Source organism: Cynocephalus volans, chromosome 10, assembly GCF_027409185.1.
Source record: "Cynocephalus volans isolate mCynVol1 chromosome 10, mCynVol1.pri, whole genome shotgun sequence".
NCBI classification, from domain to species: Eukaryota; Metazoa; Chordata; class Mammalia; order Dermoptera; family Cynocephalidae; genus Cynocephalus; species Cynocephalus volans.
In genome coordinates this window covers 75,948,151-76,092,329 of record NC_084469.1, presented here as the reverse complement: position 1 = coordinate 76,092,329, position 144,179 = coordinate 75,948,151, and the positions used below count along the sequence as shown (strand labels likewise).

At 41.0% G+C, this 144,179-nt stretch overlaps 3 protein-coding genes across 3 annotated transcripts; all 3 read left to right on the top strand.

Annotated features, from left to right (window-relative positions):
• Positions 1–28,213: 28,213 nt before the first annotated feature.
• MMP2 (matrix metallopeptidase 2) lies at positions 28,214–57,276 on the top strand. The gene is made up of 13 exons (XM_063110429.1): positions 28,214–28,629; positions 31,267–31,493; positions 36,376–36,524; positions 37,641–37,769; positions 38,004–38,177; positions 40,975–41,148; positions 42,071–42,244; positions 44,083–44,238; positions 45,446–45,581; positions 49,287–49,423; positions 50,656–50,815; positions 54,868–54,977; positions 56,378–57,276. The coding sequence occupies exons 1-13, from the start codon at positions 28,477–28,479 to the stop codon at positions 56,479–56,481; spliced, it is 1,983 nt and encodes a 660-aa protein (XP_062966499.1). The 5' UTR covers positions 28,214–28,476; the 3' UTR covers positions 56,482–57,276.
• Positions 57,277–59,438: 2,162 nt separating this feature from the next.
• LPCAT2 (lysophosphatidylcholine acyltransferase 2) lies at positions 59,439–133,810 on the top strand. Its single transcript, XM_063111936.1, has 14 exons — positions 59,439–59,685; positions 74,499–74,638; positions 77,109–77,326; positions 78,728–78,840; positions 80,747–80,807; positions 81,666–81,724; positions 83,670–83,704; positions 86,669–86,723; positions 101,948–102,030; positions 104,683–104,808; positions 106,271–106,424; positions 125,935–126,033; positions 130,521–130,656; positions 133,626–133,810. The coding sequence occupies exons 1-14, from the start codon at positions 59,515–59,517 to the stop codon at positions 133,808–133,810; spliced, it is 1,635 nt and encodes a 544-aa protein (XP_062968006.1). The 5' UTR covers positions 59,439–59,514.
• CAPNS2 (calpain small subunit 2) lies at positions 118,576–119,527 on the top strand. The gene has a single exon (XM_063111937.1). It carries the CDS (start codon positions 118,623–118,625, stop codon positions 119,361–119,363), a length of 741 nt encoding a protein of 246 aa, XP_062968007.1. The 5' UTR covers positions 118,576–118,622; the 3' UTR covers positions 119,364–119,527.
• Positions 133,811–144,179: the final 10,369 nt, after the last annotated feature.

Sequence of the window (144,179 nt, the reverse complement as noted above, 5' to 3'; positions counted from 1 at the left end):
AGCAGATGCTTCCCTCATGGTAGCAAAAAGGCTGCCAGAAGCTCCAGTCCCACATATTTCTGAGATTGGGTCCCATGGGAAACATTATCTGTTTTGGCTCAGCAGTCTCAACAAAAGCCACTGGGCATCTCTGTGACCCTGATGGGGTGACCTGTCCATCCTGGAGCCAATCCAAGTGGTCAAGGTTACATGCCCACCTGGAAATGAGGATGGTTCCTCTTGGCCCAATCCACCCAGACGTGAGAGCAGAGGAGACTGAATGGAGGCGGAGCAGAGGCAGGAGGCGGGGCAGGGGGGAAGGGCAACACCACAGGTACCTGTTGCCATGGTGACCCAAGTGCACATTCTTATTTCAGCAGAACAGATGATAAAACTAAGAAAGGAGGTGAGACCTGGCCAAAATCACACAGCACGTCACTGGCGAAACCAAGGCTGTGACCAACACCTTTAGAGTTTAGGAACCCCTTTATTACACCATGTGGCTGCCGGGATAGGTGCTGACACCTGGGGTTCCAACCATCCAGGCCACTCAGTGGAGCTGTTCTGAAGCCTTCCCCGGTTCTCTATGTCTCCTCACCCCTCGGGTCGTGCTGAAGGGGGAAGAGATGAGGAGAGCCTACACTCTTCCAAATGCAGGACACACATGCTCCCCGTGAATGAGGGTCAGAGCCCTGTGTTTGCAGGCTTGTTCTGGAGTAAGTGCATATATCTCTTCTTTTTCTCTGTACCTCTCACATCTCCAGACAGGCCTCTGCTGAGACTGGCACAGAGTTAGCACTCAATAAATGTCACTATTATTGTTGTTGTTGTTAACGCTGTTATTATTATGTCTTGTACTCTTATTTATTCTCCCCCGCACTCTCCTTGACCAAAGCTATTCAGTTACCCTGAGGTACAAATGATTAAGCACAAAAGGACCAAGAGAGGTAGCATTTTTAACAGGAGCCAAAACCTGTATTCAGCAAAGGGCATGAAAGCTCTAGTAATTATTAACGTACATAGCTTTTTTCAATTTGCAGACCACGTTTTCATCCATTGCCTCATTTGATTCTTAAAACAAAAAACAAAAACAAAAAAACAGCCCTGTGAGTGAGATCAGGAGGGAAAATTATCTCCATTTACAGATGGGAAAACCGAGCATCCCTTCCCCACACACAGAAACATTTATTTAAGATTTTCCAGGTACTAAATAGTAGAATTGGGATAGAACCTGAGTCCTAGTTCAGGAGTTTTTACTAAATACACGTGTAGAAATGTAATGCACACACACATGTCCACTCACACTCATGCTATTAGAAATAGAGATATAGAGATACAAATAAACCGATGGAGCCAAAAGTTCACAACGTCACAGACACTCATAGGGCCTTACACTACCCATGCACTGATTCAAGTTTGCATGAAAAGTGTCAAAAACCCCCTGGGCCACAGATCTTTCAGCCATGTATGAAATAAGCCCCGCCTCCTACCCACCCCCAATATTTCCACTCCCTGCCTCGCCTTCATCACCCCAGGGCTACCACATTGATCCTTAATCCTGCCTCACACTCAATTGGGACCAAAATGTCACTCTTCCCTTTGCTAATAAGAACTCTATTCAGTTCAGTAAGCATTTACCGATCTCCTAGAAGGTAGTTATTTTCATCTCCATTTTACTGACCAGGAAACAGAGACTCAAAGAGTTCAAGTAACTCGTCCAAAGTTACGCAGCTAGACCTAACCATTTCCTCCTGTCAACCTCTGTCCGAAGGGGCCTGTCATTTGATTCTATTTTTCCTCTTTTTGAAACCAGGAAGACTGCATGTTCAGTTCTTACCCTTGAAAAAAGGGGGAAGAAAGTGGTTCTTTCTGGTCCACCCTCAGGCTGAGTCAGGTGCATTCATTCATTTAACAACGCCTACTGAGTTCCTACTATGTGTTAGTTCTCTTAAGCCTGAGGTAGTGAGGGGTTTGGAGGGCAGAGGAGAAGGGAGAAAGGAGAAGAGTCATTGTTAATTGAAGTATAATTGATTCCAAAATTGTTTGTTCTTGGGTTAGAGCCAAGAACAAGTTCTACTGGCAACTATTAATGGAAAAATAAGTTTAAGAATCAAGCGAGCAGTACTATATGTGTATCTATATATCTACATCTATCTCTATATGTGTGTGTATGTGTACATATATATATATATATATTTGAGTAGGTAATATATGCATATCATAACATTTTTTAAGTTATGAAAATTCTCTCTCAGTATATCACCCAGCCCCACAGTTCCTTCTCTTACAGATAATTTGTTTTTCATGAGTCTATCCAGAGAACGTACAGCATGTACCAATAAGACTGCATATTTCTCCAGAACCTCCTCAAAACAATATATTATAAACTTTTTGATATTTTTCAATCTGTTTTTATTTGCCAATCAACGAAAACGTGTTTTATTTTCCTTGAATTTATTTTTTATAGTCTCAGCACAGTTTTCTTTAGTTGTGTGACTTTTTCTTATTGATTTATAGGAACTCTTTATATATTCAATAAATTCGCCTTTGTAGGATATGAGCTGGAAATATTTTTCCATGTTTAGTTTGCTTTAAGTGTTTGTTTTTTTGTTATGCAGCCTTATAAAGATTTCTTTGTAGGCAAATTGATCAATGTTTTCTTTTTATGGCTTCTGGTGTTTCAGTCATATTTTGAAAACTCTTACCCACTCTGAAATTATTTTCTCCATATTTCTTTTTCCATATTTCTTTCAATTCTTTTATGTTTTATTTTATGTACAAAAACACTGATTCATCTGGAATTTATTTTGGTATAAGTTGTGAGGTAGGGATCCAACTTTATATTTTTTCCAGATGAGTATTCACTTATTCCAAAGACATTTATTCAAAGAGCCTTCTTTTCCCCACTTATTTGAAATTTCCAAACCATGGTAGCAGCTGCTATTTCAGTGTTCTTCATTTATTTTATTGTTTGGAGGCTATATGATGATCCTAAATTGATAATATCACTCACAATGCTTGTGGGATCCATTTTGCACAAAACTTAGATGATATAGATAAAACTAGTTTGATAAAGATCAAGAGCTGTAAGCACACACCAACCAGAGAGGTACATTGAACTGAAGCTTTGAATAAAAAGCATGGTGGGAATTCTTCATATCATGACCTCTGATTGTGTTCAGGTTTCAGCCACCAAGAGAAAAAAAATTGAACACTAAAATAGAATATAAAAGGGCACTGCTCTGTAAGCAAAAACGTGTAATGTGAAAGTTTAGAAGGTTTCCCATGTGAGATGCAATTCTTACTACACATAGACTCATGCCCAGCTAGGGCAGCTTCCAGAACATACTGCTAAAGTTGAGATTGTGACCCTATAGTCAGGACCACTCACCTGCCCCCACAACCAGAGCTCACCTCACCCCTTTACAGCAACCGTTTTAACTTCTGGCATCGGCCTTGAGCTTAAGGTGGTCCTGGGACCTGCTTCCTACCGGGGAAGGCCTGGGTGCTCTTTAATCTTCTTAGAGCAAAATCCACTGAGCAAAATTATAATTTGCTATGGCTGCACTTAGCCAATAGAAACTCATAAACCGTCTTAACATCATAATGCATTGTGAAAAAGAATTGCTAAGTACCATGAAACATATGAGAACCCCAGGCTTCCATTCATCTCCAGCTTTATGCCAGGGCAGCATATTAAAGCGATTTCAACTTCAGAGCAGAGCTCCCTAAAGAGTGCTCCAGTCTTAATTAAAATGTCAATGAAATACAAAAGTGCATAAGGGACATTTTCAGAAATCATTTTCTTTCAACTTCTGGCTGGCTGGCTGCTCCTTCCCTCAAGCTTGTCTGCGTGCCCACTCAGCCCAGGTACCCAACCACCCCATGGGGGAACCCTGGCCCAGAACTTTTTCCAGTCCCATGGGAGATGGGAGGGAGGTGGGCTGCAAAGGCCTACATGAGGCTTCTCTGCATCTTGAGCTGAGGCATGGGTTAGCATCATCTGGGTGCACAGCTCAAAACGGCAAAATGAAGGGTGGAGTGGAAGGTTAGGGAGAGTAAGAAGAGAAAACACCAACCTCAGACTGGTTGGGTGCAGAAACAGTGAACTGGTGGAAACAAAGGTGACAAAGGGTTTTCTTTAACTCAAATATCAAAAAAAAAAAAAAAAATGCACATACATATGGGACTACACAAAGGATATAACAGGATGTAGGAGAAGTGCAGGGTAGTAGGGAGTAGTGGGGACGATGGTGAACTAGAAATCATTCTCCCTTCAAAAGGGGCAGCGCCTACTCAGCTTCAAGACTGTTTACATGTGAGAATAATGCAAGTTTGATGTCACTAGATCTTCTGATTTTTTTCAAGATAAGCCAAAATCTGAGTTTTTAAATTGTGAAATCTCCTAATTTTGAGTTGGCTACTTACTAAATATTTAAAACCTTTCTGTGGGTCAACTGTATGACAACAATAAAATGTGTGTGAATGAACTTTGGCCTTTAGTCCTTGAAGGGAGGACTGTTAGGCCTCAACCTTATACCTTCCCTTAATTTCAATATCCATCCATCCATCTGTCCATCCATTCATCCATTCATCCATCAATCCAACCATTTATTCATCCATCAATCCAATCATTTATTCATCCATCAGCCCATCCATCCATCCATCCATCCATTTATTCATTCACCCATTTATCTATCTATCCATCTACCTGTGCATCCATTTACCCATCGAATGCTCATTAGTGCCTTCAGGTGAAAGGTAATGTGATAGAAACAGGAGTGAGTCTAACCTCAAGTCCAATTTTGTCTCCAGCCCCATTCTCATCCTATTCTTGACTTTAGAGAGGGAGGCAGCCAGATATAGTTTTTATATAACATTGTGTGCATGCTTTTAAAGCACAGACCAGAGATTTAAAGTCAAGGTCTTTAGAACTGACTAGGTCTCTAAGTTGCATGTGACCTTGAGCTTATGCCTTCTTTTCTTTAGGCTTCTCTCTTCATATAGCACAAGCTGGAGGATCTTTTATGAGAGTTTAAATGGTCACAGTGATCATGTCCGCTCTGGTTCTTGACTCCATCTCAGGCCCCGGCCAATGCTTACCTCTGTGTTGACATCACTCTCCCTGGTAAGCTGGTCTTAATAAGTTCCCCTGCCTGAACCTGCCTGTGACTTCCTCCCTGTGCCCTGCCTAGGTCAAATGCCTCCATAATTGCTGAGATTGGAGCATTTTATGTCTTTAGCCAAAGGAGAACATAGAAGAGTGGCACCCATCATCTCCTCAGGAAAAGCTATTGCTAAGAGGGGGGCTTTCTCCTATATCCCCTGGCGTTTTCAAGCCAGTCCTTATGCATGCTATGGTGGGGGGGGGGGGCAGTATATTTTTAATAACATGTGGAAGGCAGGCTCTGCCTTCTCACTTCTGTGTCCCCAGTGCCTAGCACAGAGACTACACATAGTAGGTACAACATTTGTAGATTACCTGACCCACTGGGAAAAAATTTATTTTACTGATGGGGAATTAAAGGACTAGAGAAAAGAAGGGACTTGTCTAAGGCCTGTCGCTTCTCTTCTCCCTGTCACTATCTTCATACACACACACACACACACACACACACACACGCACAGATAGAAATACACACAGAGACACACATACACACACTCAGACACCAGACATACACACACACACATGCATGCACTGACAGACATACACAGACATATATGCACAGACACAGCTGGCACCTTGATCTTGGATCTCCCAGCCTCCAGAATTGTGAGAAATAAATTTCTATTATTTATAAGTGACCTAGTTTATGATATTTTGTTATAGCCACTCAAATGGGCTAAGACACAGATACACACATATACACAGATAGACATGCATGCACAAAAAGACTCACAGACACAGTCAGACACAAACACACAACCATACATACAGGTACACACGTGCACAGACACATCGCGCTCAGACACACATACACACATATACACACATACACACACTCATGCACAGACACGTGCACACACACAGAGAGACACACACTGACACACACACGAGCCCCCCTAACCTTTCCCCTGCTTTGGGCTCCTAGAAGCCCCTCCTATGGCAACAATCCACCCAGTCCTCTTGCTCAAACTCACCATCCCAAGTGCTGGTGCCTTCTCACACATCTCGGTCAACAGTTACCTATGTCCTCAGGTTCATGCTAAATACCTGACTTCTCATTCCAGTTACTCCCCTCAGGGAAAGTTGCCACTTAAGTAGAGAGCTCCTGGGCCTCAGGCAAAGGAATAAGCCTGGAAGGACCTTTCCACGGGTGGGAAGAAATTTCCCTTCATTCTTGAAATCCCATCTTTGAGAAAGCGTTTACTTCTCTCCAGGCACACGTAGGGAATACACCCATTCATGGACAAACCCGGCCTTGACCTTGGGCTGAGTAGTAGACAGCAGCTCCTTGAAGTTCAGAGTTGTAAAACTGCAGTGGAGTTTCTACGCTATTCTTTATCAAAAGCTTGAAGTGGTGCTGCTACACCAAGAACGCTTACCTTCTCTCTGCCTGTTTCTCTGAGTTCGAGGTTTCCATTTTCTTTATCTGCTTATCTTTTCCTTTGGGTTTTAGGTTGTATAAAAACATGTACCTGTATATGTCAACTGCACATATTCACTGATTTGGGGCCTCTTCACGTCTCTTTTCTGGTCATCCAGCTAGAGGTCTTAATTCAACTGCTTTTAAAATCTGTGGCTCTGCATCATCTCCAGCAGATAATTTGGGCATGATTTAACATTCATGACTTTTCAAGTAACTCAAGCATCTCTTTAATGGGCTAGCTGCCCTTTGGGGAAGGCAGGGATGGAAGAGACATGCTTGGGTTTGCGCTGCCTTTGTTTGAACCTGTTACTGAGAAATAGTGTATATTTTCTTTATCTTATCTCTCTTTCCAGCTTTCGATCAATAGCAGACTGTGTTTTTATCCAAAACTAACCAAATGTATTCAACAGATTATACATTAATTTTACCATCATGACATTGTATGAACAGATAATCCACCAAAAAAGCTTTAGATTTCTTAAAAGTGAATTTAATTATAAGTAGTAATGTGTGCTGGAGAATTATAATTATGAAAAGTCATGTTCTGTAAGTCTGAAATGACAGATTATATTTCAAAGGCTTATTGCAGAGGAATTAAAGGACCCAATTTATTAGTTGTAAATGTATTATTATTTCAGCTTTGCTTTAAACACACACACACACACACACACACACACACACACACACACACACACACACACACACATGATCACAGCATATTCTAGCTGGATTTAGTACTTATAATCCTTTCGACAAGAATCGTATTTTGTACCAAAAGCTGCCACTCCATTAATTTGTTTGTGAGATAAAGACAGGCAACCAATCTTTGTCTTCTGATCTCTGAATAGCAATAATTTCAAGTACTTTGTGGGCATGTTTTGGGCCCCTCACTCCCTGTAAAGTGATTAAGAAGTTGACATGGATTGAAGAACAGAAATGTTGTAGTCAGGAAAGAAACAGAGGGTCTCATGAAAGGAGGTGCAGAGGTTGCAAAAGACTTGGGACTGAGCCAAATGTGTTCATGCAACAAATATTTATTGAGCATCTACTGTGTTCCCAGCTCTGTACTAAGTACATTCTATGTGTTATCTCAATTAAGCTGCTCAGATCAATGCCCTAAGGTAGATCTGTTGTGAACTTATTTATAGTTGGGGAAACTGAGGCTTGGAGCGATCATCAAGCAACCTGCCCAGGGTTACTGAGTTCATAAGTGGTGGAGGCAGCACGTGAGTGCAGGTTGTCTTGCTCCAAAGCTTATGTTCTCAACAGAGCCTCTCCGTTCCTCACCCACCTGGGTCTCGTAGGCTTGCTGGAGAGAAAGTAGCAGGTATTGGGCATGTCCACAGTGGCATTAAGTGGGGTAAGAGAGCTGTGTTTATAGCACTGTCAAAGACAGAGCAGAGGAAGGAGGAATGAATTGTGCTGGGTCAGGGTGTAGAGGATGGCATTAGGGGAGACCCGAAAGGATCCAGTGAGACTTTGTAGACATGACGTTGAGCCAGGCCCTTGAAGAAAAATAAGCTTGTCCAGGCAGAGGAACAGCATTCCTGACAGAAGGAACAGCCTGCAAAGTAAACAGGCTTTGAGGAGCACAAATAAAGGGTCTTGTGTTTGCAAATGTGTGACAAGGACTGAGGGTGTAAGGAGAAATAAAGGACAGCGCTATGATAAAGAGGCAGGAGACAAGCCAGAATAGGTGACGGCGAGGAGGCTTCAGTGCCAGGACAAGGAACTCAGATTTCTTCTGTAGATAATGGGGAGCCATAGATGGTTAATGAGCATGAGTTGGTGATTTGGGGGTTTTGGGCAAAGAGGTGGCCAACTCACTTGCCTACTACAGGGTCCAGGTAGGTAAGAGATATGAGTGACAGATGCGGCGAGGTTGTATAAACCAGAGAGAGCACACTCTGTCCAAAGGGGTGGCCACCACTTGGCTCCAGTCCACTAGGGACAATGGGAACCCAGATCTCCCAAATTTTTAAGAGAAGCTAGAAAGATTAGCAACTTGATAGATTGACTGCAAAAATAGCCCCAATTCTCCGTCTCTTTCTTTATCCACCTCCTTTGTAATGACTTTGTAGCCCCTCCCATCACGAGTTAGAGTCTATTTCCCCATCCATTGAATCTGCTTTGACCTATTGAACGTGACAAGTGAAAGTGTGTCTGTTTCCAAGTCTAGGCTTCGAGTAGCCTTGAACACTTCCACTCTCCCTCAGAAGCCTGCTTCCACCATGAACACGAGCCTGGGCTAGACTTCTAGGGGATCTGAGCCCATGTGGAGCAGAGCCAAGTTGTCCCAGCCAACCCACCAGCTCTGCAGATGAAACAGAGCCTAGCCCAGATCAGCCAAGTCCAGCCAGCCTGCAGACAAATGAAAAATGACAAACGTTTACTGTTTAAAGCCCCTACCTTTGGGAGTAGTTTGTTAGGCAGCAATAGCTAACTGATACAGTAACTAATTTATATTTTTAAAAAGGACTCTATACGGACCCCCACCACCACACACACACACACACACACACAAAAGCAGTGGAGGGGTCAGAGACTCAGTAAACAGCTTTTCTGGATAACAAAGCATCAAATATTTCTTAGTTCTAAGTTTCTGGGGTGGGAGAGAAGAGGAGAGGCCTAAGGACATTTCACACTCTGTCACCTGGTCTGTCCTCCCCTAGGGAAGTTGTGCCCAGCCATGATTCCATTGTGGCCTCAGTACCCCCAGTTCATACGTGACCACCCAGGCCTGCCTGCTGTCTGCTCATGAGCTCCCCCAGCCTCCGCCCAGCTCCCCGCCAGCAGTAACTGGACTGGGTCATGTATCTGGCCTCGGCCCAGCCATCTCTCCCTTGGCCCTGACCCCCAGCTCCCTGTGTCTGTGGCTGTGACACCCAAGAGCTTGGAGCCTCAAATAGTTTCAGAGGAAATGATCAGGAGCCCGGGACAGCAGCTGACCAAATCCTAAGAGGCAGGACAGACAGTGCTCACGTCCTTGAGGAATGGTGCCTCTGAAAAACACCCTGCAGGGCTGATTCCACACGGGTCCGTAGGAACGCAACCCTTCCTGCCAACGTCTGGTCAGCAGGTATTGTTTATCAGACGCTGTTCTCAGCACCAGATGAGCACAATCTAACACTCTCAGCAGCCATCCGAGGTGGGTTCAGTTAGCATCTGCCTTGGAAAGATGAGGAGACCTAAAAGAAAGAAAAAAGAAATCCCCCCTCTGCTACAGTGGGGTCCTGTCTCCAGCAGCCAGTGAGGCTAGTGTCAAAAAGTACCCAGCTAGCCTCCTAGGCAGCATCTCATAATAAAAGAAGCCTCAAAAATTATTCATGAGCATTTCTGTGTATGGCTATTGTAGGTGAAATGACATTTTGCATTCTGCATCCTCCTGCCCCCACATTTTCTATGACTCTCCCCTTTCTCTCTCCCTTCTAGCCACACTGCAGCTGGATCCACGAGGTCCTATCCTACGGGGACCTGGAAAGACAGCCGAATGGACCAAGAGGCCATGGTGGACCAGGGAAATGGAGCTGCACAGGGTGACCTGCAGAGAGAAGAACATGGAAAGCCAGAGGGGAGAAGCACTGAGCATGGCCTCAGCCAGCAATTTCCTAACCTTCCCTGGCTGGACTCCTGAGGCCCTGGCAATCTGCCGCCCCCTCCCTTTTCCTTATTAGTCTGTTTCTCACTCCCAACTGCTCCTTAACTAAGATTGCCTCATTTCCCGATCTCCCTAAGGACTGCAGCCTTTCCAGCAATTCCCACATGCATTTGCTGCACCTGCCAGCTAGGCATGCATGGAAGGTTCCAAGCGAGAACCCTCCATGTTGGTGCTTCTGCCACATGGTCCACTGTAGAGTGGCCAGAACAACTGCTCCTGAAGACGAGTGAGGCTGCGGTGCCTTCCAGGAGCACTTCTTGTGTCTGTCAATGCCTTCAAAACCTGGTCTCCCAAATCCGAGATTGGGAATGCAAAGAATTGTCTCTGTGCATCTTTTATCCACCCAGAGCCAGATAGCAGACCACATGTACTGAGATACAGAGACTAGACCCCTTTTCTGCCGTGGAAAAGGACATTGTCCCTGGATTGCCTGGCTCAGACATTGCAATGCTGGAAGTTACAAAATTGGAATGCAGAAACTCTGAGATCCCTCTAGAAGCCATTATCATTCCATTATTAAGACTGTGAGATCTAGAGCCAGGCTGTCTCGCTTCAGCTGTCACTTACCATCTGAGCGACACTGGGCAAGCTATTTCACTTCCGTGTCCCTCAGTTTCTTCATCTGCAAAGCAGGGATAATGATTTTACCTACCTTCATAAGTGTCTTTTGAATGAATGAATGAATACTTGTAAAATGCCTGGCATATAGAAAGCCCTCGTTAAATGTTAGCCGTGATTAATGTAACCACTGAGGCAGCCCACATCGGGCCTCTAGAATCTCAGATGCGTGTTTGTTTGGGGTCATGTTTTCCTAGCAGCAGCAACCAGAAAAGGCTCTTTTCTAATCTCCCATCAGTAAGCCAGGCCTCACATCCTAGCCCCACTCCCCACATCCTGGCTGAGACGGCTGGCATCTCTGTCTGGACTTCTACAGTCTTCTTCATCTCATCTGTCATGCAGCAGTTCTAGGATTAAGTACCCCACGGAGAAATGTGGTCATGGTGCTCATCAGCTCAAGCACCTTCTGTGGCTCCCCATTGCCTACAGGAAACAACATAAAGGTGTGGAGTGGGCTGAATGTGATGATAGGGAGTGGGGAACTGGATTTGAACAGGGGCAGCCACTGCTTAGCTCTAGCCAACTGTGGCCAAGGGACATGCTGGCCCACAGATACCAGATATTCTGATGTTTTCTTTTAAGAGGAACCTGGAAATTTGCACTCTTATTTGAAATCTCCCACTTTTTAGATGCAATGTGATTTGAGCACTTACAGACCAAATAAAGCACACTGCAGTCTGCATTCAGTCCTCCAGCCTCCAGTGTGTCACAGATGAAGGTCTCACTGCAGGGCCTGCATTTGTGGCTCTGGGGCAGTGATGTTCAGTGATCAGGAAGAGATCTCCAGCTGGATCCTACTCAGTCACTACGCTTTTGCTGCTTGCTCAACAGGGCTGTGTGTGAATTAGAAATGGCCCCCCTCCAGGCAGACATAGATACGGTATCATGTCAGGGGGCTTGTCTCAGCTGGATGTAAGCCCCACTCAATTCCCCAGCCAGGGCCCTTTGTTCAAGGCTAAACATGATATATAACAGTACTTGAAGCAAGCCAGGCTTTCCAACCCCTGGCCCCCAGTTTGGAGTATTCTTCTCTTTCTTGACTTCAAAGTTCCACTCCAGGGATGCCCCCTCTGGGAAGTCCCCCCAGATCCTCCCCTGACTGAGAAGATCACTCCTTCTGAGCCCCTAGAAGCCCTGGGAATGCCCACCATCAGCTCCTGCCTCATCCTGGGGGTCCTTTGGCACCCGTCAGTCACCCTTAGCAAATCCACAGGCTCTTCATGAGCAGGGCGGGATACTCACATGTGGCCATGTGGGTGACCACGGGCTGTGTTGCAGGAGCCAAGGGGAGAGGTGGCACCTTCAGAGCAGGTGCTGGAACTGGCCGCTCCTTTCCCATCACACTAACCCCCACCACCACCACCACCACACACACACACAGAACCCCTGGGATGGGGTCCCCAGGGAATTTGAATCAAGGGGTACCTAGAGGCTTAGAAGTCCAGTCTCCTTTACCTCCACTTTGCACACTTAGGTGATGTGCCTGAAGGATATTCCCTGGAGAAGCCAAGGCATTGCCCATAAGGTGAGCTTTGGAGCTCTCCCAGCCCTTTTCCAGGCCTAGCCCAAATCCCTCCCACCCACCAGCTTACAATTTCATCCTAAGTCCCTCTTGGATTCTGCATCAGGGGCACTTATTCCAATGAGGCTTCACCTGGTGAAGGAAAGGGCCTCAGCCTATCTGCTAGTCACCAAGCAGGGAGGGCAGGGACCAGGCACATTAGGTTTGAGAGTGGAAACAGGATAAACAGAAAGGTCCAGATGTGAAGACAGACTTGGGCATCATGGTCGGGGCTCCCGGAGAGTCCAGCATGCAGCGGGAGGTTGTGGATCTCCAGGCTGTGGCTGGGAGGGCGGTGGACAAAAGTCAAGTTGTACTGATTTTCCTACTTGAAGAGAAAGTGGCTGGGGAAACTGAGGCACTGGGTGACAACAGGGAGGAGGCAAGCTGTGTCTGCAGCCTGGCCTGGGGGGAAGGACCAGGCTGGTACTTACAGGAAAGGGGATTGACTGGATTCTTAGAAAAACAAGAGCCAGGCCTGTGCTAGGCAGAGGGATTGGGGTCACCAGCTGGCTGTTAGATGCAGTGATTGGTTCCCGATGCTTTGGAATTCCAGGGCAGGAAGCACTTGGGGACAATGGCTAGACCATGGCTCCCCTGCCCCCTCTCTGGGCCCCAAACGTATAAGATGTTCTGATTGTCCATTTCTCCTTCCTTCTCACTTTGCTCTTCTTTCAGTGGAGTGTGTGGTGGAGATAGAGTCCCAGAGGTGTTTATCTGAGCTGTGTAGAGACCTGATGCAGGGTGCATGGGAAATAGACAGTGAATCCCAAGTTCAAAGCCCTTGGCTTTGGGCTCTGCCTGGTTGCTTGCAAAGGGCAATTGCTCACTAGTGGTAGAGTGGGCTTGAGTGGGGAAGGGAGACCCTCCAGAGACGGGCTGGTGGATAAAGGTCATCCCCACAGGGAGGAAGCCACCTACACAGTGTCGTAGTATCTCAGAAGGGCGGTGCCAGGAGAGTCCCCAGTACTACATTGTCCTTTGAACACAATCCAGCTCCTTAGCTTGGCCACCCAGACCTCGCTGATATCCCCAGTTTCATCTCCTTTCATTCCTCCACTGCATCAGCAGGGTGATTTGGGTGCAGGCAACAGAAATAAATTCTAACTTAAGCAAAAAGGGGTTTCTTGAGATAATATTGGGGTGGAGACAAAGCTAGAAAACTCAGACAGGTGTCCAGATGGGAACGCCAGGTCCTCAGGGCCCCACAGCTGGTGTACTTGGGCTCTCAGTGTTCCATCTGTATTTAATTAAGCCACTCGGGCTCCCATGAGCATCCCATTGGCTGGGCCTAGATCACAACCCCACCTCTGCAGGGTAGCAAGACAAAGGACCTAGCCCAACAAGGCTTAGGACCCACGTGGCTTCTGAAGAGGTAGGAGAGATAACCTGGCCTGCCTTCCCAGAAACACTGTCCTCAGTGGGGAGGAGAAAACTTCCTCAAAAGAAGTAGGGAGAGATGCTTGGTGACCAAACCCACAAATGCTCATTGAACCCTTCACTCACTCTGCTCCAACCACTTCTTTCTGCTTCTCAAATGCAAATCTGATTCTCACCTTTGCACTTGCCATTGCCTCTCCCTGGAACACTCTTCCCTGGTTCTGCCCATGTCTGGTTCCTTTTCCTCCTTCAGCACTCAGATCTGGCATCACTTCCTCCAAGAGGCCCTCCCTGACTACCCATTCTCAGGTTGTCCATATCAGATCACCTTGATCCTATCCTTCATAGGTCTCCTAGTTCATTAGTTTGTCTGCTTTGTACTTCCTGTCTCTCCCACTGGAACGGAAGCTCTATGACAGCAATGACTGTAGTTCATTGCTGTTGTATAGCCAGTACCCAGTACAGGGCTTAATAAGTATTTGCCTGGCAAATAAAGAAATAGGAACAAAGAGACTCAGACAGAGAGGGTGCCTTGGCCAAGGATGCCCAGAGAGAAGGCACTGACGTTGCTGAGGGTGCAGAAGCCAAGCCTTGCCTGGTCTGGGGCATTAGATGGCACTGGGCTAAAGTGTGGGTTCCAGAGCAGATTGCCTGGGTCAATGCCCACTCTCTGTGTAAACTTGAGTGAGATTCTTAACCTCTCTGTGCCTCAGTTTCCTCATGTATAAAGGAGTAATCATCATAATGCATTCTCAGGGGCTTGTAGCGAGGACCACATGAACTAATATGTACAGTGCTCAGAACAGAGCCTGACAATTTTGTAACATATGTCAACAAAAGCAAGCTATTAGTATTGTAAGTCTTCTGCGTCCTTCTCCTTATCTCTGTTTGACAGGTCAATGCCCAATCCCACCCTCACCCCAACCAGGACAAAGGACAGGCAAGCAAAATAGCTACAGTGATAGACAAACCAGAGCATCATATGACCCAGGGGCAGGCGGTCCTGTCCCAATGGTACCATCTCATCTTTGTAGAGCCCTTGTTTGCAAAGTGCAGGTACTAGAACCCAACTCTCCTGATGGCCAATGTACTTCCTTTCTGCCCTCCCACATGCCTCAGGGCTCGAAGGGAAGGTGCCTGCTGGCTCGCTGTGTGGTCACAGGTGAGTGACTGCCGCTCTCTAGACCTCAGTTTCCTCATGTTTAAATTGGACACGAGAACCCCAGCCTGCCCTGTCCCCCCTTAAGAGGATCAAGAGTGACGACAAATCTTAAATGAGCTTTGTAAGATGTGAAGTGGGTGTTAATTTTAGTACTGAACTGATGGGGAGCAGGAAGAATAAACAAGTACAATAAATACGACAGAAGTCCCTTCAAGGCCATGCTTCTCAAACGTAAACCTTCCCAGAGTAAAGAATCACATAGGAACTTTTTAAAAATGTAGGTTCTATAGCTGCATCCCCCACAATTCCCGTGGATCTAAGGTGACGTCCTGGAATTTACAAAGAACCTCCTCGGGCGATTCTGCGGCTGAAGCTAATGCACTGTAATTTCGCATTAACGCCACTAGATGGGGTGACTAGCTCAGAGAAGAATAGTCTGACCCAGGCGGCTCTGAGCCCTGAGGCTGCTACTCAGAGTGGTCACCAGATGGCGCAGCACGTCTGCGGCAGGAGCTGCTCTGTGGGGCAGGAGTGGCTCAGCGCTGGAGAATACCTGGCCTGAGGGATGCACACACCTTCCCTGCCCACATGATGGTTCTATGCCCCAAGGAGGGGTTCTGCAGCCAGGACAGGCCCAGAGCATCCAACCCTGTCCCTATCAGAGCCCCATCTGCCAGTGGTCTTGGCACTTGCTGTGATGTAAAGGCTTGTGCCCAGTAAGTGCTCAACAAACACCTCTGATCACTTGAACAGATATATGTGCTCATGAGTGCATACACACGCAGGCCTGTTTGGGGAACCCTGTGGGGAACACACTATTATAAAGATAGTGATCAATTATTAAGTGCCTACTTGCATGCCAGATACTGTGTTAAGTGCTTAATAAACACTAATGGATCCGCACCACAGCCCTGAAAGATGGTTACTATGATTACCAAACAAATAAAGGGAGTGAAGCTCCATGAGGTTAAGTCACCTGGGGTCACACAGTCTCTAAGCCATAGTCAGACCTCGAATGTGATTGCAGATCAAGGGCTCTGGATCAGGGGGACTTCCTGGAGGTGAGTTTTGAGCTGTCTTTAAAAGTAGAGTCATGGATTGGCCAAAGGGAGGGTGTTTGGAGAACATTCCTCAGCAAGGGGAAGCTAATGAGCTGAGGGTGGTGGAGGAGCAGAGGGATATTTGGCTGTGTAGGGGCCAGGGAAGACATCCCCTGCAACCCTCTGAAGGGTCTTTAAAAAGTCACTGATAAACAGGTTAATATGAAGAAGAGTTGTAACAAATTTTATCTGATTATAGTTTTACATGGCACCGGAGCCTTCAGAATGAAGACCCAAAGATAGAGGAAAAATTGTCCGTATTTATGCTTAGGTTCTTTGAAGCAGGCATAGCCATGTCAAAATGGGATTGGACAAGAAAAGTATGATCGAACGCTACAGACTGAGTGGGGAAACCCAGCCAGGCCCGTCTGTTGGAATTCTTCTTGGCCTCTCTGGGTAGCGTTCATTCCTCCAGGGTAGGGGGCAGGGTATTTTCTGGAATGGGAAGCATATGACCTACCATGAGACAAGGTAGGTCAGAGAATTTTATGGACAGCTCCAAGACAGAGGGGCAGGGGAGAAGATTAGAGTGTGTCTATGACCCGCCTTGGGGAAGAGGGATCCCAGCTTCTATGGCTTGACTCAGGGGAGAATGAGGCTGAGAGACCAGAGGGCTGGAGAAGGTCAGAGGAAAACTTTGCTTTTGGGGCTACTTCTGAGGCCTTCCCTTTGGAGTATCACTTTCTGGGCACCAACAGCTGCAGTGGTGCTGAAAAGGGGCAGAAGACAGCACGGTGGACAGAGGACCCAGCAGCTGGGGAAGTACTAGCAGGTTCAGGGAAAGAATCAAGAGCCCCAGGTTCCAGCGCCATACTTCCTTGCTGTGTGTCCTTGGTCGAACAACTTAACTTCTCTGGGCTCACTTTTCCCATCATATTCACAGCACAGTCACTCCAGGGTTCACTGGGAGGACTGAGTACAATGTGTGAAAGTGCCTGCCACGGTTCCTGCCTCAAAGCAAATCCCCAAGGGTTGCTGGGTTTTTTTCTTTCTCTTGTGTAACCCAGGCAAATCCTTCTCTGTGCCTTAGTTTCCCCATCTTTTCCAGGGTGTATATGTAATGTGCTGGTTAGGTGCAAGGGCTCTGGCATCAGAGAACTCCAAGGGTTCTGATGGCATCTGATGCTGAGGCTAAGTGTGTGGCCTTGAGGATGTCACCATCTCTGTGCCTCAGTTTCCCCAACTATAAAACAGGGATGCTAACCATACCACCTGCTTCAAAGGAATACCGTGGGAACTAAACATCCGTAAAAGACCCAATACAATGTCCGACATGCAGTTAGTGCTCAGTCTCTCTTCCAGTGTTTGCTGTCATTAAACAGGGAGATTAAATCGGACCATTTCTAGGAATCATCCAGATCTCACATGCTAGTTAGTCTTCAGTTAGTGGCCCTAACTTACCCAAGGACCCCACCTCTGGCCAGCCCGGAAAGGCTACCAACAAAAAATCCATGGACTACCGTGTTCTCCCTCCTCTGGAAATTGTCTCCACCCCCACCCCCGGGGGCAGAACCTTAACTCAAAGGAACACGTGTTCCTGGGGAACCCATGCGCTGTGGGAGATTGTCACAGGATGGACTGCTTGGGAAGCCCAGAATCTGAGGCAGAGAATAGTGAGCAGGAGGTTTATTAGGGAGTGCCCCCGGGGTGCTTCACCACCTGCAGAAGGGGAGGGAAGGAATAAAACAAGGTGGGGTAGGGGGAGAAGTTGGGCTGCCATGCATCTCAACAAAGGCCTCGTCCCACCTCATAGGGAACTCTGGAACTGGCATGCCCCTCAAAGATGCTCCAAGTTGGGCAAAGGAGGTGGAACCTTTATTTTTCTGCACCAACCAGCCATGGACGCTTGCTGCCCTGGAGAGGGGAGGTGGCCTTCTGCTAAGGCAATTCCCAAAGGGCTTGCAGCTGGCCGGTAGCACCATACTGGCAGCTGGGGGAACAGGTCCTCCAGTCCAAAGCGGATCTGGGTGAGTAGGAGTTCTCTGCAGACTCCCTGGTGGGGGAACCTGAGCCTGTCTGAACACATCCAAGTACAGAGAGCTCACTGCTTGGTTCCATCTACCTCCCCATAACCTGGGCTTCCCAGGGCTGCTGAAACGGCATCACAAATTGTGGTCTCTTCCTCAACAATGCCCTGGTTCCCCACAGGGGCTGGATCTCTACTCTGACATCTCTTCCACCTGAAGGTGCCAAGGGAGGAAGACCCAACCCCCAGGAGCACAGGAAAAGGTGGGTTCTCTGCCTGGCTTAGTGACTGCAGTCAGACAGACCAACACCATGAGGGCTGGCAATTCAATTCCCTAGCCTTATCCACTGAGGACTCTTACCCCGGGGGCTGCGTCCTGAATAGGGGAAGCTCAGCAGTGGCCTTTCCTAGATATGACATCTATTACCCAGGGCACTTTTAGATACAAATAACAGAAATGCTACTCAAATTAGACTGAGTATAAAAAGGGTTCATTGAACTAAAAAATCTAAGACCAGATGGTTTCAGGTAAAGTCTCAAACAGCACCACCATGTCCATTCTGCTCTCACCTCCACTCTGAGGCAGGAATACCCCCCTTCCCACCACAGAAACTGTCAATGAGCTCCTGTGCCTATTCCTGAAATCAGCATCATGGCGCCAAGGGCTGGAGGCTCCCGCTGGCCTGAGTCACATGTTGGGAGCAAGGTGTGGTTCCCCAGGGAGAACCGAGTGTGCTGCAAGCAGAAGAATGGAGAATGGGGGCTGAGCAGGCACAAACAGCAGCTGGCCCAGCACCGCGTCCTGTCCTGAGCAACCCTGCCAGAGCCACACATCTGGACAAAGACAAAGGCAGAGGCTGTGGCCAAGTGCACAGCTGGGAAAGAGGGGAAGTTGGGGGGGTGCAGAACCTTGGGGGAGGAAGTGACCCAGGGACTCAGTGACCCCAAGTGTGGGTGGTGGGGAGGTAATGGGGGGAGGCAGGCAATGGTCAAGGTGGGAGTGACAAGGAAGAAAGCCAACTGCCCACTTGTCCTTCCCAGCCCAGCCAGGATCCTTAAGCTGTCTTAAGGTCTTTGAGTCTACCCAAAATGTCCAGGCTAAGCCAAATGGGGTCCTGCCTGTCTTCTGTCTCATTTTGGTCCCTTAAGGAAGCAGAAGTCTTGACCTACCTTCCAGACCCTTTACGGCTTCATTCCTTCTTTTCACTGTTGGAAAGTCCCAGCTGGAGTCCATCCTAAATTTCTCCTGCTGTTGGTAACAAATGAACAATTCTGCCCTCAAGCTCCCCAAAGTCTAACACAGTCTGTCCTCACCTGACCTCTTCATGGCAGAAAGGGAAGATCTAGGATGAAGTCTGTGTCTTTATAAGACGAGAGGAGCTCCAGAGTTGGGAGTCAGCCAAAGCGACTCCTGAACAGCTCAGGTCAGAGCCCCTGCTGCTCCTTCTGGCCCTTCCTTCTACCCTGGGGACCACCCCATCATCCCCTTCCCTGGTTACCAGGCCTGCCTTTCCATCTTCCCTTATCTAGGGGGGAATCATGCATTTATTCAACCATTTACTTATTCAACAAATATTTACTGGCACCTACTATGTGGGTACCCTGTCCTGGGTACTGTGGACACAGGTGACATTCTGGTACAGGAATCAATAAAGAAGTAAGAAATTAAAGTATCAAGACTGTTTCAAGACAGTTGTAGCTGCCAGAAGAAAAAGGGGTAAATTCTTTTAGGAGATGGTCAGTCAAGGAAGACTTCACTGGGGAGGTGGCATTTGAGTTGAGACCTAAAGGATGAGAACTTTTGCAGGACAAGGGATCACCAAGTGCAAAATCAAGTGGGAACAGTTGAGTCACTTGGATCCTCCAGAAAGGCACACTCTGAGATGGAGCTAGGAGTTTAAGAAGTTTTGGGGATGGGGGAGGGGCGGGGGTGGAGGAAGCAGGATTGGGAAGAGAGAATCTCAGACCTCCAGACAGCTCTGAAAAAGTCTCAGCCAAGTGGGGAGCCCTGGAGCAAAGACTGCCCACAGGAGTCCTGCCCTTAGGCAGATGTCCCATGCTCTGGCACCCTGCCGTGCTCAGTCCTTGGCTGGGCCTTGACCGGTAGGAGAATGGCTCAAAAGCTGAGACGGGATCCCGAAGGCCCCGCAGCTGTCAGCATGCTCTTTGCTGCTGAAAGGCAAGTTCTTTCTTGAAAGACGATCCCAGCACAGCAGGCACCTCTATGTCTGTCACAACAGGGTTGCCTCTTTCAGGAACAGAGAAGGCCAGTGTGGCCCAGGCTAGGGAGTAAGGGAAAGAGCGCCAGGATAGCAGGTCAGCGTCGTGCTGGGCACTTATGTTTGCTCCCGGTGATGGCTCTCCACCTCCCACCCTCGGACTCCGTTGCCATCTCCTGTCCCCCCTCCCCCACCCCCAGGGCTTTGGGCTCCATTCGGCTAATGGGGAGCCTAGCAAAAGATCAGAGCGAGGGAGGAGAATGAGGCCAGGGCATTTATTGCTGTATTGCTCCTGGGAGGTCGCCTTGGGCGGGCTGCTTTATTCAGGGCCCCTGCTCTGTGTAATTTTCCTTCCTTTTGGGCTCTCATAACTGCCTCCTCCTGTCGACCCTCTGGGCCCGACATGGCGACAGTCTGGTGCCTCTGGCCCAGGTTCCTACAGACCACCCCTTGGCTTCCCTTCCGCCCACCCACACACTTTGCAATGAATCCCTTTGTCAGGAAGCTCTTCTTGAATTATCCTTATCTGGGAGGGCCAGCTGCTCCTGACAGCTACAGGGGGGTCACGGCAGGTTGCGGAGGGTTCTGCAGGCAAGGAACTAAGATTTTATTTTAAGAGTAAGTCAAAGTTAGTGAAGAGCTTTAAGCAGAGAAGCCAGGACTTTGAGGCTTCTGGAGCCTGGAATCCATGAGTTTGGGCCAGGGCCTGGGGTTGAAGCTCCCATCAGGAAACCTAAATCCATCTGGGATTCCCAGGCCCTGGAGAAGGCCTTACCTTTGCTCCCCTAAGCTGTGTGTGCTGGCATACTTGGGGGTCCCTGGGGGTGCAGCTCAGGTGTACCAGGGACTCACAGGCAGAGGCAAAAGGAAGGCGATGGGCAGGCAGAGGGCATCACTGGCCCCAGTTTCACAGATAAAGTCTTTCACCTGAGATCAGTCAAGACTCTCAGGTTGCAAGACACAGAAACTCAACCCAAACAGGTGTAAGCAAAAACAAAACAAAACAAAACCTAAAGTTGGGAAGAGGGAATTTTATTGGTTCACTAACTGAAAAGTTCAGGATCCTCCTGGCTGTAGGCAGGGCTGGGTCCAGGGGCTCAGTCTCTCTGTCCATGTCTTGGCTCTGCTCTCACTGATCTAGCTTCAACCTCAGGGAGCCTCTGTCCTCAAGGAGCCCCTCCACCCTTGTGTCACACCAAATTCATTTACAGCTGAAAGTGTAAGTGCATCCCAAGTACCTCCAGTGAACATCCCAGAATTCTTTTTCATTGGCTCCAATAGATTCACTGTAATGGATCCATCTCTGAACCACCACATTGCCAGGGGGTTTGGATTCACTTTTTAGCCAGACTTAGGTCATGTGGCCACTGTGATGGGTCACAGCCACTGAACCCCATAGACCTAGAGCTAGGGAGAGGTGGTTTCCCAAGGGAAAATTAAGGGGTAGCTACCAAAAGCAGGACAGTCTTGGGAAGGTATAAGCAGCAGAACGCCACTGCCTCCCCCAGTGCCCTGTCTTCTCATGCTTAGTGTCTGCCTTTTCATCACTATAAACTCTATCATAATGCCACTGCACCCCAGCACCTGGAACAGTGTTCACTAAAGATTTCCTGAATGAATGAAAGAAATCCATGACATATACTGCTGTCTTTTAATTGCAGCCTGTATTAGTTTCCTAGGGCTGCCATAACAAAGTACCACAAACTGGACAGCTTGAAACAACAGAAATTTATTCTGTCATATTTCTAGAGGCCAGAAGTCTGAAATCAAGGTGTTGGCAGGGCCATGCTCCTTCCAAAGGCTCTAGGGGAGGATGCTTCCAGCTTCTGGTGGTTGCCAGCAATCTGTGGCATTCTTTGTTTTACAGCTGTATAGCTCCAGTCTCTGCCACCATGGTTTCTTGAAGCTTTCCTTGTGTGCCTCTGTGTCTAAACTTTCATCTTCGAATGAGGACACTAGTCCTTGGATTAAGGCCCACCCTAATCCAGTATGACCTCATCTTAACTTGATTATATCAGCAAAGACCATATTTCCATAAGAGGTCACATTCACAGGAGTTAGCACTTGAACACGTTTTGGGGGGAACACAGTTCTACTCATTACACAGCCCTTTTACATCTATATTAGGATTGGCTAAAAAAGGCTGTAGTAGCAAACATGTCCCCAAATCTCAGTAGTTTATTATGTAAAAGTTTGTTTTTTCACTTACAAAGTCAGCCTGGGGATTGGTTACTTTCTTTTTGTGGTTTAGTTATACCAACATGGGGCTCCCAGGGTCACCATGGCTGGGGAAGAGAGATCTAAAGGGAAACACAGGGGTCCTGGAGAATAACTCATGTGTTCGCCAACAAGTCCATTACCACTAGATCCTGCCTATGCTCTCTTAATCCCTTGGGCCTAAGGCACTGCTGGCCACTGCCACTGCTCTGCTGGGCACTGAGCCTCTCTCTCAATGCTGCTTCTGCAGTTATTGCCATCTCTAAATGGGCCCCAAGCCCCTACATTGGACACCGATGCCCTTAGAATGCCAAAAACTATGGTGGTTGTGGACAGGAGCAATCAAAGCTGCCCTCTGCCAGAGGAGCCCCAGAGTTATATTGTTTAGGCCCCAATGACTTTTTGGAAAAGGTTGAAACTCAAACCAGGCAAGTGATGTAAATGAGCAAAACTGTGTGAAATGAGTCACACATAAGGCAATAGAGAGTGGTGAGGACTGTGGCAAACCAAAGTACATGCCTCATCTAAAGGGGACTGCCACTACTTGCTCCAGCTAATGATTGCCATATGGAAATTGGCACCCAGCATTGCCAGAACTTTGGGAATTTTTTAAAGAAAACCAGTAAGTCAGATTTTTACATGAAGTTTCCCAAATTTCAAAATGCTGTTCAGGCTGGATTCAGCCCACAGGCCACGAGTTTGCAACCCCTGCTTTAGTGAGACAACTTTTTCCACTTTCACTCCCAGCTCTCGGCTTTCCAACTTGGCTCTCTGGTTATCCACAGGACATGGACATGAGCCAAATGGGGCTGGGCCAGGAGGCAATGCCCCTCCCCAACTGACCTCAGATTCACATTCCCCCGAATGGCCAAGGCTTCTCACGGGGTCCAGCTGATGGGCCTGACTCCCTGCTGCAGGGCAAGATCCCTCCCAGGAGGCTCATATCAGGCGTATCTGGCAGGCCAGCAGCACATGCCTGCCAGACAAGCCTGTACTTGTCTGAAGCCCATGTGAGACCCAAGCTGCTGAGGCTCTTCCAGGCCCTCAGATAAAGATCAGACCCATGACCACAGCCTCCAAGGCCCTCCCAAGCAGATTGCTGCTGACCCTTTCAGCCCATGACCTTGCTCCTCAAACTGGTCCCTGATGACCTCCAGTCCCATCTCCTCCCTTCCTAGGCTGGTCCCTCCTGATTCCTTCAGCCCCATCTCCCCACCCTGTGCCCACACCCTGTTCAGATAGAGGGAACTTCCTTCTCCATTGCATCCTGCTGTCTTTCATCTCTGGGATTTTGTATATGTCATTTTCTAGATTGTGCCTGAAACCTCTATCCCCCCCACCCCCACACACACACCAAGCATTCCCACCACTTTAGTTCTTCAGGTCTCAGCTCAGAAGTCACTTCTTCCAGGAAGCCTTCTCTGACTGTCTTTACTAGTTTAGGGGCTAAGCTCGGGTACTCCCACAACCTACTGGAGTTCCCCATCACATCTTATCACTTACTTAATTTTCTTTCCCAGGAGAAGGAGAGACATGGGACCATGACTGCTGGGTTCCCCTTCCAATCTAGCATCTAGCACTACACTGAAGCCAAGCAAATGCTTACATATTTGCAGAAGGAAGGAAGGAAGCAAACTGGAACCTTCAACTTTATCTGTTTCCATCTCTCTGTCTTCATCTCTGCACTTCTAAAGTCTCTGTCTCTGACCATTGTAGAGGCCAAAGGAAGACATCCCCTTCAGCCCTCTGAAGGTTCTCTGAAAAATCACCTGATAAATACATATTAAGAAGAAAAGGAATAACAAAATTTTTTATATTATAGTTTTATGTGACATGGGAGCCTAAAGAATGAAGACCCAAAGGTATAGCGGGAATTGTCCATATTTATACTTAGGTTCTGTATTAGTCCATTTCTGTTGCTTATAACAGGAATACCTGAAACTGGGTAATTTGTAAGAAAATGAAACTTATTGCTTACAGTTCCAGAGGCTGGGAAGTCCAAAGTCCAGGGAACACATCTTGTGAAGGCTTTGTTGGTGGGTATTGACAGCAACACAGGTTGTCACATGGCAGATGGCCTGAACAGACAGAGAAAGCTCCTCACAGGTTCTCCTTTTAAAGCCATCAGAACCACACCCATGACCACCCTTAAACCATCAATGGATTAATACATTCACTAGGGCATGGTCCTCACTATCTAATCACCTCTTCAAGGCCCCACCTTTCTGTGATCATAATAGGATTCCCCATCCTTTTAATGCTGTCGCAATGGGGGTCAAGCTTCAATGAGTTTGGGGGGACATTCAATCCATAGCATTCTGCTCCTGAACCCCCAAAACTCATGTCCTTTTCACATACAAATACATTCATTTCATCCCCATAGCCCCAGAGTCTTAACTTGCTTCAACTCAAAAGTTCAAAGCCTCAAATTCCCATCTGTGAAATCAAAACAAGTTATCTACTTCCAAGATACAATATTGGGACAAACATAGGGTACGTATTCCCATTCAGAAAGGGAGAAATAGGCCAAAAGAAAGGGGTAACAGGTCCCAAACAAGTCTGAAACCCAGCCGGGCAGACATCAAATCTCAAAGCTTGCAAATCATGTATCTTGACTCCATGTTTGCCATCCTCTGTACACTGGTGTGGGGGTTGGGCCTCCAAGGCCTTGGGCATGTAAGAAATAGTTTAAGTGACTCATTTTCAAGAATAGCCTACAAAGCTGCTTAACCAGTTATAGGTATGACAACCCCAGAGAATGCACATTCCCAGAAAGTCACTAAAACTGCAGGTCACCTTTGAGAAATAACTTCTCAAGATGGTGGCTGGTCACCAGCCCTTTGTTCTTTTCATTTCCTGGTTCTTCTCCCTTCTCAGGACTTTTTGGTGGGCCTTTTTCACGGGCGTGTCTTGAGTCCATCCCTTTCTGTCAGCAGGAAGTGAACAATAAATACCTTATAAGGAAATAATGAAACAGGTGATGTTCGGGAAGATTGTATATCCCATAGTACTCAGCCAGTGAGGAACTGGGGGAGGGACTTGCACACTAGGGAGTAAATTGCTCGATGTAACCGTTTTGGGTATGCCTGCCATCAGACACGTGATCTTGAAAGACCGCCATTAAAGTCTGGCTTCACTGTACCTCATGTCTCCATGTCCATACTTTGGCATTGGACAGGTGAGGGCATTTCTCACAGGCAGCCCCACTCCTATGGCTTTTCCAGTCTCATGCCACACTTCAGCTCTCTCAGGTTGGTGTTCCACTCTGATAGCTCTACAAGTCTGGGGTTTCCATGGAAGTCCCACTCATGGCTCCACTAGGCATGGCCTTGGTGGGGTTTTTCTGCTGCAGCTCTGACCTCACATTTCTGCTGGGCATCACTCTTAGTTCCACGTGGTCACTCCACTCCCAGGACAGATCTCTTCCTGGGCACCCAGACTTTTCCATAAGTCCTTTGAAATCGGGATGGAGTCTCCCAGGCCTTCATAGCTCTGGCATTCTGCAGGCCTGCAGACTTAACACCACATGGATGCCACCAAGGCTTCAGGCTTATAGATTGCAGAACTGAGGTAGGAGCCACACTTGGGGCCACTTAAGGCCAGGCTGCTCCACCCAGAGAGGCTAGGATGCAAGGAACAGTATCCCAAGGCAGTGCAGGGCAGCAGCCCTAAGGTCTGTCCCCCAGAACAATTAGGTTCTCCTAGGCCTCTGGACCTGTGATGGGCAGAAGTGGCCCCGAGACTTCTGAAATGCCTTCAGGATCTTTTTCATATTGTCTTGATGAAATGCCTTTAGGGCCTTTTCTTATTGTCTAGATAAGAAAAGTACTAATCTTTCTTCTGTACTAATCTCCTTAGCAAATGGTCACTGGACTACACCATTAGTTTCCTGTCCCAGAGACACGCTCTTGCTCTTTACTTGGCCAGGCTGAAAGTTTTCCAAAGAGAGCCCTCTGTGTTCTTTTGAATTATAAATTCTGGCTTTATGTAATGCCTTTTCTGCCATAACTCATCATAGGCTGTTGCAAGTAGCCATGCAGCTTCCTTAATGTTTTGCTGCTTAGAAATTTCTTCTGCAAAATACCCTAGTTCAGCACCTTTAAATTCCACATTCCAGAAAACTTTGAGAATGAACAGAAAGCAGCCAAGTTCCTTGCCAGTTCATAGCAAGGGTGATCTTTGTTCCAGTTTCCAATAAGCTCTTTCTCATTTACATCTGAGATCTCCTCAGCATGGCCTATACTGTCCTTATTTCTATCAGCATTCTGCTCACCACCATTTAACCAATGTCTAAGACACTCCAAACCTTCCCTGGTTTCCTCGTCTTCTGTACTCACACTAGCATTTAGGTTTTTCCTAGCCTGCTCCTTCAAATTCTTCCAGCCTCTGCCCAACACCCAGTTCCAAAGCTGCTTCCACATTTTCAAGTATTTGTCATAAGCAACACCCCACTTCCTTGGTACCACTTTTCTCTATTAGACCATTTTTGTGTTGCTATAACAGAGTACTTGAGACTGGGTAATTTATAAAGAAAAAAGGTTTATTTGGCTTAGGATTCTGGGACAGCTGCATCTGGTGTGGGCCTCAGGCTCCTTCTCCTCGTGGTGGAAAAAGGGAGGCATGCAACCAGAGGGTGCAAGATCACATGGCAAGAGGAAGCAAGAGAGAGAGGGAGAGAAGGTGCCAGGTTCCTTTTAACAACCAGCTCTGGCAGAACTAATAGAGCAAGAACTCACTCACTATCCCCCACCCCCAGGGAGGGCATTAATCTATTCGTGAGGGATTCACCCCCATGACCCAAACACCTCCTGACACTGCCACATTAGGGATCAGATTTCAACATGAGCTTTGGCGGGGATAACATATCTAGACTATTATATCAGGTTCTATGAAGCAGGCATAGCCATGTGGAAATGGATTGGACAAGAAAGGTACAATCTAATGCTAGTAGACTAAGAGTAGGGAAACCCAGCAAGGACTGTCTGTTCAGATTCTTCTTGGTGTGTCTGTGTAGCATTCATTCCTTCAGAGTATGGGGGCATGACCCCTTCTGGAATGGGGGTCTTATGACTTACCCTCAGACAAGGTAGGTCAGAGTTTCTTTACATTAGGCCAGCTCCAAGACAGAAAGGTAGGGGGGAAGATCAGAATCAGATATAGATAAGACCTGCCTTGGGGAAGAGGGATTCTAGTTCCTACGTCTTGCCTCAGGTTGAGACACAGGAGAAGGTCAGAGGAAAACTTTGTTTTTGAGGCTGCTTCTGAGGCCTTCACTTTGGGCTATGGCTTTCTGGGCCCCAACATCATCTATTTTTTGACCCCTCATCATGTTTCTAACCACACCTTTTCCATCCCTGACCCGCGCCGCAGGGAGTGCAGGGTGTCCTGGCCCGGGTCCTGGGTGTCCCTCCAAGCACCACGGCTCTCCAACCCCAGGGTGGGGAGGGTCTAGAGGGATCATGCCACATGCTTCCCAGAAGGGGGTCCTTAGGCTGTGCGCCCGGATTGGGGGGGGAGGAAGTGGGGTAGGGAGGTCGAACACTGACGGTGAGGGCAGAGGCCTGGGGTAGCTGGCGGCGAGTAAAAGAAGCGTTGAAAGGAACAGAGGAGTGCGAGTGGCAGGTGGGGCGGAGAGAGGCGGGCCAAGTGCGCCCCCCTCTCCCCGCCCCGCGCTGCCCGCGCCCTCCCAGCCCAGCCGGCTACATCTGGCGGCTGCCCTCCCTTGTTTCCGCTGCATCCAGACTTCCTCCGGCGGTGGCTGGAGGCTGCGCATCTGGGGCTTTAAACATACAAAGGGATTGCCAGGACCTGAGAGAACAGGCGGCGGCGGCGGCGGCTGCGGCGGCGCGGGCTGGGGCGCGAGGGCCGGACCATGAGCCGCTGAGAGAGGCAAAGCCGAGGACCCAGCAAGCGGACCCTCGGAAGGGAGCGCTGCGCGGCGGAGCAGACGCCAGCCAGGCGGCGACGCGGACACACGCACCGAGCCAGCGACCCCTGGGCGACGCGCGGGGCCTGGGAGCGCAAGGATGGAGGCGCGAGTGTCCTGGGGCGCGCTCGCCGGCCCGCTGCGGGCGCTCTGCGTCCTGGGCTGCCTGCTGGGCCGGGCCGCCGCCGCGCCGGCGCCCATCATCAAGTTCCCTGGCGATCTCACCCCCAAAACGGACAAAGAGTTTGTGGTGGTGAGTTGCTGCGCTGGCCTCAACAAGCCAAGTTTAGACACACTTAGGAGGCAGAGGATGGGGCCTCTCCCAGGCCCCGCAGTGGGCACACAGCGTGGGGCAGAGGCCTTGCTAAACCGCTTGGGGGGGTCTTTGGCAAGCTGAAGGAGGGATTTCGTTTGCAAACGGTGGGGGAGCTTTGTTAAGTAGAGAAGGCCTTTGATAAACAACTTGGCAACCTTCTGGACACGTCAAGGAGGGCGAGAAACAAGCGGGAGCGGGGAGAGGGGCTCTTGGGCAAACGGCTGGAAAGGGCTTCTTTTGTAAATAAGGGGGACATTGTCTAGTATTGGGGGGATTTGGCAAGGGGGCGGGTTTTGCAAACAACTTTTGGATACATCTGGGGAGTTGGCAACCGGGCCCTTGGCAAGAGTCTTGGTAGGCCTTTGGCAAACAGCTAAAGGGGTCTCTTTTGCAAATGGGGGAATTGCAAAGGGGGTACTTTGACACACAATTTGGATAAACTTCTGCACACGTGAGGATGGGTGGGAGCTCTGGCCGAAGTGGGGTTTGGCAAACTTCTGGGAACCTTTGGTGCACATCTGGAGAGAGGCCTTAGATAAACAGCTCGAGGGAACCGTTTGGCAAATAACTGGGGCAGGAGGGAAGAGAGAGCACATCTTTTTCGTCTAGCCTGATGGACAAGTTGGCCAGAAAGGTCAAGAGTTGGGCCTCGGAAAGTTTCCTCGAACTTCTCCAAGGGGTCAGAGGACAGAAGGAGGGAACTCGCCAGGCGGACGAACAGAGGGAAGGGCAGGCTTAGGAGCCCCCGAGCGTGGGGCGGCGCGTGGGGCGGGGGCGGGCGGGGAAGGATGGAGCCCTGTTAGGTCGGAAAGCGGCCAGCGAGCCCTCCCTCCTGGCGGGGCTCCCGAGCTGTGGCTCAGATGTTGTTTTGTGAGCGCTCGCCTGGCTCCAGGGGCACCGTGGCCACAGCGTTGCATAAGTGGGGCCAGGAGGGATGCAGCTGAGAGGCATCACCTCTCACTCTGTAAGAGCCTCGGGCCAGGGACCCCTCAAGATGTTCTTTGTAGTCCACAGGACATCTGCCGCCTTTCTGCCTCAGCCGCCTGAGAAACCCCTACCCTCATCCAGCCTTCTCCCCAACTTGTGCAGGACAGGAGTTCCAAGCCCCCTGGTCACGCTGAAACTCCTTCAGGATGTTCCAACTCTCCCCACCACCCCACCCTTTTCCAGCATCTAGTCCTCTGCCCCTTCTGGATAGATGTGTTGGGAGATCACCCTAAATTTTTAGGGGGCTACTTTTTTTTATTCAAGGAGCTGGTATAATGAAATGGCTGTTGGTTGGGGTGAGAGTGGAGCTTTTGAGCGATGTCAAAGCTACCTGGGTCCCCACACCTTCTACAGCCTGCGGAAGCCCAAGGTGTGCAGAGGCAATGCAGGGGTTCTTAGGAAGATGGGCTCTGAACTTAGACTGGCTGGCTTCAAATCAAGAGGCACACTAAACCAATTGGCCTAGTAATCTCGGACAAGTGGTTTAACCTCTCCAAGTCTCCGTTTCTTTATCTGCAAACTGGGGATAATAATGGTACCTATTTCAGTATTAGAGGAGAGGTCATCTTAGACACTTAGGAGGGTACCTGGAACATGGTAAGCACTCAATAAGTGCTACCCATCATTACTATTATATTATTAATATTGTTATACCCTGTATTTCCTCTTTCCTAACTACTCCCAACAAGATTAGGGCCACTGTCTCCTGGCTCCTCTCACCATCCCAACACAGCACTTGTCAAATATTTGATTTTGCATTCATTTGTGATCCATTCAGCCTCCTTGCACTGGGATTTTAACCTTAAGAGACTAGAAACATCTGTCTTGTTGATTATTTTATCCCCAGCAGTAGCACAGTACATGGTAGGTATCAAAAAGTATTCATGAATAAATAAATGAGTTGGTTGGTCCCTGAACCTGTGCAGGGTCCTGTTTGGTTTTGGCCTCAGTTTGGGCAGAGCCAATTGTATGGCCCCTGAAGGACAGGACCATTTTCTTTTAGGAAATGGCAGACCCAGGATTTGAAGCCAGATCTGTCTGCTGCCAGAGCATATGCACACAGCATTTGCATCTCTTTACAAAAAAAAACTAGGGGAAGAATCCCTTAGCCACCAGTTGTCAGGTGGATAAATGAGATGGTGGAGGTAAAGAAAGGGTGCTGAAGTATTAAGCATGGGCTCTGGAGCCAGATTGCTTGGTGCCAAACCCAGATATGCCATTTATGAGTTGTGTGATCTTAGGCAAGTTTCTTAACCTCTCTGTGCTTTAGTTTATTCCCTCTGTATGATGGGAATATAACAATATCTACATTATAGAGTTGTTGTGAGCACTAAATGAGCTAACACATATTGACTTTAGTTCCAGGGCATATAGTCAGTGCCAAGCACCAGCATGCAGTAGCTATGATATCTACAGCTGTTATGTCACTCAGCTGTTATGAATGACACAGCTGGTTTGGGAACGCAGGTCTCTTGAACCCCTGGATAATGTCCTATCTGGACTATGGGGCTGGACTGAGGACTGGTTGCTGCAGCTTGCTTGATCAATACCATACCATCCTAATGTGGGGGTGCTCATTTCTTTCAGCAATACCTGAATACCTTCTACGGCTGCCCCAAGGAGAGTTGCAACCTGTTTGTGCTGAAGGACACACTGAAGAAGATGCAGAAGTTCTTTAGGTTACCCCAGACGGGTAATCTTGACCGAAGAACCATTGAGACCATGCGGAAGCCGCGCTGTGGCAACCCAGATGTGGCCAACTACAACCACTTCCCCCGCAAGCCCAAGTGGGACAAAAATGACATCACATACAGGTGCCAGGGCAGGGCTGGGGGAGGCGGGATCCTTGGGGTGAGGGACACAGAGTCCCCTTGGGCTTTGTCTCCCCACTCAGGGGACCCAGGATGTATCTTATAGGGGATTGACATATTAGGGAGTTTTCAGACAAAGTCCAAAAGTCCATAGGAAATGGAGTCAGACAAGCCCAGACTTGAGCCTTGCGCTTACTAGCCATTGGGCATTGGGCTGCTTTTCAGTACTCTCAGCATTAGCTTTCCAGTCTACAAAATGGGGCTAAAGAAACATTCCTCATAGGTTTGGTTGGGGAACTAAGCTAGATCCCACACATACAAAGGGCTTCCACAGTATTTGGCACATAGCAAGAGTAATAAATGTTGACTATCATTGTTATTATTAGATGAGTTCATTGGGGCAGGCAGAGGGAACTTGACTCATTGCTATATCGGTGTGGGACAGACACAAACTGTAGTGCTTTTCCCTCTATGCTCTTACTCAACAATAAGCACAATCATCAGCACAGAAGACCAACTTCTGACTTCTGTGACCAATTGTGTGGGTACTTCTCCCAACTGGCAAGCAAGCCAGCAATTCCTCAGCAGACACCAGCTGGGTGTCCTCCAGTTTAATTCTAATGCTATCTACCTGGAGGTAGCTTCAGGTCTCACAGGTTCAGGGCTCAGTCCCCAAGACTGCCCCTAACTTCAGATGCCACTTGCAAGTCCAGGCTTCTCGAACTTCTAACCAACTGGCTATAAATTGGGGTTCCCATAACCACCTCCTTTTGTTCAATTAGTTTTCTTGAGTGGCTCACAGAACTCAAGGAAACATGTACTTATGTTTACCCATTTATTATAGAGGATATAAATCATTATATTGTAATTATTATAAGGATACAGATAAGAGATGCATAGGGCAAGGTATGGGGGAAGGGGCGTGCCACCTTCTAGGACCTGGCACGTGTTCAGATATCTGGAAGCTCCCCCAACCCGGTGCTCTTGGGTTTTTACAGAAGCTTCATTACGTAGGCATGACTGAAGCGTGGATAACTTTGTAGAAATGTGATTGGACAAAAAGGGTGTGATCTAACACTAACAGCCTGGTTGGGGAGCCCAGCAAGGCCTTACTGTTCAGGTTCTTCTTGACCTTTTTGTGCAGCATTCCTTCCTCCTGGGCGTGGGGCGGGCCCCTCTGAGCTTCTTTCGAGATGTTAATGTAATATTGGGTTTTCCTTATTACTTAATTCACTTATTCATTTTTTACCCTCAATTATTATTTCTTCTTTTTTTTATTATTAATACATCAACTTTTTCGTCTTTGGAGGAGACATTAGGTTTGGCCATTGTGCTTATCTGATTGCTGGCAGCAATACCAGTCTAGCCAGGGCCTCCCCATCAGTCCACTTGCATTCATATACAACAATATGACATAGGTGTAGAACTAGTGGGCTATATTTTCCATCAGGAAATATAGTTGCATTCACTGTTAACCCCAAATTTTGCCAGATGGGGTGAAGGCACAACCCACTCCCATCAGGCCCTTAGGAATTTTGACATATGGTTTAAAAACACACTTACAGTTTCTTGGTGCACAAGGAATATGTCTAGGTCCAGTCCATCTCTGCATTATTGCAGTATTCCTGTGTGCATTCATTTCATGGACCCAGGTGGCCACCTCAAGGGAGCACACCAACAGGTCCACTTGGTGGTCCCTGTCAACTTCCAAATCTGGAAGGGGGCTCTTCTGATGGGCATTGACATGTTCTAGTTTAATATTACCCTCAAATTTCCGTAAAGCTGTTCCCCACATGGGAATCCCTTTAATAGGTCAGGTTTCCATTGCCCTTCTGCCTGACCATGTGGCCAGGCCATTGGTCACTGCCCATAGGTCAGTAAAAACTCAAGCACAGGGGCTTTTATTATTGTTCAATTCTTCCATCACTGTTAGGAAAACAGCATGCAATTTAGCCCACTGAGCTGATTTGTTTTTTACCTTTTTTGATCCGGGTGGCAGCAATACGAGTCTAGCCAGGGCTTCCCCTTCAGTCCACTCCCGTTCATATACAACAAAATGACATAGGTGTAGAATTAGTGGACTATATGTTCCATCAGGCAGTATAGCTGCATTCACTGTTATAGCTTCCAAACAGGCTGCTGTCTGTTCACCTTGGAACTGCCATCCACAAACCCAGCAGCATTTGGTCCATCATTTGAGAGCTATTTATAGGGCATGGTCCAAGTGACAATAGAATTCAGAAGCTCCTCACGTAGTTCCAGAGTCAGTCCTAGGGAAAAAGAGCCTCCCTGATTGTGGATATCTCCTCCTTGTGTTCCCCAGGTAGCATAATCCTGTGTAAACCATTTAAATTCTCCAGTCCAGAGTCCCAGTGGTCATCGCTGGGAGGTGCTCACAGGCTTTTGCCATAGGCCCCAGTCTAGGTTCCATATAGGGCAATCTTAAAGAGAATTTGTTCCTACCACGACTACTGCTTCTACTCTACAATCTATGAGCTTGGGCAATCTTATTGGTTCCCATTTAGCAAGTCCAGTTAATATTGCTAGAAGGGCAAATTAACATGCCTTCTGTTTTACAATACTAGGTAGGGGAAACATTCCCCAGTAAGATACAGTGTCCATCCCCATGATACAATCAGGTGAAAGAGACACTGCTTCGCATGAAGTATGTTCAAAGATACCAACTCTAATCACAGTGCATTGGGCTTCTGTGTCAAGAAGCACCAGAAAAGTTTCTTGTTTACGCCCTCACCATTTTGCCCTCTCTAGTGCAAAAGGCTTTGGGTCACAAGCAGGGGGTTGAGCCAAGGGACCTTGTCTGTTTGTCAGTCTTCATCTTGAGTAACCTGCCTGACTACTGCCCCAGGTAATTTTAGATCAGATTTCTCATTGCAATCTTTGCCTTCTAACTTTATTAATTTCTCCAAACTAGTGGATATACAGCAACCTTATTTGCAGCCTTTTAATGTTGGGAACGAGCAGAGGCTTTGACTACCTTCTTGGTAACCACAGGTCTTAGAATTACTTTCTGTTGTCCCTCCATAATTTTTCCCTTGGAAGACAGCTTTGAGGCTAGTGTCCAAACTCAGACCAGTTGAAATCTGAGCTTGGTTTAGCATCAAGATCTAACCTAGCATTCTCTTTCACTTTCATTTTAGTGATTAAACATAACAGTAACCAACGGATTGAGTATTTCACTTTTTTCTTACTAGTTTGCATTTCCTTATGTACCCATTGAACCAACTCCCCAGGAGTTGGATCCATCTCTAAATTCCACTGGTAACTTAGACCTTCAGTAATTGATTATAGCACAACTGCAGCTCCATACCATGGGTGGTCATGTGGCCACCCAGGAATCAAAAGTTCCTTATCCCCCATCCTTTTATCTTTTCTCTTCCCAAACCACATGTTTCTGTGAGCCAGGACTACTCTAGAAAATCCCATTTCTGACACCAATCTGTATTGGTGTGAGAAAAACATAAACTGTAGTATTTTCCCTCTATGCTCTTACTCAACAACAAACACAATCATCAACACAGAAAACCCACTTCTGACTTCTGTGACCAGATGTGTGGGGACTTCTCCCCACTGCCAAGCAAGCCAGCAATTATTCAGTGGACACCAGGTGGGTGTCCTCCAATTTAATTTTGATGCTATCTACCTGGAGTAGTGCCAGATCCCACAGGTTGAGGTCTCAGTTCCCAAAGCTGCCCTCCACCTCAGATGCCAGTCACAAGTCCAGGCCTCTGGAACTTCTGACTGACCAACTGGCTATTAACTGGGGTTTGATTACTTTGCTTGAGTGGCTCACAGAACTCAGGGAAACATGCACTTATGGTTTACTGGTTTATTACAAAAGGATATTACAAAGGATACAAATGAAGAGATGCATAGGTTGAGGTCCGGGGGAAGGGATGCAGAGCTTCCGTGCCCTCCCAGGTCGCCGCCCTCCAAGATCCAGAAGCTCCCCCTACCCTGTACTCTTGGGTTTTTATGGAAGCTTCATTACATAGGTGTGATTCCAGCATGGACAACTGTGTAGAAATGTGATTGGACAAAAAGGTTATGATTTAACACTAACAGCTTGGGTGGGGGAGCCCAGCAAGGCCTGTTTGTTCAGGTTCTTCTTGACCTCTCCATGCAGCATTCCTTCCTCCTGGGCGTGGGGCACAGCCTCTCCTGAAATGGGGGTCTTATGACCTATAATCAAAAGTGGGCCAAAGAATTTCGTGCCTTGGGGAGAAAAAGGAGCAGATGAAAGGAGGGCAGGAGAAGGTCAGAGAGTAGCATAAACATGGAATTGTGGACCAATATATAAGTATCATAATGTCATAGTTGCTAATTGGATTTTTATATTATAGAGTTGTTAAATTGGTTGCTAACTGGGCTAAGAGCTCTGCTCTTTATGGCTCGTGCTAGATTCCAAGGGTGAGATCTCTGCCCTGTGTCCCATAATGCACTATTTATGTCCCTGCCCCCTTCCCCACCCCACAGCTAGAATTGATAGATGAGACTCCTGAGACAGGGCCTGAAATGGTGGGTGGTCTGGGACTCCTAGGATCTCAAGGCATTTTGGGAGAGCTGTTCTCACAGTGAACTCTGCTCAACATGCACACATACAATGGTACTTCAAAAAGTTCATGGAAAGATTTATATTATCTTTCAATTCTATTTTTCCATGAGCTTTTTGAAGTACCTTCATATATACCTGCACACACTCATGCACATTTATGTGCATGCACATACTATGCACTACTCGCATGCTCATGCACACACCTGCACACTTGTGCACACCCACATGTATATGCTTGCATATACACACACTTGCATATATGCATATAATTGCACACATGCATATACACTCATGTATTTCTGCCACCTCCAGGATCATTGGCTACACACCTGATCTGGACCCAGAGACAGTGGATGATGCCTTCGCTCGTGCCTTCCAAGTCTGGAGCAATGTGACACCGCTACGGTTTTCTCGCATACATGATGGAGAAGCTGATATCATGATCAACTTTGGCCGCTGGGGTAGGCAAAACCGGGGCCGGCAGGGGATAAGTGTAGAGATAAGACAGGGATATGGATATTAGAGAGGTATGGGAGTCCTGAGGGCAGCTCAGATAGAAGAATAGGAGGTGTAGACACTGGAAGTGGGTTAGATGAGGCAGCACAATATGGAGCAGATAACAGGACAGCCACATAGATGTGGTACATGTGAAGGTAGGTGATATGCCATGTTATAACCTGGAGGCAGTATAAGCCTGAAGTTAACCACTAGGTACATATGGCTATTTAAATTTACATTCGTTAAAATTTTTTAAAAATTAAAATTCTGTTTCTCAGTCATACTAGCCACATTTCAAGTGCTCAATAGCTACACGAGGCTAGTTGCTATTGTATCAGACAGCATAGACAAAGAATATCCTATTATCACAGGAAGTTCTGTTGGATAATGTCGGTAGATAGTGAGGAACTGTAGATTGAGAGTGGGTCAGATACAAGGGAGCAGTGTAGACATGAGAGTAAGTGGAATAGAACTTGGGTTGAGTCAAGGCCACCATGTGAGTTGGTGGTGTGCACACTGGCAGTAGCATAGACACGAAGATAGGTAGTGTAGACACTAAGTGGTATGGTGATGAGAGTAAATGGCATAGGCACAGGAAAGAGTGCAGACATGTGGGTCAGTGGTATGCACCTTGGTAGCAGAGTAGGCATGAGGGTTAGTGTTGTGGGTATTGGTGATAGTATGATGTGAAGGTAGGCGATATGATTAAGAGGGCAGTGTTGACAGGAGAGTAGATGATGTAGACACTGGGGACAATGAGGGTGAGTGAGGACACTGGTGTGGCAGCATAGGTACGTGGGTAGGTATGGTGTCATTGGTGGTAGTGTAGACAATGAAGGCAGGTGGTATAGATACCGGGGGCCATATGGACTTGAGGGAGTAGTGCAGACCATTGGATGGTAACAGGTCAGCAAATCTCTACTGATTCCCTATGTTCCTAGTCCTGGATTACCCCAATGGGACAGGAGAAGGGGACAGATGCTAGGTGGGCTAAAGGGCTCCCAACATGGATTGGGCTGTGGATGGGTTTCAGGGTCCAGCTGAGGCATCTAGAAGCTGAGACCCAGTGTGTGTTTCAGAGCATGGAGATGGATACCCTTTTGACGGCAAGGATGGGCTCCTGGCTCATGCCTTCGCCCCAGGCACTGGTATTGGGGGAGACTCCCACTTTGACGACGATGAGCTATGGACCCTGGGAGAAGGGCAAGGTAAGAAAGGGACCCTTCACATGCTCCAGACCTCCTCTCCATTCCTTTGCATGCTTCCCTGTCACTTAGCAACGAGGACTATGGCTTGCTTGGCAACTGTGAGCACCTCGATCTGCTCTAATGGGACCGGGGAAATGGGAGGAGAAGGAAGTCACACACGTGGTGAGTCAGAATCCAGGTCTCCAAGGAAAGGCCTGGAGAGGTTGAGCCATCACCCTCCATGTTGCCCCTCAGTGGTCCGTGTGAAGTACGGGAATGCTGACGGGGAGTACTGCAAGTTCCCCTTCCTGTTTAACGGCAAGGAGTACACCACCTGCACCGACATGGGCCGCAGCGATGGCTTCTTCTGGTGTTCCACCACCTACAACTTTGAGAAGGATGGCAAGTATGGCTTCTGCCCCCACGAAGGTGAGCATCACCCTGGCCCCAGGCTTTCCACCTCAGCCTCCAGCCCTCCCTGGCCCCCCGCTATGCCCTGCCCCCACACTCCCCAGGACTGGCACTGCCCATCAGCCAGCACCCCCCAACACCCTTTATTCAGGCCCCACTGTCCCGATTTGAGCCACTGCTGTGTGTCTCTCACCTGTACCACTGTTTACTTAATACTTGGAATCGATTCAACTTTTCTTAAGTCTCACCTTTAGCAATATTTGGGAAATCACAGGTTTGATGTGCTAATTTTCTTTTCTAACACACTTTGGAATAAGCTTAGAACTATTAAAATGCCTAGTGGTTCTCTCCAGAACCACTCTACACTCTGACCAAGATTGAGAGTTTAAGGGCATGAGCAGAGGCTTGGGAATGGAAAGCCTAGCAGTAGGTTAGGGAGACAGGACTCAGACTGAGGCTGGTTCCCATCCTGGTTTGGAGTCCCCTGGCAATGTTAGCCATTGCTCCTGCCCCGGTTCTGATGCTGACTCTGCTAATGAGTGTGTGTGTGTGTGTGTGTGCGCACGCGTGCTTGCACATGTGCGCGCACGTGTGTGTCTGGCCATGCCATCCGCCTCTCTTGGGGGCCATGCCATCTGCCTTTTGTCCCTGCAGTCTGCCTGGCTGTGTCTGCATGTCTGTGTGGCAGAGACAGAGGCATTAGGTGTGACTGAGTATTTGTGTGTGTATTTTTGTCAGTGCTTGAGACATATAATTTCTAGAGATTTTGAAGCCATGTGGGAGAAGCTCAAAGAAAGGGTAAGGTATTGACATACAGACTCAATCCTTTTTAAAAGTATCCTTGACACACTTCATAAGCGTATATCACAAAAAGACAGTATGTGTAACTTCATACTTGATCAAGTCATCATATTTGATCATCATGTGATTCTACAGATTGAAAGCCCAGAATATTTGGGGAGAATTGGAGAAAATCTAAAAATTTTTCTAAATACTACCTTCTTCTCCATTCTATAAACACTCTTCAGTCTACAGAGACTAAAGATTCCCTTTGGCTGTAGTTTTACATGTTTGTGAATTTCTCTGACCCCATTGCAACCGAACACTGAGCACCAACCATCAGAAGGAAAGAAACAAATAGCTAGTTAATTGTCATCCTGTTTACGCTTTTATTACCAAAGCTAAACTTTGTATTAAGAGTTCAAGCCATTGACTTGACTCATTAAAAATCAGAAATTTTTAAATAAAAACACATTCTGTATCTTGCATTTCCCAGTAGGGATTCAGGTGGCATTAACCCTTCCATGTGTCAGCCCCTCGGATTGGAACAGGATGCCTTGATAATTAAAGTGGAAATAGCTGTATTTCATAAGTTTGGGGAGGGTTTTTCCCTGCATTGGACATTCGCCATCTACTTGGTCCTCAGCCCGGTGAAAGTACGCACACATGCACGTGTTCGGGTCTTGGGGCAGAGTTCTTGTTACTCAGCCCCTGCTGATCGCTGAGTCAGTGTCTGCTTCTTGCCGCCCTTGGTGGGGTGGATCTGAGAGGAGGCAGAGGCTTCCAGGGTGGTAGAAATGCAGCTGATGGGAGGCAAGATGAGGGGCTCTGGTCTTGCCTTTCCTAACTACGAGGTCACCAAGATATCTGGCCTCAGTTTTGCCACTTCCCTAGGTCCCATTTTTTTCCGGCATTGCAGGACAAGGTCCCTTGGTCATAGGGGAAGGGAGCGGTGAGAGTAAAGGGCTCTGAATCCTGCAGTGGGAGGCAAGAGACCAGGCTTCATTCTGGCCATAGTGGAGTTAACGGGCTGGTGAGGTCACCTCTGGCGCCGTTGTGCACAGATGGTCCTTGTTACGCACTTGTGGTTTTGCTGGTTGGCAATTCCAGACACACACCACTTTGTAGCTTTGGGGTGGATGAGGGGACAGGGGAACAGGGGAAGAGCCCAAGACAGGCCAGACTCTGAACCCCACTCTCTCCACCAGCTCTCCAGTCATGGCTCCTGTCTTGCTTGAGGAGGTCAAAGTAGGAGCCCGGAGTGTGCATTAAGAGGTTTCCAAAGACACCACCTTCCCCTCCACTCCCTCTTTCTCTTCCCTCCCGCCTCCCTCCTGCAGGGACCGCAACAGCGCTGTCCAAGAAAGGGCCTGGGGTTGAAAGGAGGTGAAGCTTTCTCTCTGTGCATGCTTGTGCATACATACACATACGTGTGTGTTAGTGACAGAGTGAATGAGAGAGAGATTGAGATTAGTGTTTTACAGTTTTCTGCTATGACCCTCATCCACTTCTTTCATTTATGTGACCATGAGCAGTTCCAAAACCAGCTTTCTCTTAGCCTTGGTTTCCCTATCTATCCAAAGGAGAGACTGGGTGTTGTCCTGCCCACTCTGGCTGATATATTTAGCATCTGCATGGTGTGGGCATTGGCCAGGCAGAGTGGATAGTGACCTTGGGACTGAGGCAGAGTTCTGGAAGCCCCTGATATGTGTCACATGTTAACCATTTCATTGCTGGGGGTCCATAAGTTCCCGGTGGGGGATCAGTTTGGACAGGGAGGCGGGTGTCTCTTCCGGGAGCTCAGAGAAACAGCTTTCTGCCAACCAGTAGAGACAGTTTTTAATATTTTAAAAATATTTTAAGTATTTAAATATTTAAAACATTTTTTAAAATATTATAAAATGTTTTAAATATTTAATATTTTAGAATGCAGCAGTTTCACCGGTATGAACTGGTAGGTGGGCGGCCATCCAGCTCTATGCCCATGCAGGTGTCTCTCTCTCAGTCGCATCCGCTCTCTCTCCCTCACCCCCAGCCCTTTTCACCATGGGTGGCAACGCTGACGGACAGCCCTGCAAGTTCCCGTTCCGCTTCCAGGGCACATCTTACAACAGCTGCACCACGGAGGGCCGAACGGATGGCTACCGATGGTGCAGCACCACCGAGGACTACGACCGCGACAAGAAGTACGGCTTCTGCCCTGAGACCGGTGCGTGCTTGCCGCCCCCCCTTGCCCCTCAGGGCCCAGCACCATGCAGATACAAAACCCAGAAGAGCCCCCCAAATCTCCTTTCCCCCAGAGGTACTAGTCAGAATACTTAACAGCTGCTACGGCATGGGCACCAGAGTCACAACACACTGTGGGCATCAGTTCAGCCAAATTGGTATTGCCTGAATGCCAGGCCTGTCCAGGGCCCTTTCTGACTGACCAGCACATGTTTTCTCTTAGCCTCCTCAACAAGTGCTTCTCTCTCCCTCTCTCTGACCTTGCAGTCTCTCTTCTCTGCCTTTCCAAGTCTATATCTCCACCTTCTAGGCTCTGTTTTTCAATGAGGACTCCTTCCCTCCTGCACTCTCCTCTTTCCTTTCCCCTCTCTTCCTTTTTTCTTCCTTCCCTCCTCTCTCCATCTCTCCTTCCCCTCTCCTCTCCTGCCTTTCTTTGTTCCCTTCCTCTAGCATGTAGTTACCGAGCAGAGCAACTGCTTTTTGCAGGAGACACACGGGTTGGTCTGCACAGGACTCTGCCTTATGGGCTCACCACCTAGGGGAGCGTGTTGCAACCATCAGCCCTGCCAACCCCCTTCACCTCTGGCCCCTCAGCCTCTGTCCATGGGAGGCCAGTGACAGCTCTGGAATTTGCCTGGGTCTGAATCCCAGATCTGGTACTTCCTAGCAGTATCTGCTCAGGCAAGTTTCTGAACCTCTCTGAGCTCCGATTTCCCCACCCATGAAATGGGGTAAGAGGGTTATTGTGGGGAGGGGTGAGTTGTGTATGAAGCACTGGCTGCAGTGCCTGGGGATGAGCGAGTACTTGGTAAGAGTGGTTTGTCCATCTCAGCATTATGTCATCGTTTCCTGGTGGTGGCCTCAAACCCTTTGCTGCCCCTTGACCCATGTCCTTCTCCCCACAGCCATGTCCACAGTTGGTGGGAACTCAGAAGGTGCCCCCTGTGTCTTCCCGTTCACCTTCCTAACCAAGAAGTATGACAGCTGCACCACCGCCGGCCGTGGTGATGGAAAGCAGTGGTGCTCCACCACGGCCAACTTCAACGACGACCGCAAGTGGGGCTTTTGCCCCGACCAAGGTATGGGGCCCTGGGCATTGGGCAGAGACACTGGACAGCACCCTCCCCTACTTGGCCTGGAAACTCTCCTGAGGCCCCACTGCCTCCAGCATAGACTCTGCCCCCTGGACACCCACGTGCCCTGGTAGGGACACTCCCTGCTCCAGACACTGCCCATCTCTGGTGGAGACAGGTTCTCTGCTGAGGCCCTGCCCATCCAGACAGGGACATAGCTCGAAAACAAGACCCTGTCCTCCCTGGTACCCGCTTCCTGGATGGAAACTGTGTCTCCTGAGATGCTACTCTTCCCTTCTACTTCAACCACCCCTCCAAGTAGGGCTCTTACTACCAAAAAATGTTTGAATGGTGGACACAGGTTACCCTGCCCTGGAGAGATGATTCCCCTAAGACACATTCCCAATAAAGAGACGCCTTCAAGGAGCTGGGTGAGCAGCAGATAAGTGGGAAAAAGCCCCATGCTCTGACCCCACACTCCATGCAGCACGGGAGAGCTCCAGAGCCCTTGCGGCCCCATCAGCACCATCTTTTTACCAAAGTGTGAATGGCAGGTCCTTGTCAGTGCTGGGTTCTGAGGACACAGCCAGCTGGGACAGCTTTCTGCCCTCTAGGACTCACAGGCTGGGGTGAGAATGTGACCAGGAGACTGTCCGTGACCTTACTGTGTGGTCAGTGCAGTGAGCAGGGTGCCTGGGATACAGTTCCCACTCTAGTCTGCAGGGCCCAGGGCCATCGGGCTCAAAGCTCCCTGGTAGCCCATGATAGCCAGGTGGGAGGGCTGGTCCAGGGCCTGCCAGAATTAGGACAGCCTCTCTTTGTGTTTTATTTTTTTTTACTCACAGTGAGGTGGAACTTGGCAAATGCTGGCTGACAGAGGCTGGCCAAAGGAGTTTTTCTTATCCCCTGCTAAATCCCATGCTACTATTCTGATTTTACCTGCTCTGCTCCAGCCTTCTACCTAAAGGTGGGATTCTCCATCAGCCTGAGTGGTTTGAGGCTCCAGAGCTCGTGTGGATCACCTGGGGTGAATATCACTTTCCTAGGGCTGCCAGGACAAAGCGTCACAAATTGGCAGCTTAAAACAACTTAAATTTATTCTTTCATGCTTCTGGAGGCTAGAAGTCTAAAATCAAGGTCACTCCAGTCTCTGCCTCTGTCATTACATGGGCTTCTCTCTGTGTCTGTGTCTGTCTCTGTGTCTCTTCTCTTCTTATAGGATGTGAACCTAATTAGATTAAGGATCCTCCCTACCCCAGTATGACCTCATTTTAACTTAAATCTTAATTACCTCTGCAAAGACCCTATTTCCAAATAATGTCACATTCACAGGAACCCAGAGTTAGGACTCAAACATATCTTTTGGGGAGACACAATTCAACCCAGTAGGGTGTGACATAGACTTTGCTCACAGTCTGTGGCTGAGCCTGGGCAACCACTTCCCTAGCCTATCCCCATTCTCTTACCTCTTTGAAGACTCTGAGGGGCAGGTTTTGCCTCTTGTCTTCATAGAGAAACACAAAGAGCCAGAGACACGATGTTTAATGAATGGGACTTTAAGTAGAGGATTTGCAGCTGCTATTCGTCTTCCTCCTTTATGGCACATGTTGCCTACCCTGGAAAGGGGTGAGAGGACTTTGGCTGATACCTACTTGAAAGCAATATGCATAGTCTATTAACCCCAGAAATCTTGGGAAAAGGAAAAATCAATCACGCCACTTCCAGGGCTCTCAGTTCCACTATGGGGATATCCTCAAAAGTCTCCATTGCTGGGGCCAGGTCCTGACTCCTCTCTCATCTCTCTCCCCCATCTTTCAACTCTCTTCCCACACTGCCACCCTCAGGGTACAGCCTGTTCCTCGTGGCAGCCCACGAGTTTGGCCACGCCATGGGGCTGGAGCACTCGCAGGATCCTGGAGCCCTGATGGCGCCCATTTACACCTACACCAAGAACTTCCGCCTATCCCAGGATGACATCAAGGGCATTCAAGAGCTCTATGGTACACCTCCATTTGGGGGCCTCCGGGGGGAGTCTGGGGAGGTTGTGCAGCTTGGGATGCAGGCCAGGGGGTGGGAACCAGCAAAGTCCCATCTCTCCAGGACGGCAGAGCAAGAGGCAGGTGTGGTGACCAGATACTAGGGAGTCAGAGCCATGCTCCGAGGCGATGCTTAGTTAGCACTTTCCTTTCCAAACAACATAGTATCCATGCCCCTCTTGGTTTCCCATTTCTAGGGCTCTCCATTTCCTACGTGTAAACTGAGGCTCAGAAAGGTAACCTTTCTGGCCCAAGGTCACACAGACTTAAGCAACCAAGTGAAGTTTAGAATCCAGGATAGTTAGCTAAGTACAGGGTGGAATTTACTACCATGTAGAATGACTTTAATGATACAGGGGTGAAAGTTTCTAGTTTTCATAAGATGCTTTTATTTTAATATGTAGTAAAAACATACCAATGTTTTAAATTAATGATTTATTTATTGTTAGTACTTGCGGTGAGGCTAGAGTTTAAAAAGTCAGTCCATTTTTAAAAAACAGTAAACATGTAATGGTCCTGGTGGTACCTGGACCAGGCCCAAACAGTGAAAGTGGTGCTGAGTGATGAAGTTTGGGGGACAGTGGACTTGGGAAAAAACCCAAGATCTGGAGAGAGAGATGCCAAGTTCAAGTGTCTCCTCTGCCATTTATCAGCTGCAAGAGATTGAGCGGGTCTTTACCTTTCTGGACAGCGTTCCTCCTCTCTAAAATGTGGCTGGTTATTATAAGGTATAAAGGAATTAATCCTTGAGGAAGTGCCACACCCCCGTGCTGGACACTGGAGTGGCCCCTGACTGCTTTGACTCTCTTGTGGGCATAAGAATCTGAGCTTTGGGTTTGAATCCTTGGGCAAGTTATGTGATCTTTCTGGGCCTCAGTTTCCTTATCTGTGAAATGGTATAATAATGATACCCACCTCCCCGGGATACAGACAGGACTGATCCAGGTGATGTCAGGAAGAGCGTTATGTGAAGGGCCTCAGGACTCTGGTTTCCCTTCATTCTCCTCTCTCTGAGTCCAGGCATCTCTGCTTATCTTACTGGGCTTACACTAAGGCCAGAATACTATTTCTGCTGACCCTTAACAGGTTGGATAGGCAGCCCTGGGGGCTCAGCCTGGTGGGGAGAGCCCCTGGAGCTGGGAAGAGTCTAAGGTCAGGTATCCTTCCCCAGGAGGCTCCCCTGACACTGAAAATGGTACTGGCCCCACTCCCACGCTGGGACCTGTCACACCTGAGATCTGCGTACAGGACATTGTCTTTGACGGCATTGCTCAGATCCGTGGTGAGATCTTCTTCTTCAAGGACCGGTGAGTGCAAGAGCTTGCTTTTTGTCCTCTTTGCCCTCTGTCCTCTGCCCCTTCTCCATTATTCTTGTGCCCTCACCCCTTGCTGAGGACTCCTCGAGGGCCTTCACAGATGACCTGTACTAGACAGTTTTTGCTGTGTATCAGGCAACCTGCAGTTCTCAGTGGCTTACACCCAAGCATTTCTTTTGCTCCCTCATAGTCTGTGGGTCTACTAAGTGTCTTGGCTTCTGGGTGCAGTTTGGGTTCAGGTATGCTCTGCATGTCACTCATTTTCCTGGGATTAGAGGCTACTCATGGCAGAGGACAGGGTACAATCAAACCATACAAGCACATTTGAAGCCTCCACTCACATCATGTCTGAGAAAATTCCATTGACTGAAGCAAATCACATGACCAAGACTAACACCTACTCTAGGGGATGGTACTGTAAAGTCACATGGTAGTGCCCATGGATGTGAAATTCTAAATTAGGAATGAAGGGAACAATTGGCGACAATAATTCAGCCTGCTGCAGACCTTCCCCTGGAATGGAGTTGACCTCAAATGGCCAAATTGCTCTATGTATGAGTAGCAAGTAACCACAGGGTAAAGAGAGGTAGTATTAATGCTGTAGATAAAGGCCCCCATCCAGCTGACCAACTGAGGCTGAGACTCACCCTAATGCCCTAGTCCCATGGAGAATGACAGGCAGTATCTAGGATTCCATTAAAGTATTCATCCATCCATCGTCCATCCATCACCCATCCATCAACCGTCCATCCATACCTACCTGCATCCATCCATTCATTCATCATTCATCAATCCATTCACTTATCACCTCATACATCATCCATCCATCCGTCCGTCCATCCATCCACCCATCAGTCATCTATTATCCATCCATCCATTATCTTTCATCCATCCATTCATCCATCTATCCATTATTCATACCTCCATTCATTTTTCTGTCCCATTCATAAAGTGTAGTAGTTGAGGAAATGGGCTCTGGAGCCAGATTATCTGAGTTAGAATACTGGACTTGTTATATATTGGTTGCATGATCGTAGGCAAGTTAATTAAGTATCTTCTTTGTACATTGGTTTCTTCACCTATAAAATGGGGCTAGTATTCCAACCTGTCTCATAGGGCTTTTGTAAGGATTAGATGAGTTTAATGCATAGAACAATATCTGGCAGAGAGTAACTATATTTAATCATATTAGCTATTATTATTGACAAATAATTATTTGCATCTACAGTGCCAAATACTTGCCAGGCTCTAGTAGCTGGGGGAAGAAAGATGGTGTGCAGGGGTACAGGAGCTGCCGAATGTCTAAATCAGTGTTCTGAAAGAAAGGTACAATAAAGAAAAGTACAAGGCTTCCTATGCCAGAACCACCTGAGCGTGAATGTTGAAGTAGGGATTTTTGCCCCCAACTCTAACCCTCTGACTGGAATCTCTAGGGGTGGGCACCAGGAATCTGTATTTTAGCAAATTCCCCCAATGATTCTGATGCACAGGAAAGTTTGTGCATCACCAGTCTAATTTAGGAAACAGGCATAGAGAACTAACAGTAATACAGGGCAGAATGAAAGAAATGTGATTGCAGAAGCATTAGCAAAATGCTTTTGTGGGCATTTCTGGTTCAAGGAAGGCTTCACAAATGAGTCAGCATTGGAGCAGGGCCTTTCCAGGAGAAGCAAGATTCTGATAGATGGCAATTGGATTAAGAGGTCAGGAGGGTGTTTGAGACAGGGGGAACTGCACAGCAAAGCCATAGAGATGTGAAAGTTCCTGGCTTAGACCAGGAGGAACAGAGAGCCTGGTAAGGCAACAAGATGTTCCCTACACTTTTGTGAAGGGCCCCCTATGCTGCAGGCACTGGGTCAGGTGCTGGCGTGCAGATGCTCTGCCTTTCACAAGGGTCTGCTGGCCAGTAGGGAGATGGCAGGAATGCAGAGAGATGAGACTCAAAATGCAAAGAGAAGTCGGGTACTGCTAATGAGGCCTCAAGTGCTCAAACCAGGATGTGTAACAGTAGACATGTGTGCTGCCCTGAAGCACCATGACAGGGATGGAGAAGAGGCAAGCCAGGGCACCCTGCTGTCCAGCAGTGTCCTTAGCCTGGAGCACTTCCCACTAAGGAAGCCCTGACCACAGTGCAGATCTGAGAAGTGTGGACCTAGGAAAGAGTGCAGAGCCTGGGCCAGGCTGGAGCCATCCCTGGCCTGCCACATCACAATTTCTTTCCAAAGGAAGTTGATGCGTATGTAGTGGGCTCATTGAATTAATCAGTAATTATTTAAGTCCTGACCATGTGAAAAAAATTGTGCTAGGTACCAATTGTGCAATAAGGACAGCATTGCAAGATGACTAAACTCAGACCTTGGAGTCACGTTTTGATTAAACTGGCTTTGAATCCTAGTAATTCCTTAACCACTCTGAGCTTCATTTGCCAGATAAGGATAGTGATACCTTCCTGTATTAGGATGTTTTGCTGCAAGTGACAGAGACATCCCTACCGCCCCAACTCAAGCCACCTTAAACAGTGGAGAGAAATTGCTCTCACATGGCACAAAGTCCAGGAGTAGGGCTGCCTCCAGGGGCAAAAAGAGGGTCAGTGACTCGATGTCTTTGTCCACTGCCAGCCTCAGCATTGATGTCATCCCCAGGCTGGGTCCTCTCATGGTCACAAGATGGCTGCCAGTGGCAATTGAGGCTGCAGGCTTCTCTGCCCATTCCTAGCAGGAAAGAGAGAGAGAGAGACAGGTCCCCAGATATGAATATAAATCTATCTGTTCAATCTTATCATGCCAACATATTCATATGGCAACTGCCATATTATTAATAATTATTGATAAGCTCTGATTGGTTTAGACCAGTAGTTCTCAAACTTTGGCATGCATTAGAATCATCAGAAAGGCTTGTTAAACAGTTTTGGGCCCCAAGCCCAGAGAGTCTGACATATAGATCTTTGGTAGGACCTAATAATCTGCATTTCTAACGAGTTCCCAGGTGATGCTGATGCTGCTGGTCAGGAGACCACACTTTGAGAACCAGTGGCTTGGGCTAATCAGTATCTATCCTAGAATGGGGATTGGGGTTATAGGGTGGGGGAAGGTGACGAATGGATCATAAATGTGGAGTTCTGTGAGGAAGGATGATAGGGAAATAGACAATACATGCTGGGTAGACCACCAAGAGTGCATATTATAATACTGTGAGGATTAAATTACAAGGCACATAAAGTGCTTGGCGCTTAGTAGGCCATCGATAAATGATAGTTCTTACTCTTGCCAAAGTACACGAATCCATTCCATTTCAGTTCAGGAAATGCGTTTGGGTGCTCTCAGCCTCTGACTCAGTTGGTTTCTAATCAAATAGGAGAGATAAGACAAATAAACAAACGATACTGTGCCAGGCACTCAGTGTTGATGGTTTTGAGAGGCTTACAGGAGGGAGAGCACAGTATGGACAGAGGAAGTCAGGGAAGGCTTCCTGGAGGACATGGAGGGGGAGCAAGAGGGGTTGCTTCTCGGCCCTGATATCTTGCAGAGAGGGGCTCTGCCCATTCTCCAGTTCTTCTCCAACCTTCTTTTGATCTCGATTCCCGTCCCATCATGGAATCATCACCAGGATGTTTCTGCTGGGCTCGGGGAGGCACATGTGGTTAGAGCTGCAGAGTGACTGAAGGTGTGGTTTCCTGTGTCCCCTGCCCACCCCCAGGTTCATTTGGAGGATGATAGCGCCACATGACAAGCCTACAGGGCCCCTGCTGGTGGCCACTTTCTGGCCTGAACTCCCGGAAAAGATCGATGCTGTCTATGAGGCCCCGCTAGAGGAGAAGGCTGTGTTCTTTGCAGGTCTGTGGGGAAGGTACTGCGTGGCCCAGGCCCACTCCCGCTCCCAAGCCACAGTTCCTGTGCCCCCGTGGGTGTTGCCTCTCCTTTATGAGTTCATTCTTTCAACATCATTTCCCAAAGCTTGAGATTCATCTGGAAGATTGGTTCAGACACCCAGCATCAAATAGCATTAACCCACAGAGTGAACATTTAATTTCCTTTTAGTTCTCTTTCAATCCTTCTGATTCCTTTTCTAGAAGAAAAAAAATCTCAGTTTAGTGCTGGTGTGTCTCTAACATCTTTCTAGTGCTAGAGCCTTTGGCAGGCAACAGTTTTATATAGAATTTTTAAAAACTGATTTGTTTTTATTTTAATTTTTAACATGCATTTATTTTAACAGAGGTAGTTAGGATAGTGTGGCATTTCAAACCAGAATGGAAATGGATTATTCAACAAATGATATTTAGACCACCAAAAAAATTCTTTTGAATACATTTATTTTTAAAGATTCAAAAACGAATGAACTGATAGCAAAATATTGAGTAAATAATAGGACAAGGAGTCTCTAGAAGTGGTAAACATCATCAAGGTAGGGCACATATGGCTAAAGTTTGGGAAGCCCTGCTCATTAGGCATTTATTTGAGCACCTGCCATGTGACCAGCTTTGCTGGGCTCTGGGGATACAGCCGCTGCCCTCCTATTGCTCACAAACTACTTGGGGAGACAGACAACCAGGCTGTTGTGAGAAAGTGCAGCAGGGCTATGATGGCGGGTCTAAGAGGGACCCTACCCTGGTCAGGGGTGGGAACACAGGCTTCGTAGAGGACCTGAGGGCTTAGCCAAGATTGTGGGTACTTACCATCCCATCCAGGCAGCTGCATCTCCTCCATCCCACAGTGACCATGAGTCCTGGCCAGGGCAGCTGCTGGCTCCCAGAGCACCTTAGTGCAAATTAGGAAAAGGTGTCTCTTCATGGCAGGCATGGCACTTAGAACACATGGCTTGGTGAGCAGAGCGTGGGCTGGATTTCATCCCCCCACTCACCTCTTTGGCTGGCACCTTCTATGATCAACTTACAAAACCCCATGTGTGAGCCCTGATTCTGGGCACCAAACCCAGAAATGAGCAGGAACCTGTGTCACTGTTGAGAATGGCTGCATTGGGGTCTCCAGACAGATCAACAATGGGAGAGACGGGCAGGTCTGGGGGATTTGAGCACCAGCAACCAACACATCCCTTGCTTCCACTCCAGGGAATGAGTACTGGGTCTATTCAGCCAGCACCCTGGAACCAGGGTACCCCAAGCCACTGACCAGCCTCGGATTGCCCCCTGATGTCCAGCGAGTGGACGCTGCCTTTAACTGGAGCAAGAACAAGAAGACGTACATCTTTGCTGGAGACAAGTTCTGGAGGTAAGGCGGTGGGGAGCCCAGCAGCACAGCTGGCTGCGTAGAGGCAGAGAAGACACTCTGGGGCTTCATGCCTCCTGCGTCAAGTTCAGAGGTTGATGGGCCATGGATGCCCCCTGTCTGGTATGCAGCCCCTCTGAGAAGTCACCAGAGAATGAAGCATCCTTATGCACATTGCAGTTATAATTCTGGTCAGAATCTCCTTTCTCTTCTCTGAAGTCTTTTGATTGGTCCCATATGTGGTCTGGAGCCTCACATTTTGGGGTGAGTCACTGAAGAAGGGGGTAATAAAAATAAGATAGCAGCTGCTGCTATTGACGTTATGTGCCAGACACTATTCCAAGGGCTCTACGTAGTGCATGTTATTATTTTTCCCATTTACAGATGAGGAAACTTGGGTTCAGAAAGGTTAAGTAACTAGCTTAAAGTCACAGCCAGTAGTGACAGGTTGGGATTTGAACCCTGGCATTCTGGCTCCTTGAGAACATGCTAGAGAAATTCACTATACTATATTAAACTATACCTGAAATAATGGGGTCCCAAGAGATGGGGGTGGTGAAGGCAGGGATGACAGAAGACAAAATATGAAGAAGACAGAGATGGGTGCACCAGCATCCAAATCAGCCCCCTTGGAAGCAGCAGACCCTCCCTGGCATGTCCTCAACAAGCCCAGGGGCTGTGGGCACAGACTGGCAGGGGGAAGTTTGGAAGCAGGTAGCTCTCTGCTGCAGGTCAACTAAAGGAAAAGGTCCAGTTCTGAGAGGCCATTGTCAGGGGTAGGGGCCAGGAAGCCCACTATCCAGGAATAGTTGGTGAGAGGCAGCCCAAACCTCGGGAGTTTGATTATAATTCTTCACATTTTCCAGATGAGGAAACCAAAGTCCAAGAAAATTAAATAACTTGTCCAAGTTATTTCTATATAAGTGTGTTGGCACAGAGCCAGGATTATAACTTCCATTCCTGTCTTCTAACCCAGTACCCTCTCCAGTATACCCTCCAGATCATTTGGTTAGTGAGGGAGGGGTGGTTGGTGCAGAAAGTCTTTCCAGGTATCTTTTCATCCCCTTCCTCCTAGTGTCCCCACATTCCTTCTGTGGCTGCCACTGCATTGGGGCCCTACCCAGGAAGTACTTAGAGGGCCCTTAGTACTCCCTGAGGCCTTTGTCTGCCATCCCCAAAGGCTTCTCTCTTCTCCCTCCCTCTTCCCTGCCCCCACCCACCCTGCATTCAAAAGCTGTTTATGTCCCTCGCCTGCCAAAGTCAGGGTGGAATTCCAGACATATTGCTAAGACACTTAGCAACCTAAGCTGATTAATATCTCAAGCCTCGAGGAAGAAAGCAGTCAGCCAGGAAACCACGGAGTGGGCTCTCTGCCCACAGGCTCTGGAACACTCCCGGGCACACACACGTACTGCCAATGGCATCTCAGCCTCACAGGCGCTCCAGATCTCCAACTCTTAGAATCATGGACAGCAAGAGACATGGAATCATTGAAACATGAATCTTAGAATCATGAAGCCCTAGCATCTTTGAGTCATGGTGTTGGAAGGACTTTTATAATCACCCTCCAGCGCACCTGATGTTTGTAAACATATGAGAACCAAAGTGTCCACATGTGAACATGAATGCGTGTGCACACACGTACACACACACACACACACACTCTGACATGCAGGCTGTGGCAGTGCCTTGCTGTTTCCAGGCAGAGTTATCTGCCTCTTGATCCTATTGTAGAACAAGCCCACCTCCAAAAGCCGGGGGCCAGTACTGGCAGCCGGCTCTACTTCCTCAATAGGGGCAGATCTGACAGGCCTATCAGAGGCTCTGGGCTGGGCTTCCAAAAGAGACATCTCTCTTCCAGGAGAGGCAGTTAATGAACTTGTGACACTGACCCTGGTCTGCAGAGGCCCTGGAGGCATCCTTCCTGGAGGAGAGAGAGCCTCAGAATGGCGAGGATGAGGAGCTGCCTCCAGCATGCCAGGGAGTGTTCAGCCTCTGCTTTTGGAAGCTTCCACTAAGCCCATGAATATATATATTCAACATCACCCATATGCCAGATACTTAGCTAGGTTCTGGGGAAACAGCGGTCCAGAAATAGTCACTCCCTGCTTATGGTAGAGTAGGGAAAGAGACAAACATATTTGAATCAAATAAAGATGGCTCTCAGTACAGGCCCTGCACCACATCCCGGTAATGAGGCTGTGCATGTCACCTGCATTTCTCATTTAAGTTAGGTACTACTGTTAGCCCCATTTTTCGGGTGTGGAAGCTGAGGCTGCAGTGGTTCAAGGATACACAGTTTGAAAAACTGGGACACAAACGTCTGTTCTTAATATCTCCTCTATGCTGCAATTCCTACAGCTGCAGAGAGATATGGAGTGGTACAGAGAAACCTTTCGAAACAGTGTTTCAGCAAGTGGGAAACATTATACCAGCAGATTATGGGAATAGAGAAGAAAGTAGAGATGTGGTCCCCTTCAGAGCCAACATCTTCTGATGTCATGGTGGTGTTCTTCCTGGATGAAAGGAACTCAGAAGCAAATTGGTTCACTTCTCATCCATTTTATCTATGAAATGGAGTTGATTCTTGCCCTCCCCATATTCTGTAGGTAGAAAGAGAAAAAAATAAGAGCAAATTCAAGCACAGGATATTGCTGAGCTATCATAACCCTAGGGAATGTAGGGGTCAGTGGAGGTGATGTGGATGGGAGTGTTGGGATTTTGAACTAGGGAACGTGATTTTGGTGACCCAGGTCATGAGGATGCATGTTAGGTTTTGCAAGACGTGTTCCTCTGATGCAGCTGGGGTTAAAGAAGGCTTTTCTGGGAGTTGTCAGGATGATGGGCGGAAGGAGAAGACTCCTGAAGGAGGGAGACTATAGGGGAAGCTGTCATTGGAGTCAAGGGTGGAGGTGCTTAGGCAGGCCGTGGGAAGAAGAGGGCCAGCTAGGAAGCACTGCAGATGATAGCTTGGCTGGCACCAGGATGGAATTTATAGATCTGTCTGGAAAATTAGCTCCAGGAGGGCAAAACTTGATCTCCTTTACCTGGATATCTGGAGGCACATAGTAGGAGCTCATTAAATATTTATTAAATATTTATAGAACAATGAACAGGTCGAGAATTAGTGGAGAAGCAAAGGAATCAAAATGATAGCAGCACTTGAGAAATTCTCCAAACCATTAAAAAGACAGAAGTATTGCTAGCCAGGAAGAAGAATATGCCAACTAATGCCCAAGGTATTTACCTGAATTAAAGGCGGGCCCAGGACAACTGCGTGCCATGACAGCTACAACTGAAGTAGCATGTAGTCCACCCTGTGAGTAACAGGTTTTGGATTCACATGCACCACCTTGCATTGTTACTTCACTGTCCCAGTTATGACCAATAATCGGGATGGGGTTTGTCATCTGCATATGACAGATGAAGAAGCAGCAGTTTGTCCAAACCACTCAGTGAAAGAACGACAGTGCAGGTCATTGTCCCTGGGCTCCAAGCCTGTGCTCCCCATACTACAGCGGGGATCAAGTTTTTAAGGGAACTGACATTTCCCTAGTACCTACTAAGTTCCAGATTTGGGGATAGACACTTTGCATGTGCTCTTTTATTTAATCTATGCATTAAATTAAATATATCAAATTTAATACAGCCCCATCTTACAGCTGGTAAAACTGAGGCTCAGAAAGCAACTTGTAGCTGTGGAACTGGACAGGTCTGGGTTGGACCACCACTTAGCAGCTGGAAGCCCTTTTTAAGCCTCTGGTCTGTGTCATAGGATTGTTGTAAGGACTGAATGAGAAAAATGTGTGGAGAGTGGTTAACACACTGCCTGGCATGTAGAAAGTGCTCCTTAAATATTAGCAGTAATCATAAGATTGTTTTTATGGGATTGTCCAAAGTCATATAATTAGTAAATTAAGTAGTAGAGTTGAGATTCAAACCCAAGTATGACTCCATGTTCCTCCACTGCAGCTAAAAGGCTAGGTCTGCGTTCCCAGGCCCACCCAGGAGCTTTAGAGAGGCCCAGCTGGTTCACTGTGTCCATTTCCTTACAGATACAATGAGGTGAAGAAGAAAATGGATCCTGGCTTCCCCAAGCTCATCGCAGATGCCTGGAATGCCATTCCTGATGACCTGGATGCTGTTGTGGACGTGCAGGGTGGTGGTGAGCAGCCCGGGCCTCTCTCCGCTTTCTAAGACTCCCCTCCCCCAGTCAGGGCCTAGCTCCCTGCAAGCAGGCAGGCCCCCATTGTACAGGGCAGGCCTGCAGCGCCAGGGAAAACAAACCAACCCCTTCAGCCCAGTGCTGGGAAGGCATCCAGACTCCTGACCTCTGCTCCCTCGGCCAGGCTTCAGGCAGTAAGACCCAAAGAGGCCCCTCACAGCTGCAGGGCCTGGAGCCAGAGCAGGGGAGGGTGGGAGGCCCAGAGGAAAGGGGAGGCAAGGAACATGGGCCACGTGCCCTGAATTCATTCTGGGGTTTGATCCAGGCCCTTTTGGGTTCTGCAGGAGGCCTTGTGACCACCTCCCATTAGCAGAAGGGTAGTTCTATTTGAGATAAGGCAGACTTTATCATGCTCTGTTGTTCATGTGATCCCTCACTCAACTCAGTCTGCCCCTGGTCCCTTTCTGAATAAAACACAACCAATATCAGCGAGGGATAGAATTTGAAGTGAAAACCATGTTACTGATGAGGCTTCTATGAGCTCTCTAGTGCCTCGGAAATGAGTTCATTTTGGCTTTTTAGAGGTTTCAGTTAAATTACACAAAGATTTTTTAGAGCACCTACCATATGCTAAGCACAGAGCCCTGACGTCCAGTAGCTAAAAGTCTTACCTGTCCAAGAAAAAAGATTAAGCATTATCTTTAAGAATAAACATCTATTGAGCACTTACTATGTGCCATGGTTTTAAAAGAAGTAAAGGAGATCATGTATGTCAGGACTCGCAAATTCCAAAACCTTCAGGGGCCAGGCACATAGCACGTGGCTCATCTACAGGGGACAGTTCCTTCCCAGGTTCTGATGATTATTGGCCTGCAAGAAGGGAGACCTACTATTGTTAGATATTCTTGTTGTTTTTAAAAGAAGCCAGAAATCTGTATTTTCATGTGACTTTTTCAGATATTTACATGTTAGCAAGTTATTCAGAATTTAAGACAAAACAAAACAAAAAACTTGATATGAGCCAAATAAAATCCATTTGTAGGCCTGATAGGGCTGGAAGCTTCCTGTTTTGCCACCTCTGGTGTATGGAAAGTGCTTAATTTGGTGCTTGTGCTAAGTGGGGCACTGTTGTTCTTATTAATTATAGCATGTGTTATCTAATCTAATCTTCACCACAGCCCTAAGAGGTTGGTAACTTTATCTCCATGTTAGAGATGAGCAAACACGGACTAAGAGAGATTATTTCCATAGCCATTTCCCTTCCTCCTGTCCCAGAGGGGTCTTCCTTGGTTTGAAATCTTCTTTTCCATGCCAGGGAGACATTCAAGCTCCCAGGAGCCTTCTGTGTGCCAGAATGTCAGGATGGGGTGGTCACAGCCTCTCTTCTTTCTCTGTCCCAGGTCACAGCTACTTCTTCAAGGGTGCCTATTATCTGAAACTGGAGAACCAAAGTCTGAAGAGTGTGAAGTTTGGAAGCATCAAATCCGACTGGCTGAGCTGCTGAGCTGGCCTTTGCTCCCACAAGCCCTTCCTCACCATCACCTTCCACACACCGGGCCCTGAGCCCCAGAGAAAGACCCGGAGGGGCCTGGAACTCCTGCCTTCAGCTCTGTAGTTAATCAGCATTCTCATTCCTACCTGGTAATTTAAGATTTCAGAGAGTGGCTCCGCCCTGTGCCCAAGGAAAGGTGCTGATTGTACTCCTCCCAGGTGTCCCTTCCCCCTCCAATCCCACCAACCCTCAGAGCCACCCCAAAGAGATGTTCCGATATTCTCAATGCAGTCCTGCTTTGGGCTGCCCTGGTGCTGTCACGCTTTAGGCTTTTCTCCCTTCCCAACCTTCTGTGGCTCACAGCAGCCTTGGAGCCAACAGAGACTGTCTCAAGAGGGCACTGGTGGCCCAACAGCCTGGCATGGGGCAGTAGGATAGGGGCACGGCCAGGTGGCCACCCCAGACACCTGGCTTCTCACTGCTAGCTGCCTTAGAAACTTCCCTACGTTAGCAGTTTGCTTTTATTCACTTTGTTCTTTTCTTCTGGCTTTTTTACTTCTCCACTTTGATACTGCATTTCTTGACAGAAGGACTCAGGTTGTCTGAAGTCGCTTCATGATGCATCTCGGCCCACATAGGGATGGTTCCTTGTTCACTCTATTTAGTGTGTCCCCGCCCAGTCACTTCCTTCACTGGATGGAGGAAGACCAACCCATGGCTCCCTGCTCAGCCCTCCCTGCCTCTCCCTTCAACAGTTCCCCATGGGAAATGTCAACAAGTATGAATAAAGACACCCATTGAGTGGCAGTGTTTGCCATCTGTTTTAGCAGAGCCCAGAGAGGGGCCACAGCTCCAGCCAGAAGAAAAAAGTTTAAAAGTCCAGATCTCTGCTTCCTACAGGGCACAGGTGATGTCTGCTGGAAAGGTCAGAGCTGTTAAACTAAACAGCAAGAGAACCTCAGGGTGGGGGAACTTGAGTCCCTCTGTCCCATAGAAAGAGCTCTGAGACAGCAGCAATCCTGTTGTTTTAGTTGTAGGGACTGCTCGAGGTTCACTTTCTCTCTGAGTCTCTGTTTCTTCATCAACAATAATACCAATGCTAATGCTACTACTAATAACAGTAAACAACAACAAAATATCCCTCTCTATTAATAGGGTGCTTTTGTGCCAGGCATTTTATATGCATTACTTAATTTAACATTTATAGCCACCTAAAGAGGGAAAGACTATTTATTATTTGTTGAATCTTATTGATGAGGAAACCGAGGCCCAAAGAGAAGGGATTTGCCCAAGGCCCCATAGCTATCAGGTAACAGAACCTGCATCAAGGCCAAAGGATAACCTAGAGGAGGAGCTTTAGCCCTCAGCCCAGAATCTCCAACAGCAGCATTATCCACCTTCTTGCTTCTAAACATAGCTACTATTAATAGATAAGCTTCTTATGCCTCCTTCTGAATACCCAACCCTAAGCCCCTCCTAAGAAATTCTGGAACTAATGCTGAGCAGAAATTTAAGGCCACTTCCAGTTCCCATAGTCTGATAGTGTGTATTGCTTCAGGCCTCCCATGGTGGGATGGGTGGGGAAGGGCGTGAGGAGTTGGACAGGACTCTCTGGAAGTGACCTTGATGGGCCCAAAGTCATCTTTTTTCCTTCTATGGCTTGCCTACTGGCTTAGGCTCTTGAGGGCCCTAGAAAGTCAGCATTTTGTGCAGGTATCTGGCTAAAGAGCCACAAGAGTCTGCCAGTCCGTACTTGAGGACCTCCTAGGCTGAGGAATCAAGACTGTAATACACTGCTACATTGAGAGAAAATTCAGCTATTCCACAACATAATCATACCTAAAAGGTGCCATTTTTGACTGCTTTTTAATCAACAGTACACCTGCATTATTTTATTTAATATTTACTAAATTAGGGTAGGAACTGATTTCTTGTTCCTAGATGGGAAAATAAGCTCAGAGAGGTTAAGTGACTAGCTCAAGGCCATACATCTATCTAGTAGGGTTGGAAGATTCTGGGATTCTATGGTTGATAAGCTTGGGGGAGCAGCTGTTCTAGGACCCAGGCTCAGATTCTCATCCTGGCCCAACTGCCTGCTGTGAGCAGAGCTGATCAGTCAGGATGAGTTGTTTACCATCTCCATCCTTGAACTCTGAGCCACTTGGGTTTGATCAGCTGGTCTCAGGTCCTGGGAGAACCCCTGTTCCCTCTCCTTCCCTACTCCTATGTAGGTTCAAACAGGTTGAATTTCCTCGGAGTGAAATGGAGCCACAGCCTGTCATTTCCCTTTTCTGGGTTAGGTTCCTCATCTAGTGTGGAAAGCATCTGTTGTTTTTGTCTATTCTAGTAATAGCTCAACTTTCCTCCGGAGAACCATCTTCCCACTGTCAGTCCAAGTGTTTTGAGTGGGACAGATTTCACTCCTCGTACCAATTTCTATATTAGGACTCTCAGCTGTAAACCAAACACCCAACTCAAACTGATTTACGCAAAAACGAAACACACACCAGAGATCAAGCACAGATAAACAAAACCCACCCCAGAGATGTTAGTTTTCTTAACGGGAAGTGGTTGCTCCTGTCATTGGTGGATCCAGGTTCTACTTACCTGTTTTGTTTATCCCCATTTTACAGGAGGCAACCGAGGCTCATGGAGACAGTGATTTGGCTAACGTCACAGAACCAGTAAAATAGATTGGAAATCCAGTCCTCCTGACCTTAAAAGCAGAAAAGTCTGCCCGAAGTCTCGCATTGGAGTGTTAGGGATACAGGGGTACCCTTCAGGGTCATTAGTCTGAAGGAAAAGCATTCACCTCCAAGGGGGCGTATCTATGTTACCGAGGAGGAGGAGCCAGAAACCTAAGGGGGTGGGGCTAGCGCTCGGGGGCGTGGCCAGAGCCGAAGGGGCGGGGCGCCAGCAGCCGCAGTCTAGGTAACTGGCGCCTGCGTAGAGGCCCCCGAGCGGCGCCTCAGGCTGAGAGGACGGTGGGGTTCCGGCTACGTCTCGGCTGCGGCGCTTCGGTCGCGCCCGACGCCCCGCTGGGCCATGAGCCGTTGCGCAGAGGCGGCGGCGGTGGCGGCCGCGATGCCGGGTGCGGGCGTCGGGGAAGCGGGGCTGCGACCGCCCATGGTGCCCCGCCAGTCGTCCTTCTTCCCGCCGCCGGTGCCCAACCCCTTCGTGCAGCAGACGCACATCGGCGCGGCCAAGCGGGTCCAGGTGAGGCGCGCGGGCCCGACGGGGGAGGGCGGCCGAGGGGGGCGTGGGTCTGAGAGGGGAGGTGGCCAGGGCGGGTGGCGCGTGAGTCTGGGAAGCTGAGGCGTCTGAGGAAGAAGGAGCTGTCGATCTGAGGAGAGCACTTCTGAGCGGCTCTGCGTCTGCAGGGGGCAGAGCTGTGGGTCTGAGAACTGAGGACCCTTGGAGGATGGCTCGAGGGGGCGTGTGGAAAAGGAAGATGCAGGGAAGCTCTGGGCCTGAGAGGAGGATCCGAAACCGGAGCTGAGCCGGCGGGTGGCGGAGGACACATGCCGTGCCTGAGGAGGGGGAGTGAATCTGTGGCAGCAGTTTCAACTTGAGTTTGTGAGTGTCGTGGGAGGCGGACCTACCACAGGAAAGTGAATGTGGGGAAGTGCTTTTTTTTTTTTTTTTTTTTTGGCCTTCATGAAGGCGAGGAGTCAGTTTGGGATGGGTAGAGTGAAGGAGAAGGCGGACAGTCGAGGTGCGGAATTAGAACAACACGGGAGGTTGGAATGACCTAGCTGAGCAGGGGCATCCAGGGTAGGAAATTATAATCAAAGAAAAGAGATAACTGAGTCAACTTAAGGTGGTCAAGAGTTTTTGGTGCTGAATCAGTCTTCACTCAAACACTTTTCCTAAATTCAAGGATGACAGGTAGCCCAGACTGTCTTCCACTGTTAAAAACGGCTATGCTGTATACACAAAAGAAGTTTCCTTTCCTTTCCCTTTTCTTGTGAAGAGCTGCTTTTACCCTTAGCAGTTACACACTCTTTGGACTTCCTCTTTGTTGAAGTTAGTGATCAGAGAACAAGATGGATGATGCAAAGTACATTTGTCCTGTGTGTTGTGCAAGTAAAAAAAAAAAAATGGTTTTGATGTTTTCCTGACCATTTCACACATTTCTTTACTTTGGCTTTGAAGTAGTGTAACTTTTGAACAGACTGCTTGTATGCTCTAAGACCATTGTCTTCTACAATGGAGGCAGGTTAAGTGCTGGGCTAAGCAGGGGTGGTGGTTAGAATAATGGTAGACGGGTGTCTGGTTGAAGAAGGATGTGGGAGAGGAAGAGGAAGATAAGGAATGTAGTAATACCTATTTGTAAAGCAACTAAAAGTTTAAAAATGTGATCTTCGTGTCTTTAAATGAATAGATGTTCCTTTTGTATCTTGAAATGTCTGAAACACTTCAAAAATACATTGACCATCATTCAAGATTAAACTTAGTCTGATTTAGTCAAATTAGTCATACTTAAATGAAAGTATGTCCATCTATTTGGCTTCATATTTTGAAGGTAGGGTCAAAAAGGAATGTTTATAAATATTTATATTGCACCTAGAGTAAATTATTTTTTTTTTAATCACCTGGCTTGTTACTGTTTAGAGAGATTTTCCTAGTAATTCTGTGAAAGCTGTAGTATTGTGAAAAGATCACTAGTCTTAGTCAGAAGATCTGATCATTTATTAGTTGTGACTTTGGCCAGGTTACTTAACCACTCTGAACTACACTTTCCTCATCTTCTAAATTGGAATAATAATACTTCATTGGAGGGTTAAAATTAAGTGATATCATGTGTGAAAGAATCTGATATTGTTTGCTGATTTTAATATTGATAGTTATGCTATTTCTTGTCTACAAATTGTATACTGTAATTATAATTTGCTACTTGGATTGAATGGGATTGGACATGGTCTGGGTATTAAAATTTTTTTTAAGTCCATATAGACCAGAGATACCAAAGAGGTTTTAATGGCTTGTGTGGTCTGGGTAAAGGGAAGATATGAATAAGCATGGTTGAAAAACAATGTTTCTATATTATCCAGTTTAAAATATGAACATACTTTCATTTAAGTATGACTTAACATGATTAATTCAGACTAAATTTAATCTTGAATGATGATCAATGTTTTACTAAGGACTTTCATCACTTTTTGATCTCATTATAGGGCTTAACTTTGCCACTCCTCCGTTCTGACTGTTTAAGTGTCTGCTACTTAGTGGCATGGGAAAAAAAGTAGCCTAGCTTTCATTTCCTCAATGGAGTATGAAGTTGAAATGATTGGTTGTAATTGTGGGGTCATTTATTCATACCAAAAATATTTGTTGAATGCCTACAATGTACCAGGCAGAGTGCTAATCTCTGGGGATATAGCAATGAACAAGAGAAATAGGAACCTGTCCAATATAAAGTTTACATTTCACTGAGAAAGTTAAACAGGTACAAAAATATATAATGCCATGTTTTATCAAGTGCTATGAAAGAAAACCAGAGAATAACCCTGAGAGAAGGCCTTCCCACCGAGATGACATATTACCAAATGGAAAAACTCTTAATTTGTCAAAGGATTGCCTCAAAATTGGTTAACTGTTAAGAACTATTATTTGTTGCAAATCTTGAAAATGGTACAGAAAAAAAAAAAAGTTGCCCAATATTCGAGAACTTATTCAGTGAAAATCCATATTGGTTGCTCAGTGTGGGTATGAATGAATCTTATGTGAATATACTTTAGCCCCATTCCAACTCTTTCTTCAGGGTCTCTGCTATGGTCTTTTCTTGTAGTCAAGATTATTTCTTGGTCTCAGCCAATGATCTGCCAGGTGACTTGGTAACTTCAGTCATCTCGTCTTCTCCACAGTACTGTCCCTAACTCTCCATCACACCAGTCACTCCAAATGAATATAAATTTATTGAAAATGAGTGTGCTTATCATATAAATAGAACTCAAGAAAAATCTGGATATATAATCATCTCCTTTTTTGTTTTGTGATATTTGTGTTGAATATACCATTAAATTAAATTTTTATGATGTTAGCATATGCTTGTGATTGAAGCCCCTCTTTACAAATGGCTTGATCTCCTGGAGTCTGTTGTCTCAGTAAAAGGAAGTGATAGTTCTACCAGCCTCACAGAGTTTTGAGAGATTTAGTGAGATGCATGTTTATATCCTGATGCACAACCAATAGTTGGCTTCCCTTTCTCTCTACTAACTTTGTTTCAGTACAGGTATACCTTGTTTTATGAGCCGTTCCTGAAAAATTGTGAATAAATCTAGCTTTACAAAATGTTTTTGTGCTTTATGGAAGCTTCTATTTAGAATACTTTGAGTAATTTGTAAATAAGCCATCCTTATTACCTTTTTCGCAAATCCGCATTTTTGCATTCAACAGTGTGTTTTCATAAAGCAGTGAGGAGGTACATTTATTAATATATTTGATGTTAGAGTGAATAGCAACCTTTTCCTAATTTGCTTAGGCACGTCATGACTTCTCATGTTACACTAATCAATAAAATGGCAGCTTCTTAGACCAGATGGTCTTTAATGTTCTTTCTAGATATAGCCTTGGAATTTGGGACTTTATCTTGGGACTTTTCTATGTAGTAGTTCTAGAGCTCTTACTTGTCTTACCTTATACATTTTCTATTTTATAGGAAACAGAATGATAACAAAGTTTCACTATACGAGTATTTATAAGTCAGTCTTCAAATGAAGGATAATTTAATAGGGCTAGTGTTGGTCTTAGGAATAGTGGAATAGTTTAATTCAGACAAACCTTGCCATAGATAGCAATTACAAACCCTGGTCAAAATATAAAAAACTCTATGAAGGCACAATAGAGCAACAAAAATAAAACAGAAACTGGATGGGATTTTTTCCTTGAGAGAATAATACCGTACTATGCAAGATTCTCTCCCACCCTCCCCCCCTTTTTTTTCTTGTGGGTTCTTGCTTGCCACCACAGGAGTGGACCACTAGAAAACCTACTCTTATTGGCCTGTTATATCAGAGGACAGAGTTCAGGACTATCAGAGTGGCTGAAAATTGAGGGGGAAATCCAGAAAGGAGGAAGCTAGAGATGAAGGAGCCCCCACATCAGCAAATAAATGCCTCTCAAATCCTTGGCTGATCCCTAAACTGTGTACTTGCAAAGGAGCCTTCAAGGACCCTGGAAGAAAGCAACAACTGAAAAGGATGAAAAAGCTGTGCAGATATTTCAACTGATGAATACCGCAGGTGAGGCACAGTTAGAGTCCCACCAAGTAAGAGGTCCTTGGTAAACACCTCAGGCTTTATATGTTGAAACCTCACAAAGGTGTTAACTTGGGAGAAAAGCTGTGTCTTAAGATTTAAGCTTTAGTCTAAGATTAAAGGCAAACTTCAACAAATTTTTCCTAACGAAGTGTAAAACCAAGCCTCCATAAGGTGAAAATAATCAGCTGGTATTTCTCCTATATACTTGGACAAAAATCAATAGTCTTCTGAGAAAGATAAAGAATATCTACAATATATTATCCAAAATGGCCAATATACTATAAAAACAATACTAGAAATTCAAAGAAATAGGAAAATGTGACCCATGGTCAAGAGAAAAAGCAGGTAATAAAAATAGATCCTAACATGACTGGATGTAGCAATTTGCAGATAAATATAAAGTAGCTATTATAAACATGTTCAGGGACTTAAAGGAAAAGAGTGTCATAATGAGTGAATAGTTGGAAGGAGCTTAGCAGAGAAATAAAAACTGTAAAAGAAAACCAAATGGGCCTTCTAAAACTGGAAATTATTCTATCTGAAATGAAAATTTGGAGATGATAGAAGAAAGGATCAGTGAACTTGAAGATAGATCATCAGAAATTATTTAATCTAAAAAGTAGAATGAAAAATTGAGATGGGACATCTGGAAAAAATAGCAAAGTAAGGGCTACTAAAAATCATCTTCTCCATAAAAGCAATGAGAAAACTGGCAAAAAAATAAAATAGATGAAAATAAATAGAATCAATTTTGTCCTAGCTCTGAAAATTAACCAAAGGCTTTTAATAATCCAAGGAGCATTTATTAAAGAAAAAGTGCTGACTTTTGGTAAGAACAGTAAGCTTTATTATAGTTTAACTAGCCCTTCTCTCATTCTCCCCCTTCAGCTCTTCAATACTCTTGAAAACCAACAGCTCCCAGTCATGGTGAAAACCATCAACCTGGCAGCCACTAGAGGGGGAAGAATAATAGTGTTGGAACGCCTTCAAAAATCCCATTGCCAGGGCCGGCCCGTGGCTCACTCGGGAGAGTGTGGTGCTGAGAACACCAAGGCCCCGGGTTCGGATCCCATATATGGATGGCCGGTTCGCTCACTGGCTGAGCGTGGTGCTCACAACACCAAGTCAAGGGTTAAGATCCCCTTACCGGTCATCTTTAAAAAAAAAAAAAAAAAAATCCCATTGCCAGAAAATTGTTATTATTTGGTCTGTCTGGTGACTGCATGGAAGACTCTGCTTGCAAGGCTGTCTTTATTTGCCTTGCCTTGGAGCTCATGAAATGCAAAACAGGCTTTTCTCAAGGGTGTTGGTTAAAAATAATCAGAGGCATTGCTTAATATCACAGCTGGCTGATGTAGTAAGTAACAGTTGGAGCAGACAATAGACTAAAAAGCTTAACAGAAAAAGCTAAGGGATGAGATGTCCATAGGGAACTTAAAAAGCTTTGGCTTTGACATATTCCTGGGAGTCTAGAAGGCCATCTACATGTGTAGGGTTGTGTACGTTCCTAAGGCTATGAGCATCCCTGAAAAGATCCAAGAATGCTCTCAACTCTCATTAACCTTGAGCTTGTATGGGCCCAAAATGAAGACTAAGGCAGAGTTGTGAATTGTCTCCTGCCTGAGTGTTGAAGGTGTGTCCCAACATACACAGAGATCCTTTGCAAACACTGGGAAACTAATTGATTCTGGGCACTTAAGAAAATCTCTGGGGCTGACCTCGTGGTGCACTTGGGAGAGTGCGGCGCTGGGAGCGCAGCAGTGCTCCCACCCGCGGGTTCGGATCCTATATAAGGATGGCTGGTGCGCTGCTCACTGGCTGAGCGTAGTGCAGCCGGTCACAAAAAGACAAAAAAAAAAAAAAAAAAAGAAAATCTCTGTCTTATCATTAGCTGACCACTAAGCTAACCCATCAGTCTTCAGTAACCACACATGACAAAGAATACAAACTTTTCAGAATTAGTTCATAAAATTCATTAAATATGCAAATAACAACAACAAACAGCAACCACAGCAAACCCTGATGAGGGAGGAGAATCTTATTTTCAGAGTTGCTTTGTAATACTACTTAAAATGTTCAGTTTTCATTAAAAAGCATTGCAAGATATGTGAAGAACAATAAAGTGTGGCCCAAACATATCAAAAAAAAAAAAAAAAAAAAAGCAGTCAGTACAAACTTTCCCTGAGGAATCCAAGAGTTAGACTTACTATACAAACACTTTAAATCAGATATTGTAAATGTGGTCAAAGAACTAAAGGAAACCATGTCTGAAGAACAAAAGAAAAGTGTGAGACAGTGTGTCACAAATGGGAAAATATCAATAAAGATATACAACATTTTTTTTTAAATGACCAAATCAGAATTCTGGAGTTGAAAAGAACAATAACTGAAATGAAAAATTCACTAGTGAGACTTAACAGCAGACTAGATCAACTAGAAAAAAGAATCAGGAAATTTGAGCATAGGTCAATTGAGGTTACCTACTTTGAGGAATATAAAGAAAAAAAGATGAAAAAGGAACAGAGCCTCTGAGACCTGTGGACACCATCAATTTTACCAACATATTTATAATGGCAGTCCCACAGGAGAGGAGGGAAAGGAGCAGAAAAAATATTTGAAGGAGAAATGGCTAAAAACTTGCTGAATTTGATAAAAACATTAATGTGCACACTCAAGAAGCTCAAGGAACTCCAAGTTGCCTGTCAAAACTCAAAACATCTAGAAGCGTCATAATCAAACTGTCAAAGCCAAATAAAAAGAGAACATCTTGAAACTAGAGAGAAGCACCTCACCATATACAAAGTATCCTTAATAAGATTAATGGCTGATTTCTCATGAAGGACTGTGGAGACCAGAAGGCAGTAGGATGACATATTCAAAGTTCTGAAAGAAGACTGCCAACAAAAAGTTGTATAGCCAGAAAACTACCCTTGAAAAATGAAGGAGAAATGAGCAAAAAACTGAGAATTTGTCACTAGCAGCATTGCCCTAAAAGAAATATGAAAGGGATCCCTCAGGTTGAAATGAAAGGATACTAGACAGTAACTCAAATCTACAAAAAGAAGTAAAGAGCATTGATAAAGATAATTTCTTGGGTAGCTGTAAAAGACAGTGTAAATGTAATGTTAAAATGGCAACACTTAGGACAACTGCTAAGAAAATGAATTTTAAAATATACTAAAAGAAATGACAAGGAAATTAAAACAGTACACTGGAAAATACCTTTTTAACACAAAAGAAGGCAGCAATAGGGGCAGAAACAAAAAAAAGACATAAGAAATATAGAACACAAATAGCAAAATGGCATGTGTATGTAAATTCTACCTTATCAGTAATTACATTAAATATAAATTAAGCAATTAAAAGAAATAGGTAAAAATGCATAATTCAACTATATGCCTTCTAAAAGAGATACACTTTAGATTTAAAGACTCAAATAGGTTGGAAGTAAAAAGATAGAAAATAATACACCAGGCAAACAGTAACCAAAATAGAGCTGGAGTAGCTATATTAATATCAGGTAAAATAGACATTAAAACAGCAATTGTTACTAAAGAACAACAGTTTCTAATCATTAAAGTATTGATTCAAAGATAGATAAAACAATTATGACCATTTATACTCCTAACAATACAGCCCCAAAATACACAATGCAAAACCTGAGAGAATTGAGGAGTAAAATAGACAATTCAACAATAATAGTTATAGACTTCAATTACCCACTTTCAATAATGTTAGAACAATGAGACAGAATATCAACAAGGTAACAGAAGACTTGAACAATACTATAAGCCAGTTAGCTCTAATACACATATGTAGGCCACTTCACTCAATAACAGCAGAAAACACATTTTTCTCCAATGCTCATGGAAAATTCCTCAAGATAGATCATATGTTAGACTATAAAACAAGTCTAAATAAATGTAAAATTATTAAAATAGTACAAAATATTTGTTTTCTGACAACAGTGGATTAAAACTAGAAATCAACAGAAAATTTGGAAAATTTACAAATATGTTGAAATTAAATTACATGCTTCTAAATAACCAATGGTTTAAAGAAGTCATAAAAAAAATTAGTAAATACTTTGAGATAAATGAAAATGAAGACACACATATAAAAACTTATTGGATTTAACTAAATTGGTGCTTAAAGGGAAATTTATAGTTGTAAATGTGTATATTAAAAAGAAGAATCAATAGCATAACTTTACTAATCAATAGCATAACTTTACACTTTAAGAAACTGGGATGAAGAACAAACTAAACCCAAAGCAAGCAGAAATAAATAAATAATAAAGATTAAAGCAGAAATAAGTGACATAGGGAATAAAATAATAGAGGAAAACAACAAAATCAGAAGTTGGTAGTTTGGAAAAAATTTGCAAATCTTTACCTAACTGACCAAGAAAAGAAAAGAAAGATTCAAATTACTAAAATCAGTAATGAAAAAGAGGATGGTGTTACTGACCTCTACGGTTTGAATGTTTGTCTTCTCCAAAGCTCATGTTGAACCTTAATCCCCTATGTGGCAGTGTTGAGAGATGGGGCCTTTAGGAGGTCACTGGACCATGAGGGCTTTGCTCTCATGCATGGATTAATCCTTAAGTGGATTAATGGGTTATTGGATTAATGGGTTAATGGGTTATCATGGGAGTGGAACTGGTGCTTTATCAGAAGAGGAAGAGAGACCTTAGCTAGCATGTTAATTTGCTCTCGCCCTCTTGCCCTGTGATTCTGTGTGCTGTTTTGGGACTCTGCAGAGAGTCCACACCAGGAAGAAGGCCCTCACCACATATGCCCCCTTGACCTTGGACTTTCCAGCCTCCAAAACTAAGAAATAGTTTCTTTTTAAGTTAGCCAGTTTTAGGTATTTTGTTATAAGTGACAGAAAATAGGCTAAGACACTAACCTTTCCAAAATAAAAAAGGATTATAAGGAATAATATGGGGCCGAGCCCGTGGCGCACTTGGTAGAGTGCTGCGCTGGGAGTGCGTCAACGCTCCCGCCGCGGGTTCGGATCCTATGTAGGAATGACCGGTGCACTCACTGGCTGAGTGCCGGTCACGAAAAAACGACAAAAAAAAAAAAAAAAAAGGAATAATATGAACAGTTGTATGCCAACAAATTAGATAACTTAGATGAAATGGACAAATTCCTAGAAAGACACAAACTACCAACACTAATTAAAGAATAAATAAAAATATCCAAATAGACCTATAACAAATAAGGAGATTAATTAGTAACCAAAAAGAATCTTACTATCTGACAAAAGCTTAGGACCAGATGGATTCGTAGGTGAATTCTACCAAAGGGTTAAGGAAGAATCAACACCAACTCTTCACAAACTCTACCAAAAAATAAGAGGGAGTACTTCACAACTCACTCTCTGAGTCCGGTCCTACCCTGATAATCCAAACTGGAAAAAGATATTACAAAAGAAGAAAACAACAGACCAATATCGCTTATGAATATATATACAAAAATTCTCAACAAAATATGACTAACTATTTATCTGTGAAAGAATTTCCATTTGTCTTATATGTGCACACACACACGTATATATATTTAAAGAAAACTTGCCAAGATTATTTCACTGCTAAAGTACTATCAAACTTTTAAAAACACAGTAAAAACAGTCACACAAACTCTTTCAGAAAGTAGAAAAGGATTGGACACTTCCCAAGTAGTTTTATGTGCCTAGCATTGCCTTGACTCTGAAATCTCAAAAAGACATTATAAGAAAAGAAAATTGTAGACAAATATCCCTCACAATCATAGATACAAGAATCCTTAAGAAAATACGAGTACCAGCAGGCCAAATATAGGAATATATAGAAAAGATAATATATCACATCCAAGTTTGGTTTATCCTTGGAATACAAGGTTGGTTTAACATACAAAAACTTCAGTTTAATTCACTATGTTAGCAGAACATATGGTAAAAAGTATATGATTGTCTCAGTAGATACAGAAATTTTGTTAGCTCACTTGGCAAAATTCAATACCCACAGGTGAAAAAAAAAAAATCCCAATAAAATAGGAATAAAAGGGAACTCTCTCAATCTGATACAGGACATCTGTGGTACACCTACCATTACTATATGGTAAAATATTGAACTTGTTCCCCCAAAGATTGGGAACAAGACAAATATCTTATTCACTGCTTCTATTCAACATTGTATGGGGGTCCTAGTGCAATAAGACAAGAAAGAGAAATAAAGGGCATATAGACTAGAAAGGAAACAGTATAACTGTCTTTATTCACAGATGACATGATTATATGAGAGTACTTCAGAAAGTTCATGGAAAAATAGAATTTGAAGATTATACTAATCTTTCTATGAACTATTTAAAGGACTCTTGTATATGAAGAATTTCCTAAGGAATCTACAAAACAACTACTAGGAGTAATAAGTGAACTCACTAGATTACAGATAGAAGATCATAACTTAAAACCAATTTTACATCTAAATACTAGCAGCAAATAATTACAAAATGAAATAGCAGCAAATAATTACAAAATGAAATTAAATAATCAATGACAGTAAATACTTGAGAATATACTCATACTTAACCAAAAACATATAAGACCATTACACTGAAAACAACAAGATATTGCTGTTTGCTGTAAGGAATTTATGAAGACTTACATAAATGGGAGGAAAAGTGTTGGGGTGATGGATACAAAACTATGCTATCTAGTTTAAGTGAATCGTTGTGCGGCATATGCATATATTGAAGCAATACACTGTACCTCACAAATATATAAAAATATATGCTAACATATTTTCCATAAAATATTTACATAGAGATATATACCATGTTTATGAATTGGAAGAATCAGTTATTAAAGTGACAGTTTCCTCCAAATTGATCTATATATCAATTGAAATTTCAATAAAAATCCCAGTAGGCTTTCTGTATGTGTGTGGAAACTGACAATTCTAAAATTTATGTGTAAATGTAAAAGATCTAGAATGGCCTCCAAAAAATGTTGAAGAAGAAAAAGTTGGAGGACACACACTACCTAATTTCTAGACTTATTTCAAAGCTACAGTAATTAAGACAGTGGGATGTTGACAGGATAGGTGAATAGATTGATGCAACAGAATAGAGAGCCCACACACAAATGTTCAATTGATTTTTGGCAAAGTTGCCAAGAAAATTCATTGGAGAATGTTAAGTCTTTTCAACAAATTTTGCTGGAACAATTGAATAAATCTATGAATAAAAATGAACCTTGATCCCTACTGCATGCCACATGTAGAAAGTAATTTAAGATGGATCATAGAGCGAAACATAAAAGCTAAAACCCTACAGTTTCTAAAAGAAGAAGAAAATATAGAATACCTTCATCACCTTGAGGTAGGTAAAGATTTCTTAGAAAGGTCCCAGAAAGGAACTAAACATAAAATAAAAATTGATAAATTAGATTTTATCAAAATTAAATTTTATTTCATCAAAAGATGCCATTAATAAAATGAAAAGGCAAGTCACAGAATGGGGGAAAATATTTTCAATACATATATTTACAAAGGGCCACTATACAGAATATGTGAAGAACTCCTACAAATTGATAAGAAAAAGATTAACAACAATAAAAATGGGCCAAAGACTTGACCTTACCATAAGAAGTTAAAGAATTATCACCAATAAGCATATGAAAAATGTGCTCAGCATTATTGTTCATCAGGAAATGTGAATTAAGCCACAATGAGCCACAATTTTACACCCACTTGAATAGTTAACATTAAAAAGACTGCCAACACCAATGCTGGTGAGAATGTGGAGTAACAGAAATTCTCATACCCTGTTGATAAGATGTAAAATGGTACAGCCACTTTGGAAAACAGTTTGCGGTTTCTTATAAAGTTAAGCGTACCCTATGACGCAATAATTTCACTTCCAGTGAAGTGAAAATATATGTCCGCACAGTGACTTGAATGTTAATGTTTGTAGGAGCTATATTCATAATAGCTAAAAACTTACAATAAATATTGAAGTGAATGGATAGATGAATTGTGATATATTCAGACAATGGAATAATAGCTTACAATTAAAAAGAGTAAACTAAGCTAGCCAGTTAGCTCAGTTGGTTAGAGCATAGACTTGTAACACCGAAATCATGGGTTCAGATCCCCATGCTGGCCAGCCACCAATAAATAAATATATAGAGAAAAAATAAATAAAAAGAGTAAACTGATACATATGGCAATATGGTTGAATCTCAAAAATGTGAAGTAATAAAGCCAGACACAAAAAGAGTACATACTATGCGATTTCATTTATATGAAAATCTAGAACGGGCATAACTGCAGCAAAGGAAAGCCTATCAGTCGTTGCCTAGGGATAGGGAAGATGTACTGAGTGCAGAGGGTACAAGGGGACTTTTTTGGGATGATGGCAGTATCTTAATTGTGGTGGTGATTGCGTGGGGAAATACATTTGTAAAATTCATAATCTATGAACTTAAAATAGGTGCATTTTATTTTATGTAAATTATGCTTTAGGAAAGTCAGTCTTCAACAAAGACTACCAATGCCAAATGTTGGCAAGTATGTATAGCAACTGAAATTCTCATGCACTGTCAATGACACTTTAAAATGATATACCACTTTGGAAAACTGTTTGGTAGTTTCTTAAAAAGTTAAACAACATCTACGATCCAGTAATTCCACTCCTAGGTATTTACCTAAAAGAAATTGATAGAGTTTGGATGTGTTGTCCCCACCAAAACTCATGTGGAAATCTGATCCCCAGTGTGACAATTTGAGTTATGGGGGCAGATCCCTCATGAATGGATTAATACTCTCCCTTGGCAGGGGGAGTAATGAATGAGTTCTCACTCTATTAGTTCCCACCAGAGCTGGTTGTTTGAAAGACCCTGGCACCTCCTCTCTCTCTCTCTTTCTTCCTCTCGCCTTGTGATCTGCTTGTACCACCTGCTGGCTGCCTGCCACTTTCCACCATGAGTAGAAGCAGGCTGAGGCCTGCACCAGATGCAGCTGTCCCAGAATCGTGAGCCAAATAAACGTCTTTTCTTTATAAATTACCCAGTCTCAGGCATTTCTGTTATAGCAACACAAACGGATTAATACAGAAATGAAAACGTATATCTGCAGAAAGGCTTTAATGTTCCCACTGGCTTTATTCATAATAGCCTACAACTGGAAACAAACCAAATGTTCATCAACAGGAGAATCAAATTCTTATATAGTAATACAGCGGAATAATATTCTGTAATCAAAAATAATTAATTGCTAGGGCCGGCCCGTGGCTCACTTGGGAGAGTGTGGTGCTGATAACACCAAGGCCATGGGTTCGGATCCCTGATAGGGATGGCCAGTTGGCTCACTTGGGAGAGCATGGTGCTGACAGCACCAAGTCAAGGGATTTAGATCCCCTTACCGGTCATCTTTTTTAAAAAAAATAATAATGATAATAATTAATTGCTAATATACAAGGCAAAATAGTTGAATTTAAAAGATAGTGCTAAGTGAAAGAAGCTAGACACATAAGAAGACATAATGTATTATTTCATTTATGTGAAATTTATGAGCAGACAAAACTAAGCTATAGTGGTAGAAATCCAGCATTGGTTGCCTAAGAGCATAGAGATTTACTGCAAGAGGGACAAGGCGACTTTCTAGGGTGGTACAAATGTTCTGTATTCTGATTGGGGTGGTGGTTATATGAGTATACATTTATCAAAGCCCATTGGATTGTACACTTAAAATCTGTACTTTTCCTTGTAGGTAATTTTACATCCAGTACATACATGCTCTTGAATAATCTGACAGAGATAAAATAATTACAATAGTTTTGGTATTTTTCATACGTTGTTTGATGATGCTACGATTCATATAAGGGCCTGTAAAGACAGAAGAAGGATGGCATTGGTTGGGTAGTGTAATTGGCTTATAGAGAAAAGATAATGTGCTGTACACAAGGACAGTTTATTTCACTTAAAGCCAGTATTGTATAAAGATTAAGAGCAAAGGCTTTATAATGTAACCAAACTGGATTCAAATCCTGGTTCTGCCACTTACTATGTGATCTTAAGCAATTAAATTTGACTCCCTCTGTGCCACTTCTTTCTTGTATGTAAAACAACTTAAAATTATAAGAACTAAATAAGTTACTGCATACCAAGTGTTTAGAATGTCTGGTATGCAGTAAGCCTTCATGTATTGTTTCCTGTTCTTATTTATTTACTTTTCATTCTTATAATTTATTATTTATGTTTATTTTCTCCTCCTCCATCTCCTTATTGTTATTAGTTATAGAGAACTGGCAGTTATATGAAACAATGTGTTTACTTCTTCATACTCTAATGCTTTCATTCATACTCTTCCTTTTACCAATAGTTCTCAAAAAGCAATTTCCCCCTCTCACCTTGCTAGCTCTTGCTTGTCTTGCAAGACTATTCACACTACAACTCTTCCAGGAAGCTTTTCCTGACTGTGAAGTGATGCTTACCATTTTTTGGTTCCTACAACATCCTCTATTCACTTTCATCGATATACGATCAAGTTGTCTTATGGTTTTCTTCACTGTTTCTTTTGCTATGTAGTAGGCTTTGTGAGATCAGATATAATGTCTTATTTTTCTTTGTGTTTAAATCCGTGTCTGGTACAGGGTAGTACTTAATTCATCCTTGAGTGAATGTACAAATAGCATAAAACTTTCCTGTTACAAGTTTCTGTTTGATAGCTATGCATTAAAATAATGGTAATTCGTCTGTTTTATCAACTTTGACTTTCAGATTTTTATTCTTGGAATTATCCTACTTCCAATTCGTGCCTTATTGATAGGATTAATTTTATTACTGGCATGGCCATTTGCTGCAATTTCGACAGCATGCTCTTCTGAAAAACTGACCCACCCAATAACTGGTTGGAGGAGGTAAGAAATATGTTCAAATATTAGGTAAATCAAGATCAAAAATGTTCATCATAGTTTAGTCAGTGATCAATACTTTATCTAACCACTCAGTTTTAATAATTTGTCTGTCAGCTGAAACTAGTCTTAACTTATATGTGGAAATTGCTGCCCAAGCAGTGTATGATAATCTTCTGTTGAAGCTGTAAATTCCTAATGCTAAACGTTTTGTTTTCGGAGTTATTGCCAAAAAGTGATACATCCCTAGTTCTGGAAAGTATCCAATTAGTATACCTGAAACCATGACCAAAATACCTTGCTTTCTTTTGCTCTTCCTCAGTTCTCACATTTGCTTTTGTCCTGTTACAGTAAGGCTATGGTTTCTGCAGTATATAATTAAGTGGATTGATTACATTATTTTTATTAAATACTTTTGTGATAATTTTTAATAACAATTTAATTATTAGTGTAGTGTAGCTTTTTAAAACATGAGCACTGAGGCAGAATGGAACTGCTTTAAGAAGCTTAAGAATATTATCTAACTAGGATGGTATTAGAGAACAGACTGATCATAAATTAACAAAGTTACTGGTGAAAGTTTATTCTTAGTGGGCAGAACCAAATTGTTGTCATCTGCATGTCTTGAACATGGGGCCTTTTCATGTGGATTTCATAGACTCCACATGGATTCCAAATGTGTAGATTGGTTTGGGGGCACCATTGAACTCTGAAATTATGCACATTTTTTTTTATTATGTAAGAATGTATTCCTTTTATCCAAATCTCAAATGCAGGTATATCCTCCAAAATTTTTGAGAAATACTGTTCTAGAAACTTTTAAAGAAATATGCAGTTTGCTGTTTGGTTCATGTTCTAGTGAACAAATGTAAATATCAAACACAAAGCTGGTTTGAAGTGGAAATGAATCCAGTGCTGGCAGTGCCCCAGAGAATTCTCAGTCCTTGCAAGTCATACTCCTTTGTTTTATCACTCAAGGTTGTGTGGTATAAAACAACACTTCAAGGGATGTTTTTCATGACTCACCAGTTACTTTCAGGTTATCTCTTTGGTTTCTGTTAGTGGCTTATGAAAACCTAGGATGATGGAAGGAATAGTCTATGAATCCAGAAAATAGATATAATAAATGTTAGAAAAGAAAGTTTTACTTTTGTCAACTAAACCAGTGTCTCTATCTCCTCTCAAAGAGATAATGTTGAAGTTGTTATGTGGCACCAGACTTTTAGCCATTTTTAAAACTTTTAAATAGAAGTGTTTAATGGCTCTGAATTTGAGGTATCTTGAAATGTAATATCGAAGCTACAAAACTGCAGATCAAAAATAAGAGGTGTGGAAATTCCATGGAGTGATGTGCATTGTATCCTTACATAAATAGAGATCTCATCTCTAAACTAAAGGGAAAAAGGGGAGGTGTAGTCATTTCTGTGTGCCCTCTGGAAAAGTACTTTGGATTTCTGTGTCTCCTTTCTCCTTGCTATAAAATTAAAGTCACAGAAACTTTCTCAGTAGCTAGTTGCTAATAGCTCCTCATTATATTATTACAAGTATGTTGAAAGAATTAGATAGGAAGCCAATTTTTTAAAGCTCTTATTAGATACTTGGTGGGTGCTACACGTTTTATTTTTTGTGAAAAGCTGTATGCTTATTCACATACTGAGATATCCATCCTGTATTTGCATTTCTAGGAATACGTTTTTGTTTCCCCTACTTCATTGAGCTTACAGTGCAAACGCAGGATGGATATCTCAGTATGTAATAAGAGTAAAGAATGTGAGAAAGCCTTGGAATGAGATGAATACATATGTGGGAGAAATCCAATTATGTAATGACTGTGTGAGAAGTTATTTATTCATTCATCATCCCTTAGAAGTTGTATGACAACTCAATGCTGAAAGGAAGTACTTCAAATATCATTAAGAGTTGCTACTTGAGAAAAATAAACAATGTTTTTTGGTAGCTAGCCAGTACGAGGACCTGAACCATTGACCTTGGTCTTACCAGCACCATGCTCTTTTTTTTTTTTTTTTTTAAGTGTTTTGGGAGATAGCACTATCTTCATTATACAAATGTAGATTCCCAAGATGAAGACTTTAAAGGGCGGTACAATTTGGATGTCTCAGTGGATGATGTGTGTTGAAAATTTATTTTTCTCACTTTATAGTCACAGAATAATGGAGCCATTTGTTAGCCACATGTCCTTGGGCAAATTACTTCTGTGCCTTCTATTTCTTCCTCTGTAAAATGGGGGTAATAATAAGTAGGCTGAGGATTAAAGAAATTAATATATGTCAAGCATTTAGAATAGTGCCTGGCAAATGGCAGAAAGAACTCTTCGTGTTAGCTGTTGTCCTCCTTGGCTCATGTTTTAAAATGAAATGCTCTGACATGTTTTGGTTATCTTGTATTTAGAGTAAAGCCCTGTTGCTAGCTTCAATTAGCAAAGCTAATTATTTCTTTTCTGTATTTGTTTTTAAAGGAAACTTACTCAGTCAGCTTTGAAGTTTCTGGGTCATGCCATGTTCTTTTCAATGGGATTTATAGTTACTGTGAAAGGAAAGATTGCATGTCCTTTGGAAGCACCAATTTTTGTTGTTGCCCCTCATTCAACATTCTTTGATGGAATTGCCTGTGTTGTAGCTGGGTTACCTTCTATGGTGTCTCGAAATGAGAACGTACAGGTTCCTCTGATTGGCAGTAAGTACTTGTAAGGTAACATAGATAAAATATTTTCATGTTTATGCTTTAAATTAGAAAAATCATATATAGTTAAAAGATAAGCTTTTTTAAAACTTTAAAATAATAAAACATTTCAAATATGTTTTCTTTATTATAATGAGGTATATGGAAAGAATGGATTTATGAAAAAGATTAGAGACTTCCCTATCTTAGCCTCATAATTCTTTTAAAAACTTTTTTTTTTTCAGCCAGCTGGTGCAGGGATCTGAACCCATGACCTTGGTGTTATAAGGCTGTGCTCTAATCAACTAAGCTACCTGGCCAGTCTAGAAAACTTATCTTTATCACTATACCATCATGTCTTTCTGTTCTTATGTGTAGCCAGAAAGACCAATTTTCAAATATTAAACGTACTTGACTTTTTTTTTTTTGAGAGAGAGAGAGAGAATTTAACCAAAGAATCTGCGAAAACACAGGTTACATGCTATTTCATTAATTTCTCCTCAGGTATGAGGCTGATAAATACACTGTCTTTTCTCCTAACTCTGTTTTCTTCATTATTGTCCCCCAAGTCTTCATGAGGGACCTGTGTGTAACTCTTTGAAAATTATGATGTGGGACAATAAGTGCTTCCTGCCATAAAAAATAATGAAGCTAGCAAAGTGTTTTTCCCACCAGGTGCTTTGTTCTCTCCCTCAGGAATTAGTCTCCAAGTAACTGCTCCTGGTTGTCCCAAGGTTATTGCAAACATCAGGTGATGACAGAGCAGGTGTGAAATTTGCCTGATTTTGTGCTGGTGCTCTGGAAAAATAATAGTAGTTCTTGCAGCTTTGTCATTCAGCTAAGATACTTCATTTTTCAACGTAACTCCCATGCTTTGTGTAATAGGGCTTTTTCCTGAAAAGATGTGTAGCAATAGATTTTTGGTAAATTGAGGTTTATTTTGCATGTGCTAGGAAGCTATTTACTCAGAAAATCGTTGTGCTGAAAATTTTAGTGTAATGAGTAATAACTGCCCCCTACTTATGTATACTATGAATTCACATAATCAGTTTTCAGGGTATTTCTAAAATAAAACAAGGTGATCTTGTAGTGTATTCCAAAGGTTTAATGTCAGTTGAGGAAGAAGGCCTTTAAGGAGAAGATTACATTTACTTCTTTTCATATTCTTGCTGCTTACTTCTGTTAAATCAATGAAATATTTTTGGGTATAAAAATATTCATCTTTCCTTTTGACATTAGAAGCTAACTTCTAGTAAACTTTGTATTGGAGTGGTTTTTTTTTTTTTTTTATTGTTGTCTTTGATTTGCTGTCATTTTAGTTTTCCATAAAATTTGTTTTATGATTTATCCAGTATTATTGCTATGATGGCTTTAGCCAAAAAATAGCTTGGTTGTGACTTTCTGTTTGTTTTAAAGGACTCTTACGGGCTGTGCAACCAGTGTTGGTGTCCCGTACAGATCCAGATTCCCGAAAAAACACAATAAATGAAATAATAAAGCGAGCAACGTCAGGAGGGTTATGGCCCCAGGTAAAACACAGTAGTTGTTCATTTAAGTATATTGAGAGTTTATTGTCTATAGACTTACTTATTTGGATCCACAAATAGCAACATCTACCTCTGGATTTAATTACTATTTTAAAGACAGATGGGAGATACTAAAGCTAAATTATACTCAACAATATGGTGGATTTAATGAAATAGCGATTAAGATCTTCAATATTATCTGAAGTATATTTAGACAGTGCCTTTCAACTCAGGAGGTATATCAGAATCACCTGCAGAACTTTTTCAGACTTTATCATCTTACTACCCTCTTCCCTGAAATGCCTTTTGAGGGTCGTGTAGGGACAATATTGTATAATAAGCTAGTGGTGATCCTAATAAGGATCCTTGTGTCTTTGCTCAGTTGAAAACAAGTGATCTCTAGCAGACTAATGATCCTACAGTGATGTGGCCACCTATTATGACATGTAGATGTTAAAGTACCAAGAGGAGCATGATTAACCAGGAGGTTTTAGAAACCAAGGCATGTGAGGAATGATTTAAAAGAAATGATTGAGAAGCATTGGCATTTGAAATAAGAGCTTCAGTTTTCTCTTTGAATCCAAGGAATATATCTAGGACTAGTAGGTGGAAGATAACAAATAGATAGATATCAGCTTATTTTGCTCATTTTGAGGAAGAACTTTCTCTCTGTCTAGAGTTAGAATGGTCCGATATGGAACCTTTTTCAAGAATTTTCAGGCATTGGCTGAGCAACCACTTGGGGGGGATATTGTAGAAAGAATTCAAGCATTAGAGATGCTATGGGTGACTTTTATGCTCCTTTTAGCTCTGAGATTTTATGATTTGCTCTATGTCCATTCATTGTTAATAGTGGAACTGTAGAATAAAACATATTTGATATTGTATCTGATTGTCACAGGAAGCCATTTTTTTTTTTTTTTAAAGATGGCCGGTAAGGGGATCTTAACCCTGGACTTGGTGTTGTCAGCACCATGCTCTCCCAAGTGAGCTAACCGGTCATCCCTATATAGGGATCCGAACCCTTGGCCTTGGTGTTATCAGCACCACACTCTCCCAAGTGAGCCACGGGCTGGCCCCACAAAACCCAGTTTTTTAATTAGAGGATGGAATTATACCCATTCATAATTTTTATTTGACCTGTTGTTATTGTGGCAGTTTAGCTCAATAATATTTTCCCTCTGTAATTATTATAAAATACACATTAGTAACTGCTGTGAATGTACTAATTTTTTTTATATCATGTACGTAGCAACCTACTATTTAAAAAGCTTCAGAAAATCAAGCTGCTATGTTATTTATTTAATGGGAAAACTAACTGTACTGCATGTCTTTCACATGGAAAACATAAAGAAGTGTGTTAAAAACTAAAAGCACTTTCTCAAAAAAAAATTAAGTTATATTCCATATGTCAACTAATTCAAGTAAGCATAAAGCACATTGTAAGCATTTCCTCTTCTTTTCTTAAGACATCCTTGAACTATATGTTGTAGAAGTGTATATCATTTAATGGGAAAACTGAAACAAAGAAGTAGGAAATTATTTGGTTAAAGATGTATTGCAGCAGAAGAATGAATTTAGTATAGCCTAATGTATACTTTGACCGTGACTTATGCTCAACCATCTTTTAAGTTTGTTCAGAGTATTAGTATCATAATTAAGAAACATTTGTTCTGTGTATTCTATATGCAAAACTTAAAGCCATTTTGTAATTATCTTAATGGTCAGACTACTTTTTTTTTTTAGAGGAAAATTGGATATTCTGATTCTAGATTTCATTAGAATCAAGTGTTAGCCTTTTTTAAAATTTTTGTTTTTTAAGCATTGGCATTTGAAGTCATAAGAAAGAGAGTAAAGAGGTAATCTATTAATTAGACTGAAATATTAAATCTATTCCTTTTCTCCCAAGATACTAGTTTTCCCAGAAGGTACTTGTACTAATCGTTCCTGTTTGATTACTTTTAAACCAGGTGAGATAAATTAAATTATGTATTGTAACAAAGTAGTATGGAAGATTTCTCAGATGATTTATAGTAATACAGTACACAACAAAATAACTCTTTAGTTTGCTCTGAGCATTTCTGTTTTTCTGATAGAAAGTTTTTAATGTCGTGAATCCCTAGAACTCACTCCTTTGCTTTCTTTTTTGATATTATAATCCCTTGTGTGTGTGTGTGTGTGTGTGTGTGTGTGTGTGTGTGTGTTTGAGCAGAAACCACCAACATTTTTCTTTTCCTTCAAGGAACCCTCACAGACACCTGGGGTTCTCTGTCATCATGTAGAAAACTTATTTCATAAGCTTTATAATGTCTTCAAATGCCTTCTAAGATTCACTTCTTTTTTAACATTACAAAGTCAGTCATGAAGGCACCTTCCATTGTTATGTGTTACACTTTAAAATATTTTTGTATTGGCTGGTAGAATGTTCAGCGCCAAAATTGTGACTCACTCCTACCAAGTGTTGTAGTTTATACTTCATACATTTGGTTTCATCTAAGTTTTCTTCTTATTTTCCTTGTGTTGATTTGTTATTTTTTTTTTAATCCTGTTGAATAATAGGAATTTGGAAAACGAAAACAAGTGGGGAAATAAATAAATAAGTATTTTAAGTGGCTTAGGCACTACACATAATATTTTCCTTAAATAATTCTTAATTTTAAAAATTCCTCATTTTGGTAAACACTAGGGATTTATCAACATTTACAAATAGTTTCTGTTGTGTATACTCTTCAAATACTCCATATATTTATACTATTTATTATTAATTTTTTCTTTATTGTAAAACTTTTTTTCATATAAAAACATGTTATAAAATTTTGTGATTATAGGAGCCTTCATTCCAGGGGTTCCAGTGCAGCCAATCCTCCTTAGATACCCAAACAAGATGGTAAGTATAATATTTTACTGTGGGAAGAATCTCATTCCAAACAGCACAGATTCTCTAGGACCCCTTTTAATATTTGAATAGGGGTATACTCAGCATCACTCAGCATTCGGGAAATGCAAATCAAAACTACTTTCAGATACCATCTCACTCCAGTTAGAATGGCTAATATCCAAAAGACTGAGAATGACAAATGCAGGCAAGGTTGTGAAGAAAAAGGAATCCTACACTGTTGGTGGGGCTGCAAAATGATGCAGCCTTATGGAAAATGGTATGGAGTTTCCTCAGACAATTACAGATAGATCTACCATATGACCCAGCTATTCCACTGCTGGGAATATACCCAGAGGAATGGAAATCATCATGTCAAAGGGATACCTGTAGTCCCATGTTTATTGCAGCGCTATTTACAATAGCCAAGAGTTGGAACCAGCCCAAATGTCCATCATCAGATGAGTGGATAAATAAAATGTGGTATATCTACACAATGGAATACTACTCTGCTATAAAAAAAAAAAATGAAATACTTCCATTCACAGCAACATCGATGGACTTAGAGAAAATTATATTAAGTGAAATAAGCCAGGCACAGAAAGAGAAATACCACATGTTCTCACTTATTTGTGGGAGCTAACAATAAATAAATATACAAACTAATAAATGGGGAGGGGTGGGGAAGAAGACACAACAATCACAGCAATTCCTTGAACTTGTTAAGACAAGTGGACAGATATGATTCTGATGGCGGGGAGGGGAGAAAGGAGAAATTGGTAATGGGACACAAAAATCGACTACATTGTATATTAATAAATTAAAATAAATTTTAAAAAATATTTGAATAGGGGTATGAATAGATAAACAGTGGAAGCCCGTGGGCAGATTCATTCTGCTTGACACATCTAGTTTTTAAAATTTTGCAAGATAGGCATATATTTTTTGATATCAAGATTGAACATGGTTTTGCTGTTACTAAGTTTCAGGAAGACATTTCCTTAGCCTCTACTTTATTGTCACTGGGATAGTTATGATTCAGTCTCAGATTCGGATCTCGTAAAACTGGACAGTAGAAATTTGTGATTTTCATTAACCCTAGCAGGAAACTTTTCCTGATTCAGTGATCATTACTGGTAGAGAAGGATTGAAGTAGCGGGATAAATTTGGGAGAGGCTTGGCCTTTAATTACTGTCTCAGTACTTACTAGCTGTGTGACCATTGGCAGGTAGCTTAATTGAGAAGATATCTGAAAAGAACTTAAGTCCAGAGATGGCTCAGGACTTTAGTCTCTTCTGTTCGAGCTGGATACATTGTTGTCCTCTGGAGATTTATTGTATCACCATTTTCCTAAAGAAAGCTTTTTGGGGGGATGTTTTGGTTCTGAGAGGAACTTTCTTTTCTAGAGCATTTGAGTAAAAAGGCAGGATGTAATTATTAGTTACCCATGCTATTTAAGTGTTGTTGATCAATTCAACTTTCTATTTAGAGGCTGGTTTCTCAACCTTGAACATCTATGGTTAGAAAATAATTAAAATCTATCAAAATTTTTACTCATATGTCTGCCTATGGGTTTGAATTTTTCATATATTCATGAATCTTTTCTCCCAAATAACCCCCCCTTTTTTTGGAGAACTGGTGTATTCTGTTTTTTAATAAGCAAATTAATTATCCAGATATGTTCATATTAGGAGAATAATAGCTAAGCATGTACAATAGTTTTGTTTTTTTTTTTAATTCAGAACAACTAGGTTCATAAAAAGATATGTGGTGACATAAGGAAGATGGATCTTTCTATGTAGATATATAATCCAGGATGTCATAGATCAGTTCACTGTTCTTTAATGATAATAATAATATATGTATTTTACTTTTCAACATGTTGCTTTTAATTTCAGAAAAATGTACATGATATTTTTGCTCTGGATTAACAGTTTAAATACTTGTGTTATTGTAGGACACTGTGACCTGGACGTGGCAAGGATATACATTGTAAGTCACTTATGTCTATTGTTAGTTTATATAAATTTTATTTTAGTGAAGAAAAAGAAATATCCTTTATTCCTTCTTTTTTAAAAAGGCTTCTTTTGGTAAAAGTAAAGATTTCTTATCAGAGTCCTTAATCTTGTAACTGTTAATTCTCTGTGTAGAGCATCACTATCTTGCTCATTAACCCCTGGTGTCTCCAATGTGCAGAATTCTAGTCATCTGTCATGTTCAAATGGGTCTCAAGTGTCTGTCTACCAGTTTGTAAGGAATATTTCAGTGGCCCAGTTTGCATCATTAGATTTAATTTTGTAGTTTCATTTTCATTGCAGATTTAGCATTATCTGGTGTCTCCATCCTTACTTGATTATACCGGTTTCAGTAATTCAGAACAATTTAGTCATATGGCCTGAAATAGTTGTGATGTGTCTGATATGAACTGAGAAAATAGCTAACCAATATTTCAGTTCCCTTCTTGGATTTTAAAAGCATAGGGATCAGCAGTTTCTATAAACATTTGAGAGAGGAGAGAAATGCAGGTTCACTATTAAGCAAGCTGAAGAGAAATAGGCCTTTAAAAAGTACAGAACATGTAGAAACTTACTTTCTCTCACAATCATTTATTTGGTTCCTCCTGGATAAATCTAAGCCTGTTTAAATTTTGGTGAGAGCCATGTGAAACACCTGCATTCAAAGATGTTCCCAAGGAGCTTGCCCAGTTTTGATACTGTTAAGCACAGAGCTCAAATAATATTGTTGATGAATAGGGGACAACTACTTGGAAAAATTAAAAAGGAGATCATCATTTGCCATCAATCACATTGTGGGCCTCTTTAGATATCTTTTACAGTATCCAACCAAATTCTGAAAATCAGATTTTTTTAAATACTATATAATTTCTCCATTTTTTTGTGTATATAAATTGCTTTGAGATAATAAATTTAAATCAGAATAGGTAACTGATGGACCAATGGAATAAACATTAACACATGTAAAACATTTATGTTCCTGTTATGCTTCAGTCTTTTGTAGCTGAAGTTAAGCAAATAATACCAAAAATAAAGAGCATACATTGTAAAGGATATCCAGACAGCATATTCTTTTTACCTCTCCAGGAAATCAGTTTATTCATTTGGCTGGAATACATTTTTCATGCCACTACTTTTATATAAGGGAGAATTGGGAGAAACATGTAGTATGAAAGCATTTTAGGAAAAGAAGTACCTAAAAATATATTTCCTTTACAGGTTAATTTCTTATGAAGATAGTGACTTTGGGTTCACTGTGCAGTCAATATGACTTTTTTGGTTTGCACAGCTGTTCAGGTAGATGTGAAGGTCAAATAGGAGAAGGCTTTTCAAGAAGGAGGACCAGGAGTAGAGAATAGTTTAGTTAACCTAGCCTTCTACCTGGAAAGTATGTGATAAAGAATAAAAGAAAATAGGAGAAAGAATTCAGGAAAGAAAGAAGGAAAATATTTTTTGAGTCAAAGCTTTCTTAGTACTTATAAACAAATATAAAACCTTTAAAAGGCACAACTTTGTTTTGTCCAAATGTCACATTGCACTTATCGATGGCAAATTTCATTTCCACCTTTTTTTTCTGTTCTACTTAATGTTGTTGTTGACACTGGGTCTGTTACTTCTAAATCACTTTTCTCAATTGCCCTTGCTTCAGGTGCTACTTTAGACACAGAGTCTAAGGAAGAGATTTTACACCAAAGCAGATATCCTAAGGGAGAGAGGAGACTCAGGGAATAGTAGAGACGGGCTGCTATGGAAAAGCTGTTTTGTATCAGTCTGAGAAGTGTTTGGTTTGTCTGTAGTGTGGACAAAACAGGCTAAATGAGATCTACATGTGGCTTCATTTTTATTTACAGCATTCAGAATTTTCAGAACATTATGTATCTATCCAAATTGTAAGGGATGTCTAGACGGCATATTCTTTTTACTTCTCAATTCAGTTCAAATAATTGAATTCCATAGTTACATTTAAATAACTTCAAAACAATGTACTTTATGGTGCATAATGTGAGTTGACTTTGTTCGAAGTTTATAGATAGTAAAAGATTTTTTCCCATTCGAATGGGAAGTTTGAGAACTAACACAAACAATTTATAATTAATTATGGAAGCATTCTAATTCCTTCTTTTAGCTAAATTTCTTGTTTAAATTCTAAATTTCTTAAGTCTCTTTAATTTTAATACGTAAATTATATTTTAATTTCTTAACAGCAAAAAAAAGGTTTGTTGTTGTTTTCTTAATCAAGTAGTCTGATTCACTCTACCTCATTTCTGGGCCAATTGTCTAATGAGGCTAAACTAAAAATCCCATAGAAGTCTTGTCCAGAGAGTCTAAGTATGTACTGGAAAGTTGCAAGTAGGAACAACTATTTCAAAAATTATATTTAAGAGGATTGGTTAACCACTTTAAAGAAAATCTTTGTCTAGCTTTACAATGAAATTTGAAACTTTTCAGAAAATTTCCCCAGTTGGGACAATTTTGATAAAGTTTCTGCTTTTAAATAAAGTCTCACTGATTTTTTTTTTTTTTTTTTTTTTTTTTTAACTATCAGAAAAGAGTTTAGAAATGTAATGTTCTACTCAGGAGTTTTCCTATAAACACATTTATGTACCTTAAAATGTGGCCTTGGGTAGTTTCTCTAGGAACTTAGGCCTATAAGTCTGTGTAGTCAAGGAAACTTCAAATTTGGGGTTTAGTCTGTTGACCTGTGGCTCTGACTCACAAATCCATATTTGGTATTGGTATTGCATTTGGTGATTTAACTTTGAATGTCAAGAATAGTCATTTAAGCCCAAGAAGTGTGATAGCAACCGTGTAGCATTTATAAATGCAAAATATATGTGAAGTGTAATGTGGGGATGCTTATGTGTAAAGAAAGGATTGTTGAGTATTATTAGATAATACTTGTATTTCCATGTAAAAATAGCCCTCTCTTTTTTCTCTTCAGCATTCAGCTTGTTGTGCTTACTTGCTGCCAGTTTTTCACAAAGGTAGTGGTTGAGGTAAGTCATTCAGTATGTAGCCTTGTAACTTGAGATTTGGCCTTTCCTTGAATTTTGAATTTCTAGTCAAGAGAGACCAGATGTAAAGGTCCATCACCTCTAAAATAAGCCCTGGTCTTTTACGAATTGTGTATCTAAACCCAGGCTGTCAGATTTAGCCCTTAGAATCCTGTTAGGAAACACCTCTAACTTCTGGGATCTTTCAACATGTAACCACCCAGGATGGCCAGATTGACATCACCTGTTCCCATCTTTTTAATCCTTTAAATGCTGACCTCCACCAAGTTGAACCATCTGCTTTCATACCCTGACAAAAGGAGCTGAAGGTAGTTGATGGAGCCCCACAACTTTCTGAGGAATATGTTCTGTGAAAGCTGAGAGGTGCTACTTGTTGCTTAGGGGAGAGACACAGAGGTCAGAAGCCTTCACTTATGCAATCATTCTGCACTTGGAAAGCCTGAGGAAATCATATCTGGGATGTACCTTATGTGATCATTCACAGGATGGTCTTTTGATTTGAGTTGCAGTGGAAGGTGGGGGTGGAGGAGTAATTAGAACATTTTGTAAATTCTGAACAGATTTTTAAGACTCTGAAATTGGTTTTGGAGCTATTCTTACTTTCTAGATATGATGTAGAATGGACCTCTGAATTCAGAGGATTTTAGTGATACCCTCAGGTAGCCTCTGAAGAGAGAGGGTTAAAATAGTGGTTGTTGCCTAGATTTTCTAATTGCAGCTATGGATTGTGTAATGAAAATGTTAAGTTTGCATATGTAATGCAGAGTCCTGAGTGGGGGCCAATGCTCTAAGTGACAGGACTGTGGAATTTAATTCACAAGAATACTATTTTGCTTTGTTGGATAGCTTAGTCATTCGACCAGTTAGAGGTTGTCCATAATAACCAATTATGTAGGAGGGCAAATTCTATTATGAAATGAGTCTAACTTGGGTGAAATTTTTTCTGAGATTTGCGTGTAGTCTGCCTACTTTGAAAATATCTGTTTATTAATTATATTCCACACCTGTCCGCTTTTATTTTTTTTATTATTTTTTTTAATTTTTAAAAGTAGTTTATTTATTTATTTTACTTTATTTTATTTTTATTTTTATTATTTTTTTTTCTGCCTATTAGTTTATTTATTTATTTATTTATTTTAACTTTTATTTTGTCGATATACATTGTGGTTTATTGTTGCCCCTTACCAAAACCTCCCTCCCTCCTCCCTCTCCTCCCTCCCCCCCAACAACGTCCTTTCTGTTTGCTTGTCATATCAACTTCAAGTAATTGTGGTTGTTATATCTTCTTCCCCCCCCACCCCCTGCTTTTTTTTTTGTGTGTGTGTGTGTGTGTGTGTGTGTGTGTGTGTGTGTGTGTGTGTGTGTGAATTTATATATTAATTTCTAGCTCCCACCAATAAGTGAGAACATGTGGTATTTCTCTTTCTGTGCCTGACTCGTTTCACTTAATGTAATTCTCTCAAGGTCCATCCATGTTGTTGCAAATGGCAGTATTTCATTAGTTTTTATAGCTGAGTAGTATTCCATTGTGTAGATGTACCACATTTTCCGTATCCACTCATCTGATGATGGACATTTGGGCTGGTTCCAACTCTTGGCTATTGTAAAGAGTGCTGCAGTGAACATTGGGGAACAGGTATACCTTCGACTTGATGATTTCCATTCCTCTGGGTATATTCCCAGCAGTGGGATAGCTGGATCATATGGTAGATCTATCTGCAATTGTTTGAGAAACCTCCATACCATTTTCCATAGAGGCTGCACCATTTTGCAGTCCCACCAACAATGTATGAGAGTTCCTTTTTCTCTGCAACCTAGCCAGCATTTATCGTTCAGAGTCTTTGGATTTTAGCCATCCTAACTGGGGTTAGATGGTATCTCAGTGTGGTTTTGATTTGCATTTCCCGGATGCTGAGTGATGTTGAGCATTTTTTCATATGTCTGTTGGCCATTTGTATATCTTCCTTAGAGAAATGCCTACTTAGCTCTTTTGCCCATTTTTTAATTGGGTTGCTTGTTTTCTTCTTGTAAAGTTGTTTGAGTTCCTTATATATTCTGGATATTAATCCTTTGTCAGATGTATATTTTGCAAATATTTTCTCCCACTCTGTTGGTTGTCTTTTAACTCTGTTAATTGTTTCTTTTGCTGTGCAGAAGCTTTTTAGTTTGATATAATCCCATTTGTTTATTTTTCCTTTGGTTGCCCATGCTTTTGGGGTCGTATTCATGAAGTCTGTGTCCAGTCCTATTTCCTGAAGTGTTTCTCCTATGTTTTCTTTAAGAAGTTTTATTGTTTCAGGGTGTATATTTAAATCCTTAATCCATTTTGAGTTGATTTTAGTATATGGTGAGAGGTATGGGTCTAGTTTCATTCTCCTGCATATGGATATCCAGTTATCCCAGCACCATTTGCTGAAGAGGCAGTCCCTTCCCCAGTGAATAGGCTTGGTGCCTTTGTCAAAGATCAGTTGGCAGTAAGTGTGTGGGTTGATTTCTGGATTCTCTATTCTATTCCATTGATCAGTGTGTCTGTTTTTATGCCAGTACCATACTGTTTTGATTATTATAACTTTGTAGTATAGCTTAAAGTCAGGTAGTGTTATGCCTCCAGCTTTATTTTTTTTTGCTCAGCATTACTTTGGCTATGCGTGTTCTTTTATTATTCCATATAAATGTCTGGCTAGTTCTTTCCATTTCTGAGAAAAATGTCTTTGGAATTTTGATGGGGACTGCATTGAGTTTGTATATCACTTTGGGTAGTACGGACATTTTCACTATGTTGATTCTACCAATCCAAGAGCATGGGATATCTTTCCATCTTCTTGTATCCTCTCTAATTTCTCTCAGCAGTGGTTTGTAGTTCTCATTATAGAGATTTTTCACCTCCTTGGTTAACTCAATTCCTAAGTATTTTATTTTTTTGGTGGCTATTGTAAATAGGCAGGCTTTCTTGATTTCTCGTTCTGCATGTTCACTATTGGAGAAAAGAAATGCTACTGATTTTTGTGTGTTGATTTTGTATCCTGCTACTGTGCTGAAATCATTTATCAATTCCAACAGTTTTTTGTAGAGGTTTTAGGCTGTTCAATATATAGGATCATGTCATCTGCAAACAGGGACAGTTTGACTTCATCTTTTCCAATCTGGATGCCCTTTATTTCCTTCTCTTCTCTGATTGCTCTGGCTAGTACTTCCAACACTATGTTGAATAGGAGTGGTGAGAGTGGGCATCCTTGTCTAGTTCCTGTTCTTAAAGGAAAAGCTTTCAGCTTTTCCCCATTCAGGATGATATTGGCAGTGGGTTTGTCATATATGGCTTTAATTATGTTGAGATATTTTCCCTCTATACCTAACTTATAGAGGGTCTTTGTCCTGAATGAGTGCTGAACTTTATCAAATGCTTTTTCAGCATCTATAGAGATGATCATATGGTCCTTGTGTTTGACTTTATTAATATGGTGTATCACATTTATTGATTTGCGTATGTTGAACCAACCTTGCATCCCTGGGATGAATCTCACTTGATCATGGTGAATAATTTTACGTATGTGTTACTGTATTCTGTTTGCTAGTATTTTAGTGAGGATTTTTGCATCTATATTCATCAAGGATATCGGCCTGTAGTTTTCTTTTTTGGTTATATCTTTACCTGGTTTTGGTATCAGGATGATGTTTGCTTCATAGAATGAGTTTGGGAGATTTGCATCTGTTTCAATCTTTTGGAATAGTTTGTAAAGAATCGGTGTCAATTCCTCTTTGAATGTTTGGTAAAATTCTGCTGTGAATCCATCGGGTCCTTGGCTTTTCTTTGTTGGGAGCCTTCTGATAACAGCTTCAATCTCCTTTATTGTTATTGGTCTGTTCAGATTTTCTACGTCTTCATGGTTCAGTTTTGGGAGCTTGTGGGTGTCCAGAAATTTATCCATTTCCTCCAGATTTTCAAATTTGTTGCGTATGGTTGTTTATAGTAGTCTCGAATGATTCCTTGTATTTCAGATGAATCAGTTGTAATATCGCCTTTTTCATTTCTAATTTTTGTTATTTGAGTCTTCTCTCTTCTTTTTTTTTTTGTTAACCATGCTAGTGGTTTGTCAATTTTATTTATCTTTTCAAAAAACTAACTTTTTGATTCATTGATCTTTTGTATTGTTTTTTGGGTTTCAATTTCATTCAGTTCTGCTCTGATCTTAAGGATTTCTTTCCATCTGCTAACTTTAGGTTTGGATTGTTCTTGTTTTTCTAGTTCTTTAAGGTGAAGTGTTAGGTTGTTCACTTGCCATCTTTCCATTCTTCTGAGGTGAGCATTTAATGCAATAAATTTCCCCCTTAATACTGCTTTTGCAGTATCCCACTGTATCATTATTTTCATTAGTTTCAATAAATTTTTTGATTTCCTGCCTGATTTTTATTTGGACCCATATGTCATTCAGTAGACTGTCATGCTGTTTAATTTCCATGTGTTTGTATAGTTTCCAGAGTTTCGTTTGTTATTAATTTCTAGTTTTAATCCATTGTGGTCTGAGAAAATACATGGGATAATTCCAATTTTTTTGAATTTATTGAGACTTGATTTGTGACCTAATATGTGATCTATCCTGGAGAATGATCCATGTGCTGATGAAGAATGAATATTCTGAGGTTGTTGGAAGGAATGTTCTGTAGATATCTGCCGATTCCAATTGGTCTAGAGTATTGTTTACATCTTGTGTTTCTCTACTGATTCTTTTCCTAGATGATCTGTCGAATATTGACAGTGGGGTGTTCAGGTCCCCTGCTATTATGGTATTAGTGTCTATTTCCTTCTTTAGGTCTAATAGAGTTTGCTTTATAAATCTGGCTGTTCCAACATTGGGTGCATACATATTTATGATTGTTATGTCTTCTTGATGGATCAGTCCTTTTATCATTAAGTAGTGTCCCTCATTGTCTCTTTTTATGGTTTTTAGTTTAAAGTCTGTTTTGTCAGATATAAGAATAGCTACTCCAGCTCGTTTTTCTTTTCTATTTGCATGGTAAATCTTTTTCCATCCTTTCACTCTTAGTCTATGTGAATCTTTATGGGTGAGGTGGGTCTCTTTTAGGCAGCATATAGTTGGGTCCTCCTTTTTAATCCAGTCAGCTAGTCTGTGTCTTTTGATTGGGGAATTTAAGCCTTTTACATTAAGAGTCGTTATTGAAAGGTGTTGATTTATTCCTAGCATTTTATTGGTTGCTTGGTTGTCTTAGGCGTCTTTTGTTCCTTGCTTTCTGATTTACTGTTTGGTTTCTGTGTTTGTTGGTTCCTTAGGTTGTAGATAGCATTTTAGTTTGTTTGTTTTCTCTTCATGAATGCCATTTTTATTATACTAGTGGGTTTTGATTTTTCTTGGGTTTTTATGGCAGTGGTAGCTATTTTTCAGGAACCAAACCCAGTACTCCCTTGAGGATTTCTTGTAAGGGTGGTCGTGTGGTAGTGAACTCCCGCAGTTTTTGTTTGTCTGAGAAATATACTACTTGCCCTTCATTTCGGAAGTATAGCCTTGCAGGGTAGAGTATTCTTGGCTGGCAATCTTTGTCTTTTAGTATTTTGAAAATATCATCCCATTCCTTTCTAGCTTTTAGGGTTTGTGATGAAAAGTCTGATGTTAGCCTGATTGGGGCTCCCTTATAAGTGATTTGACGCTTCTCTCTTGCAGCTTTTAAGATTCTCTCTTTGTCTCAGAGTTTTGTCAGTTTGACTATAACATGTCTTGGAGAGGGCCTTTTTGGGTTGAATACGTTTGGAGATTGTTGAGCTTCCTGGATCTGAAGATCTGTGATTTTTCCTATACCTGGGAAGTTTTCTGCCACTATTTTGTTGAATATATTTTCAATGCAATCTCCGTTTTCCTCCCCTTCTGGGATACCCATGACTCAGATTTTTGAGAGCTTAAGGTTGTCTGATATCTCTCTCAGATTTTCTTCAATGTCTTTGATTCTTTTTTCTTTCTTTTTGTCTGTTTGTGTTATTTCAAACAGCCCATCTTCAAGTTCAGAGGTTCTCTCTTCAACTTCAACAAGCCTGCTGGTTAAACTCTTCGTTGTGTTTTTTATTTCGCTGAATAACTTCTTCAGTTCAGCAAGTTCTGCTACATTTTTTTTCCAGGACATTGATTTCCTTGTACATTTCCTCTTTCAGGTCCTGTATACTTTTCCTCATTTCATCATGATGTCTAGCTGAGTTTTCTTATATCTCATTCAGTTTCCTTAGAATTATCACTCGAAATTCCTTGTCGGTCATTTCAAGGGCTTCTTGTTCTATAGGATCTAGAGTTTGAGATTTATTAACTTTTGGTGGTGTACTTTCTTGATTTTTTATATTTCTGGTATCTTTTTTTTGATGTTTATTCATTGTGGCAGGGGGTTTCACAGTCCACCGGTTTGAGACTATTGACTAACTAAGATGTTGCTGTGGTTGCCAATTTGGTATGGCTCCCTCCGTGACTGCTCAGTTGGCCTCTAGTGCCTTGTGTGTGTGGTTGCCTCGAGTCTTGGGCCTCTCCAGGGAGCCACCTCTCTGGTCAGCTTGGACTCTGCTGGGCTGCTGGATCACGGGGCGGTACCGCAGGTTGTGTGGTCTCTGCTGAGCTTCCACTTCCCATGCAGGACTTCTCCCTGTTCTGTGCGCTCTGGCCCAGGCTGTTGGATCATGCAGTGGTGACCCCACAGAGTGTGTGGTTTCTGTTGAGTCTCCGCCTCCCTACCCGGACATCTCCCTGCTCTGTGCGCACTGTGCTGGGCTGGGACGTGTCTTCTGCAACCCACGTCTATCAGCTGGGCCTTCAAGACCCTGCTCGGCACCGCCTCACCCAGGAAGTCTACCAGGTTTCTGCTAGGCGCAGACGACCAGTCGCTCTGGGTGCCTTTGTAGCACTGTGTAGATCTTTCTCAGGACTTATCACCTTCCTCCTGGTATCGTGGTTATTTGTGTACTTGTCTTATCACCCACACCAGAGCGTGAGCTCCCCGGGGGAGGAGCCTGCAGCACACGGTTCACCTTTGAATCCCCCCGGCGTGGACCGAGTCCGGTGCCCACCCGCATTCAGCTCTCTGGCAGGTTCAAGCGAACTCAGGAACTCTCCGATCACACTATTCCTAACCAGAAATTGGTTAGGCGTTTTTCCGAACTGGTGGCCGCAGAGATGGTATCTGCCTCCTGGTAACAGGAAGTTTACCAGGGGCTGGAGCCCAGGGTGCGGTGGAGTGACAGTCGGCCCAGCCTGTACTTCCTTGCCCTCCTGACGCTGGCCAGGGACACCCCACGCCACCAGCCCCGCCAGAGAACTGCGGAGGGAGTGGGAGGGGAGGCCGGCCCGCAGGCCTTGGGAAGCCCCGCTCCGCGGCAAGCAAGTGGGAAGGCTCAGTGAGGAGCCGAGCTGGGCGAGGAGGACATGCTTGGCCGAGCCGGGCCGGAGTTGCCACCACCCGAGATAATGGAGGCAGTCCTAGGGCCGGTGAGGGGGCCGGTGAGTGGCCCAGTTGGGCAGGCGGAAGCTGGGTGGGCGTCCGCCCCCCGAGCAGGGCCGGGCTGGGGGTCACTCACAGGGCTGTGCCAGTCGGGCGGCTCCCTCTCTGCCTCTGTGTCGTCACCGTCCCCGTTCTCGGCCGCCGCCTCGGGCTGCTCACTCGGTCCCGCGGCGCGGCTCGGGCGCTCCCAGGAATCTTCTTTTATGCCGGCCTGAAACCTCGAATCCTGAATAGGGCTGCTGGCCACCTTCAGCATGGCCCCAGCCTCCGGGATCCTGGCTGTATCAACAGCAGCCCGGCACCATGTTCCGTGTTTAGAGACTTGCTTTTCCAGCTAAGAAACAGTTCTTTTCCTGCTCCATACTTCAAAGCTGTTGCCTGTAAATGAGGCAGCCTCTCCTGCCAAGGGCAAAGTGGCAGTCAGCCCCCACGACCGGCCACCAGCAGCGGTCCTCCCTTAAGAGACGGCAAGAGGAAGGTCCACAAGTTTCCCGGCTGCCTAAGGCCCAGTGGCCGCCTTTTCCACCTCAGCTACTCTGCACCAACCGCCGCAGCCACCGCCATCTTAGGATCCGCCTTGCAAAAGTTCCACACCTGTCCACTTTTAAAACCAGCTCATCATCTCTCAGTGTGGCCAAAAAACACTAGTTCTTGGGAGGTACTTAGATGTTTCTAGGAAAAAAAAAACAAAACCCTACTTTGTGTCCTAATAAATTTAGGAAGTACCAAGGTAAACAAAATGAATCAGGTTTCTTGGTACTTCTCAGTGCCTTTGAAATGTTTGATCACAGAACCTATTTTCTCTGGATGTCTCCTCAAAGTAGTGTTCCATCGAATACATTTCAAGAAGCCCTATATCATATTTCTAAGTACTCTGAGCACTGCTCTTCCTTCTTTAATAGCTTCTCAGATAGCCTAACCCTACCTAAAAAAACACATGCATGGCCATTTTAAGTATGGGTTTTCTTGTGTGTTTTTTTTTAAACAAAAGTAACAGGACCATGGAATTTAATTCACAAGAATACTATTTTGCTTTGTTGGATAGCTTAGTCATTCAGCCATTTAGAGGTTGTCAGTAATACCAAATGATATAGGAGGGCAAATTATATTTCAAAATGGGTTGTGTTTTTATTTTTAAACAAAAGACAGAAAAAGCAAGAAAACCCATACTTAAAACATCCATGCAATCTTCTTTGCAAAATTGGAAGATATTATATTTGCACACACACATGAACACACACACGCTTTCCTTTTTTCTAAATTTACCCTTCTCCGACTAAAACAAGATGTGGAAGTGCACACAGAACTGTACTTTTTGTCTAGCACATGTGTCAGTGGGCAAACTGCATTAAAACAGAGGTATATAAATTCCTCATTTTTTGCCCATTTCCTTTCCGTGCCATGGATTTCTTTCTTTCTTTCTTTTAAATTACAATATTTGCATTCTCAAGACAGTTCTGAGATCTGTTTAAATAATATTTTCTGGCAAAGAAAAGATTGTATCCTTTGTTCAATAACTTCACAAACAAAATGTATTTCAGAGGTTGAAAATAGCTGAGTTGGTATGGATTTGATGTATTAGAATTGTGGTGCAGGATAACAGGGTGAGAATTTGTGGATTTCAAATTTAATGTTCCTATTTTAATTATATTTATTTTAGATTCATGATGCTACCTTTCATCCAGGCGACGCCATTATGATATTTGAATATTTTAATTCCCTACTCTTTAGATGCTTCCCAGTAGACCTCAAGCACTAAGTATATGCACATCCTGGCTCAAGGCTCTGAAGAGCTGGGCCCTGTCTCTGAGTCTCCTCTTTTGCCACCACATCTGCTGACGCCACTTCACATGGAACTTGGTTAGCAGTTTCAGTTCATTTCACTCTCCAATTTCAATTTGTTTTGGTTGTTCAGAAACACTCCCCTCTCTTTTTTTTTTAATTGATGAAAATTCTTGTTATTATTTTTTAAATGTTTTTAGAACTTCTTGAATATTAGGTAAACCTAATTCAAGATATATTATTCAAGAATATGCTATTGGTTTTATGGTTTTTAAAATGAACTATAATCCACCATTGAGTGGATTATTAAAGCACCCTTTTAGACACTCTTGCTTATGTGAGTCACAGGACATTTCAGTATGTTGACTGCTGTGATCTTTAGTTTCACAAGTCTCCCCTCAGTAATGATGATTACCAAACTCCTTAATTACCAAAATTATTATATATATAAAATCTAACATTTAGGTATACTTTCTTTCCACCTCTCCACCATCCCTCTCTGCTTCCCCAGCGTAGAGACTTATTTTTGAAAAGCTTATTGTTTTCTTGACTCTTGGATGTTAAAAATATAGTAAATTCCACACCTCATGCTCTGTGTAATTGGTCTTTTGGCATCCTTGAGCAATGATGAAGACGTGTGTCCACAGAATGGTTTTACTGAAAGTTACTCTTTGAATCAATATGGCATAATGGGTGTGCTTAAAGTCTCTTTTAGTGAGCGCTTTTATCAACCAGTTATTTCACAAGTATGCCTTTATAAGCATATGGTTTGGAAGTATAGGGAATAAGATAGCTAGTAGGAAACACTGCAAAATGTGATATAAATTAAGAGCCTGCTAGTTTGTCTCCAGAGAATACAGGCTAAGTCAGACTATATAGCACTATGTGGGCAGAGCTAGTTTATGAATGGAAGCATGGCATTCACACTGACTGTCCAGTCAGTTTCCTTCTTCATAGGCTATATTTCAGTTTTTATTCAAAGCATGTTGACTTAAGAAGCCTTCTAGTGTATTATAGATACATAAAAATAATTTGTCTCTAGGCACATAGACATATTTTGCTTTAGGAAAATCCCTTTGCAAAGCTTATAGAGGCTAGCATTAAGCCTTAAATACTTTAATGCAGGCAATTCATTGCTTTAAGTAATACAAAAGAAATGCAGGCAATTCATTGCTTTAAGTAATACAAAAGGATTTTTTTCATTTAAAAAGAATTTCTGATTTAGGAGAGAATTGTAATTAATAATGAGTATTACGATCAAAACCTATACATATATATTTCACTTTTTAAATTTTCAAAGAGCTAATCACTTAAGGATGGTTCGAATACATGTATATAGTTTATTTAAATATGCAAATACACCAAAATTATTTGGGTTTGTATTTATTTATTTATAGTTTTGTATTTTCTAAAAGGCTCGTGTCTTTTAGAAAACTTCCATCACACAGCTACACACACGCACGCGCGCGCGCGCGCGCACGCACACACACACACACACACACACCATGTATATGCTTGTTCTAACAAAGCTAATTTCTGGAACTTGGTAAAATACTGCAATTTGTTAAATACTAGTAGAGTTATAAAAAGAGAATTAACTGGAGTTTTTGTTCCAGTTCTGCTACTACCTATCTACTTGTGTATGCTTGAGCAAATTACTTAAACCTCTCAGCCTATGCTCTCACTGGGAAAATGGAGATAATGACACCTGTTTTATAGAGTTGTGAGGATTTAATAAGGTTGCTTATATGCTGGCATGTGGTAAGTATTCAATAAGCATTAACTTTTATTTCCCTTCTCACTTAGATGTCCCTGTTATTTGGGGAGGGAAGCAGCAAGTATTGTCCATAAAAATCTTTCTTCTTTTGCATTTTTCTCTCTTTGAAGATTTAAGAGAAGAATTGTGGGAAAAACTAGAGTTGCACATTTGCTAAGACTGACCTTTTAAAATCCTTTTCTGTTACAAGGAAAAACAAAAGATTGATTTTATTGTCATCGCTCATCGTCTTCTTCTTCCTCATCACCATTTATTTAGTAGAAAGGTACTTGACATGGTCAAGAAACAATGAATGAACTAGTTTTACTGGTACTGAGCATGTATGTAAAGGATTGGATCTGGTTAATGGATAGCCTTAAATAATAGGCTGAGGAATTTTATTTATTTATTTATTTATTTATTTTTTAAAGATGACCGGTAAGGGGATCTTAACCCTTGACTTGGTGTTGTCAGCACCACGCTCAGCCAGTGAGCGAACCGGCCATCCATATACTAGGTCCGAACCCGGGGCCTTGGTGTTATCAGCACCGCACTCTCCCAAGTGAGCCACGGGCCGGCTCTAGGCTGAGGAATTTTAACTTTACCTTGTGTGCAGTTTAAGGCCCAAGAGGAGGTAGGGGACTCTGGAACCAAAAATTCAAACATGGCAGTCTCCTCTTTTGAGACAGGATAGTGCAGAGTAAAGTATGGAGAAGGTATAGAGAATATTTGAAGTGGGGACAGGAATAGAGCTGTGGAGCCAGTCTCAGGTGCAATGGAAAAGAGAATATAAGAAGTTCATATCAGCTCTCTTCTTTTCAAAGTTGAAAGTGAAATGCCACTGGGCCAGGGAGAGAGAGATAAAAGTGGAATTGCAATTTGAAAAGCATAGAACATGTGTAACTTTCTGTAGCATCCCTCAGTGGTCTCTAATGAGAATGGGAAGGCAGGTTCAGGAGAGGTCACTACGGATTTGTGATTGGTACTGTGGGTGTGGAAGAAGTGAGAGATTTTAGGTGACAGAAGGTCCATAGAGAAGTGTCTGACTCCCAAGTACAGGCAGATAAAAAGGCACATGTTGCCAGAGGGAGTGAATACAGAGGGTTCTGATATGACCATTAGGTTGTCACAGTCTATGCAAGACCAGATTAGGGGAGAAGTAAACACTAATTGACAATGAAGGGGAAATGACTGAAGAACTTGTCAGAGGAGGAGATTAGGGTCATATGTCTGTTTCTATGTCTCAGCTGGAGTTAGAAGTATATCTGTGGCCAGGTGAAGGGACTGTGAAATCAAGATGTCAAGTCGGTCATCAAGTGTGAGCACTGAGGATAATGAGAGAAGACGAAGGCAGAAAGGAAAACTTGGGGTCCTGAAGTCACAGTGGTATTTAGATGTGTGTTAAGGGCCAAAATAGGTAATGGTGATCATGTTCTGGTTGATCTTTTTTTCCAAATAAAGAGTATGTTTATGCTGTGATCCTTCAAATGACTTTGTACAAAATGGAAATGTGACATAGAAGGCAAGGTCTTATCCTAGGAGAAGTGACTTTTTACTAGAATTTCTACTGAGTTGCTTCTCAGGCGGCATGGGGCCTCCAAGGCCCCTGCATATCAAATCCAGGCTTTTAATTATTTTGTACCCTCAGTGGAATTTTATTCCTCAAGTATAAAATGCCATGTCAATATGAAAGTTATTAAAAATCATTTTATGGAAAATATTACCCACACTAATAGAAACTAAACCCATAGTTCATTGTGTTGTGTTTGGTTAACAGTATAGCAGCAATTTATTTTGCAGGGCTTTCAGTATGTGCTTTTATGACAAAATCAAGTGTACTATAAATGGTCATTTGACTTTTTTTAAAAAGTAAAGAATTATATGGCAATTTAAAACGTTAATTTCTTATATTATTTTGTTATAGATTTTATGAATATTAATTTTAACTTACTGTTTTCTTTGTTGGGTTTCATACTAAGCAAATATAAGAATTTTACTTGATCAGGATGGAGGGAATTTTTAGAAATACTTTTTGTTATTCGGGATATATAAGTGATGTGGAGACCTCTGGTGGCTTAGTTTATTTTCCCACCTTAAAGAAGAACTGGATGCTAAATAGAGAGCTACACATAGAATTCCAAGTGGAAAGGGCCTTAGAAGTCATCTAGTCAAACCTTTTATTTGACAGGAGAGGGAACTGAGGCCATAAAGGCTAAATGACTTTTCTAGGATCACAGAGCAGAGTCAAGGCTGCAACCCAGGCTGAGTGCTCTTTCTGTAGCATGCCCCTGCCCCCTTGGAAGTTAAGAAAACAAATGTGAAAAGTCAAATGACATATAGCACATTCTTCTATAATTCCTATACATTTTATATTAAAAATGCCACCTGTATCCATGATGTCCTGTGCTTCCTCACTCCCTCTATTCAAGGTCTTACCATCTCTCCTAGGAGATTACAGGAGCCTCCAGGTGTCCTCCCTGCTCTTAGCCCCTTCCTCTTGGTGCATTCACTCCCTAACACTGAAGTTACTGCTCAAAAACTTGGACCTGGTCATGTCCCCAATGCCCATAGGCTTCTTAACATGATTAACAAAATTTGAAACAGGTTCATTTGAAAAAAGTGGGTTTAATACAAATCTTTTTCTTTCAAACTGTGGCCCTGCTACTTATGTGTGGCCTTGGCTGTATTGTCTGACCTCTTTGAGCTGCATTATTCATCTGTCAAATGGAAATGATAGAACTTGCCTCAAGGAATTGTTGAGAGAGTTAATCATATAAAAGCCCCAGAATAAAGTAGCCGGCACACAGTAGGTGCTTCATGATTGGTAACTCTTATTGGTGGATTTATCTTATTGTTTCATAAATTTCTACCTTGCTGCATGGAGAGTTTCTTGAGGGCAGGGACTTCATTGCCATATGTTGAAGACTTATTGAGTACAGTGTCTAGCACATAATAGGTGTCTAAGCAACATTTGTTGAATGGAACTAAGCCATAAAAACTTGAGCAAGTTATTTAATCTTTGTGAGCCCCAATTCCTTATGAGAAAAATAGGAGAAGAATTTATGAAATGAAGTAAAATGAAATAATGTATATAAAGCAACTGGTTCATAGTCAGAATTCAGTCAATGATAGCTATTGGCGAAATAACACGTACCCTTAAAAAGCTAAAATCAAGTATTAACTCTCTGGTAAAGCCTCTTTGACTGCATTTCCCTGCCCTTTGGTGAAATTATCCACTTTCTATACTCCAGGAATGATGGTTTAGTGTGGAAAATAAGGTTTTAGAATCTGACAGACCTTGGGCTGAATCCTAGCCATGTGACTGTATGACTTACAGTAAGTTGGTTAAGCTTTCAAACTTCATCATAATTGAGGCTAAGAGGGGTAATGATACTTAACAAGGGGGTTATTGATGTGTTGGTCTGTCCTATTAAAATATGGATCTTCCTCAGAGCAGGAATAGGGTCTTATTAATCTTGCCTGATATATAGTAGGTGCTCAAAAATTATGTAATGACTTGTATATGGCACCAAAACTTTGTTAATGTTAGAAAACCATAAATAAAAACAAGGACAGTGCAATAAATATCACAGAATATCAAATAAAGAAAAAAGTAAAATTAAAAATGATAAAGCAAAAAATGGTGTTAAGCAAAAACTAGAAAGCCAATATTAAAGAATTTTTTTTTAAAAGCAGAAGAAAAGACAAAACAAAGTGTAATCAAATAATAAAAATATCATTGACATTGAAATGAGTAGAGAAGATAAAACTATAAAAGATAGAAAGAGACCATTTTTACATAAAGGGATGGGAGTCATAGAAAAATGCAGCTCTGAGAGTAAGATCTTAGTAGCAACAGATTTACACCTTCCTGTATTCTAGACATTGGTTCATTTTACCCTCCCAACAATCAGGGAGGTAGGTGATGATAGCCCCCTTTTTAGAGTTGGGGAGACAGTTCAGCAAAGTTAAATGGCATACTAGTTAACACAGGGGAAGACCCAGGGTTTGGATACAGATCTCCTAAGTCCAAGCCCAGTGTTCTTTCCATTACATCTGGTAACCTAAGCTCTAGAAAGGTAGGGCGTTTAATATAATGATAGATAGTTTATAAGTTAGTTTATTTAGCATTTAATGTCTTACGCCTAAGGATTTTTATGGAAAGATATACTTGTTTTTTCAGTTTATGCCTGTTCAAGTACCAGATGATAAAGAAAAAAGTGATCCTGTCCTTTTTGCCAGTAGAGTCCGGAATTTAATGGCAGAGTAAGTCTTTGTATGTGATAATAACCAGTACATAGTTGGAAAATTATTGGTAAATGTCATTTAACATTGTTTTAAGCTGTTTTCCCTCCTATGCGCCTCATTTTCCAACTCATTTTGTTAAGCAGAATAATGTGCCAGGGACAGTCAGTAAAACAATCTATAAATATTTTTCCCAGCTGCAGCCCAAACTAATGGAAATACGTTTTTACCAGAAAGACAGGGGAGGGTACAATAACCAGAATAGACCAGTCCGTGCCTTCCACAGGGTGAACTCTCCCAGGCTGGCCCATCACTATCAGACAAAACCTTGTGTCTCAGCGGTACCTGTCATGGCTCACCTTCTGTATCCTTAGCCTCCATATAACTGCCCAAGTCTGGGTGTTTCAAAGACATTAATGACTATAGCACCAAAAAGAGAACATTTGCAAGAGAAAAAGATGCACAGGAAAGTGAAAAAACCACCTCTATGAAGGGATGGCTGTAAATTTAGGATTTAGAAACTAAAAAACGTAAGGTAAATATTTTTCTGCACTTAAGGGTATTTTAATTGGCCACTATCCTGATTAGATAAATCACCCCTGTCTTGTAATGAAAGAACGTGTTATACTGTACCACCACCTAGGCAGCCTCTGAGTCCTCCAGATGTGCACCCTCTCCCCAGGCTTCACCTCCCTCAATCATTCCCAGTAGTAGATTTGGAGCTAATAGGCCAGCAGTATTTATTCTTTTAGTAAAAATTCAATGGGAACTCTTAATTTAGCTTCAAAGCTGAATTTGGCTTTATAGCCAGATTAAATACGAAGGTGCTTTAAAAAGTTAATGGAAAAATAGAATTAAAAGATAATATGAATCTTTCCATTAACTTTTTGAAGTACCCTAATGTGTATGTGTGGAGAGAGAGAAATATATATATCTTAATATTTCACAGCAGAATAAATTTATTTTCAAAATAGAGTAAATTTTTAGATGTTTAGTGAAAATTTTTTTTTGCTTTTAAGTGTACCTAGATGTGCTTGGTTTATCTAGTTTCTAGACCAGCTACGAAATGAGTTTTTGTATTGTTTTCTTCCATTTGTGTCTTATGTTTTCATACCAGCTTATGTACAAATGTTAAAAAGTAAGATAAATATTAGGAACTGATAGAATTTATATCAGATATTTTGGCTTATGTGCCTAAAAGCAGAGAAGGGATTTGTTTAGGCAGCCTTTTTTTTGAATTTGGAGTTGTGGTGGTATAACGGCCTTGGATAAAGAGTAAAACCTCAATTAGCTGTACAACCTTGGACAAGTCCCCTCCACGGCTCCATTGCCTTGCCTTTCTCATGGTTTTGATTATTATGAGACTCAAGTGGGCAAGTATATGATAAAAGCATTTGAAAATAGTAAATAGTAAAGTAGATATAAGGTAGTGGTACTACTGCTAATAATAAATATTGACCAAGTACTGTGCCACGCACTTTATTTCTGTTATCTAACATCCTCCTCACGGCGATTCTATGAGGTAAGTAAGGAAACAGACTCAAGGAGGTAAGTAGCTTGCCCAAAATCATACTAGGTAGAGACTGGGCTGGGACTCAAATCTATATTTCCTGTTACCAAAGCCCAAGCTTTTAATTATTATGCTGTACTATTTGTTATTCTAATTCTCAAAATGTTTTATATTTTTATTTTCCATCTTATCCTTGTACCAAAGCATTTATTAAGTGGAAACAGCCTAGAAAAAAATGTTTTATTCTGATTGTATTCATTCAAAATTTAATATTCCCAGCAGTGATTCAACAAAATCAAATACAGTTGAAGACATAATTTTATGATTTGTACTGAATATTTGTGAATATAACTTTAGTGAAAAGGAATCTTCAGGAAATTATTTTATGATATACTGCAGAGCCTTTCTTCTAGGTACTTAGTGTTTTTTCACTTCTTATTAATGTATACTTTTTACAATTCTAGTTCAACATGATTCAATGTCTGAACAATAGCAAGGTAGGTAGTAGGCGTTATGCTCTCCTTTGAAGATGGAGGATGTTTAGTTTTGGAAGAAATATCAGCTTATTATCAATTCGCTTTAGTATTTTTAGAAGGTTACTATGTAGCAAGAAGATGGTCTCTAATTATAAAAGAAGAAAAAAACACAGATGGCTAGTGGTTTGGACTGATCGGTCACTTATAACATGTACAAATGCCATTTATCTGTTTAAACGGTACCTCCACAGACATTCTTATTTTGTCCTTACAGTAACCATGTGGTGTAAGTAGAGTAATTATTTCTATGTACAGAAGAGAAAAGTGAGGCCAAGGTTAGATTCCAAGAAGTTCACAGCTGGTAAGACTCTACAAGGGCTTAAACCTAAGTCTTCTAATTATTTTCCATGAAACTAAAGTCAACTATTATTATTGTTATAGTTAAAACACAAAACAAAACTTATCAGCTACACAGAAGCATGCGGACGTAAGGAGTTTACCTTGGGCCACAGTAAGTTTGTGAAGAAGTAGAGAAATACGTCTCTTTGGCAAGGAAAGCCAGAGCTACTGCTTTAAAAAGTAGTAAATACTTTTCCATTTACTGTTGTTTGTTGACCAATTCAAGCCTAATGAAAAATCATTACTATTTTAAAAAAATTGAATTTCACTTTGTTTCTTAATACTTAGAGCTCTGGGAATACCAGTAACAGATCATACCTATGAAGACTGCAGATTGATGATTTCAGCAGGACAGCTGACATTGCCTATGGAAGCTGGGTTGGTGGAATTTACTAAAATTAGCCAGAAATTGAAGTAAGTGTACTTTAAAATTGCTACTCTTTCATAAAGTTGTCCAAAAGGGATCTGAAATCCTATGTTTATTTTCTCTTGCTTTATTAATGCTCAGCTGTTGGACCCACATGGTATTTATTATATTAGGAAAGCCAAGGTTGTGAATTTATCTCCCATTTTATTCAGCTAGTTTTGTTTTTTTAGGAACAGTTAACTCAGAGATATGTGCACATATCTCACGACAGGAGATCGAGAGATAGTAGATGATCTATGTCCCTACTCAGAAGTGGCTCGGGATAGTCAGTCAGTCTTTCCAGAAAAGTAGCATAAGTAGATGATACAGGCATGTGGATGGTCAGAACTTCACATGTGAAACAGAAATTGACTTGTATAGTAGCAATTCTGACCATCATTGAATTGAAAATACTTACCCTAGATCTACCTTTTTCTTCTGGGTACCTATTTTTTTTAAAAAAGGGCAAAACCCTTCTTTGTGTTTTTATAATCTAGTTTAAGCCATTTAGAACATTCTTTTTGAGCTCTGTGGTATAAAAAGTGTAACTCTCAACCCCCCCTCTTTTTACAGTTCATTCTGTTCTCAGCCTTATTAAGAATTTATTGATTGAGTAGGCCTTGGCATCTTGCCTAAGAAGGATCTGCAGAACCAATTACTATATTAAAGTTCAATATTAAAATATACATTTTGATAACTGGTATAGAAAGTGTTATTTATATCTTCTAGATAACAAAAAATGTTTTAGTTTTGATGTTCACAATATTGCGTAGATTTGAAAAGTTTAGATAGTCACTGCAATTGGATACAGAAGGAGTACAAGGGTACTTCAAAAAGTTCGTGGAAAGATTCGTATTATCTTTCAATTCTATTTTTTCATGAACTTTTTGAAGTACACTTGTATATGTTAGGTCACTTGTTTAATTCTACAAGTCAAAGACAGGATGTGTCGTAAGGTGCATTGTATTTTCCAGTGCTTTATCACCCTGGTTTTTCATAACTAATATTGGAGGAAGTGTGTATAGCTTAATGAATCTCCCTGTCACAACATTTTGTGATTTATGAATTCATTATCAGCCTGAAAGCTCCTTGAAAGCAAGAATTGTAATGCATTTTCTAACAACTCAGTAAGTGCTATTGACTTACTAAGTAAAATGTTTAGATTAAAATTTGCTGTCTTATTTTCTTCTCATGAGTCATTCTTATTCCACGACGTTGTTCTTTTTTGTTTATTTTTCTTTCCCTCAGATATTTGGGATAATTATCAGTTATACTGATATCTTTTTAAAAATTAAATACCTGCATACATATTCAACATGTACTTTTAAACACGAATTTTTTTCTCCTTTTCAAATTTAACACTTAAAATATTTTTCTGTCAGACGGATTAATAAAACAATGTTCTTAAAATGTCCATGTCAATTGTAAAGGGCTAATAACATGTACTTATAATACTTTTTGTTTGTTTAGGTTAGATTGGGATGGTATCCGTAAGCATTTGGATGAATATGCATCTATTGCAAGTGCCTCAAAAGGAGGAAGGATTGGAATTGAAGAATTTGCAGAGTATTTAAAGTTGCCCCTTTCAGATGTCTTGAGACAACTTTTTGCACTCTTTGACAGGGTATGTTAAAATTTAATCTTGTTAACATTTTTACTGTGCCAGTCCCCACAGAGCATAAATCAATATGGCAAGTATTTGAAAAACTTGTTAGGTCAGTGTTGGAAGTATCAAGCCTGAGCCTATGGTTTAATTGCATGCTTTTGTTTTTTCCCCTTAATAGTAATAATAATAACAACAACAATAATAATAATAATGATAATGATAATTGTGTGTATGTATAGCAACACAAAAGTGCCTATTTATTTTACATACCAAGTCAGAAATAAATATTGTGGCCATATAACCACATTTGTAATATGTAACTGGACGAGTTTATATAATTGGCAAGAATTTTAAAATTTATATTTAACTCATACATTGATGACATGGTAGTAATAGTAATATTTTATTCTAAAGATTTCTGGACTTTCCCCAAAATATGTGAAGACCAAATAGATTTTATTTTCAAATGATGTTTTATAAGAATGGTTTCAATTAAAATCTGGCTATTTGCCATTATATTGGGGATACGGAGTGCTGCTTATGAATGTGTAAGTACTTGCAATTAGAAAATGAATTGTCAAAAAGTTTCCATAGGAAAAATGTATTAAGATTTCACGTTCTCTGTTTTTTACTTATTTTTTAATATATATCATTTATTTAACATATAATAGTAAACTGTGCTTTTTTGCTTACAGTTTTGTGAGTTCCAACAAATACACAGGGGCGTGTAACTACCATTACATTCAAAATACACAACAGTTGAAAAAAAAAAAAAATTCCCTTGTAGCTATCCATTTGTAGTTAAGCCCTTCTTCCACCTTAAGCCCTGGCCATCACTGATCTGTTCTCCATCATTATAGTTTTGCTTTTTCCGGATGCCACATAAATGGAAACTTCAGTATATGGTCTTTTGAGTCTGGCTTTTTTTACTTAGCATAATGCATTTGAGGTGTAGCCATGGTGTAGTATGTGGTTTCATAATTTGCTCCCTTTTATTGCTGAGTAGTATTCCATGTATGTATATACCATAGTTAGTTTCTCTATTCCCCAGTTGAGGAACATTTGGTTTATGTCCAATTGGGGTCAATTGTGAATAATAAATATAATCTAAGCATTCATATATAGGTTTTTGTATAAATGTAGGTTTTCATTTCATTTCACTTGAGTAAATACCTAGGAGTATGATCTCTTTATTTTCCTTATCTGAGAATGACTTTATTTTTCATTCATTGCTGAAGGATGTTTTTGTTGTACATAGAATTCTTAGTTGACTGTTTTTTCTTTCAGCAATTAAAAGATGTCCTACTGCCTTTAGGCCTCTATAGTTTTGCAGCCTTAGTGGTTATTCTTTAAGTTTTGACCCTCCTCGCCAATCCTCCTGCTATAGTATTTTGTCCAGAGGTGGTTGTTTTTGTATTTTGTTCAGAGTTTTAGAAGAGACAGGCTAAACTGGGCTCATTCCATCTTGGTTGGCACCAGAAGTCCCAGTTCTCCATTAACCACTGGGAAAAGATATTTTGCGAAGAATTTATAGCTTGGTGACAGAAACCAGGACAGGCTTTTTTTTTTTTTTTCCCGGAGCACACTAATGTTCCTAACGACTTATTCTGTGATTTCATAAGTGAACTATTCTTTAGCATGATGCTGTTAAGCAACCTTCTTCTATTTGTAACACCTGGACCTCTTTTCTGGGCTTGCTTACAGCATACAAATAACCTGTCTTCATCCATAAAATGATAATGTATCACTGCAGTAGTATTACTAAAAGTGTAGTGAAGATTTAGGGTAAGGAAGAAGTAAATTTTTGGATGTAACTGTGCAACTTGGGAAATTAGAGGTACCTTTTCACATTTATGATTACTAGTCTTTCTGTGAGATTTATGTAGCATCCTCCACTATGTCTCTAGAAACCATGCAAGTAATTTTAAATAATGTTTTTATATATATGAAACTGGTGACAGGAAGGAATATGGCAGGGACATACAAACAAGGATAGGAAATGGGGAAATGGGAAAGGACATGAAACAGGGACAAAGGAGGAAGTTTATAGCACATCTTAGACATTGTACACACCAGAATTTTTAATCAAAATTAAAAATAATATCTGTAGAGGTTGTCCTGTCCTTCAGGTGTCGAACTGTCAGAGCTAGCAGTTACTGAATTGTTATGACACCAGTTCTGTCTCTTTATGATTGGTGATACCTACCAACAGCCCCATTGATTCGATAACACTGTAAAGTATAGAAAGTTTGGAAGTGGGGAAGGGAGTGTAAACCAAGGACTGAAATAACTGCCAGTTAGCCAGCTGACTCATTCTGAACTAGAGAATACAGTTTTCCCCAGCAATGAGGAAGCTGGTGAGCCTTTATAGCCTGTTTGGCCAAATATATTTCTCTATGGACTGCTTCTATAGGCTCGTGTATCATTTATGACTAAGTTTCATTCACTTCTTTGTGTGACATGACTTCACTTTAGATACAAACCATCAGCTGGTCTTTAAAGCACTTTTCTTTTGATCTCTAACAAACTGGAAGGTCAAAAAGATAGTCTGGAGAATTAATGATTAATGCATTGAACCTTTCTTTTTTCCCTTCCTTCTCTCCCCACACCCCACCCCTTGCCCTTTCCCTCTGCTTTTAATGCACCTGCATGCCTGTGCCTGTGAAGATTTGCTTGTTTTGAGAAGCTGAGTTATGCAATTGCTGCCACACCTTGTGCACCTGCCCACTTCCATGCCAGGCTTGTTTTCTCAGTCTCTTTAATGGTTTAGCTGGGGAATGTTTGATGGGAAAGTCAAGGAAGTCCAGCAACTTCATAGTTTGTTCCTCTCAGAGTAGCTTATCTGGCTAGACTCATTGCTTAATGAGGGTGGGGGTAGGGGGAGGAAGGGTGGGATAGAGAAAGGGTGGGGTGTTCCTGTTGCTCTTCAGCAGCTATAAATTCTTGTAGTGCAAAATGTCCCATAAGCCCCTCCCATGTTCCCTTCCCTCTTTATCCCCTTTTTCCCCTTCCTTTTCCTTTCTCAAGCTTTCCCCAGGTCTAATATGGTTGTGGTTGGAATTTGGGGGATGGAGGGAAGACCTCAATATCTCTTCATCATTCCCTTACTCTTTCTTCCCACCTGCATTCTTGGCCAATCAACAAAAACTTCATAGTGGTTTTTGTCTCAATTTGTCCTAAAATAAATATGTATGTATTAGCTCCTGCTTATATGTTCTTTAGATTCTCAGATATTTGATGGCAGACAGTTTGAAGGCCCAACAGAAAATGTGGCATTCATGATCCAAATCATGGCATAGTTTACCAGTTTGAGATAATTTCCTTTGGACCGATCCCATCCCTTTGGGGGTAGGGGGGAAGACCTCTTTCATCTTTGGGTTTAATTTAGCTTCTTTGTTTTCATGAATGTGTACTTAACTCTCCAGATCAGAGGTTAATTGAGGATTACTCGAAAGTCCACATGAATTTGAGTTAAGGACTGAAACAATGGTGTAAAATAGTGGCTCCTCAACATTTTTTATATTTGTAATTCAGATTAAATACAAGACTTTTTGCTGATATGGTTGAATGGATTTAAACTTAACAAGATTAAGAAATAACACTGGCTAAATCAGAAATAATTATATAACAGCCATTTTTACAGTTATAACAGGGTCTCGCAGTGTTTAGAACAGCATCACTGTGCATTTCATTCTCCTTTGGCACCGTATTATTGAGGAGAGCTGTATGCTGCCCTGACAGCAGTATCTAATGTACCTATGAGACAAAAACCTCAGGTATTTCAGCATGTACAAATTTCTGTTGCTGGCTTGCCAATATACCAGGTTATCTGTTTGTTACCTCTTACTACTAGCAAGTCATATCTCTTCCATGCTGCATCCATTCATGCATTAAGCTTATTGTTCTGTCTGACACTGTTACCAGAACAGTATATTGTATACTCACTTGTAGCTATATTTCAGAGTCAGCAAACTTTTTCTGTAAAGGGATAGATAGAAAATATTTTTGACTTTCCAGGCCATATGGTCTCTGTCACAACCCTTCTGCTCTGCCATTGTAATGCAAAAGCAGCCATAGTCAATACATAGATACATGGGCATGGTTGTGTCCCAATAAAGTTTTATTTACAAAACAGACACCAGACTGGATTTGGCCCACTAGCTGTAGCTTGCTGATTTTTCCTAAGCTAATGAAAACAAAGCATGCCAGTAGGTTTAAGGACTGGATGGAAGGATTGCAGTCATTGCTTGTAGGGACCACTGTTAATATGTGGGATACTCCACATTTGATTTAAAGTTGATCACTATGAATCTTTATTCTTGACTAATCTGCCTGCCTCTTGTTAATATCCTCCCACAGTTCTAACTAGTAGTGTATCATTCATTTTCACAAATGAAAGGGAAGAAATGAAGGAGATTGACTTCTAATTCCTCAGCTATAGCCTGGCATGAGCTCATTCTCTTTTTACCAATACCATTATGTGCATAATAGACTGTTGCCTATTAAAATTTAGATAGATGGTAACTATTTATTTCCATTTTTTAAGAAAATGTGATGACCGTCATGATTTTTCCCATCTCTGCCTTTTATCTAGTACTCAGTTCTTCTGGCATTACTGTGTAGTTTGTTTAATTATTAGACAGGAAAAGTTCATGTATACTTTAGTGCTTGGCAATCCAGCCTTTGTGGCTATTGTAAACTTCTGTGGATCTTTTATTACTGTTTCACATTATGTGGAATGAATGTGTTTCTTTATCACAAGTTCTTCCTGTCTGTCCTGTTCTTGGTATTAGTTCAAGTGTTAAATCTTGAGTGCCCATAATAACAAGCATCCTTTCTACCCCTTCCTGCTAGGGAAGGTAGGGTGCTGTAGTGTGCAGGTTTTCTGCTCATGCTGAGTGTTAGGACAGGGCACTTAGGTGGCTTAAATGATTGTAAATTAACCATAAAATTTTCTATTCTTCAACTTTTCAGCTTAGGTTTGATATGTAATACAGTATTTCATAGTTTGTGTGAAGAGAATTCATCTTGATTCCAGCCCCAATTAATCAAGATGTGCTACATGAAGTCCACTCTACAACTTACATAATTTGCAGAAAAAGCCAATAACTTTCTGGGTGGGAAAGATGAACTTTTCTATTCTGTTGTCCAAGTTTTCCTGAAAGTCTGGTAGTCCTATATGTCTGAGAATTTCCCTCTTCAATTCTCAGGGTGACTTAGCTCCCCCATTTAGTCCATTATAGTATTTTTTTCTGCCTGAATATAGTTACACTAGAAGTATCTATTAAGACTTGAGAGTTATATTCTTTACTTTTGGTTTCTCAATTCAAATGTACCTAGGAGATGCATAGAGGAAACAGAAAGGAGATTTACATTTAAAACTTAACTTTTTTTTTTTTTTTTTACTACAGAAAGTGAGCAATTACTGGCCTCCTTCAAGAGCATAGGAAGTAAAGAACAGGGCTTTGTAAAGAGCAAATTGTGTCAGACCAATTTAATTTCCCTCTATGACAGAGTGACAGTCCAAGATGATAAGGAAAAAGAAATAGATATTATCTGTATGGACTCTAGAAAGGCTTTTGATTTCATCCAACATGACATTCTTATCAATAAATTAGGATGGTCTGGTCCAGATCACATTGCAGTTAGGGGAATGCCCCACTTGACAGAAAGGCTTTACCCGGAGTAGGAGTTGTGAGTCTTTTTGTGTTATTCTAGACCAATTTCAGTCCCCCCACCTTGGAATTTTGTGTGGAGTAGCAACATACTTGATAGGTTTCAATCAGGAATACTTCTGAAGACCAGACAATATGTCAAAGTGGGGATACAAGTAAGTAAACATGTCTTTAAAAGTTGCAGAACTGGACTCAAGATAAAGATTAAATTAATATAATGGGGAACAATAATCAGCCACAATGTATATCGACAAAATAAAATTTAAAAAATAAAAATTAAAAATTAAAAATTAAAAAATTTTTAAAAAAATTAATATATAACATAAAAAGGGTTAGGCGCCAGAAGAAAACTAAACTGAATATAAGAATGATACTGCTGTCACTGTTTCATGGCACATGAAGATCTGGACTTACAGAATTGTAGAGCTAAAAAAACCTTTAGTATTAAATTCTCCATCCTCCTCATTTTGCAGAAGGCTGCCAGTCCAACAGAGGAAGTTACATGCTCAAGGCTATACAGTTGGTTAATTGCAGAACTAGGACTAGAATTCCTACTCAGTATTCTTTTTATTACAAACTGTCACTGCTGACTTTTTTAAAAAAATAACTTTCTTGAGGCATGTTTTAGATATCATATAATTCACCCATTTCAAGCATACAATTAAATGATTTTTTTTTTTTTTTTTTTTTTTTTTGGTGAATTTACCACGTTGTACACCCATCACTGTCAATATGTTTTAGAACATTTCATCATTCCAGTGTGAGTCCTTATGTCATTAACTGTTAATTCCTGTCATGTACCTGTTCCCCAGCCCTAGACAACTACTAATCTACTTTTTGTCTCTATAGATTTTCCCTTTCTGAACATTTTATATAAATGGAATCATACAATGTATGGTCTCTTACAGTCAGCTTCTTTCACTTAGCACAGTGTTTTCGGGCTCATCCATGTTGTAACTTGTATCAGTAATTCACTCCATTTTATTGTTGAATGGTATTCCTTTATATGGATATATCACATTTTGTTTATCTCTTCACTGCTTGGTGGGCATTTACATTGTTTACACTTTGGGGCTATTATTAATAATGTTGCTAATAACCCTCATGTGTCACTGTTTACTTTTTAAGCTCAGTAACACTTCCCCTCAAATTGGGGTTAAATTTTCCATCAGAAGGGTCCTCTTCTGCTACCCTTTTTCTACAGATCTGGACATTAGAGTTCTCCCAGACAACAAGTAAGGTTGCTATTAATGTTCTAATAAATAGCCATAGGGCATTCAATAGTCCAGAGAAGAAAAGGCTTGTTAATCTAATAATAGTCTTTTATTCTATGATGGCTTATGAGAAACTGTTAGCCAAATGCCCTTCGTCTTTACAGAAAGTTAATGATAGGAATTGGATTTAAACTGCAGCAAAAAAAACACTTCAGATGGGGATAAGGAGGCACATTTTATATGGCAGTGGATGCTATCAAGTTAATTTGCAATATTATAAAAACAAAGCCTATGTAATTTCCTCTAAGAGAAGCTTATATGAATGACTTTAAGGCCATATGGCCCCTTGTGATCCCCTAAAAGGAAGACAGTCTTTTTGTGGTACTTCTGTGTGGTTAAAGAAGACATTTAGCCTTGATGTTCACAGAGGCCATTTCATTGTGCAGATGAGAAATAAGTCCAGTTACTGGAGAGTTTTATACAAACCACTGAGTGTGGCAAAAGGAGACAGGACATTGCTCATATGTCCTAAACAGAGCAATGCCCCATAGCTACTATTCTGTCTCTAATAACAACTAGAATAATCATTATTCAATTCTAGAACTGTATAGTTTCCAAAGTAATTTCACATCTCATCTCCTTTTGAGCTGTAAGTAGTTCCTACAATAACCTGTGAGATACTCTGTCACATGGCAGTTCAAAGCTCTTTCCAATCTGATTCCATCGTATTGATCTTCCTTTATCTCCCATCACTCCCAGCAATAGACTCTCATCACATTTTGCTATTCACCATCTCTTGAGTACCTCAGATCCTTTAGTTCTTCTGTGTTTTTGCTGTACTGTCTTTTTATATTCCTTGTCTATTTGGGGAACTCTGACTCAGCCCCTAGTCAGGCCTATTCTTGATCTCTTCTCCAGGTAAATGTTCTCCTTTCTTTGCCTCAGCAGAATTCATTGCTTCCCTTTTGGGACTCATACTGGTTTGATAATACAGTACAGTGTATTATTTTCATGACCTTAATTAGCTTAATTTCTCTGAGTTTTTCTTTTCTCATCTGGAATCCTTTTTTTTTTCCAGAGGAACTTTATGAAACCTAAATACCAAAGCATATTATATACAAATGTACTGGATTAGTATTAATAATAGAAATGTGAACGTAGACTTCAATTATAATTACAGCCAGTTTTCTGTGGGTCTCCTTCCTTGATCCTTGAGGACAGCAATCCTGTATTTACCTTTGTATCCTTAGCACTGAGCCCAAGTCCTGATATATAATAAATCAGATTGAATCATTTTGAAGTAGTCAGGGGAGATACTGTTATCATCATTTTGCAGATTGGAAATTGAAACCCCAAATGTTAAGTGATATAATGATTTAGCCAGTAAGTCCTGGCCACGTTTCCCTGAGTTCACCAAGAGAACTTCCAAAGACCTTTGGAAGACTTGTACTCTGACTCCACCTAGTATCAAAGGTAGAGTTTCTCGAAGTATTGTCTGGGACTACCTGTTACAGACTGACTTCTGAGGATTCTTATGAAAAATATAACATCAAATCTAACATTGAGGGAAAAAAAGCCAGACTCATATAATCAGAAATGATAAAGGAGACATTACTATCAATTTTACAGAAATAAAAAGGATTGTAAACAAGTACTATGAAAACTGTATGCCAACAAATTGAAAAACCTCAATGAAATGGACAAATTTCCAGAAACATACAACCTACCAAAATTGAATCATGAAGAAATAGAAAATCTAAACAGACCTATAGCTAGGAAGGGGATTAAATCAGTAATCAAAAACCTCCCAACAATGAAAAGCCCATGATCAGTTGGCTTCACTGGTGAATTCTACCAAACATTTAAAGAAAGAAAACACTAATTCTTCTCAAACTCTTCCAAAAAACTGAAGAAAAGATAACACTTCCCAACGTATTCTATGAGGCCAGCAGAGTACCCTGATACGAAAGTCAAATAAAGACTGTAAGAAAACTACAGCCCAATATCCCATATGAATATTGATGTAAAAATCCTCAAGAAAATACTGGCAAACAGAATTCAACAACACTTTTTTTAAAAATTATATAATATGATCAAGTGGGATTTATTCCTGGAATGCAGAAATGGTTCAGTATACAAAAATCAGTCAATTTAACACTCCAGATTACCAGAATGAAGGGGAAAAAAAATCACCTGATTATCTCAATCGGTGCAGAAATAGCATTTGACAAAGTTCAATACCCTTTCATGATAAAAACACTCAACAAACTAGGAATAGAAGGAAATTGCCTCAACGTAATAACCTCCATATATGAAGAACCCACAACTAACATCATACTCTCTGGTGAGACTGAAAGCTTTTCCTCCAAGATCATGAGCAAGAGTAGGATGCCCACTTTCACCACTTCTATTCAACATAGTACTACAAGTCCTAGCCAGAACATTTAGGCAAGAAAAAGAAATAAAAGGCATTGAATTGGAAAGAAAGAAGTAAAATTATTTCTGTTCACAGATAACATGATCTTATTTGTAGAAAACCCTACAGATGTCACACACACAAAAAAGCTTTTAGAACTAATAAACAAATTTAGCAAAGTTTCAGAATATAAAATCAACACACAAAAATAAGTTGCATTTCTATACAACTAACAGTGAACAATCTGAAAAGGAAATTAAGAAAACAACCCCTTTACAATAGGACCAAGAAGAATAAAATACTTAGAATAAACTTAATTAAGGAGGCTAAAGACTTGTACACTAAAACTACAAGCCATTGCTAAAAGAAATTAAAGAAGACAGAAAAAAATGGAAATACATCCCATCTTCATGGATTGAAAGACTTTAGAAGACTTAATATTGTTAAGATGTCAGTGTTACCCAAAGAGATATACAGAGTCAATGCAATCCTTACCAAAATCCCAACAATGTTTTTTACAGAAATAGAAAAGTTCAGTCTGAAATTCACATGGAATCTCATGGGACCCCAAATAGCCAAAACAATTTTGAAAAAGAACAAAGTTGGAGGTCTAACATTTCCTGATTGCAAAACTTACTACAAAGCTACCAGAAATAAACCCTTGTATATATGATCAAAACATTTTCAAAAAGGGTGCCAAGACCATTTGATGGTGAAAGGACAGTCTTTTCAACAAATGGTGCTGGGAAAACTGGATATTCACATTCAAAAGAATGAAGTTGGATCCTTACCATATACCATATACAAAAATTAACTCAAAATGGATCAATATAAATAAACAAAAGAACTGAAACTATAAAACAATTAGATGAAAACCTAGGGGAAAAATCTTCATGACACTGGATTTCTCAGTGATTTCTTGTATATGACACCAGAAGCACAGGCAACAAAAGAAAGACAGATAAATTGGAGTACATCAAAATATAGAACTTTTATGAATCCAAGGACACTAACAACAGAGTGTAAGGGTAACCTACAGGATGGGAAAAATATTTACAAATCATATATCTGATAAGATTTTAACATCCAGAATATTTGAAGAACTCCTACAACTCAATAACAACAACAAAAAAAACAAATAACCTGATTGAAAAGTCGTCAAAGGACTTGAATAGACATTTCTCCAAAGAATATATAAAAATGGCCACTAAGCACATGAAACAATGTTCAACATCACTAATCATTAGGAAAATGCAAATCAAAACCACAGCAAGATACCGCTTCACACTTATTATGATGGCTATTATAAAAAAATAAATAAAAATAACAAGTGTTGGTGTGGATATGGAGAAATTAGTACCCTTGTGCACTGCTGGTGGGAATGTAAGATGGTGCAGCTAATGTGGAAAACAGCATGGTAGTTTCTCAAAAAGGTAAAAATAGAATTATCATAGGATCCAGCAATTTTACATCTGGGCATATACCCAAAAGAGTTAAAAGAAGGGACAGACTCAAACCAATATTTGTACACCCATGTTCATAGCAGCATAATTCACAATAGCCAAAAGGGGGAAGCAACCCAAGCATCCACCAATGGATAAATGGAAAAACAAAATGTGGTATAGTCATGCAATGGAATATTATTCATCTTTAGAAAGGAAGGAAGTTCTGACACGTGCCATAACATGTGAACCTTGAAGACATTATGCTAAATGAAATAAGCCAGTCACAAAAGGACAAAAACTGTATGATTACACACATATAAGGTATATAGACTTGTCAGATTCATAGAGACAAAAGGTAGAATAGTGGTTGCCAAGGGCAGGGAAAGGGGGAATGTGAGTTATTGTTTAATGGGTATAGAGTTTTGCAAGATGAGAAAAGTTCTAAAGGTGGATGGTGATGATGGTTGCACAACAATGTGAATGTGCTTAATGCCACTGAACTGTACACTTAAACATGGTTAAGATGGTAAATTTTATGTAACGCATATTTCATCACAATTAAAAATATTTAAAAACTCGAAAAATAAAAATAGCAAGACACAAAGAGTATATACTGTATGATTCAATTTATTTAAGGTGCAAACATTAATCTATGGTGTTAGATGTCCGGAAAGCAGTTACTTTTAGGAGAGGGGACTAAGTGGAAAGAAGCAAGCAGCAGCTTCTGGAGTGCTGGTGAAGTTCTAGTTTCTGATCTGGGTGCTATGACATGGATGTGTAAAGTCTGTGAACTTTTTGAGCTATACATTGACAATTGTACACTTTTCCATATGAATATTACACTTCGAAAAAGATTCTAAAAATGTCGATTACAGGCCCCCACAGCAGATCTACAGAATCAGAATATCTGAGAGTGGGACCTGGAGACCTTGAATTTTTTAAAAGTCTTCCTTCCAAGTTTTTCTTAAGAACATTAGATTTTGAGAATCTTTGCAAAAGGAAAAAGATTAGGCAAATATGTTGTTAGCTCAGGAATTCTTCAATTCTTCCTTAACAATAAGTATTTCTTAGAAAATAAATTCATGATTTCCTTGAGTCACTAGTTTCTCTATTAGGAAAATGCATGTCATCTTTCAGGTGCTGAGAAAGAGAGCTGAGAAATCAATGACACATAGAAATGTATAGTTTTATGTTTTCTATTTAAAAATATTCTGTGTCATACTATAATTTATAAATATTTGTCTAGAAGAGTAGAAAACAATTTTATTGAGGCCCTCTGAAATATGGCAGGTGCTAGGACCTAGCGGAATTCAGGCAACTTGGAGGTGAAACATTAAATCTTGGGGTGTGGTGCAATGTAAACAAGTACAGAAAAGCCAGTTCTTCCGCATACAAGCTACTTGGACTCCATTTCAGCTCTGTTCATACCATCAGCAGCTTTTACACTTGCTTGTTAAACTGAAAGCATGTTTCTTGCAAAGGCTATTTTGGAAGGGGCAGATCAAGGTTTGGGAGGAGCTCTTGGAGGCCTTCTCGGAGGAGGCGGTCACAGAAGAGGAGGAAGAAATATTGGAGGCATAGTTGGAGAAATTGTGAATATTATCAGTGAGGCTACCGCAGCTCAGTATACTCCAGAACCACCTCCCACTCAGCAGCATTTCACCAATGTGGAGGCCTCTGAAAATGAAGAAGTTAGGCGGTTTCGGCAACAATTTGCACAGCTGGCTGGACCAGACATGGAGGTGGGTGCCACTGACCTGATGAATATTCTCAACAAAGTCATTTCTAAGCACAAGGATCTGAAGAGCGATGGCTTTAGTATTGACACCTGCCGGAGCATTGTGTCTGTCATGGATAGTGACACAACTGGGAAACTGGGCTTTGAAGAATTTAAGTATCTGTGGAACAACCTCAAGAAATGGCAGTGTGTTTATAAGCAGTATGACAGGGACCATTCCGGGTCTCTGGGAAGTTCTCAGCTACGGGGAGCTCTGCAGGCAGCGGGCTTCCAGCTAAATGAACAACTCTACCAGATGATCGTCCGCCGGTATGCTGATGAAGATGGAGGTATGGATTTTAACAATTTCATCAGCTGCCTGGTTCGCCTGGATGCCATGTTTCGTGCCTTCAAGTCTCTGGATAGAGATGCAGATGGCCTGATTCAGGTGTCCATCCAAGAGTGGCTGGAGCTGACCATGTATTCCTGAAGCGAGCAATGAGAAGTCAAGACCCTGCCCGGAGGACTGGACTGTGTAAAGTCTCACCATGCAGTCCACACCGTTGCTGAGACCCCGCCCAACTGCTTCACTTCCTGGCAAGCTCTTTCACAACCCTCCATATTTCTGATCGTGTGCTACCCTTACTGCTTAATTAAAACAAATTTTTCGTGAAAAATGTTCTGAGTGGTTTGTATATCAGCTTTTTGAGACTCTGGATTTATATGGACTTACATATGTGATGGGGGTATGTGGGGTGACGTTCTAATGGAGTAGATTTTAATAGGTTGTTGCTTATTTGGTGAATGAATTCCAAGGAGTAGGAAGTTTATCGTTGTTATTGTTCTTAAGATGAAATTTTTTTAAAATCCTGGAATAAATCAAGAAAGCACTCAGGAGATATAGTTTTCCCTTTAAAAAGGCAAGGAGGGAAGTTCGAAATATGTTTTTCTTATAATCTCGCATCTGGTCTTTCCATTATGTAAAAAAAAAAAAAAGGAAAGTGCTTTCCAGGAAACCTTTTTAACTGTATAGAAACAGGATCAAAAATGTGAAATTAAGCAATTTTGTATAAGGGTAGCATTTTTTAAATGATGGCACAACTATGTAAAATTCCAGAATTCCTTAGTTCTGTTTCTCTCTTAAAATAAGCATATAGCAATTTTTTTAAAAATATATTTGTAAAGAGGACCAAGGGCAGTAGGGAACAACAGGGTATAACCGTAGTTCAAAAATATCTCTGGCTGCCTTAATGAATCAAAATAATCACTTTTACTTGTACTTTATACAAAATCAGGCATGCCCAGTTGATGTTATCCAGCTCTTGTCATGTCTTGCCCCTGCCTTAGAGCAAGGAAAATTTTTTTGTTCATCTTTGAAAACTGCAGACAGGAAAAAAGCAAACAGGAGAAAAACAAAGACATATATAGTAATCAGTTAAATAGAATATAAAGCAATATGGAGAACAAATGTTGACTCTTTATTTCAATGGTTCTCAGCCCTGGCTGCAAGTTGGAAACACTGCAAGACTTCTTTAGGAAAACTAATACTTGAGTCCCACTCCAAATAAGTTAAATAAGTCTCTTTAGAGATAGGGTCCAGAGATGAATATGTTTAAAGCTCCCCAGTTGATTCTAATGAGCAGCCGAAGTTGACAGATTTGACTCCTTTAAACTAGGGCTGTCTCAGTATTTTTAAAATCTTCCTCAGCCGAAATGGAGGCCAAGCAGGAGAATCAGTGTTGCCAGCATCTGTGAGAAGGAAGACAGGAGTATCAAGAAACTGCCACCCAAAAGCGGGGGTAGTCGTGCCTTTCTTGTGTATAGCCCTTGATTTGGTTTTATAGTTTTTAATACAGGCTATTATAGCAGAGCAAGCAGAATTCAGAGCCCCAATGTGAGTGGACTCAGCTAGAGAGGCTGCATTTACAAGTGCTCAGTTCACCTGCCTGCTATTTAGTTGGTTTCTACTCCTGCTTCTCTGGTTTTTAATGCATTTCCTCTATCCCAGGCTACTTTGGAGGGTCCTCCTGAGTTTGAAGATAATTCTTCCTTCCTCTTTTGACTCATTTAGAAGAAAGCTGTAACGATGGAAATGATGTAACTAGCCTGCTAACCACCTCCAGCTGCCTGTTAGAAATCCCCAGTGAAATTTGGAGAGGTTGGCATTTGGCCTCTATGACCATCATCACCATCATATGATATTTATGAAACACCACACGCATATAATTCTGAACCGATTCAAGCACAGAAATCACATTCAATTTCCTCAAGGGACTTGTAATTTAACTTGGTCTGTTGTGCTACTTAGACCAGGTGTGGTTGTATAAGACAGAGGCTGCTGCCAGCAACCTCACATAAATATCAGTCTGCCTATTTTAGAACGAGCCCAGGAATATGTTAGGCATGGCTGTAGGAGAGTAACCAGGAAAGGGGAAAACTGCCAAGACATCTTTTAAGGCCTCAGAATATTAAGTTTATAATTTAACCTTTCCACATGATGGCTGTGGAAAGGACAATGTAGCCACATTTTTGTTCCTCACTCCATTGTAAATGTTTTATAAAAGTTAAGATAATCATCTCGTACTAGGAGTGTGGCATTAAGAATTTCCCTAGCTTCTCAAATTGAGGGATTAACTACTTTCATGATTCTCTTGTGGCATGTGCCACAAATTTTTTTAAAAAATCCTGAATTTACCAAAGTTTTCCTTTCGTTCTCTTCTGAATTTGTATAAAATTCGTATAAAGAACCTCAGTCACCAGAGTGCATACTGGAAAATTCAGTTCAAACTCTGGATTTTTCCAAGTAACTAAATCTTTGGCATTGTGTAGAACCAGTAGCCTAACAAGTGATTAAATTTCTTAGTTTTCATTCAATATTTGATGTTTTAAAGTCACATTTTCAATATAAGAGGAAGTATTTACTTGACAGCATTTTTAAAATTTATCAATTTTTATATAGAATACTACTTATAGCCTTAGATGAAGGTCTTTGATGCATGTAACTCCATGTTATTATTTTCAAATTTCTAACATTAAGCAACACAGTCAATGTAATAAATTGAAAATAATACTCAGTGCTAAAAATATGTGTAATTGTACCATCTACATTTTTAAATTTCAAAATACCCCATGTGATTTTGAAGAGTAACGTTATCTTGATATAATCTACTAAATTCTGTAACCTGTAAAAGCATAAAAAGGAACCATGTACTCTACACCTAAAAACAGCAACCTTCCAAAAACATGCAAAATTTATATGTCATCTTAAAGGTCACTTTTAAAGTATTTTTGAGTAGTACTGCATGTGTTCCTAAAAGTTGATTTATATCACAATCTCAGTCAGAAATCTGATTAGTAGTGTTGCACAACTACCCTTAGTAGGAACTAAAAAAAAATTTGTGGAGGCACCTTCAGGAAGTATATGGATATTTAATGTGCCTTTTGATCTTGAAGAACCTTCAAAATTACTTTTTTAAAATGTTTACTTTTCATGCTAAGTATATTAAAACAATTTAATTCCTGGAAAATTGATAATACAAGTATGTATGGGAGTAGAAATATCCTCTTAATCAGAATATTCAGGTAAACAGAATACCTACTCCCTGACTTCCAGATAACTGAGAATTTACTGTATTTTAAGAATAATACTCCTTTGGCTTTATAGAACATCTTCAAAGACTTGAAGAATTTTTTTGTTGTTTACTGCCAAATAAGTTCTGTTTTATAGAAACAATTTAAAATTGTTTTGAGGACACTTTTATCTCTCATTTGCAGAGATATATTGTATCAGTTATAACACAACAAAGAAAAAATATTCTTGGGAGTTTACCATTGTGAAATTTAAATTCAAAACCAAATCCTTAGATGTTGCTAGTCTTAAAAAGTTAAAATGAGTGTCTAATTTCATAGGAATAAAAATGTTGAATAAGTCCAACTATGAAACAACCTTAGAGAACTGATACTTGAGAATCAGACACATGAAAATCATCATTTATTCCTTCTGGTATTTTAAATGGACAGTGTATGAACAAGTGGCCTAGAACTTTCCACTAGTCCTGGAAGCTGGTGTAGTGTGTGTGACTAAGCAGAGGAAATGTGCTAGGAGGCCATGAACTCACAGTGACCCCACATGCACTTTCATGCTTTTTTGGCCCTGCTGATTTCCAGGAAAGGGATGGGGCCACAGTCTGGACTTTTGTAAGGCTTAGTCACACTTCTTGCAGTGACTCGATGCAACTCCTTGGTTCCAACTGTGGGGTGTTCCTGGGCTCCAGACTAGGATAGGTATGGGAGGGATTAGGGTCTCCCTCCAAATAGCTGGTCTCTTCCTTTGAAATGTGGCCCTGAAATATTTTCAACTCTATGTTTTTTTTATCTTAAGGTCATAATTGTTCCCAGGGGACTCAATAGGTTTATAAAAGAAAGAACCACAGATTTGTGGAATACTTTTTGTCATGGAACTGATTCAAAATTTTTTAATTAAAGGAGTATATATTGCTATATAATTTTTAAATGTTTTTAATATATTTTATCAATCTATTTGCTTTAATTTGAATGGTTGGCAGTCATATTACCTAAATTTTAATTGAAGTTATGGCAGTAGTGAATTTTGTGACCTAACGTGAAACTTATGTCTCAGTTTTTTTATTAGTAAAAATGAAGTTGAATGGATGATTTCTAAGATTCCTTCCAGCTCTAAATTTTATTATTCTGAATTTGGAACCTTAACAATGTATTGTTTCATTTATCCAATAATAGAACCTCTCAGAATAATTTCCATGCTGCCTTTTTTTTTTTTCCTTCACACTACTAGGATGAAAACTTCCATGTAGTTTCTCATGTGATTGATCATCAAGGCTCTGCTTTAATTTATTTTTTTTTAGTCTAAACCACATATGTAAAAGACTTAATGAAACTTAGGGGTCCAATATGTTACCTTGTTCAGTGGCTAGTGGTAATATTAAGAGTTCGTTACATTTTCATTTCTCCATCTGTGAAATGAGTTATGATGCTTGGCCTGTGTTATATGTAAGGTTTGGTAGTATAGATAAAACATGGATGACTCACAGTAAAGACACAACATAAATTCAAAGGAGTATTTCCAGTCATGTAGACAATCTGTGATTGTAACTTTAGTGTCCATAGATCATTCTTCGATTTCTTCAGAACTTCTTCTATTCAAGACTTCTATGTTGCTTAGTGGAAAAAGCCAATTGCAGAAGAAATTTGTCTATGTTGAGCAATACAGCCATGGTACAATAAGCTACTCAACATTTCAGACTCATTAAAAACAGTCCTCCATAGGGCATAAGAAAAATAAATGGTGATGGCACAAGAAGGAAATTGTGTCCCTTAAAACTCTGCCTTCTCTGAAACTTCTGGGGTGATGAAATGTTATAGATAACTGATTGTGGTGATGGTTACCTTGGTATATACATGTGTCAAAACACATCAAACTCTACACTTAAAAAGGATGCATTCTGTTGAGTGTAAATGATACCTCAAAGTTGATTAAAGAAAACAAACACACAAAAAAACAGCTCTCTAATAGGCTGATAACTAGACAAAATGGAAGTCAGATGACCTGAATTTTTGTCTCAGGAATAAACCCTGTTACTTTAGAGAAATCTTGAAACCTCTGTTTCTATCTTCTCGCATGGGTAGGTGGAATTAAATTATTATGTCTTTCAGTTTTTCACCCTGCAGAAAGATTAAGTAAAATGGTGAAAGTGATTCTTGACTTTTTGATTCATGGTTGCTTTGAGAAGCTGATAAAAGCTACAAAATTCTTCCCTAGAAAAATGTACATGCAAAAATTGCACACCATTTCAGGGGCTTCACATCCTCCCCCTTCCCCAGGTCCATCCTTGAAACCCCAGTGAAGAATGCTTACCTTCGTGTTTTAAAGTGAAGGCTCTGTGAACCCAGAGTGGTAGGTAAGGGTAGATGAGGAAAAGGTAATATTTTTTAGCATCTGTGTGTGCGCTAGGCATTGGGATACACTGCCACACAAAGAAAGCAACCCTAGCCTTCAAGGAACTGTTGATTGGTGTGTAACTACTTATTCACTTCTGAAGATCAGACTCTTGTTGATGCCAAACATTATTTGTTAATCTATGACATTAAGTACTGCACTAGCCTTGTTGTTACTAGTTCATAGTTTATCTGGGAATAGTGCTTGTTTACAGTTCTCTTTCTTCCTCCCTCTTCCACTCCACCTTTCTCATCTACTCTCCATTTTATTTTTCCTTTCTCCTCTTCTCACCTTTTCTTCTTTTTAGCTGTCTCTTTCTCTACATTTTCATCCTTTCAGTGTTCTTGTCTAGGAGAGTAGTTAATGTATAGGGAAAACTCTGTATTTAGTCAGCTTGGATTAGAATGATCAATCCCTTCTTTTGTATTGCCATCATGAAATGACTCCTGAGGTATAAATACTAGCTATGTTTCATTTTCATTGGATTAGAAGTGCAGGATCTTCTGGGGCCTGATATCCCCAAGGCGCTATTAAAGTTGCCCAAGTTTATTCCAATTGCTCCTAGTTTACTGCAGATTAAGCCTGGAAGAAAGAAAGAATGTAGCTTTCTCTGTTTGCCTCGGTTTACCCTTTTCCTTACTCTTTTATTTTCTACATGCTTAGAAACACTTTAGGACTCTTAATGACCGTTTGGTATTGTCCATTATGGCAGGACCACCATTAATGGTAGAATTAATGCCTCAGTCCCAATGGTTAGGAAAGTCCTACATCCTGCCTCCCAGAGGGGCTCCCGTCAAGGCAAAGCTGAATTCAAGAACCCACACTGGATGCCAAAGGGCCACTCTAAATGGCCTCAGTCATAAAATGTTTATATGTGTTGCTAAACAGAAAATATATTTTACTTCCTTCTGAATTGGGAATGGTGGGCCAATTGCTAGATGTTCCATCTCAGTGAGAACTTTTCTCCAAATAGGCTCAGTGCATGGTGATGTTGAGCTGTGTGGCATACCTGAACTTCACCTTGCAGTATAATGAATAGAAATTCAACTAGTGACCCTTCTAATTGATTTCTTCCATCCTTTCACAGAACCATGATGGCAGTATTGACTTCCGAGAGTATGTGATTGGCCTTGCTGTCTTGTGCAACCCTGCCAACACGGAGGAGATCATCCAGGTGGCATTTAAGGTACTGTCAGCCCCACTGAAAGCATCTTGGCCTGCCTTGTACACAAGTGTTGACTCTAAGTGTATTATCTGAAAATCAGTGATTCTGTTACATGAGTTTATAGATCTGCTGTGACATGTACAGGAGAATAATATGATTAAGTCAGTTGCTACTGTGAATAAAGAAAACAAGCATCTATTTAAGCAAAAAGTGTTTGGAAGCAGCCTAGTTAACAGCATCAAGATTGAAGAGCTGGTGATTTAACAAATTAATTTTAAAAATTATTTCTTTTCGGCCTCCCCATTTTGAAACCCCCAAGTGAGGTTTCTGAATAAACAATACCTGTCACTAGTCATCCAAATTCACTATCTGGAAATTTCTGATCTATCCTTATTATCTCATTCTGTATGTCAGAGATATTTTAAGTGGTATTTTCCTGAAGGAATTTATTTTGTCGTTGTGTGTCAGGTGAACACTATCATAAATGTTCCAAGTTTCTAACCCACATATCTTCCTGTGGCATCACATATATTTTCACAATAATACAGGGATCTAAATTGGGAGCAGATGAATAAAATCCATGTCCTTGGTTCTCAGCAGAGCTTGATGAAAGTTTTAATTGTGAGGGCCCAGACTCCACTGACCATTTATAAGTACAAAAGGAGTAAAGAATACATTCCCAAAGAGCGTGTTCAGTTCTGAGAATAAAGGTGCTTCTTCTAATTAGAACTGAAATATGATGTTCCCTTTCAGTTCTGAGCTTGTATGGACAGCTGTCAAGTAAAACAGAAACTTGATCTTCCTTCTTGTCCTACCAAGCTATGTATATTGACTCTTGTTATGCAGCCACTTAGTCTCTTTAATTCATCCAGCAGGAGAGCTAATGACCTTCTCTATTCCTGTTTCCTACTCTTATCTCTTCCTGACTTTCTTAAAGAATATCCCACTGTGACTCCAATGAGTTTTTGTTGTTTTGTTTTTTTTTTTCCCTTGTGATCTAGGAAGACTCTCTTCCTCCAAGAGTTCCTTCTCACATTTTAAAGGCCACCAGGGATTGCCTCAGGAATTTTCATGTGCTCTATCGTTGACAGAAGAGTCCCTGAGTTTACATTTTATTTTAGATGGGTTTAAACTGAGTTAACTGCTAGGCCTATAAAGAACCTAAGTGGTTGATGCTTAGCAGATGGTTATAAGGCAAGGGCCAGGTCTTTTTCCAGCATTTAAAACCTTTAGCTTTTTCAGAATTATTCATCAGAAAACCTAAAATTACACACATAGCTAACTTATTCCAATCCAGATATTTCTGTTTCTGTTTTGGGATTGTTTGTGTAATTATAAGTTTAGTTGGGCAAACCGTCACTTTTGGTTTACAAATGAAAGACCTGATGGAAAATTTGGCTCTTAATCACAGTAATTATTGTTTTTTAAAAAGTTGTAAGATTTTTATCTAGCCTAGACCTTAGTTTGGAGATAGGGATGGGAAGAAAGAAGGACTTAAAACTATAATTAGCCCTTTTTTCAGTATGGCAAGGGTTATGTTTTACATTGGTTATTTTTTAACTTTCCTTTTCAGGTGTGTTTTATGTTTTGGAAATATTACTGCATACTTTTATTTTTCATTTAGTAGTATCTTTTACATATAGGATCCTTTCACATCCTTTTCTTTGGGTAGCATTGCACAGTTAACTTCCCATCTTTTATCTCATTTCACCTTCACAGTAATAGAGGTATAATGTTAGTATAATATTAGTCAGGGTTCTTCAGTTGCAAGCAATAGGGTAGACTCTGACTGATGGATGCCAAAGTGGAATTAGTTGTAAGGCCAAGGAGGAGGCTCAAGAGAAAACTCAGAACCAGGCAGCTCCCTAGGTCCTGGCTGCAGGAAGTGCCCTACATCCTCCCTTGGGCACTGCAGTTAAAATGAGCAAACTCCAACTCTGTTCATAATTCACATTTCAGGGAGGGTGTAAATGGTCTTGGGCTATGTGCTTGATAGGAAAGACAGAACGTTTCCATTAAGAATCCCATAGTCTTCTGTGCAATGGGGAGTTATTATTTCCCCAAAGGAAACTGGGGTATTAAACTTTCTACCAGAGCCCAGATCACGGGGTTTATCATAGACCTGGGAACTTTGTAACAGGGAGACTATTGAGAGTGAAAAGTGAGTAAGGGGAGTAATCTGAGGTAGTTGTGGCAAGGGACAGATGTAGAGGAAGTAAAAGTCTCCAGTATGGACCATGTGAAGGAAACTTACACAGAGAGCCACCAAAGCACCAAACATGGCCAGACTTTAGACAAAGATGAGTCAGTGAGAATTGTTTAGGAATGGAAGGCCTTTGAAGAAAGCTTAGAGCCTGTGAAAGGGAAGTGTGACTGAAACCTGGCAGTTACCTTTTGAAGTCCGAGGTGTATAAAAACCCACAGTCTATAGTTTGTGAAAACAGAAGCTAATTTACTTTTTGCTTTCCAACTATCTTGTCCCTCAATGGGCTGAGTGGTAGAAAATGTACTGGAGGCCAGTGCTTTATCTGCTGGGGGCAATAAATCTCAACTTCATGTTGGATTTTTTCCTCCTACCCTCATGACAATTGAAACACTATTCAATATTTGCTTATTATTCTTTTCATGGTTATCACACCTTAACTAATACCTGTTTTTCCTCTGTTTTTGAAGTTGTATTTGGTCAGAAGTAAAGACCTCAACAGCAGGAACTCTAAATATTATCTGCCCGGATTTGGGTGCCAGCTCTACCACTCACAAGTTGTGTGATCTTGGGAAAAGTTACCTGACTTCCTGGTGCCTCAGCTTTCTTATCTGTGAGATTGGGCTGACCATGGTACCAACCTGACATAAGACTATTATGCGGGTTAAGTGAGTTCATACATGTAAACTGTACACTTGATCAGGGCCTATAAAGAGTAAGTGCTGATATCATTAAAAATTCTAAAGACCCAGGAGAGGATTTTGAATATGGAATATTAACTATCTAGCAGTTATCCCTGCTTTGCTGCTTGACTTTGAATTTATCCCACTCTACTGCCTTTCCCCCTCTACCTGTAAGCATATTCAGTCTCTCCCTTCTCAAAGACAACCTCCTTTTGTGCTTAGCTACTACCCCGTTTCATCCTCCACACTCTGCCTGAAAGAGTCCCCCCAGTTCACAAATGATCATTCCACTTCCCCTTCCATCATAATCTCCTTCCCTTTATTCCATAATTTCTTTAGAGTCCATATCTCTTGTCTCCACCTTTCACTTATATTCATCCCTTGATTCCCATAACCATCTGGCTTCTATCCTGAAACTGTGTTTACTAAAGTCATCAGGATCTCCAAATCACCAAATCCAGCAAACCTCTCTGCTTCTTGCTTGGCCTTCCTATGGCATTTTACTCTGTTGGCTGTTACCACTGTCAGAATCTCTTCCTCTTTACTGAAAACCCTCCCTTAGCATCTAAGATTCATGCTCTTCTTTCCTGGTTCTCCTGTCTGACTGCTCCTTCTAAGTCTTCTCTATCAGTTCCTTTTCCCTGCACACACACCTCAACTCTTGCTGTTCCCAGGGCTTTGTCTTACTTAGTATATTCTCTACAGATTAGCTCAAACACACCCCATAGTTTCACTTCTTATCTCAATTCATAGCTCAAGCCTCATCAGTCTCCTAAACTGATATGCTGAATCTCTTACTTACTCCTGGTACCTCTGACTCAAATTTAACCCATCCAGGTCTAACTCTTGATCTCGTCTGGCACTTGTTCTTCTGACTGTTTGCCCATTCCTGGTTAATGTAAACAGCTTCACCCAGTTGCCCAAGCTGGAAAACTTCAGCCATCTTTGGCTTCTTCCTTTCCAACACTACAGACCTCTTATTGATATGCAGGTACTGTCTATGCTGTTTTATAAATTCTGTCTATTCCTGTCTTTGCTGCTTCTCTACCCAGACTTTTAATTGGTTTTCCTACCCCTAGTCTTAGCAACCTCCTTCTCCCAATTCATCCTCCACCCTCTGCCTCAAAGAGTTCTCTCAGTTCACATATGATCACATCACTTCTCCTCCCATCCTAATTCTACAGGATCAGGTGAGACATTACATACCTACCATGATCTGTTTCCTGCTTGTCCCTCAGTCTACTGACTTGAGCCCCATGCAGTCACCTGCCATTCTTTGTATGTTATGTATATCTCCTGGTATTCTAAGACCCAACTTAAATGTCAGCTCCTTTGTAAAGCTTTCTCTGACCTCTGTGGGTAGGACTCATCAAGGTCCCTATAGGGCTCCCATGTCCCTTTGTACTTACTATTGGTATAACCCTTATTTTAATTCTGTCTCTTTCCACTACTAAAGTATAGGTGTTGTGAAGATAGCAGAATCCATATTTTCTTTATATATAAATATCCCTAGCCCCTGGCACAATAAATGTTTGAATTATTAAAGAGTTTATTTTCCAAGGTTATTCTATACCACTGTTGCTCTGAGGGAGCTAATTCAAACTTTTTTTTTTTTCCTTCAGCTCTTTGATCTTGATGAGGATGGCTACATAACAGAGGAAGAGTTTTCCACCATTCTACAGGCTTCCCTTGGAGTGCCTGACCTTGATGTTTCTGGTCTCTTCAAGGAAATAGCCCATGGGGACTCTATTTCCTATGGTGAGTAGGCAGTTTGGCCTCCTGATTCACTTTACAAGGAGGGCATCCAGACTATGGATTGATGCTCATAGAAGAGTGTTGTTTCACTTAACTAATTATATTAATAATAGATATGATAGTAATAATGATAATGATAGTAACACTAGCAGTAGTGGTATAATAGTCTTAGCTAATTATTGAGGACTTATATGCTAGACTCTCTTTTAAACATTTTGTGTATATTAACTCATTTAATCTTTACAGCAAGCCTATTTAATTAGTATTCTTAATTATTCTTATTTTACTGAGATACAAAGAATTTAATAACTTACCTAAGATCATCCAGTTGAAGAACGTCAGAGCCAGGATTCAAAAACCAAGGGAGTTTGGCTTTAGAGCCTGCACCGTTGACTCTATACCTCAGTGCTTCTCATATCTGCTGCCCCTCATTGAGGGGCTTTTCCTTTCTGCTGTCAGTGTGGCCAGGAGGCAAAACTGAGCAGTTAACCAAGCTGAGTTATAACTACAGTAGAGGAATATGGCCAGAGGCACCACCAATAAGAATAGTAGCTAAAGCATTTATTGATGTTTACTGTTAGCAGCTTAGGTAAGCTTTCACATTCATTTTCTCATACCATCTTGATAGCAACCCCTGTGAGGTAGGAACTGTCCATGGAGGAACACCTTGTGGCAAAGTGGCAGATCCATGCATATCAATGACTATCCTTTCCCCTGATGGCTCAAGTCCACACATCAAAACAAGTTGCCTCCGAAACCTCGGTAATGGGCCACGATAATCAACCTCATTGTATATCGACAAAATTAAAAAAAAAAAAAAAGAAACAAGTTAAATATCCAAATAGGAATTAAACCAAATGTCTTAAATTAATTCTGTACAATAAAATAAAAAAAATAAAAATAAAAATAATTGTTGCATAGGGCTGAAGGATAGTAAATCAGTACCCTGTATTTCATAGTGCAGTCGTGGAGACACACTCCTCAGTGGGGAGGCGTAGGTGATTGTTTCCCTGTCTTACCTTTGATGTAGTAGTCATAGATGGTAGGCTGGCTTATCTTCTCCAGTCTTTCCTGTCAGACTGGAGGGGGTTCCTCTTAAATTACTTTTTCCTTATGGTGTTTAAAGAGTTTCAGCATGTTAACTTTCATGGGATGAGGAAAGTAAATCACATACTTCTCTTACTCTCTGTTTTTGATTACTATCATTTTGGCTGTCTTGTATTCTATTTTAAGTAATAAGTACCTAGGGCACTTAATCTATTAAGTTCATTTTTTTTTTAAGGATAAAATGGGGAAGTATATATACTGAGATAAAACTAGAGTCATAAACCTATGTGTGCTGATTCTTCTCTGATCATTTTCCTTTCATAAGTAAGAGTCTCTATTACTCTGAACTACCAAATTTTGAAAAACCATTTGGAATAACTATTTCAATAGAAGCTAATACTCAAAATGGTTTGTGGGTAACCATAATTTAACCTGCCAATTTAAATAATTTTTTAGGGAAATCTGCTTTGTTTTTTGGAGTTCAACCTTTTCATTTTCAGATACACAGAATATCTCCCCTTCCCCAATGTTATGTGAGTCCACTTTTTTTTGCAGGAATGTTTGAGGTATTTAGGTATGGTTTTATTTAAAAAATAGTTATTGACATGTATCATGAATGTGACCATTTAAATTGTTTAAATATGATTTTTAAATTGGTTTTAATCTTGGCTTTCCATTCGACAAATTAATGCCCAAATTCTACTTATAGCCAATTCACAGAACTTCTAGAAATGAGTTACTCTTTAATACCACTGACATCCTAACAGAGGATCTTGATCTTTTGAACAGAACACAAGTCTTGAAATCAAACTTCTTGGTTTCAGTAGATCAACTCTCAGTTTTACTTATTGTAGAAGTCACTTAAGTCCTCAGGGTCTCCATCACTGAAATAGACTCATGCAGATGAACCTTTATTTTGGATGTTAAGAAATAACAATTAATAGCTTGCCTGATTGGAAATATAAAGTGATCTACTAATGCAAAATAATATTACAATTGCAAAGAATGATTTGGGCTCTGTGTGGTGACTTCCTCATCACTGAGACCTATTTCAAGAATTGTTAGGTAGTCTAATGTGCCATGATGCAGACTCCTGCCTATTAGACAATTTTTAAAAAGTAGATGGGTAGCAAATAGGGCATTAGGTTAAATCCTTTTTTTAATATATTTTTTTTATTTCTTAAGATAACAAAAATACAGAAAACTGAATAAAACATAAACATAGAGCACAATGAAGTTTTATATAGTGAATACCTATGTAACTACCATTCGGGTCAAGAAATAGAGTTTTTCAGAACCTCAGAAACCCCTGCATGCCCCTCCCCAACCATAGCCCCTTCCTCTTAAAGGAATGGACTGCTATCCTGACTTAAAAAGAATCTCTGCCTTGCTTTACTTTAGCACTTCACCAGAAAAGTATGCTTTTTTAAATATTGTATTTTAGCTTTGTCTAAATTTTTGAACTTTATATAAGTGGACTCATACAATATATATTGTTTTGTATCTGATTTTTTCATTCAACATTATGGCTATAAGATTCATCCATATTGTTGCCTCACAGCTGTTTATTTATTTTCATTGCATATAGCATCATGTTCCGTGAATATGCCACAATTTATTTATTCACTCCTTTTCTTTATCTGTTATGAATAATGTTACTATGAACATTCTCAAACGTGTCTCTTAGAATACATGCACAAATACCTCAGAATAGAATTAATGGGTCATACAGTGTGTTTATCTACAACCTAACTAGATAATGGAAATATCTTCCAGAGTGGGTGTGCATTATATTCTCACCAGCAATTTTTGTGAGTTGAATGAAGCAATTTTTCAGTAATTGTATTGTTAAGATTATTTCTTTATCTGTATCATGCCAAAAAAGATTCACCACGATTTATTGGATTTTTTTTCTCCTCTTCTAGAGGAATTTAAAAGTTTTGCCATAAAGCATCCAGAATATGCTAAGATATTTACAACATACTTAGACCTCCAGACGTCCCATGTGTTTTCATTACCAAGAGAAGTCCAGACAAGATCCTCCGTCGCAAGTAATGTAGTCAGTCCTGAAAATCATGAAGATAGTACCTCAGGCAAAAAAGATGACTGAAAACAGTATTCCCAAGGAAACGCAGTGGCTTTCACTTGAAATTGCAAGGACATTTATTGTTAGTATTTTAAATGTGCTTGTTGAGTAACGATGTTTAAAAGGGAAAGCTTTTTTATAAAAATGATAGATTTTTTTACTAAAAATGCTTTTATTAACCTGTATATGAAGTATATTTCTTTTCTTTTGTGTTATATTGTGCTTTATTGGTTGGTGATGCATTTGTTTAGAGATTTTCCAGTTTAATTTGCATATCTAAATGAATGTAATGTTCTTACTATTTACTGGTAAGCATTAATGAACACTGTAAAGAGTTTTAGAAGTATAAATGCTTGTAAACATACTTTCCTCTAAAAACCAGTAATATTTTGTTATCTCTAATCATTTCCTATTGTGGAAATAAAAATGAAAAGTCTGAGAAGCATTGCAGAATTTTATACCTTTAACTTCAGAGATTCATTTTTCCATTTAAATTTCAGTTTCTTAGATCACTGAATATGGGAAGGGAGAGCTCAGTTAATTAGATAAGACTTCTTAAGAACTCATAGTCTCTTTAACATGTATCTCTATCACAGATTTCCTTAACCACCTACCAAGGAGATCATATCTTTTTACATGATCTACAGATTTAGAACTTTGTTTCAAAGAAAACTGCTTTGGCCAAAGGCTAAATGGGAATTGCCTTATTGAAGGTAACATTGATTGCTTAATGAGAAAATGAGTTGTTTGCCACAGAGTTGAATTTAATTTGAGTTGAATGGTTCAGAATGTGGCACTTGCCCAGTAAATGAATCAGATTTGTTCTATTTATATAATGTTAGAATTAATGTATTTTACCATCCAAGTGAGAGTTTTATTTTGTTAAGTGTCCTCTCAAATTTTGCAGCTGTCTGAAATATCTGAATAGAAAACACAAAAGATTCCAAAGTATCGCCAAAAGCTAGGGAATTCAAAAACTATTAATGCAGGACCACAATGTAAGTCCCAGGCAGTAATATTTTTCCTGTAGGTTAAGCAATAATTTCCCTGAAGTACCATTTTAATTAGGTTTCATGCATGCATATTGTTAATATCATTTATGTTTAAGATTTTGAACAAAGAACCAACTTATTAATATAATGTACAAAAATAGTTGGTTCATATTCTGAATTCAGTCTTTGAAGTCAAACTCCATGTTTTGGCTATGTTTCTGATGTATTGGTGATTTGCCCCCAAACTAGTTTTTTAAAGTCATTTTTGATGTTGAGATGTCTCATGAGAGGTGTTGGAGTTTATGTTTAACAAAGAGTCATGATTTCAAACTACTTTTACATATTAAGCAGTTAGTGCTCTAATTTAAAGGGTAAATATATATTTCGATAATCAAATACCAGAAAATTTCATCCTTAAGTATACGCAGTTATTTCCTTTTATACATTGTAAAGCTATTTAGACAAGGTGTTAAACGAGCTGAAACAATCACTTAAGTAATTAGGATGGTACATCTTTATAATAGTGTCTGTCATATGCAATGAATGTGTGTAACACTCAGGTACTATGATTGTTTTTTAATCACAGAAAAACCACATGTTAATTCTGTTAGTCATGAAAGAGTAGCATTGTAAATTAAATGTGAGGCTCTTGGTAGTGATCCCATTGTTTTTCTGTTTTCAAATAATATTTTATGCTCTTTAATTCCATTTCTATGAATGTAATATTCCTATTTTATGATTGTGGTACTGAATAAACAAACTTACTAAATAAAATTCTTGGCAATTAAAAAATTCTGTTTTTGCCATTTTGTCTCAAATGTAACACTTTTTTAAAATCACAGTTTGAGTATAAGTTTGCATATTTATGAATATGATTAATCATTTTTGTTTGCATTTAAGCTTTATGATATGGATGTCAGACATGATTTTACTCTGATGAAAACCTCAAATTTTACCCAAAATGGCAATAGTTATTATTCTTAAAGCAGTTACTTTTGACTGCTCTAGTTTGATATAACAACACAAGTCATGATCATCAGTCTTACTACAGACCAGGCCTTTACTTATATGCCCTGCTAACAAAGATTTTTTTCAAAGAGAATTTCTCCTCTTAAGATTTAAAGTAAGGAATTAAATTTCATTAAATCAGTTAAATGCACTGTGGTTTTATATAATAGTTACTCTTTGAAATGAGAAATACTAAATCCTAAAATCTGTAAACCAAAAAAATTTAATAGAAACAGTTTTGTTGAAGGATAATGACATACTGACTGCTCATAGACCAAGTTGCTTGCATTATGTGTGTTTAATCCTCCTCTGCCACTGCTTTTAGAATTTTGGAATGCTGAGTGTGATAGTTAGTAGTAGTACCTCTAATGGATATTTAAAGGAGACTGTCTCCCTCTTAGAGGACATATAAGGTCTGCTTTCTGCAGGAAGCATAGTAGTAAGTTATCTAATTCCCAGATTCAGGAACTCTCCTCTTCAGACTATTACAAATGAAGGTGGTTAATTGAAGGCAACTAATTGGCACTCAAATAGAGGGGTATTGACTGTATTGGAACAGATGGGCTCTAAACTATATAGCGATCACTATAGAGGATAGAAAGATACAAGTTAGTAACCATTCCCCAGGAAAGCAGGCATATGAGGGTACTTCAGAAAGTTCATGGAAAAATAGAATTGAAAGATAATATGAATCTTTCTATGAACTTTTTGAAGTACACTTATATTTAAAATCTTTTTTTTTTCCTTTCTGCTCACTTGGATGAACTTTCCAATATTTCTTGTTAAATTGTTATGTCAGTAATAAATAAGTGCTATGTTATGGCTTGGTAGAGGTGACAGACCTCACAAAGTTCTTGATATATACGTACCATATACATATCACAAACTTTGGTAAAAAGGGTAATAACCTGAAAAGCTTTCGTCCTTTTTATTGCATTTAATGTAACTCTTGTTTTCAGGTAATCATGCTCTCCCAACAAAATTCTCACGTGTCTGTATAAGGACCAGCATGTTCTAACATACTGATTTCATTGCATTTTGATATCCAACTTGCTAGTTTTTATAACATGTTAACTTTATTATGTTCTTATCATTATCATAAAAGAATCTATGCACATTAGAAAAGATAAAAGTAGAGAAAAGAATAAACAGAAAAAAATTATGTTTACTTCCACCACACTAAATCAACTATTATTAATTTTTGGATGTATTTTACTTCACTCTTTTTTCTAGATATTCTTACATTCTCAAAATAACAACGTGTATGCTGTTTTATAACCTACTTTTTCACTTGTATCATAAAATTTTCCAATGTCATTAAAATTTCCTGTATGTGTAAATTTTGTAAAATGTACTTAATACTCCTTTGGAAAGCTATAACATACTATGTGTAATCATTCATCTAATGTTGAACATGTGAGTTTGATTTTCATTTTGGGTCTATTAAATACATCCAACTCAATACTTGATAATAGTTCATAATTAGGAATAGTTTGCTAAGATACTTATTTATACTTTCTGAATTCCAAAATGAAAAATCCACTGGAGATTTTATAATTATTAAAATTTATTTTAAGCTAATTTTATTATAGGGAAAAATTGATGTTATCCTATATTACATGAAGTATGGTAATTTTAATTTCAAGTAGTGGTTAACATGTTCCCGTCTTTTAAAGGTAAGTAGATTTCTCTTTTTTTTTTTAATTACTTTTCCCTTTTTAAAAGTAAATGATTTATTTATTATTATAATGAGTAATAATAATAACAGCTACCAATTTGGAGTGCTTACTGTTTATCAGGCATTGTGCTAAGTGCTTTACAGACATAACTCATTTGAATACTCAGTAAAGCATAGGTATTTTTATGTCTAGTTTTACTGAACAAAATTTAAAACTATTCCTAAGTCACTCATTAAATGGCAGAGCTTAGAATTAAACCAAATTTTGTTTGATTTCAAATTTGATTTTTAATCATTTATATAATGCAACACAGCTGCCTGATTTATAGATTTAGCTTCTGCCATATATTTTCCTACTTGTGAGTTCTAGATATCAAATTTTGACTTAGTTCTTAAATGGAAGAGAGACAGAAGTGGATCAGAATGGTTCTGAGCAGTGATTGAAGTGGAAAAAAGTTCAGTCAACCACATTCTAGCAAGGGTGACATTCCTGACCCTCCTCCTTGTGGCCCAGGATAGGTCAGCTGAAAATGCTGAAAGTGTCCTATATGAATAACCCAGGGTACTGTAAATCAAAGCTAAGGTGAACTTCAGGATACTACAATAATCTTTTTCCTTTGTGGGTAGGGGTAGAGGATGAATTCCTTACTCCTTATTGGTCACTCTACTGTGGTGACCTTTTCAGTAACATCTCTGCTCTCAGAATAAGTATATAATCAATAAAATAGAGTTTGAGGGAACTAAGGACTAAGTCAAAATAATGTCTAGGACCTTCATTCTAGCTGTTATGGAATATCTTCTTTGCTGTTCCCCAGCTTATACTTTTCCCCTCCTATTCTTTTGTCTTACAGGAAGTGCCATAATGGTTTTAAAGCATAAACCAAATATCAATTCTCCAGTCAAAGTTTTTCAAAGGCTACCCACTGCAATTTGGATAAAATTCAAAATAGTCAACATGGCCTACAAAGCCCTACATGGTGGTCTGGTTCCCACCTTCAGTCTAGGTCTCAACTGTCTTCAGTCTCCTTCCTCACTAAACTCCCATTACCAAACCATTCATTTCCTGAACTGGTTAAAGACCATTCTAGTCTCAGAGTCTTTGAACTGCTGTTCCTTTTGCTAGAATGCTTTTTCCCTAAGATTTATACCTGGCTTGATCTTCTTCATTTAGACTTTTTAAAAAACGGTTTCATTGGGATATAATTTACATACATACAATTCACCTATTTAAATTGTTCAACTCAATGTTTGTTTAGTACATTCACAGGGTTATGCAGCCATTACCACAATTAAATTTTAGAACATTTTCATTTTCATTCAAATTTTTTTATTGAAACATAGTTTATTATGCATATTTGGGGGGTACAGAGTTGACTATCAATACTTGTATACAATATGTGATGATTGAATCAGGATAATTAGCATATTCATCATTATAAAACGTAATCATTCTTTGTGTCCTTTAGCCAATTTCTCACTAACCTCCCTCCCCCTCCTCCCTTCCCACCTCTACAACCACAGTTCTGTTCTCTCCTTCTGAAAGTTCAATGTATTATTGTGATTATCCTTTCTTTCTTTCTTTCTGTGTATGTATGTATGTATTCATTTATTAGCTCCCACTTGTGAGTGAGGACATGTGGTATTTCTCTCTCTGTGCCTGGCTTATTTAACTTAACTTAATTTTCTCCAAGCTCATACATGTTGCTGCAAATGGCAGAATTTCATTCTTTTTTATGGCTGAGTAGTATTTCATTATATATATATATATACACACACACACCACTTTTCCCTATCCAGTCATCCATCAGTGGACATTTAGGTTGTTTCCATGCTTGGCAATCATCAATAGAGCTGCAATAAACAAGGAGGTGCAGGTATCCCTTCTACATGACGATTTCCATTCCTTTGGGAAGAATGTACTCAGTGGTGGGATTGCTGGATTATATGGTAGTTCTATCTGTAGTTGTTTGAGAATCCTCCATATTGTTTTCCCTAATGGCTGTACTAATTTACAGTCCCTCCAACAGTGTAGAAGGATTCCTCTTTTTGTTCATCCTCACCAGCATTTGTTGTTCTCTGTCTTTTTGATAGTAGCCAGTCTAACTGGGGTGAGGTGATATCTCAATGTGCTTTTGATTTGCATTTGCCTGCTGCTTAGTGATGTTGAGTATTTTTTCATGTATCCATTGGCCATTTGTAGGTCTTCCTTTTAGAAATGTCTATTCAGCTCCTTTGCCCATTTTAAAATTTCTTTGTTTTGTTACTGTTGTTTTAGTTCCTTTTATATTCTGGATATTAACCCCTTGTCAGATGTATAGTTTGCAAATATTTTCTCTCATTCTGTGGGTTGTCTTTTCACTGTGTTAATTGTTTCCTTTGCTGTGCAGAAGCTTTTTTTAGTTTGATATAATCCCATTTGTTTATTTTTTCTTTTGCTGCCTATGCTTTTGAGGTTTTATTCATAAAGGCTTTGCCCAGTCCTACATCCGAAGTGTTTCTCCTATGTTTTCTTCTGGGAGTTTTATAGTTTCAGGTCTTATACTTAAGTATTTGATCTATTTTGAGTTTATTTTGGTATTTGGCAAGAGGTATGGATCTAGTTTCATTCTTCCACATGTGAATATCCAGTTTCTCAGCGCCATTTATTGAATAGGTTGTCCTTTCCCTAGTGTATGTTCCTGGTGCCTTGTCGAAGATCAGTTGGCTGTAAGTATGTGGATTGATTTCTGGGCACTCTATTCTGTTCCATTGGTCCACATGTCTGTTTTTATGCCAGTACCATGCTGTTTTGGTTACTATAGCTTTGTAGTATAATTTGAAGTCAGGAAGTATAATACTTCCAGTTTTATTTATTTACTTTTTGCTCAGGATTGCTTTGGCTGTTTGGGATCTTTAATTGTTCAATATGAATGTTAGGATTGTGTTTTCTATTTCCGTGAAGAATATCATTAGTATTTTCATGGTGATTACATTGAATCTGTATATCACTTTGGGAAGAATGGATATTTTCACATTAATTCTTCTAATCCATGCATGTGAGCTGTCTTTCCATCTTTTTGTGTCCTGTAAGGGGGTCTTAACCCTTGACTTGGTGTTGTCAGCACCACGCTCAGCCAGTGAGCGAACCGGCCATCCCTATATGGGATCCAAACCCGGGGCCTTGGTGTTATCAGCACCGCACTCTCCCGAGTGAGCCACGGGCCGGCCCCTCTTTAATCTCTTTCAACAGTGATTTGTAGTTCATGTTGTAATGATCTTTCACCTCCTTGTTAAAATTTATTACTAGGTATTTTATTTTTTTGGTAGCTATTGTAAATGAGCTTGCTTTCTTGATTTCTTTGTCTGCTATTCATTGTTGGAGTATAAAAACACTACTGATTTTTGTCTATCTATTTTGTATCCTGCAACTTTATTGAATTCATTTATTAGCTCTGAGAGTTTTTTGGTAGAGTCTTTAGGTTTTTCTGTATATAGGATTATGTCACCTGCAAACAAGGACATTTGACTTCATCTTTTCTAATTTGGATGCCCTTTATTTCTCTGTCTTGCATGATTGCTCTGGCTAGTACTTCCAATACTGTGTAAAATAGGAGTAGTGAGAGTTGGCATCCTTGTCTCATTCCTGTTCTTAAAGGAAAAGTTTTCAGTTTTTCCCCATTCAGGATGATATTGGCAATGGGTTTGTCATATACAGCTTTTATTGTGCTGAAATATGATCCTTCTATACCTATTTTGTTCCAAGTCTTTAACATAAATGGAGGTTGAATTTTGTCAAATTCTTTTTTATGAATCTATTGAGATAATCATATAGTTTTTGTCCTTGATTTTTGTTGATGTGGTATATCACATTTATTGATTTGAGTATGCTGAACCGTATTTTCATCCCTGGGATGAATCCCACTTGATCATGATGTATAAACTTTTGATTGTACTGCTGTAATTTGTTTGCTAATATTTTGTTGACTATTTTTGCATCTGTGTTCATCAAGGATATTGGCCTATAGTTTTTCTATTTTGTTGGCTTCTCAGACTGCAGGACAGAGTCACAACTGCTGTGGAGCCCAGGCTTCATACTGCCAGGAACAAGGCATTATAGCCTCTGCTATAAGTGAGCTGGGTGGAAGGCAGAGCCTTATGGCTGGGAAAGCTCCATAACAGCTCCAGTTTCAAGGTGGTGTGGTCCTTTATTGGCTTGGATCCCGAGGGTTAGGGGTGGGGAATGTACCATTTGTTTTTTCTAGAGAGATGTAGTATGTGTTTTCTAGGATGTTCTCCACATGTGCCTCCAGGCTTGTCTTGCCAAAGGGATCTATGGGCCTTTGTGGTGAGGATGGGGATTGCTGTGGGTCCTCTGCCTACCTTTTCACCACAAGGGAAAATTCTTCTTGTGCCAATTCCAGTATTGGAGATATGGTGGCTGAGGCCATGTGTTTCTCTCTCCTCTCTATGCTACTATCCTGGGTTTTTGTGCTTCACAGCAACCTCACCAGTCTCCTGCTTCACTCCCACACTCTCCCACTGATGCTTCTGTCAATATTTAGCTGTCTATATTTGTTCCCATCCTTTTCTGTGGGAGGAACATTCCCTGAGCACCCCTAGTCCATCATCATGACCCACCTCCCTCCCTTCATTTAGATTTTAAATCAAATGTCACACCATTGAATAGAAATTTCCCATTACTAATCAGAAAAGCCCACTATGCTTCCACAGATATTCTCAATCACATTACTTTTTTGTTATTGCACTTAAATTTATGTGAAATAATTTCTTTATACATTTATTGTGTTATTCCTAATACTTAGAAGGTATCCCTGACACATAGTAAACACTCAATATTTGATGAATGAATGAGTAACAATAGCATTATCTTTGGCTTATTATGCCTTGTGTGGTATAAGAATAAAGATAAAATTTACAACAAACTTGAAAACCTGTATCTACAATCCAATAAAACTCATATAAATTAAGGCTCAGAAAGGCTTCATCACTTGCTCAAAGTTACATAACTGGTAGATACCAGGGCTAGAATTCAAACCCAAGGTTGTCTGGCTCTCTAAACAAGGGGACTTTTGATTAGGTCAATGTAACTTGAACCCATAAAATAATTAAAGAATTATATGACAGGCTTTAAATTCCAGAAACACAGAAACTAGTTAATCTAAGAAACCTCTGGCCACAAAACCCCTAGAATGCTGAACAACGTATCACAGACATATTTTTTAACACATAGATAAGCACACAGGAAACTAAGGGAAATCTTCGGTGGCCAGAAATGAAAAGGAAGCTGAAAACCAGAACTGTGTGAATGCGTAAAAAGTTACAACAGTTGTCCTATAGCCATTTGTCAATCTCAATAACAAAGAGGCTTAGAATTTTGTGGTTATGGGAGACAAAAGACAGCGTTTTTATGTAAGGTGGGAATTTGGAACTGAGATCTCTGGGGAGAGAAAAAAAGACAATTAAAGGGCTACACTCTCAGTTAAAGAATCAACTGGAAAAATCCATCTTCTGGCAAAGAAAGACAGGAAATTTTTCTATCTTGACCTGGGTTCTTGGTTGTGGGGTGGGGAATCTCCTCTGATAATTTTTGTTTTCATTTCAGTTCTTTTAAATGTTTTGAGACTCATTTTATGGCACAGTCTATGGTATGTCTTGGTAAATATCCGATGTTTAATTGAATGTGTATTCTGCAATTGTTGTTACCTATTTAATTGTCTTTGTCATTCCTGATTCTATTTCTATTGGCTGATTTTTCTCCTAGTAATGGGTCACATTTCCATCTTCACATGTCTAATGACTTTGTGTTGTATCTTGGGCATTATAGCAGTTACTTTGTTGAGGGTCAAGATTTGGCATTCATCTTTATAAGGTGTTGAGCTTTGTTCTGTCTGGTTGTTAATTTACTTGAAGATCAGCCTGGTTCTTCCTAGACTTATTTTAAAGTTTTGTTAGAAAGCGTCTGTACTATTCTTTACTTTAGGATTAGATTAGCTTTATGCATAAAGTATGGCCTTTCTGGGGTCTTTTTTGAATATCTTGGATATTTAACAAGGTCTGTTCACTCTGGCTGTTCAGAAATCAAGCCTGTCTCAACCTGTGTGAACTCCAGTAGTTATTCATTTCACAGCTTCCTTTGCAGTTCTTTCTTCAGTAGTTTTTCTTTTCCCAGTATGTTCTTTATCTGGCCTCATGGAGTCTTGCCCTGAGCATGTGCAGCTTAATATTTGTATTCATCTGCCTAGGCTCCCATGACAGAATACCACAGACTGGGAGGCTTGCACAACAGAAATTTATTTTCTCATAGCTCTGGAGACTAGAAGTCCAAGATCATATCCTCACATGGCCTCCACTGTGTGTGTGTGTGTGTGTGTGTGTGTGTGTGTGTGTGTGTGTGTGTGTGTTTGTGTGTGTAGAGAGAGAGAGTATAAGTGCACATGTGAGAGGACTCTAGTCTGGTGTCTCTTTTCTTAGAGGGACACCAATCCTATTGAACTAGGGCCGTGCCCCCATGACCCATTTAACCTTAATTATCTCTCTAAAGGACCTATCCACAAATACAGTAACATTAAGGTTTAGGGTTTCAACATAGGAATTTGGGGTCGAGGAGTAGGAGGAGACATAATTCAGTTGATAACAATAGCCAACCAAAGACTTAAGGGGTTTCCTATACAGATTTCTGTAGCTCTTTCTCTAAGTAACTTCCTTTTTCTCAAGT

Excerpts from the sequence above, each read along its gene's own strand:
- CAPNS2 (XM_063111937.1), top strand. The coding sequence starts at position 118,623 with ATGTTTCTTGCAAAGGCTATTTTGGAAGGGGCAGATCAAGGTTTGGGA.
- MMP2 (XM_063110429.1), top strand. The coding sequence starts at position 28,477 with ATGGAGGCGCGAGTGTCCTGGGGCGCGCTCGCCGGCCCGCTGCGGGCG. Across the intron at positions 37,770-38,003 it reads GACCCTGGGAGAAGGGCAAG|TGGTCCGTGTGAAGTACGGG; the intron begins GTAAGAAAGGGA and ends GTTGCCCCTCAG. Across the intron at positions 42,245-44,082 it reads GGGCTTTTGCCCCGACCAAG|GGTACAGCCTGTTCCTCGTG; the intron begins GTATGGGGCCCT and ends TGCCACCCTCAG.
- LPCAT2 (XM_063111936.1), top strand. The coding sequence starts at position 59,515 with ATGAGCCGTTGCGCAGAGGCGGCGGCGGTGGCGGCCGCGATGCCGGGT. Across the intron at positions 106,425-125,934 it reads TTTTTGCACTCTTTGACAGG|AACCATGATGGCAGTATTGA; the intron begins GTATGTTAAAAT and ends ATCCTTTCACAG. Across the intron at positions 126,034-130,520 it reads TCATCCAGGTGGCATTTAAG|CTCTTTGATCTTGATGAGGA; the intron begins GTACTGTCAGCC and ends TTTTTCCTTCAG.